A 144179-nucleotide genomic window follows, 5' to 3' on the forward strand; every position below is an offset into this window, starting at 1 on the left:
AAGCAGCCAGAAGACCACCCCTCTGCTGGGATCCAGTGGAGGGTCCGATGTCCCCGTCTAAGGAGCCCTGGTAGGAGACACTGCCTGTTGGAGAGGCCCTGGGGCCCTCCCAGAGCTCCAGTTGACACCCTCCTTTTTTGCCACCCATCCCTTCCCCATGTCCACAGATCAGCATGGTCCCTCGCTGCTTCCACCCACCATCCTCGGCCCCAGTCTGCACAGTCTGTCCGACTCAGTGTCACTCTGGAGGCTGATGCAGACTGATTACAGTGAAAGAACTTCACACAGTGACACCTCTTCCCAAATTGTGCTGGCAAAATGAATCCCCAGAAATCGGGGCAGTCACAATTATACAAAGAGCCGTTTCACAAGTACAGCATTGGTGGGCAGAGGGAACGACACCCTGTGATCAAAGATGAAAATGAAGGAGACGGAGAATAAACCCAGCGGTGATCATGAAATAAGTAGCATGTTCTTTCTCTCTGAAGCTTGAAATAAATAAATATGATAGATGTGTAAGAGGACAGACAGACACACATTGCTTAAATAATTCAATATGCAAACTCTGGTTTAATGTCACTGGACTTCTGGGATCCCAACATCAGCTACTGAGTTAATTATTGGATTGACTGACACTCTTAAATCTGATTCCACTGAGCCTCATCTTTTCTGCTGACCCCAGCTTCTGCATTCTGGAGGATTGCTCGTTGAAATATCACATCGACCTCAGTGACTGGCAGATCTTACCCTTATGGGTAACACTAACAGGCAAATGTGGCACACCTTCAAAAGGAGTTTCTGGTTTCCAAACCCAGAGAGAAGAGTGTACCACCCATGAGGGCCCAGCTGCCTCAAAGGAAGGGAGCCCACCTCTAGCACCACCCAGTGAGAGGGACGTGACTTTGGAAGCAGGTTCTTTGTAGGTGTCATCCAGTTAAGTTGAGGTCATCCTGGATGACAAAGGGCCCTAATCCCATGATCTGTGCCTTTATAAGAAGAAAATTCTCAGAGATTCACAGGGAAGAACATCACGTGGTGATGGGGGCAGAGGAAACAGGCATGAAGCATCTGCCCATCCAGAAGCACCAAGGATGCCTGAAAGAGGGGCCAGGAGAGACCAGGGTGCCAGCTCCTCTGGAGCATCCACACAGTTTAGCCAACCTCAGTCCAGGACTGCTTGATGGTACTTTTCCACTGTTAGGACACTGTGTGACACTGGTTACACCAGCCCCAGGGAACCTAGGTGTCCTGGACTCACTGTTCCAAGCAACAGCTATGGGAAAAGCAGATATAGACAGCTTCCACCTGACCACAGGTGTCAAAAATACTGAGAAAATTAGAAGGGTCCATGAGAAGTTGCAATAAGACAGAAGGCAGGACACAGGGAAATGGGCCCCTGGCAACTTCCTGGGCAGCAGAGCACAAACTGCAGCTGTGGCTTTCACTGAGAAACTCACAAAAAGGTTATTTTTCAATAGGGACACTTGGAGCCCATGGCCTCTCCAGAGATGGAAAATGACTGATCCATATTTTGGGTGATCCATATAAAGCCCTCCACAAGCCACCCACTGGCAACACTCTCGGGTCCCCCCCTCAGTTGCTGGAGTTTTGCTGTCACTTGTTGCCCTCCATGAAGATCATTCTTTGAATTTTCAAGACAAAGAACCCACCCAACTCCACACTGCATGTTGTGTCTTTTGGGGACTCATCTGGGATCTGCAGAAGGGTGAGTGAGACTGACCAGTGACTCCCTGCCCTTTCTGGGAGTCCTAAGTTCCATTCAGATACATTCAAAGAGTTAATATTCTGCATGACTCTCTTTCTCTCTCTTTCTCTCTCTCCTTCCCCTGAAACAAAAACTGGACATAGGGCTGGGGAGATAGCTCAGTCAGTAAAGTGCTTGCCTTCGATCCCCAGCACTGAAAAAAAAAAAAAAAAAAAAAAAAAAAAAAAAAAAAAACTAGGCATTTGTCCATCACTTAAGACCTAATAGCACAAAACTTTACACCAAAATTACAAAGAATCTAATCAATAAATTGACCAAGGAACTGGACAAACACTTTACAAGACATACAGGCAATTAATAAATATATGAAAAAGTGTTCAACATTTCTAGTAATTAGAGAAATGCAATTTCAAACAACTCTAAGATTTCATCTTAATCCTATTAGAATGGTTATTATCAAGAACACAATAATAGATGTTATCATGGATGTGGGGCAAAAGGCACACTTGCTGGTGGAGTTGCAAATTGGTGCAGTCACTCTGGAAAGCAGTGTGGAGATTCCTCAGAAAACTTGGAATGGACCCACCTTTTGACCCAGTTGTCCCACTCCTTGGTTTATACCCAAAGGACTTAAAATTAGCATATACAGTAACACAGCCACATCAACATTTATAGCAGCTCAATTCACAATACCTAGATTGTGGAACCAACCTAGATTCTCTTCAATAGATGAATACATAAAGAAACTGTGGTATATATACACAATGTAATATTATTCAGCCACAAAGAATAATAATAATATGGCATTTGCAGATAAATGGATGGAATTGGAGAATGTCTTGCTAAGTGAAATAAGCCAATCTCCAAAAACCAAAAGTCAAATGTTTTCCCTGATAAGTGGATGATGATATATAATGGGGGTGGGGGTGAAGGGTGAGAGAATGGAGGAACTTTAGATTATGTAGAGGGAAATGAGAGCAAGTGGGATATGAAAGATGGTGGAATGAGACAGACATCATCACCCTATGTACATGTGTGATTGCACAAATGGTATGAATCTACATCATGCACAGTCATAGAAATGAAATGATGTACCCTATTTGTGGACAATGAAACAAAATGCAGTCTGTAAAAATAAAAAACATAGTAATAAAAAAGAAGGAATGAAAAAAAAAAAATCCTAATAGCACGCCTGCCAGTCTACAGGACTCAGACAACAGACTTGCTGGGGAGACAGGATCCACCCCTTTACTTAGGCATGGGGGATATTGGTCCTAATGAACATCCTTTCAGTTTCACTTTTGTGGGACCCAGCTGGTGTGTGTGAATGGGAAAGGCCTGCAACATTTGAAAACTTGCCTGACCCTGACACCCCTCAGGATGCTGACCATCGGCACCTCTGAATTTGCCCATCTGGAAACCAAGCTGCATCAGCAAGGGACCCAGCTGGAGGAAGAGAAAATGTCCTTTCAAATCCAAGCCTCTGTGGAACATAGAAGACGGTTTCTTCTTGTCTCTGAAATTCTGCTTTCAGTGAATTCCACCCTAAATGCTAGAGGAAGTAGGAGACACCAAGGAAGAAACTCTGGAAAGGCAGTCAGGCTAGTTTTTCTAGCACTGATAACACTAATAGGCACGTGGGTGATGCTTCAGAGGACTACAATTGGCTCTGAGGACACCATACAGGCACTGCCCCAAATTACAGGGACTTATATTCTGGAATTGGACACAAGGGACCTGTCAGCAGATGCCCTAAATCCTGTGGGGTTTTCTGTTCTGTCTAGATGGGCACAAGGAAGAAAAATTAGACAAGACCCCATATGCATGGGTTGTCTTTGTTCTTAAAAATCTTTTTCTGGGGATGTTGGGGGTTCCCACATTCTTTAAATATCTGGACTGACTCGTCTGACCCAAAGTGCACTCTGCTCTGCTTTATATGTCCTTTGTGCTCCTTAACTAGAGTAATTATGGCTGTATCATTTGTTTGAAAACTTGTCTTTTTGAGCTCATGGCTTTTCTGGTGAATTTACCTTTGGTCCTGTTCTTTTAGTTCTGATTTACTTTGTTTTATCTAACTGAAGTTTTTGGCCATCTCTGTTTTTGTTGTTGTTATTGTTTGTCTGGTTTGGTTTGTTTTTTCCCCCCTGCTGTCTTTATTCGAAGGCCAATGAACTCTCAAATACAATGGAAATCTGAGCCAGGCTCTGTTTTAATTTCTAAAGAGTAAAATCAAAATTTTGTGTAATATTTCCTGTATGTTTTCACATACACTTAAGTGTACCTTCATATTATGGTTTGTGTCCACATAGATGCTTGTGTCTATCTATCATTTGCATGGTATCAAAATTGATGTATAGATAGATGAGAGCTCATAAGTATAAAAGAAATGGATCCAAAATGTCTTTCAGCTCATGAGATTTAAATACTCAGCAAAAAGAAAAATAAAAGATATTTTGAAATTACTAATGCACACGTTTTTCTAGCACTGATAGCTATAAAATGTTTATAGTGTCCATTGCTTACAAGGTTTTTCTTCCTCAGGAGAAGATGTCCTGGAATGTTAACCAACTTTGTCTGATATTTTGATTTTCACTGTTAACCTAAATTCCTAGTGCTCTTGGCTTCTTCAACTGTATAATAGCACATATTGGGCATATTGAATGTGATTTTTTTCTTTTCTTATTTATTCTTTTTAGTTATGCAGTATATAAGGATACATTTTGACATAATCACAAAAGCATGGAATGTAATTTGCTCTAATTCAGTCCCCAACACTCCCCTCCCATTTCCTCCCTCCACTCCACTGATCTTTCTGCAACACATTTATAGATCTTTTAAAATCAGTGTCTTCTGGATAGACTTAATGTGGAGATTCACTGTGCTATAGTCAAGTATGTACATTCATAATTTTCATCTTCCACTGTCCCTCCCCTATACAGTCAGACCCTCCTTCTCATCATCAATCTTCTTCATCTACTTCACTAATCTTTCCCTATTTTGACGGAATTTCCTCTTCTTATGTTTTTCCTTTCTCTCCCCTTTTCCTCACCCACATTCCACTTTAGATTACCTTCACATATCAGATAAAACATTCAACCTCTGACTTTTGGTGGATTTACCAGCAAATGTTATAAAGTCATTCTTCTTTGTGGCTGAGTAATATTTTATCATGTGTATATACTACATTTTCTTTATCCATTTATCTGTTGAAGGACACCTAGGTTGATTCCACAGCTTGGCTGTTATGAATTCTGCTGTTATAAACATTGTTGTGGCTCTGTCACTGTAGTATGCTGATTTTAAATTCTTTGACTATATACCAAGGAGTGGGATAGCTGGGTCATATGGTGATTCCAATCTCAGTTTTTTGAGGAATCTGCAGACTGATTTCCAGTGTGGTTGCACAATTTGCAGGTTCACCAACAATGTATGACAGTACCTTTTCCCCACATACTCTCCAACATTTATTATTATTTGTATTCTTGATAGTTGCCATTCTGTCTGGAATGAGATGAAATCTCTGTAGTTTTGATCTGTATTTCCCTAATTTCTAGAGATGTTGAATATTTTTTCATATTTGTTGACCATTTGTATTCTTTTGAAAAGTGTCATTTAGGTCCTTTGCCCATTAATTTTTTTTAATTGTTAATAAAAGGAAAACTGATTGAGATTAGCTTGTTTTGGGTCTCCACTAAAAGCAAAGTTACTAAGAGTTAAGATTCTAATTAGCAGATATAATTCTATAGTCAAAAAGTACAAAAGATTTCAGTTGTGTCCACATTTAAAATTATGTAAGGTTTTTTCCTAAGGTCAAATTTTGATGTGCTAATAAAAAAAACCAACATCTAATTCTCTGTTAAAACAACGAAGGTCTCTTGGAACATTAGTCTGTTCTTATATATCAAGATAATTTGTTTTAGCTATTAGATTTTATTACTTAGGGAAACTGAGTGTAACTGTAGTTAAACAAACAGCTATTATTTTAGGTTGTTACTATAAAATTGACACCTTAAATATATGTGACTAGAGATATGTATACATCTGCAAACTAAATATATTTATCTAAGCTTTGTCTAAGTATTATTTAAAAGTTTGTATCATGAAAGTTATGTATATTTAATGTAGGCAAGATAACCAATTTATACAGTGGTATCAGGCATAAATGGGGCATGCTGCCACTTAAAAAACCTGACTTAGACCTGTCTCTGTTTCTGATCATTAACACTGTCTTTTAAGTTTATAAAAAAAATTCGTATGTGATTAAATTAAAGATTTGTTTGCATCTTTATGGAGGTTAAATAGCTACCAAAGCATTTTAGTGATATTATAAGATTATGCTTCTTGGCTTCAAGCTGTTACATAAACTAAGGGAAGTTTTTGCTCTTACTACTTTCACTTCGTGAACCATGCCTGCTAGTGATTTGCAGAAGTCCTGCTTCTGACAGAACTGAGTTACCTTAGACAATAAGCTCTCACCTACAGAGCAGATAGGACACGATGCTGACATCCAGAACCAGTACTGACCCTAATTAGATGAAAGTGGGGTAGTCTATAAAAAATTATAGACTTCTAAGTTGAAATCCATTACTCCCCCTTCAAGGTTGGTGAAACTGGCCTGATGGATGTTTAAAACCAAAACTTGAAAACCAAAACCAAGAACATAAAAGGTTTAAGTAAAAAGCAGCCACTATTTTGTCCCTTGCCCCCAAAGGTCAGCCAGGACCCAGGGAATGATGGGACCCCTATAAGGGCTCTATGACTCTGGCAAGTCACCTGACCTCCTGGTCAGTGGGACCGTGAGGGCCCTAGAGAACAGGAAGCCAACCAGGGCACATTCTGCAAAGAGGAGGGTCAGTGCAAAAGAAATGTCCCTGATGCTTCCAACAGAAGCCACAATTGGTCAGCACAATTTCCTAACAGCAGTCAGGGCTACTTCTTCAGGGGAATGCAGACAGGAGGAAGAGATAAGGCCAGACACAGAGGAAAATGGGCCCCAGGACAACTTCCTGGGCATCAGAGCAGAAAAACAGCAGCTGCATGCTTTTGCAGAGACACTTGCAAAAAGGTTACTTTTAAATTGGGACATGTGTGGCCTGGAGTCCATGGCCTCTCCAAAGAAGGAAAATACTGGCTCAAAACTCAGATTAGGCCAAAGGCTGCGTGCATGCCTCAGGAACACGGAGACATGGAATGTTGGGCCAGGGCCTGACTTCCTCAAGCGTCTAAGTCCACATAAACCACAGATAGCAACCACCCAGGGTGATTCCCTGGGTCCCTCCCAGTGTGGAAGCTTTGCTTTTTAATAAATTCTTATACTCTACTTTCACCCACCACTACCTGTGAATCTCATTCTCTGTATTTGTGAGACAAGAACACCCCCCACACACACCTTGCTTCATGTTGCAAATGTAGAGCCAATCTCCAGGAAAGAAAAGAAAGTACTCAGGAGGGTTTAAACAGAGGATCTATGCCCCACCCCAAAAAGGTCTCTAATACAAGAACAGGATAACTTCTAACCAGCCCATAAAGGCAAAGCACTGACATAATAAGAAAAATCTTGAAACAGTTCCAGAGAAAATGGCATCACCTACAAGAGCCAAATTGCTAACCACAGAATGACAGCTGCCCAGCTGCCAACCAGTTGCCAACAGGAATGGAATGGACCTGGGAACACAATGGGGCATCTTCAACAAGCTGGCAGAGATAGTCGCCCCCTGGAACTCTGCCTGACTATGCTGTCAACCAGGAGCAATGGCAGAGAACTCATCCTTCAGAACCGTAAGCACCACAACTAGGTCTCACTGCAGGAAAGAAAGAACCAACCTTTGGATAAAATGGGGTTGAGGCCCAGAGGTGACATGTCAGAAGAGCAGTGACCTGAGGTGTTGCTGAGCATGGTGGGAAACATGAGGAGCATCCCTATGGGGTGAAGGGGCTGTGGTGACTGCAGGGCAGGCACCAGGAATGCCTCCAGCTCAAGTGCTCCTCAGCTGTGGTTACCTGATGGGAGGAGGCTGGGGTCAAATGTCACTGTGGACATTGGAGTCACTGACTTTATGCTGCAGTTATTTACTAAGCATCAAGGTATTTTTCACTTCATTTTTTGTAGTGCTGGGCACTGAGCATGAGGCCTCACTGGTGCCAGGCAGGTACCACACCACCGAGCCACTTCCTCAGCCCTGGACTTTATTTGGATGTGTGTATGAATGATAAAAGATGAGTAGCTCCTAAGAATCAAATAATGAAACAAATGCAAAATCAGTAGTGGGAGGAGGTTTGATGATCTAATGGTATGCAGGAAAGGAAAAATAAAATGTGAAGAATGGAAATTCACCAAGAAAAAAATAAAATAATGATAGAGTAAGAGAGCCACCTGAACTGAAATGTAGGGGGAGCAATGGAATATTAAAATCACAGGATATGTTCTAGGCAACTATGGACCAAAATAATTCTGCTTGCTCATATTAAACACAACCTGCATTAAGGCAATAAAGCCTGCTGGGATTGGGTGGACAGATGCCAGCCTACCCCAGTATGCCAGCAGCTGAAACATTCTCCTGCAGCCCCAAAGTCTCTCAGTCATGTTTTCTTCATGGCTGACCATGGGTCAACATCAGAAATAATCCTCGGCTTGTCAGCTCCTTGAGTTTCACTTCCTGCTGTTCAAGTGACATAAAATCTCATACTCTTTAGTGGAAATGACACAATCCGACTTTGCTCTTTTTCCTTAAATGCACCAGCCTGGATCTCAGGGAAGTCCCTTGCAGGCAGCTGCAGGGTGGCCTTGGAGGATGTTTTGAGCTGGCTGGATTTGGGTGCGGACCTTACTTCCTTCTTCATACAGTTCTATACTACCTGCTTTTACCCTTCTTTTTTCTGTATTTCTAATTTATAAATTATTTCTATAACAAATGTAGGACGAGGAGAAAGAGCAGATGTAGGTAAGAGGAAAAGAAATGGAATTGTGAGAAGTCTTAAATGCTGTCAAGAAACAAACGAGGTAAGATGATAACCTGAAGGCATTCACCAGATTCTGTCACAAGGTGGTCACGGTGACCGGCAGGAGGACAATGTCTCTGAAGGGGGCCCTGGGCCATTCTGGGAGAAGAGGGAACTGATGAGGGTGGGAGCAGAGGCAGCATGTGGATGCTCCACTTTTCATGCTGGAGGTGACAATGTTGAATTAGGTCCCAGGATCTTAAAGAAACAAATGATCCTGAAATTTTAATGATGGAGGCACTTCAGGACATTTATTTTCATAGTGCTGCTTACATGGCATTTTAGCCAGCTCACACAGAGCCTTTAGTACATGACAGGATTGTGGCCCTCAGCATCAAGAAGTCTCTAGGAATCACACCACATGCACCTGACACAAGACCTTTGTTCCTGAGGTACTCCTGTGACAGCCAATGTGACCTCGGGGTGTCCCCAGTCTCTACATAGCCCCTTGGTTTTACCCTCATTTACAATCTAGCAACTCTAGGAAAGAGTATGGTTCACCTGTGGTGATATGCTGTTAAAAAGTGGATCTTAACAGGAAAAATGTCATCCTCATCCATCTCCAAGGCCCTGAAGCACCTGCAATCTAACCCTGTGCTCTTCCACCATGCCCTTCTGAAAATCAAAGGGACTCTCTCTGCACATTGACCTCCATGAATCCTAAGAGCTTTGCCCAAGGGCGATGGGATTGTTTTTAGCAGAACTTGCCAAGACATGCTTCTAAGTCTCAATGCTGAAGAAAACCAGGATATGTTCAGAAAAGTTGCAAATTAGTTGAGAAATCTGCATGAAAATTACAAGACATTACCTATACACAAAGTCCTAAAAATTCCATTTTATTTCCTTTGGCTCTAATTTTCTTCCACATGTTTTCTCCCTCTGAGTTTGAGTTTCCTAATTTTCTAAAAAAGGTAAAAAACAAACAATGCCTTATTGAAGCAATAATCACTTTTCATGGAGCACTGGGAAAAGACTTCATATTTCAAAGATGTCTGGCATTAGGTTGGGTCTCTGTGTTACTGACACCATACAAATAGACTTGGAGACAAAATACAACAGTGAAAAAGCTGAGTAAGATAGTCCTACAGTCAGAAATTAAAACTTTAAATTGCAATTATAACTTTCTTTGAAGCTTTTTAAATTTATAGACAAATTTTCCAATTTAAGATGTAAGTTCTAAGACAATGTTGTAAAAAATTGGAATACATAGTTATACAATATTAGACATAATTTAATCATATAATCTTTAAAATGTTTATATATAGGTTTTTATTTTCAACTTTTTTTCTAGCTGATATTCTTATGTGTTATTCAGCTTTTTGTTTCTATGACAAAATACCTAAGAAAAACAAATTTTCAGAAGAAATTATTTTTGGCTCATGTTTCCACTTAGATCTGTTCATTTGGGATCTGTGCTGAGGCCAGCTGTGGCAAGAAGGCATGGCAAAGCATTGTGACTCACCTAAGGATGGCCAGGAAGCAGAGAGAAATGCCAGGTACAGACATGTCCTTCAAGGACAGGCCCCCAGTGGCCTGCTCCCTGCAGCTGGGCTCCACACCCAGAGGCTTCTGCAGCTCCACTAGCCCCACCAGCAGGGACCCAGCTTCTCAGGGACATTTCAGATCCAAACCGTAACACCCCAGCACTCAGTGCCAGAGGAAATATCTCTGGGCTAAAGCCAAATAGCTAAGCTTGATGTTGTGACACTGTTCTTAGAGCACCCAGAATACATCAGATGTAACATCCAGTCATTCAAGGTGGCACATTTTAAGGTGCTTCTGTAGGAGTTACGCAGTCCTTGAAAGCAGTCATGCCAGCGTGCTCAGCACGGCCTGTCAGGCCTGTCAGACTTTGTCCCCATCTGAACTGCAGGACCATGGCTTGGTGAGTGCTCGGGCGCCACAGTCGCTCCCTCAACCCACACTGACAGGCATGTGCAGAGCACCTGTGGGTACTGCAGCCATCACTGGGGACATGACAGGGAATAAGGACAGGTGCCCAGTTCATGGGCTCCCAGCTGTGGGCTCGGGTGTGTCCGGTTACACCATGGGTCTGTTGTCATTTGAGTTGAATACCTTTCAGGGACTTTGCATTTGCTTTGGCCACCGTGCCTGTCGCTCCCTTGACATCTTGCAAAGCCTTCTTATCACGGTGCTCCCAACATGCACCCATAGGCATTAGGCAGTGCTGCCTCCAATCCAGCAAATTGGACCAGGCTGTGTTTAAATCCCAGCTTGACTTTGTGCATGGGGAAGTTCATCTACCAGTCTAAGCCCCTTTCCTCCTCTGTTAAAATGAGAATAATAGCATCGCCTCCTCTAAAGAGTTGCTGAGGGAAGAAAGAAGACAGAAGTCAGAACACTCTGCACAGTGATCACACAGAACTGCCATTACCATAGGGTGCTGAGCTGCTCCAAGCTGTGAGCAGCAGATGTTTCCACCCTAAACAAAAACCAGCCTTTAAAACATTACCTACATGTCAGGTAATATCTAAGTGCAGGGTCTCAACCTCTCTCCTCTCTCCAGCACTGGGAATCCACCCAGGGCCTTGCACTGCGACTCAGGTGCTCCACCACTGAGCCACACCCCAGAGCAAGAGCTCACCTTTTGTTCGGTTTTCCTAATCATGCCATCAGGGCAATTGGACCTAAACCCTGTCCAGTGATCTTGATCTGGAGAAGATTGGGCAGGATATAAGGGCACGTGGCAAGAGGTGATGCTTGAGCCCATTACTAAGTGTATGCCACTCAGGGCTTCCGAGCACCCAGAAGACAGTCCCCCAGGCCTGAAGCATTTCTCCAGCTGACTGAGCCTGAAGCAGATGGGCAGGACCAGGCAGTGCCCACTGCACTGTGAGTTCTGCCTCGGAGGGTTGAAGAACTACTTTATCCCACTCTTCCATCCTTTGAAATGGGGATGTGAAGACTTCAACCTTACTCCATATGAGACAAATTCCAAGCCATGGGGAGGCTGACTGAGTTTGAGGGTGATGGAAGAGTAATGGGCAGGGCTTGATCTCTGGCACCACTGCACATGCATTGAACCGTCTTCACTGGGACCAGAGAAATGATGGATTCTGGACTACAGAGGTGCAGTCAAGACCTAACACTCATTTCCTCACTTCCTAAGGATTTGGTGAAGTTTTATTCTATAAGGGCCAAAAGTATGAAAAAAGAAAAGATCCCTCCTCTGGAGGAACATGATCTGTTAGTTCATGTGTGCTCTGGTTAAGGACAGATACTGAAAAGAGTTTGAAAGAAAATAAAACATGGTACCATAAAGGAGTGACTGGCTCGAGAAAATAAGTGTTTCATGCCACCAGGAAAGTCTTGTTGGAGCTGGGGAGATCTGCAGTGAGAGCAATCAGCACGGGGAGGTCTGAGTCAGAGTGCTCAAGCAGAGGCCCAAAGTTAAAACGGATTCTGACATGTTCTAAGACTCAAAAACAGGGAAGGGCCAGTGTGTCTCTGCCCACTGAACTTTAATATTTTTCTTTAGTTTACCACAAGCAATGAGACACCTGCAGCAGATGAAGTCAGAGATAAACAGGAGTCACACGGTACAGGCCTCCTGGCTGTGACATGGACTGCAGATCATGTCTGGAGAGCATGGAAAGCCATTGCAAGGGTTTTCACAGGAGAAGCCACAGGACCTGACATGTACAAGGATTATGCTGGCTGCTTCATGAGGGAGCACATGTGTGCACATGTATGCATGTGTGTGCATGTGTGTGCATGTGTGCACATGTGCACAAGCAGCATGGAAGGTGGGAGGCTAGAGGAAGGGTGGTGCAGGATGAGAAGTGGAGAGATTTGGAGCAGACCAAGCAATGCTGGAAAGGATGGGGTGAGCAGAGAATGGCACACATGCTGTGGCTTGATGTGCTCCTGGCCCTTCATGGTGCCACATTGTCTGTTACCCAACCCTTAAATCTGGACCCACTCATGGCTCCCTGTAGTCAATAGAATGGGGAGGAGGTGATTCTGTGTGACTTCAATACTTGGTTTTAGACCTTGTAGCTTCCAGGTTTTCTCTTGAAAACCTGGAAACCCTGTGTCAGAAAGTCTGTGACTTATTACCACAGGATGCAAGTGGTGTGGAGCAGACCCCAGGCCCTGCAGATGTACAGACATGTGAGAGCCACTTGTGAGAGCAGGCGCCTGGTCCTGCAGCCCAGGCCCTGTTGGCCAAAGCAGTCACAGAATCTTCTAACCAGACCACCAGATCATGGGAAAGATTCAAGAACTGCCTTTAAGTCAGTTTGCCCTGCCATGGTTTGCTCTTCAGCTGTAGAGGACAGAGACAAGCTATATGTAGAGGGTCAGGGGCTTCAAGGAATCAAGGGCAGATCTAAAATCTTCAGCTTCAATGACAGAAGAAGATACTGCCATCAATTTGGGCAGGGAATCCTGAAAAATGAAAGACTCAGAGACAGAAAACCACATGTGTTTTAGCTACACTGCATCTGGAAACACCTGCTAACATCTGCTAAGTAAGGGATGTCAACAAAAGAGTGCACCTTTGCCATCCATTAATACACAAACAGTGTGTAAGACCAGAGGAAGGATGAGACCCTCCTAGGAACAGTGTCCTTGGCAAAGAGGAGAATGAGAGTTGACCCTGGACTGAGAATGGACAGAGAGGAAGAGCCAACAAGACAGCAGATCAGAGGAGGCTTACCAGGAGGAGAAAGTTGGGAAGAAGTGCACAACCTGTGCAAGTCACAGAAGGGGGAAGGGAGGAAATGGGCTGAGCAAGAGTGACTGAAGCACTTCTGGCTTCTCTCAGATGGAGAGGTTCTGGAGGAGCTGGGAACCCCGAAAGGCAATTTACTACCTTCTTTCACTTTCCCTTAACCTGTCTGCAAAGCAAGACAGGTACAATTACTTCCAGAAAAGGATGGACCCATTGCCAGATGCCAGTGCTGATTCCCTGCCTCATCTGTCACCTTGGCAACAGCCGAGCTCTTTGCTGTGGGACTTTATCCTAAATGTCCATAGAGCTGGCATGGAAAACCCACACAGCACCTGACCTTAACAGTACTTCCAGAAAAGGCTCCACCTGGACACATGGGGCTCAATGCTGGAGCGTTTCCCCTGCCCAGTGTCCTGCCTTCCCATCACGCCAGCCAGTTGGTTAGATGGAGCTGACTGACCATGGTGGCCAGGCACAGCCAGCATGAAGACCAAACAGGGAAAATTCCACCTGAGCCTTCTGTTATGAATTAGGCTTGTGTCCACCCAAGAGCCACAGACTAGAGCTCAAATCACCAGTGTGGAGTATTTGGAGGAAGTGAGTAATTAGCGCTGGTGAGGTCAGAGAGTGCCACCCTGATCCCAGCGTGTCAGCATCTGCCCAGGCTTGCTGTCCACCAGGTGTGTCTTCAGCAGGAGGCAGCTGTGCAGGAGCCAGAAGAGAGTCCCCCAGAAAACAGACTGGCAGGCACCTTGAGTTTGGATCTCCTTTCTTCCAGAACTGGGAAGATAAGCTTCCATCATTCAGTTCACCCAGAGACTGTGGAATGTGGTGTGAGGAGACCAAGTCACCTTCCATGGAGTGGACACAGGTTCCATAAAGGAGCCCTCTGTAGCCCTGCCATGGCTCACTCACTTATCAAACACCCACTGACAATCCACTGCAGGAAGCTGAAGCTCTCCAGTCCATGGGGTCCACCTCTCCTCTCCCATGGGGATTGCCTGCAGGATTCTTCTTCTCACCTGCTGTCCTGACAAGGACATTGACAGAATGCATGCACCTATCCTCAGTCACCTTCTCACCAAGCACTGCCCTTAAATACTCTTTCATCTTGGATATGCTACCTTGTAGATTTTGTTTCATATCATCTACCAGGGAGCAAATAAAATCTTACTTATTTAAAAGATCAATTATTTTTCAGGAGTAAACATGGTGTGAAAAGACCAGTGTGGACTTTGGAGACAAACTGGAATGTGTGATGTTAGCTCTTTCTGACCCTCCTGAGGCAAGTCATTCAACATTTCTGAGCCTCAACATCCTCTTCTGATTCATAGAGTAACAAAGTCCATCTTGTGGGATTTTTGGGTGATTAAAGTAAGAAAAGTGCATCAGAAATATTGTGCATCAGTAGTTTTCAGTAAGTCTAGCTTCGTTCCAACCTCTGATGAGTTAGATGTGGTGTTCTCTCAGTTTTGTCAGGTAAACACCGACAGTAATTATCCTGCAGTGTAAAGTATTCCTTTCTTCTAAATGACTTCCAAGGTTGGGTGCAGCTCAGTGGGTAGAGGCCCTGCACAGCATTCAGAGGCCCTGGGATCCATTCCCAGAAATAAAAACAAAAAAGAAAGAAAGGGAAAATGAGTGACTCCCATTGCTTCCCATGTATGCTAGGCAAAGCCAGCTTTCAGATATTGCCAGTGGGCCTCTGTGGACCCAAGAGCTTCCCAGCCTGCTGTGCTGGCCCTGTGCTCTGCTTTTCCTAGAGAAACCCAGAGAAAGATCAAGGAAGTGTCAAAAGACACAGTTAGCTTTGTTTTTTAACAATAAGTGCATTTAGTTGTTAAATAAAAAGTCAAACTCACAAGTTTAGTTACATATCTAACTGGCTTCATTTGCTGCCATCAGGAAGCCTCCATTCTAGAAAACAAGAGTAGCACAAAACAAAGGGCTTTATCCTGTGGGAAGAAACAAGAGGACAGCAGCTGAGCTGACCAGGCGACTTCGGCTGCTTCAGGGCTAAATAGAGTGGACACCCGGGTCTTGCTGGGCGTCCCCTTGAGGTCTCAGTCTGGTCACAGCATACACCATGAGTGACCCCATCATGGTTTGGTTGGTCCATTCTGCAGGAGCCTAGTGCTGGAACCTCAGTCCAAACCCTGGTCACCCATAACTGCTGCCTAACAATGGTGATCTGATGTATCTGACCATCTTGTCACAGGGGTCCACTTTATGCTTGAACATAGCTCTTGCTGCTCTGCCACAGCAGCTTACTTTTAAAGCACTTTTCTTTCTATTCTTCTTTCCCTGCTCCTCCCTAAGCTCTCCCTCCCTGATCTTGGAGGAAACTGAATTACCTTTCTTCCTCACCCTAGGCTGAGCTATCTGACCTTGAGCACACACCACCACAGGAACTAAGTAACTCAGACATGGTGGCGGCACCAGGAGATCTCAGAAATGACCATCTCACAAATTGACAAGTGAATTACAACTCCAGACAGAGAACACATGGAATGTAGCCTTTGATTTACCCCTTAAAACCCTCAAGTTCTCCCTGATGGGCAGAATCAGCCTCTGGGACAAGAGTCCCTTGTGTTTCTCCTTTGCTAACAAAGCAATGAAACTGCTTTTTCCTTTTTCTCAAAACCATGCCCTCACTATTGAATTGGCATAAGAACACGCACCAAGCTTTCACTAACAATCTCATGAGCCTGCGACTAAAACCCAAGTTCTGAGATGAGACTAGATTCCCCTCTTCACCAATTTCCTTCTAGGTTCTTGTCTCACAACTTTGAAGATTAAGATGCATGGACAGTTATGGAAGGGAAGAGGAAGCAGAGTCAGGTTTATTTAGGAAGAGAGAAACCTCACAGGATGAGGGAGGGGCTGAGAGCAGGAAGCCCCATTTTGGTGTGCTTAGGGACGTATGTCATCTTGGGATACAGCATTGACCAAACTTGGTGTTAGTCAGGCATTGAAAGGCATCAAGACCATTGACTAAGTCCTTAGCCTGCTTCCTGTATCTCCATGGGGCTCACTCCCACCTCCTGTCTTCCCACCTCTTGGGGACCAGGGAGTTGGTTGGAGTGTTCTTGAGGTCTATTTTTTAAATTTGAAAAGGCCCTGACTATAATACAAAGCTGCTTCCCCGCCTTTCCGTTGCATCACAACCTAGTTTGTCAGTCTGAAAGCTGCTCTCCCCACTCTTTCTGCTGCACCCATATCCCCACCTCCCAACTACTTGTTAGTCTGTGGACACCCTAGCTAGCTATTGGTTCATCAGTCAGCTTACAAATATCCTTCTCCATTATTGGTCCCCTGTTAGCCCGGCAGAATTAAACTGCTTAAGGATAGCTTCCCTGCCATCTTTTCTCTTGCTTTTCTCTCTCCTACTCACTTGCTTTCTCTCTCCTCCTCACTTTTCCACTCTCTCTAGCACGTGCCCTTTCTCTTTTCCTCTCTTTTCCTCTCATATTCTCTCTTACCCTGCAGGGAGACACTCTATTTGCTTAATAAACTCCCTTATGTGATTTCCCGTGTCTGGCATGGTTTTCTTACACTGACAGTGCCCATCATTTCCACTAGCTAGCCTCCTGTGCATCCTCTGCCCTTGTGAGCCTTCATGGGCCACTGCTACCCTCAGACATCCTTACTGACCACTGCTGTGTTCCACCAGGGTGTTGCCCCTGAGCAACCCGGGGAGAGAGGGTGAAGCTGAGAACACAGGGAGAGACTGTGTCCTGAGGTAATGCCTCTGATTCCTGTGGAAAGACTGCTGCAGGAAGTGGCCAATCACAGCTGGCACTGAGGACAGTTTTACCCACAGCATGCTAGAGAGAAGGCAGTGGTGCAGGAGAAGGGCTCCAGGGAGCGGACTCAGGAAAGCCAGTGCTCAGGTGTCATCACAGCTGGGCAGCAGGATGGACCCTTGGGCCCAGGAGCTGGGGCTGGGCCTTTCTTGCTCTGAGAAGTCAGGAGCTGGGCAAGGACCACAGTGCTCCCTCTCCAGCCCGCCTTGTCTCCAGTGATGGTGTATCCAGATTATGTGCTGGGGTTAGGTGAGGAAGCTCAGGTGTGGCAGAGGCTCCTGCCTTCCCTCCTGGTAGAACAGGCTGTGGTCATCCAGCACTGTGCCCCCAGGCCCTCTTAAGAGGAGGATCTGGGACACCACAATGAGGATGGGTAATGTGGCCTCTGAACTAGGGTCCTGAATTGGTCCCCTCCTTCCTACTTCCTGGCAACTGGTATTTGTACAAACTAGGGCTGCCTCTGGGAAGAACCCAGGAAAACACCAAGGTCTCCACCAAGGCTGTGTGGGCTCTCCAACCTGTAGGGCAGACAGGGGCAGGTGAGCTGCCTTCCTGGTAGTGGTCAAACTGATGAGATTCATTTTTCTTTTTTATGTTGTTTCTTCTCAGTCTGATGCAAAGAAATGGCCTAATCCCATCTGTGGTGAACCCAGCAGAATTTGGCCTTTGGAGGCTATTTCTAAGTTTTTGCTGTCAGCATGAAGAGGCTGGGATGGAAGAATACAGGAACTGGGGCACACTGGGGGCCCTTGATTCCAAAGGGGCCCTGTAAAGTAGGAGAGCCTCCTCAAGTGGGCACAGACAGGAGGGGAATGAGCACTGGGTGCCAAGGTGAGAAAGGCCTGGGTGTGGTCCCAGTGTCAGCTCCAGCTCAGAGGATGAGAACCCCATTGCTTCCTGCAGCCCAGTGGACCACTTGAGGAGAATGGGCTTTGCCAAGCTCCTGGCTGCCTCTGCAGGTTTTCTTGCCACTTGGTGTGATACGCCTCTACCTGACAGGACACAGACAAATCTTCCACGGTGATTGCCTTCTCTCCATCCTGAAAAATTTCCCCCTGAAAGACTGTTTCTAAATCAAATAAAACTTCCACATTCCTAGGAAAAGACTGATTGGTTTGTGGCCATGGTGACAAAGAGCCAGCAGAGATGGTTTCACATCTAATCAACCAGTGGCTTTCCTCTAAAGCCCACCACCAAGTGACAGCCTTGTACATTGCAAGGCAAACTGCCAACAGCCTGTCTGCATGGAACCCCCTCCCGAGGCTGATGTTGGCTGAGCCACACACTTAACCACATTTGGAGCTCAGCAACACCTCTTGGACTGATGTCTACCCAATCCTGCCCTGCAAACAACCACCGGAGTCTTCCCCCATGTCCTCCATGTGATCAGCAACGTGCTGATGACTCTTCGCGTGTCCCGTCCAGTTCTCCCTTGCTTAAGTTAGCAATAAATTAAGCTCCAATCTTTCTTTTGGATTTCAAGTGGCAACTTTGCTATCCACATTCCCAGTTTAAAATGACTCTGGGTGTGGAGGTTCTCAGGAAGTCGAGGGTCGAGTATTTCTCTCATCTGTAGAAACTAGAGAAAAATAAGGAGAAAAATAGAAGGAAGAAACATGGGGCAGAAGAGGGGGTCAGGGAATGGAGAAGGGGTGGAAAGGGGAGGAACTGCAGAACAAAGCTGAGCAAGTTATGCTGTATGCATGCATGAATACGTAACGAGAAATGTTGCTTCTACATATGACTCATATGCCAATAAAAATAAATAGGATGAAGACCAATGGAGCCCAGGAAGGGGGTCACCAGAGGAGGAGGAGGAGGGGGAGTACTAGAGATTGAAAGGAAGCAAAACAGGTTATGCACATTTTTGAATGGGTTCAGAATGAACCCTATTGTACATAACCCATAATGCACTAATAAGAGTATTTTTTTTAAATAATAAATGTCTCAATGTTAATTTGGCTTCAGGTAGTTCAAGGTGCTGTACGATGCTGGATGAGTCATCCCTCCCCCTCCTCCCTTCCTCCTCCCCCTCCTCCATGAGCATTTATTCCTTTGTCTATAACACAGGAGGTCAGCTGGGTGACTCAGTTGCCTTTTAGCTCATACTGCATGGTTCTGTGTCTTGGAATTCCCTGTGTGGTCTGATTTCTTCTCGACTCCTACATATTTGTTTCATAAGGCTGATTTTGTTTGTTTGTTGTTTGTTTGGTACCAGGGATTAAACCCAGGGGCACTTAACCACTGAATCACAGCCTCAGTCCTTTTTATATATATTTTATTGTGAGTCAGTGTCTCACTAAGTTGCTTAGGGCCTCACTAAGATGCTGAGGCTGGCTTTGAACCTGTGCTTCTCCTGCTTCAGATCCTGAACTGCTGGGATTTAGGCTGACTTCTTCACATCATCATGCATCAACAACTGTGATCTCAGAGCAAGAGCAGTAACTGACAGGTTGAGTGCTAACTGTGCTCAGCGTTGTTTAGTTGGATTGTTTATATGTACCAATTCCCTTAATATTAAGAGCTTAACAAACACTATTATCATTTCTACTTTAGAGAGAGGAAAATGGAGGCCTGACACCAGAAGCTACCCAATTCTCAGAGCAGAATCAGACTCCAGCCAGACTGTCTGAACTCAGAGCTAGGTTCTGGCTAAAACAACCCAAGTGCAGAGAGAACCATGGACACTGTTTTAGGATTTCTTCCTGCCAAGCCTTTTCACTCGTTCCCAGCTGTCTTCCTGAAAGATGGATTTAATGGGCATCCACTTTTATCATGAAATCTTGAGGTTTGTTATTATACATCATCTGCTTCCCACCCTTAAGTATTTGATTAGTTTAATGATGTATTCTTAAATAAGTTGATGCACACATATCAGAGTTTCTGAATCTAGTTACTGAAAGGAGTGAACCTAGGGAACATTAGTAGTTTTCTAAATTGCTTTCTCCAAGTCTTCAAACAACAGCATGACCTATGATGTAATTTATTTTGAAATGGCTGGTCTTTACTCCTCAGTCCTTCTGTGCTCTGGAAATTGTAGTTATTCTTCTCCTAAAAAGTGGTGCTGCTAAAGCAGGAAAGAAGTAATCTCTGTCTGACATCTCAAGACCTGTTCAGAGCACAGTGCTCTCCTAGACAGCACCATCTTTCAAATGGAAGGAATCTTTAAAGTAGCACTGGAGTGCAGAATATCCAGTTTGCTTGGCTCCACTCATACCTTAGCCAAATTCACACCTTGTTTGCTGCCTTCACTGTTTCAGAGACACCTCTGAGCAGATTCACTACCGAGTATCCACAGATAAATATGTAATAAGAAGTGTCACTCGGGAAGCACTGCTGTTTATGCAGGCACAGAGGAGGTCAAGCCCCTGGACAGTGGGAGCTATCCCGGCCTCCAGCTCTTGGTGACATGCTACTGCACTACTTGCATGTATGCTTTAAAATCCAGAGAGGGCGGTTGCCCAGGATGGTCCCACACACTTTCTTTCCCTGAAGCTTAGAAACACTGACTAAATTTATATCACCCTAAGCACACAAGGAAACAGGAAAACACTCACATTCATTCAAACACCAAATAGAAATCACCTTCTGGGGATGTCGTGGTCTTAATACCACAAACTGCTGAGGAATGCTGCTTCTTGATGGAACATCGCACAGCACAGGGACCATCAGTGGGAAAAGCCATGTGTATGTGCACTGGGATTCTCCCGTGGTGAAGAACCAGGCTTATCAGAATAAAGTACCTGATGGGGTTCAGTGAACTGTGATCCAAGTGAAACAGCATATTTCCTTGAAACTAAAATTCCATAAGATGATGTGAATCACCCAGAAGATGGGATAAAGTTCAACTAACAATTATTTTGCCAGGTGGAGCACTATAGAGATATCTTTTTGATCTATTAGAGAATTAGTCTATAGGTCTCTGTCCTCAAAAGACTGCCCTTTTCTAGGACAATATTAATCATTATCACTATTATTTTGTAAATCATGGATGATATAGCTTGCACTGATTCACAAGATAACACCACACAAAAAAAAAAAAAGGTAAGAGAACAGCACATGGCTGCCTTCCTCAGTCACTCAGCAAGTGCTAGGAACATGATTCAACCATGCTTTCCTCTTCCTGTTGGCCCAGAACACATTTCCTCCCACCTTGTTTTCTTATACTATTTTATGTCTATAACCATGTTAAATCTCACTTTGGCACAACATGAGACATAAGGAAATTGAGACTGAATGCTTCAAGAGTGACATCAGTGAGGTTGCACAGAAGAACTCATCTGTGCTCAACCCTCACAGAAGCACCAATTAGAACAACTACTTATGCAAGAAAAATACCTTCATAAGCCAAGGAATTCAGATGGGAGATGGCAACACCGAAGTAAAGCCCAGAGTTGAGAGCAGACACAGTGCAGATGATAGGACTGCACTGTGCAGATGGTGGGACTGTCCCACAGTCCCAAGTCCCTTCCCCCTCACTTGGGCAGCATAGCAATTCCCTCTACACAGACAGGGAAGGCGGAACTGGAATACAACTGTACAGTGAACCCTAGCACAGGGTTCACTGTGCCCTAATGCTAGACCAGCCGTCAAGGGCCCAGGCTCTAGACCTGCCCAGTGACAAATGGTACATAGTGCCCCAAGCTCCAGGCCAGAGCCCATAGTCTCAGGCTCCTGGCTAGAACCCATAGATCCAGGTCCCAGACCAGCACTCACAGGCTCAGACTTCAGGACAGATCCACAACCAAGGCACTAAGCCAGCCCCACCCAGTACATAGCAGTGATAAACCATACTCTTTGGACCCAGGTTCCAGACTTTCCCCCAAAGACCTAGAACCCAGACACATTCCTCTGGACTCAGAAGCAAGTCCATCCATGAACTGACATTAGCCCCCAACTTCCTGAAGACTCAGGACAAAGTCCATACCTATAGTCTAAGTGCAAGGACCTCTCTAGAGTCAGCATGACACTTATGGACCTGGGATCCAGGACCATTCCTGTGGGCCCAAGATCCAGGTCCACCCACTCATAATTGGGCAGCAGGTGGAATAGGAATTCCACCTGCTGCCCACCAACTGCCAGACTGCCTGCATAGAATCACTGGAGGAGCCAAATAATGTAGGACTTTCCCTGCTAAGGCCAGTGCTTAAAGACTAAAGAGGTGCCTACTTTCCAAATGCTGTACACTGATGCAAGGTCACGTGGACCATGAATAATTAGGGAAACAGGACACCATCAAAGGAATGAAATAGAGTTTAGAAACTTACCATAAAGAGATCTCTGCCTGACAAAGTCAAAATAACTGCCTTAAAAAGCCTCAGTGAGAAAACCCAGATAGATAATTAAAGGAAGTGAGAGAGCAATGTATGAGAAAAAGAAGTTCAAGAAGAGATAAAAACAATGAAGAAGAACCAAACAGAGACTCTGGAGCTAAGATGCACAATAGCTGGACTGAGAAATTCAGTAGAGAGCATCAATAGCAGATTAGATAAAGCAAGAGAGTCAGTGAGCCCTAAGACAGGTAATTTGAAATTACCAGAGAAACAAAAGAAGAAAGAATAAAAAGAGTGGAGAAGATTACAGGACTTACAGGACACTTCCAAACAAGCTGAGAGATGCATTGCAGAAGTCTACAAGGAGCAGAGAAAGAGAAAGGGAGAAAAGTTTATATAGGTAATGTTATACAACTTCCCAAATCTGGAAAGAAAGTGAACATCCAGGTTCTAAAGAACACCTAATAGAATGAATATAAAGAAACGTTCACTGTAACACATTATACTTTCTCAAAAGTCAAAGACAAAAACAGAATTATGAAAACGGCAAGAGAAAAGCACTCATCACATACAAGGAAACCTCAGATAACCTTCACAATCCTGTAGGACCAGAGAAAGGGGGCAGCATGGCCAATATTCAGCAAGTCTGTACTTCAGAAAGCAAGAAGAGACAAAGACTTCCCAAGGAGGCATAAACAGTGAGTGTTCACTGCTAGACTTGCCTTGCCAAAAAAGAAAAAGATAAAAAGAAAAAAAAATGAAGTTCTTCAAGCTGAATTAAAAAAAAAAAACTGTAAGTAGTAACAAAAAAATACAAAAGCATTAAAAGCATTGTAAAGGTAAAAATAGAGTCAAATTCTGAATACTATCATATTGCAAAGGGTGTTGTATAAATCACTTTTAAGTAAAGATGCCAATATACTAAAAATAGCTAGTTAAAATCATTTGTTATGAATACCCTATAATAGATGAAAATTGTGATGTTAATGCATAAAATGCGGGAAGGGGGAGTTTAAATATAGAATTTAGTATAGAATTTTTATGTGCAAAGTTGTCAACTTAAAGCAGACCATTATAACACGTTTTGTATAAACCTCATGGTAATCCTAAAAAGGGAAAAAAAAATATATAGTAGAAAAACACCAGAAACAAAAAGAGAGGAATCAAAGCAAACCAGTACAAAAAAGTGATAAAATAACAAAAAAATGACATAAAGAGAAGAAGAAAAAATTAGCAGAAATACAAAACTGTCAGAATAAGTTTAAATGGTAATAGTTAAGTCTTTACCTATTGAAAATTACTTTAATCCAATATAAATCAATTTAAACATCCAATCAAAATACACAGAGTAGCTGAATGGATTTGGGAGAGGGGAAAGCAAGATCCACTTATATTCTCTGTGTGTGGCAACTGTTTTGGATTGAGGGACACACTGAAGGCAAAGGAAAGGAAAAGCTATTTCACAGGAATGGCAATCAAAAGAAGAGATGGCTATACTTATATCACATAAAGTTAAATTTATGTCAAAAACTCTCACAAGTGGTAAAGAAGGCCATTATGTAATGATAAAGTAGCAATTTCTTCAAGATGACATAGCTTTTGTAAATGTATGTGTAGCATTACCAAAGCACCTAAATATGTAAAGTAAATCAAATATCAACAAAACCAAAGGGGATAGTAGATGGTGATACGATGAGAGCAGGGGCCCTCAAGGCTCCATTTTTAATAGTGGATGGCTCATCTTGACAGAAAATCATCAAGGAAACAGCAAACTGGAAAACTGTAGACCACACGGACCTAGCAGACCTATGCAGAGCATTGCCCGAATAGCAGAAGAACGCACTTTATTTTCCAAGCACAAATAGATATTCTCCAAAATAAATTGTATGTTAGGCCACAAAACAAGTCTTAACAAATTTTAAAATAAAAGCAACATATCAATATATTTTCTGACCACATTACTATTAAATTGGAAACAAATAACAGGAAAAAAATGAAAAATTTACCAACATGTGAAAATTAAATAATGCACTTCTGAACAGTCCATGAGTTCAAGAAGAAATCAAAAGGGAAATAAAATACTGAGTAACAAATGGACATAGAAACACATACTAAGATCTCTGGAATGAGGCCAAAGCCATTCTACAAGGGAAGTGCAGAGTAAAAAATGCCAACCTTAAGAAAAAAGGAAGATCTCAAGTGGACAGTCTCACTTTGCATCTCAAGGAATTAGTAAAGAACAAACTGCTGCCAAAGGTAGCAGAATCAGGTATTCACAAAAATCAGAGCAGAGATAAATGAAATAAAAAGAGGAAAATAATACAAAAGATCAATAAAACTGTCAGTTTTCTGAAAAATTGACAAACCTCAACTAGACTAAGAAAACATAAAACTCAAATAAATAAAACCATAAGTGAAAAAGGAGACATTATAATGGATACCACAAAAGTACAAAGGATGTAAAAGACTCCTGTGATTGACTATAAGCCCCCCAAAATGAATAATCTAGAAGCAAGGGTAAATTCCTAGAAACATAGATGTCAACATTGAATCATGAATAAATAGAAAATCTAAGCGGACAATTAATAAGTAGATTGAATATATAACCAAAAATTCTCCAAAAAAGAAAATCTGAGGATCTGTTGACTTCACTGATAAATTTTATCAAATTTTTAAAGAATTGAAATTAACTCTTCTAAAATTCTTCCCAAAAGTTGAAGAACAGGGAGCACTTCAATACTCATTTACATAGGGTAATGTCGTTTGATTCATTCTGTTATTTTTTCCCTTCCCCCACCCCTCCCACCCCTCTTTTCCTATGTAAATTTATGATTACACAAATGGTATGCCTTTACACCATGTACAAACAGAGAAACAACATGTATCCCATTTGTTTACAATAAAAAAATTAAAAAGAAAAAAGAAAAAAAAAACTCATTTACAAGGCACATGTTACCCCGATATCAAAGTCAGACTTGTCACTACAAGAAAATAAAATTATAAATTAGTATCTCTTATGAACATAGCTGCAAAACTCAACAAAATACCAGAAAACTGTCATAGTCAGCTTTCCATCACTATAAAATATACCTGAGATAACCAGCTTACAAAGAGAGAAGGTTGTCCTGGCTCACATGTTCTGAGGCTCCTGCCCATATAGTGGGCCTGTGGTGATGCAGCAGATCACGGCAGCATGTGTAGTGGAGAGAAACAGGCACCTGCTGGCCAGGAAGATGAGAGATGAAGAAGAGGGCCCCTCAGGATGGTACCCTCATGGGCATGTGCCATGGCCTGAAGGTCTCCCCCTGGGTCCTCCTCTTAGAGTTTCTCTCTATTGCCCAGCTGTAGAGCAATCCTCCACACAGGGCCTTCAGGAGACATTCCAGATTCAAACTCCAGTGCAATCTGAACACAGCAGATCCAAGGCTCACAGGACATGAACGAGTGTGACCATCCCTGGGACATGAGGCTGGTCTAACACCTGGTATCAACATGTGTGATACAGCACATGTGGAGTGAAAACGATGGACATGGGATCACCTGAACAGATGGAGAAAGAGCACCTGCAAAATCAGGTTCCTTCATTGTCACCATCCCATCTTTTCCACTGAGGTGGCATAGAAGGTGGTACAACTTAAGTGTGTTCCCTGAAGTCCACACGTTGGAAGGCTGGTGTCCATAGTGCAGGACTGAGAGTTGGTGGGGGGTTTAAAAGTCCAGGCTAGTGAGAGGTTCCAGGCTGCCCCCACTCAGCCTGGTTCCCTGTTTTTTTTTTTTTGTTTTTTTTTTTTTTTTTTTTTTTTTTTAACGGAATCTCCTCCTCTCACATGCACTCCTGATATTCTGATGCCATCTGCCATAAAGTGATGCACCCAGGGGGTCCCAAGCTATGCTGTTTGAATTTTCAGCCTCCAAAGCTGAGCTAAATAAACCTCTTTTCTTCGTAAGTTAGTGAGTCTCAGGAATTTCATTGTAATAATGGAAGGCTGACTAACACAGAAGGAAGTACCTTAACATAGTAAAGACATATGACAAGCCCAAAGCTAATACCATACATTTCCCCTAAAATCAGGTATAATGTGAGTATGACATCTCTTACAATTTTATGCAAGAAAAAAATAATATATGTCATCAAAATTGGAAAGGAAGAAATAAAATTGTCTTTGAAAATGACATGATCCCATATATCAAAAACCCATAAAACTCCACCAAAAAATTTTTTGGGGAGTACTGAGGATTGAACTCAAGGGCACTTGACCACTGAGCCACATCCCCAGCCCTATTTTGTATTTTATTTAGAGACAGGGTCTCACTGAGCTGCTTAGTGCCTCACTTTTGCTGAGGCTGGCTTTGAACTCAAGATCCTCCTGTCTCAGCTTCCCAAGCCACTGGGATTATAGACATGCACCACCATGCCCAGCTTCCACCCAAAATTTTCAAAATTAATTAAACAAATTTGCAAGGTCCAAAATCAACATACACAAATCAATAGCATTTCTCTACACAATGAAGTATCAGGAAAGAATTTTTTAATCTCACTTATAATAGCATCAAAGTACTTAAAATTAAATTTAGCTTGGTTCATGGATTAGGAGAATTAATATTTAAAAAATGTGCACACTATCCACAACATCTACAGTTTCAATGCAATTCCCATCAAAATTCCACTGACAATTTTCATAGAAATAGAAAAAAAAATCCTAAAACTCACATGGAACCACAGAAGCTGCCTAATAGCAAAGACATCTTGAGTGGAAAGTGCAAAGTGGAAGGCATCACAGCTGCTGATTTCATATTGTATTACAAAGGTATCAAAAGCAAACTAGCCTGGTGGTAGCATAAGAGCAGACAGGTAGATCAATGGAAAGAACAGAAATCCACAGGAAGCCCAGAATGGATCCACACATCTGAAGCAGGATTACTGGACCCTGCAGACACAGTTACAACCCACCATCTACAGTGGTTAATCATCAAAGCACAAAGGAGCGGAAACATCTCAACATCATACAAACAAGTGACCTGACTGGAAAATGGGTGAAAGACATGAGCAGACATTCCTCAAAAGAAGGCATACAAACAGCCAGACATTCTGGGAAAAACACAGCATTCTGTTAGTCATTATGGAAACACAAATTCACAACAGGAGAAGGTGTCACCTCACACCTGGTTCAATGACTGTTGACAAAAAGGTCAAAGCTATCGCTATTATGAAGGATGTGGAGAAAAGTTCACTTTGGCTGCTGTTGTTGGGAATGTGGATTGGTGTAGCCATTATGGAAAACAGCATGGAAGTTCTTCAAAAACTTCAAAATGGAACCACTGCAGGGTCCATTAATCCTGCTTCAGGCTATAGAACCAGAGGAATCCAAGTCAGTGTGTTGAAGAGATGCCTGCAGTGCCATATTCAAGGTCGAATCCACCAAGCAGCCCACGGATGGAAAAGCCTAGGCATCCACCCTTCCATGAGCAGATTAGGAAGCCAGGGTAAATAGGTCCAATGGAATGTTATTCAGCTTTAAAAAGAAGGAAACCCTGTCATTGTGACCCTATGATTGAGTCTGGAAAACATTCTGTTAAATGGCAGCAGGCAAACCACATGATCCTACTTGTATGTGGACTCTAGAAAAGCCGGCTCACAGGAGCAGACAGGAGGATGGCCGTGGCCAGAGTGATGTGCATGGGACATGCTGGTTCCAGGGTGTGATGTGCACAAGAAAGAATGAATCTGCCCTGGGGTCCGAGGTGCATCACAGGGACCACTGCTGACGATGACACAGTGATGGCATGTTGGGTGCTCGAGAGGGCAGCTCCCATGTGCTCAGCACACATGCATACAATGTCCATACACAGTCCTCATGAGGCAGAGGACACGTGGACTGGCATGATCATGGTGACTGGTGCACAATATACACACGTGGCAACTTTGAATACAGTCAACTTTCATTTGTTGATTATGCCCCACTAATTACTGTGCAGAAAATAAAGGGACGCACATTCAGAATATATTTTACACGTAGTGAACTGTAAATTACATTTGGTGAAATTTTAATCCTGTAACTCAGAAGGTCAGAAACCAGTGGGATTAGAGCAAGCTGTTATGGAAATAAAAACAGATATTCTCTTTCATTTTCTCTTCTGCATCTTTCTACCTGTCTGTAGTCTACCCGACCACATGCACATGGTTAGATATCAGTAGAAGTCTACAGAAAAGCATTCCTCCAGATGCTCCTTAAGAACTAAATGACTTTCTCTCAGTCATAACATAATTAAATCAATTTAAAGTGCTTAAAATTTCCCACAGGAAGAAAATCCTTTAAGGTTAAGACATTAACACCACTTTCTGAACAGCAACCATTTTATTTTTCTTGGTATGTGTGGAAAAGTAAAGTATGCTACACCCCAAACATGCTGGTCTGCAATGTTTTGGTTCGGAGGGCTGCAGACACAGCAACAGTCCCGAAGTGTCCACTTCTAGGGGAAATGGATGCTGCAGAGGAAATAGACCCTGGTGAGGCCAACTGTGGGCCCTGGTGAGGACACTTGTCTGCCTCTCTGGTGTAGGAAAGACTACATCAACCCCATTGCCACAGAGAGAAACTTAGAGAAGACACAGTGTCCCTAAAGGAAAAACAAACACCCTGTTAAACCATAGAACAAACAGCACATAAGGTCTATAACAATACGTGAGCTAGCAAGGGCAAATAAGGGTCAGGAAGGGACCAGAACCAAAGGATGCTCTAAATGGCCCATGAATTACTTGGTCACTTTCTAATTCACTATGTTTCCTGGGAGTAGACAAGCCAGGAGACCTCAATAGAGAGAGACCCTACCCATGTGAGGCTGGGCTAACTGCTGACTGGACCCTGACTGCCAGGACCCTCTGTCCCATCAGGTCCCACCATCAAACCTAACTGCCAGAGGCATGGAAAAGAGTGGAGGCTATATACCAAACAGACCCCTCCTGGGGACCCACCCATGCTCAGCACTTCCCAGCCAGGAGAGGAGCCCAGTCCTGTGGATACCACACACCCACTGGATTCCACACCCTAATGAAAGCTGTACCGCAAACCCTAGTGGCCCCCAGCTCTGAGGGCTGCCCAAGTTCTGCTGAGGGTGCATGCTGACACTTTTTCTTCACATTCCTTCTCAGCTGCTAAGACCTGACTCCTCCTTAAGTCACTTCCTGCAACAGAGTCAAGAACAGGGAAGGTGCAAGGTCTCCCTGGTTCTAAAGACCTCCAAGAGATGCTGCCCAATAACCTGATCTGCAAAGTAGGAGCAGAGCTTCAGTTTTCAGGGTCTTTCTCCCACACCCTGGTGGCTTGTGGACATCCCTGCTGGAAGATTGATCCGTTCCTTTCCATGGGGCGTAACACTTTCAGTTCTCTACTCCTCCCTTTGAATTTCATATTTGTGTGGCTCCTGTGCACATGTGCATGCTATTGAACTTGTGTGCCTTTTCTCCTGTGAATCCCTCTATTGTCTTTCTGAGCAGATTCAATTATTGAATCTTCAGAGAGAAAATTTGAACTTCCCTACAGATGCAGCCTATGGAGCTGCAGGAATTATTTCTGCACAAGGTCACAAGTTAATTTCTATAATAATTTTGGGATTTCATTTGATTTGAAAAAAGGAATTAAATAGTATAACTAACAAATATTTGATGCCTATAGTATTCTGGGTACTTTATACACATAATTTAATTTAAGCCTCTCATTATACCTATAATATCATTATTATTGCCTTCATTTCACAGAGAGAACTAGAAGTTTGAGAGATTGAGCACATTTCCCAGGGTCAGTTATGTTTGGTTTAACAAAGCTTCTAACCCAGCTATGGACATACAGAGTTCACATAGGTTATGGCTGCCAGGAGTAACTCCAGTTTGCATGACTTTTCTTGAGAAGCATACATTATGACATGCACTGCAAGCTGGCAGACTGATCCACAGGAAGTTCTATTGATGACCACCAACAAAGCTCAAGGCCAAGTCCAAACCCCTTGCAACCATGGGTCTGAGCCTCATCTACTGGGTTCCTTCCAGCAGGATGCATGTTGAGAGGTGGGGAGAGGGCAGTGTAAAAGTCAGGATGGGAACATCAAGTATGAGAAGAGCTTATGCAACCCGGAGTGAGGTTGCCACCTGGGGAAGCATACTTCTGCTTGCCTGCAATGTGACCCATCACCTCTACCCAGCAGCCCTCTCTTAAGTGGGACATCTAGACAGACACAGCATGGTGCCGTGTTCTTCAAGCTCTTATCCATCTCAGCCCCTTACCAGCATCCTGTGCCCAGAACAGAGCTGAGTGGGAACTACCCACTAAAGCCCTGGCACAGGAGAATGCCAGCAGGACCCAAAGAAAATCTCTGTGCTCTGCTGTGTTCTTTCCAGGTTAAACCTCGGGCCTCTGTGGGTTCCAGGAAGGCAAAAGCTGTCTCCCAGTTTGGACTGAACTGCAAATAAATCCATATTTCTATCATTTTTCTCTTACTCTAGATGCAGCTAAGGGTTTGAGTCCCACCTTTGAACCCCCAGAACCATTGTAGGAAAAGGACATCAGGAAATGAGGGGTTAACATGGAGATTCTCATTTGACAGAAAGGATTGATAGGCTTGTCCTTTCTCAATATTCAGGTCTGGAGGATTGTGTACTGAGTGGTGGCAGAGGTCTGGCTTTGCTCACAGAAATCATGGCTATCTTGAGTGGCCAAGGAAGCCCTTGGGTGAGCCATGAACTCCCAGGCAAGGGTTGAGTCTCTGAAGTTGAAGCTGAGTGGGCAGGGGGTGTGTGGAGGGCAAAGACCAGGCATAGCTTGCTGCCCTTGGCAGGGATGGGTACTGTCCCATGGCTGCCCACTCTTTCTTGGTGTGCTGCAGGGCCTGGGTCTTCTCTCAGTACATCTCAATGTAGTTGTGCTCTGCTATCACAAGAAAGAAAAGGCAGTCAGTGAACACAGTGGTACAGCACTGCCCATCCACAAGTCCCTGGTGTGCCTTTGCAGCAGACTTTGATGCTGCTTGTATTGGTCAGAACATGGAGATTCTGGTTCAGAGAGGTGCAATGACCTGTCCATGCTGACACAGCTATGCAACCATGGTCCCAGGCCTGCTTCTCACCTGCTATTTTAAAGACAGGAAGACAGCAGGTTTATTCTGGGTGAGCTCAGTAGGGTTTCTGTGGCATTTCTAAATCAGCTCATTGGACACTCCCACCTGTGGCATAGCATAGAGTGGGTGGTCATACTGGAGCAGCCTGGACTCCTCCAAGGACCCCTGGACATATATCTAGTATTCTCTAGCAGTCCCATGCAATAACACAGGTGGAGCCTGTATTCTGTGACCAGGTGCTGGGTAGCTGAGCCCTGTAAGCCAGGATTTCAGGAAGGACCCCCATGCTCTGCTGTGCTCACCACATACTGTGGACTGCACCCTGTGCCTCCCTGCTTCCAGCGCCACCCTGTGAAGGCAGTGATCCTGTTATCTGCACTACAGTCAGAATTCTGAGACTTCCCTGGGAAGCATGCCTTTCCTACAGTTAATGGAGCCCTGTGCTCAGGAAGGACTTTCAGCCAGACTACCCCAAGGGCCTTAGGGAGCCTGGACAAAGGCAGGTAAGCAGTCACAAGGAGCAGGGAATGGGGGGAATGGGCCCTGGGGAGCTCATGGCAAGGACAAGCATTCCCTCACTGGGTCCCAGGTTCAGGCTGGTGGAACTTTGTGTGCGGGTGCACAAGTTCTGAGGAACTGGAGACCTGCAGTTGCTGTGGAAGGATGAGGAGGAGTCTCAGGTGCATGGTTTGAGCTCCAGCTGGCCTGAGCTTCATACCATCCCCAAAGTAAGATCTGACTGGAATACAACTGTCCCCCTTCATAAACCAAGGTACCCAGCCTCAGGAGACCTATGAGTCAACAGCAACAGTGGTTCATGTCCAGCCCTCCTGACCCTCAGGTCAAAAACAGTTCATTCATCTCTCTTTCTCCCCAACCTTCAAAACAGATGCTTACATGGGCCTGGGTGACTGGGAAGATGACGGGCCAAGGACACTGCCACATGAATCTGGGGCTGCTGGCGTTGCTGGAACAGAAGCAAGAACTCAGTGATCAGACACAACAACAAACCACAAGTGCTGACATATAGCATGTTCATGGAGGAAATTCATGGCCACTCCAGCTTCACATGGGGAAACTGAGGCACAACCTCACATTGTTCTTCATGTTCCCAAATCTATGTTTTTCCAACTTTATGTATGGTAATCACGTCTGGGATCAAAAATGGTACAAATGGCCTAGCCATAGGTTTTCCTACCTAGGCTTATGATTTTATAATGTACATCAAGAGGCATCTGAAGTGGAGTTGGTCACTGATACCACTCCCCACTGATCCTGTGCAGGCTGGGTGGACACTGTGGAGGGGTGTGGCTACACAAGCCCTGCAACTTGAGTTCCAAACACTAGGACTGAGTCCCTGTTAGCCAGCCACTGTTAGCTTCTGGTGCTCTTGCTTCTGTTTCTTCCCTGCTGCCCTCTCACTGGGCCTAGGCCTACAGAGCTAGACACTGCAGACCTGGGCCTCGGATCCCTTCCTCTTAGTCCATGTAGGGGTCAGAACTGACTGCAGTGAACACCTGCAGTGCCCAGTTCCTATTCTGGGGGCTTTCCTTCCACAAACTGGGGGAGGCAGTTCCCCCATTTCACAGATAAGAAATAAGATTGAGCTTCAGTGATTTACCCAATGACTTAACCCCAAGTTCAGGATCCATCTGATACCTGAGAGTGCAAACAGAACCTAGATGCTGTCCAGATGTGGGACAGGGAAAGAGTGTACCTACTTTATGTCCTGGCTTGAGCTGTGGTCAACAGCAGGAGCCTGGTTCTCACTTCCTCTGACAAGGTCTTTGTGTGAATGAAGGGCTGCAGGTGAGCAGCTAGGAGGGGCAAAGTGAGGGCTCCCTGGGCTCCTGGGGTTATGGCTATTCTGGGAATTCCTATCTGCTCTCTCCATGGCTAGCAGGATGGAGAAAAGTATGCACATGGGCACAAATTCATCTCCAGAACCAGCTTCATCCACATGGCTAGTATCTCTTTCTTCTGCCTAAAGAGAGGAAAATGAAGGAAACAGGCATCACTGACCAGAAGAAACAAGAAGGGCATGAAAATCTATATTCAAGTCAAGTTAGGTACCTCTGTGTTGGGCACACTGTGACTGTGGAGCCTGCAGAGACCAAGCAGGAAGGCCAAGTCTGAATGGAAAGAGAGGATGTATGTGGGCCTCATCCAGCTTTCTTGGGATCCACCATCATCTGGGGAAAGTCTTGTTTAAAACACTTCTGGTCTCTGGGTGGACTCACCCCAGATGCTTGATGGGCAGGGGCAGCCCTGACTGCACACTGCCTGGGGTGGTTGTGCCTCCAGACTCACCATGCCAGTTCACCCTATCAGAGGTGATCAGGGGAAGTATCATATGGGCAGTCCTGGGCCTGGAACATGGGCCTAGGGCCATGGTGCATGCTCAGAAGTATTCAACTTGGGTCACAAGCTGCAGTGGAGGTGAACAGCTCAGCTGCCTGCTCAGTCCTGGGCCCACTGCTAGACACACAGCTGAGATATTTCTCAGCTGCATTTCACAGTCCTCAGACACCAATCTGATTACTAACACCTTGGCAGTTCCCAGAGCCTTTCACAGCCTGGGGGCTCTTGCATTTGAGTGCCCATCCTTTTGTACATGATTCAGCACCTGCTGTATCATTCCTATTCTAGTAGTGATTTGTGGGTGAGGCTGCTGGAAAGAAGGCCACCACCCAGCCCTTCCCACTCTCTCCACCAGCTGATTCAAGGAGCCTGTGCCCAAGTCCAACTCACTACAGTGCTTTCTTCCAGACTAGGGACACTGCAGTGACACAAGTTCCTGAACTGAGGTAAGAGCCCAGGCTGAATCCTTTCAGGGAGATGCCATCACTGGGGACATGCTGATAACTCATGGGGTGGTGCTGTGGACCTGTCCAAAGTGTCTGCAGAGCCAGTCAAAACCCACTCACCTGGTGAAAGTTGTCTCTATGGGCCCTGGAGTCAGCAGAAGGTTCTGCACTCTTTGTGCCCCATGGGTAATGCTGGCAGGCCTCAGGGAAGGAAGTTGTGACAAAGGATGTCAACCCACATGGCCTAAGCTGGTCCTGCATGGACATTCCTCATGTCCTCCACAGTCACTCTGGGTCTTACTAGTGTGCCAGAGGACACAAACCCTGATCCTCCAGCACAGGGTTCCTTTGGACACATCCACCCCAGCACTGAAAGCTTAGATATTCCCCCTAGGCACAGGCATTGCCCTAAGTAGCATCATGTCTCCTACCATCTCTCTTTCACCTCCCCCTTCACCCTACACTCCTGCTCACCTGGCCTGACCAGTACAATGGGCAATGCTACCTTCAGACCTGTGCAGCCCCCACAAGCCACAATAGAAATATGGGCAATGGTTTTTATATGTGTGTTTTATCTTCCCAACTGGAGGTGAGCTCTGGAGGGCAGGATCATGTTTTCAAATAACTCTGCTCAGTTCCAGTCCAGGTGGATGAGCCCAGAGCTCCAATGCAGATGCCAGGACCCTGGGGCTGAGTCATCTCTGCTACTGAGGATGCTGAGTATGTCTCCTAACCTCAGGCATCGCATGACACGGAGATGAGATCTAAATTGTTTTACAATCCTCCTTAAAACATGTTTAGTATTTTCTTTTCAGTAATATCTATACTTTAGAGAATAATCAAACTATCCCATACACATGTATGACTATACCAAAGTAAATTTCAAATTTGCATATATCCATATTACACTAATTAAAAAATAATAATAGGGGAAGGTAAGTAAAGGTCAAGGAAAGGAAAGGGGATGGGTGGGAAAGGGGAAGTAACCTGGAGCAAATTATATTCTATACTTGTATGATTGTGTAGAAATGAACCCCAATATTGCATCTGTAATACTATGATATAAAAGAAAAATAAGACCTACATTTCAAACTTGTTTTCAAATTTAGGTTGTTGTGCAGTATTTTAAGTTTTATTTTTTCATATCCTACTTTATTTTTTGCTTTTATTGGTGCATTATAGATGCACATAATAGTTGGGATCATTTTGAGATGATCATACATGCAGGAATTTCATTTACTCCACTTTAAGTCCTAGTGACCCCCTTTCCCTTCCTCCTTTCTATTCCCCTTTTTCTACTCTACAGACCTCCAAAACCCATTTTGTTAACACACGCAGTTTTTAATAACCCCTTTGTCTTAGAATTTTAGATATTGTATGTATTTCTGAATTTATATGCAAATACCAAAGTAACTCCTAGCAAAACTGAGATGCAGGATATTTCCAGCATTCTTGCTTCCTATCCTAGTTAATGTCTACCTTAAAGACATCTCTATTTTGACGTCTACTCCATGAATAAGATTGACCTATTTTTACCCTATATAGATGGAGTATTCATATAGTACAAAATTTTGATTGGCTTTTAAAAATTATAAGATTCACCCATTTTTATATGTAGACAGTTTGCTGTTTAAGCTCTATTCAGTATTCCATTGTGTATATGTTGTTATTTATCCATTCTACTACTGAAGAATATTTTGGTGATTAGAAATTTTGGGCTACTGATAAGCTTACTATGAACACTTGATGTTTTTTTGTGGGTGTGTGCATCTCATTTTTCTAGGGCATATATTTAAGAGTAGTACTGCTGGGTCATCAGGAAAATGTGTAAAACTTAGTAGATACCATGTTTTCCAAGGTGGCTTTCACCAATTTACAGTTTAACTATCAATATGTGAGTTGTATTCTATATCCATACTACCTTATCTCTTTGGGTTTTAACTTATTTTTCTCTGTTGTTAATGCCGCCAACCACCTGTTGGGCTGAATTAGACCCATAAGTTTGAAGTTGTTGGCCTCTGTCTAACAACATCATTTGGCCACTCTTCAGTCTTCTCCAGTTCTTCCTGTCTCCCTGTCCTATGAATGTCAGTGCCTTTGAGCTCAGTTCTTGGTCTACATCACTCCCTTGTTATCTAATTCAGACATATTTTCAAAGTTATAAATTTCTAATTTTTATATTCTGCTCTCTCTCCTGAATTTCTAATATATTCTATTTATTCAGATCGCTTCCTTCACCCTTCTAATTGCTCTTTGTTTCAGAGACTTCCTTATCTCAGTATGTGGCAATTTTATCCTTCTGGGTATTTAAACCAAAAAATTATCTTAGGTTATTGGTTTTTGCTTGTAAGTAAATCCTATCGGTTCTTTAAAAGCCTATGTTGGGCACAGCTGGTTCCACTGTTTGCATTGCTAACTCACTGTAGCAGCCTCCTAGAGAGTCCCACAGCTTCCATACTGTATCCCTAGTCTGTTTTAAAAGTAGAAGAGGTGATTTTAAAATATACATCAGATATCTTCTCTATTCAAAATGTGCCAAAGGTTTTTAAGTTCAGTTAATTTAAAACTAAGAGGTTCAAATAATACGGGCTCCTCTTGTTTCTGAGTTAGTATTTGCTTTAGTCACACTGATTGTAGACCTTCAGAGTTTCTTGCAGTTTCTGGAGCATTTCAGCACTGTAGTGATATTTTTGCCTGCTTTTTTTTCTTGAATGGATTTATCCAGATGTCTGCATGGTTTGCTCTGTAATATTTTTATTTGTCAATAGACCTTTATTTCATTTTATTTACTTGCTTACACGTGGGGCTGAGAATCAAACACAGTGCCACAGTCAGGCAAGCACTCCACCACTAAGCTACAACCCCAGCCCTTGTTTTGATCTTTTGTTTTTCACAGAAGACCTGAAGTTTGTGAGGTCTTTCATCACTGCTCTCTAAAATACTCTTCATTTTACACTTTCCTGTTTCACCTCGTATAATTTTTATAAAAAGTATTTATGGTATCTTATGCTTTGTAGTTTATTTCTATTAAAATATAAGTTTTGCATTAAGGATGGGGATCATTGGTTTCCTAAAATGGGGGCACATGGGAAGTGCTTAGTACTTTAATGAATGAATGAATGCTGGAAAGAGCATGGGATCTGAATTTAAACAGTAGAAATTGAACAAACTCCCAGTTGGTATTTTTAGTGATGTGAATTTCAACAATTTACTTCAACAGTGTCTGTAAGATTCAATTTCTGTAAAATAGAATATATTTTTCATGGTATTATCCTATGACGTAAATAAAAGTTTATGAAGGGCTTATCACAGACATTCAGATATTGATCTATCTAGCCCCTTTTCAAGAAAAATCCAATAGTTTTTTGCAGTATGATCAGTTTACTTTTGAAGAGTACAATTTCCACATTTTTCAACTAAGTTACAGAAATACGAGTTTAAAATCATCACAGATTTTTTCAAGAATTCTTTCCCTTTGCATATTTACTTCTCAAGCAATTTTAAATAACTGCATCAGCTTTAAGTATGGAAGATTTAAATACCACTTTGCCTGCTAAATTGGGACTGTTCCTTTTATTCACCTCATTTTAAAAATCTGAATATCAATATTTTGATTATGATAAAATAAATCTTGTTTTACATGTGTGAAAATTTTTGTCAAATTCCACTTTCATAATATCCCTCAGAATGTTATACCTATGTTCGGTTATATTTCAGAAATACTTTACATGGAAAATTTTAATGTACTCTATGCTTTTCACACTATTCTGATTTTCTGCTTTTGTATTTTACATCTGGAATATTTTTCCTATGTACTTAATCCACAATTATAAACTTTTACATTCTACCTTCATCCTTTGCATTTTATGAAATGTTTTCCAAATCAATAATTTCCTAAAAATATAACTCAAAAAATGCGGCAAAAGTCCTTATTTTGTAGTAATAGAAGGGGTAAATAAGAACTAAAGTTATTGACTTATGAATTGTTTACAAAGTCTCTAAGATTATCTATGATGAACAGACTTTAAAATAAAAGAATATTAGATGAAACTTTTATTTTGAATGTGACTGATTTAGTTTAATGTTCAAACTAAATGATTAGGTATAATTTACTGCTTGATCAAAATTAATAAAATATAATAAACTATATTTACAACTCAAATTGAAAAATCACTTTCTAAAGAAAAATTCTCTGCTTTATATTATCATAATTTTCCTATGGATTATAGGCAAATAATGAAATGATATTGTACCACAGATGGTTATTAAAAGCAATATGAGGATGTTTTGAATAAGATGTACATACATAATTTAAAAACAAATATTAGGGTTTTTTCTCTAAAATTTTAGCTTGCAAATGAAAAGAATCAGCCCAAATCCACATATTGTAATAGCTGTCCTCTTCAAAATTCTACTCTTCCATGTAGATACTTCTTCCATTAATGGTATACGAGTTGGATCATTTTCCCATTCATTTTGCAGCTAATATTTAGAATGGAAAAAAGGATAGAGTTAATATTCAAAAAATAAATAAATAAATAAATAAAATAAAATGACATCTTTTTAACATCTGAGAAATGGGTCCATATTAATTCACTTGATATAAAGGGAGGCAACTCAAGATTCTAATGAAGATTTAAAGTGAACTCATCTTGAAAGAGAGTTCTTCACCATCATTCCATAACTGTACATTAGTTTTACATTAAAAATAAATGCTTTCATAGATTATCACATTTGAAAAAGGTGCTTTTAAGTCTTGAGATAAAGTTTCTTTAATTATAACTTTAAGTTCATATTTTACCTGTAAGGAATAACAATTGATACTTTCTTTCATATTAAATATCAACTAATGTCTTAAAAAAGAGTGAACCATTCTTGTAACAAATCTACAATAGATGAAAGTGAACAAAAACTGGAAGAAAAGATGTTTGTGCTCGAAATGAAATACTTTATTTAAGTATAATTGCAGAAACACATGTCAACAAAAACTGAAGTGGTCCTTTTACAAATAATGTGCAAAAGAAGCCTCAATCAGTGTGGGGATGGGGAGATAGGGAGACAGGGAGGGAGGCAGAGAGGAAGGAGGGCAGAAATAGGAGAGAGAAAGGAAAGGAGAAATGCTGCTGGGTGGGTCAGCAAGAAGAGAATAAGTAGAAACCAAAAGATCCTGGAGACAAAAAGAATCAGGTGGATTTATAGAGCACTATTTATTAGAAATATCCTGTGTGGGAGTAGTGATATAAATATTTTCAAATAGGCAGAAGTAATAACTTCTAATGTCTACAGTGTAAATTTTTAACTTAAAAGGCCTGCAAAATTAATTTTAAACTTATAGCAAAAAGACAGACTGCAATGCCAATCTCATTAAGACTGTCATCTTGGTGTAACTTCCAAATGGCTTCACTCAGCAAGATTCCTTTTGACACTTTTGCTCCATTTACTGAATTCTGAGACAGTCATTCCTTTTTTTAACCAATTACATAGGACAACCCTTTCTGACGGGAGCTGTCACTGTGCTGGTTTAAAGAGGGTGAGTGGTGTTAAAGTCTAACTTTGACCTCCCCCACCACTCTCTTTGTTACCTCCACAGACTTATCTGTGATAACTCATGTTTCTTTTTTAAAACTCTCTTTCAGTTATTATGGTAAACTTTGAAACATTAAAAATTTGACAAGCATAATAATATGTTCCAAACCCGGAAGTCATATTGATTCCTAAGTTAATTCCCATTATGATAATTATTACTTGAAAACTAATCAAAAGAAAAAAATTCAATAGCTTGCTCAAAAATTTTTTTCCTGCCCAAAGAACTGTATCTGATATTATTATAAACTGATAAATGTGTTCTCAAGGCTAGTCCTTATACAGAAATCTGTAAATTTTAGATACAAAAAGACACTGAAAAAGAAGGCCTTCTATGCACCTAAAGAATGATGAAAATTCTCTTGCTAGGCACAGTAGTGCATGACTGTAGTTCCAGCAGCTAGGAGACTGAGGCAGGAGGATTGAGTGTTCAAAGCCAGCCTCAGCAATGGTGAGGCTCTAAGCAATTCAGTGAGGCTCTGTCTCTAATTAAATACAAAATAGGGCCGGGGATGTGGCTCAGTGCTCCAGTACCCCTGAGTTCAATCTCCAGTACCAAAAAAAGAAAAAAAAAATTCTCTTTACAAGTACAGTACACATTATCAAAATAAAAGTTATGGTACCTGATTGCATTATCTATGTTTTAAAGTCAACAAGTCTCTAAAGCAATGCTTCTTAATTTCGTTCATTTCAGAAACCTCTGGTTCTCTCTCCGCGATTTTATATCAAGGACTCCATATGCACTCCCCACTTACCCACTCCATCTTTGTTAAATTTGAACTGGAGAAACCAAGTTAATAACCAACCTTGAGGAAAGTATGTCTTAGGGAATTCCCTACATTAAAAGCTGATGCTTTTGACAGGGGTTGTGGTTCAGTGGCAGAGGGCTCACTTGGCACATAGGAGGCCCTGGGTTTGATCCTCAGCACCACATAAAAATAGATCAATAAAATAATGGTATTCTGTCCATCTACAACTGAGAAAATATTTTTAAAAGCTGATGCTTTGTAGAAAATTTCTGTATAAAATCCTTCCAGATTTTCCTTAGATCCCCCTGAAAAGTATTACATTAAGTTAAAATAAATTCTTCTAGATAAGCTAGAGGTAATGAAAATGAATGGAGCTATAATTTTTTGTCCTCAGCCAGTTCAGGCTCTATCTAGCTTAGGCAGAAGAGAGGCCTGACATACAGCAGGCAGTCCTATGTTAGGTGAATGAATAAAGTCAGAAAACAACTTCTAAGATACCTCTTTCACTGATAAGGAGTTACTTTCTCAGAGAATTACAAAATTTATTGCTCATTTCCCCATTTACGATATATTTTCCCCACTATTACTTTGTAGACTTTGCTTCACAACTTCTTTTATTCTCACTTTAAGGACTCCTTCTGATTAAATATTGTTATAGTCAGAATGACAAATTACCTGGGACATATATAAAGTTCATTTTGAGGAAAATACCTTTTTTGATAAAATATTAGTGAACACATTGAATTACAGGATGAAGCTGTAAAATTTAATATATAACCTAATTTTCACATAATATATATCACAAAATCTTTATAGAAATAATTGTTTTAATTAAATACACATGAAGAACTCAGAAGTGAGTTCCTTAGATGCCTCTAAATGTTTTCCTCTACTCTCTTCTCCTTCAACAAAGTCCTGTTTCAGCAGTTTAGATCTTGGTATAGCCAATTTTCTTTAAATCACCTGTTCATAAAAGCAAATATACACACCTATATGAATACAAAAGCAGAACCAAAAAGCACCACACTCTTTAAAAAACACAAGTCAAATTACAAATTAATATAGAGTCTGGCCAATAGAAGGAATATTTCATCCACAATTGTATTAACAGACCTATATTTCATTTTGGCCTTCTACAACTACATAGTTACATATAAATAATGTATAGAAATTTCTATAATTTGACATTCATTAATTTTTCAACTGTCTGAACATCATTTTCTCTGTTTTTGGTGCAGAGGATTGAACCAAGAGCTTTATGCATGCGCACGGGCTCTACAGCCCTAAGCTACCTACTTGGTCCCTGGGTGTGCACATTATAACAAACAAGTATACCATGATTTATCAAATTATTGTCCTAGTACACAACACTTATGGTATAGACAATTTTGGAATAAACTACTACTGAAGACAGAAATGTTTTTATAGTCCTTGGCACATCTTGCTGCAATGTTTTTGAAAGTTTTGCCACCAGTTTCACTGAGAATATTAGCCTGGTGAACTCTAACTAGAAAGAATATCACTGGGGAAACACCTTTTCCCTTGCTGACCAAAAACATGAAAGGGGCGTGCTTCTGTAGTATGCATTTCTTTAATGACCAGCAAAGCTTGTTTGCTGTGTGAATTCCTTCCATTGGAAACTGTCCTTTCCCGCTTGTCTCCATGTTCCACTCGCTGCTCTCATCAGAGCTGTTCCACTGTCTAGCATCTTTTGTTGTAAAAATTTTGCATAATTACCCTCCTCCCCTTTTAATGTTAAACATATACCTGCTGAATTAAGTCTTTTAGTTTGCAAACTTCTTCACTCAGATCGTCAACATTACTAACAAGTTCTTCACAAACTGAAGTAAAATTCTGGGAAGAAGCCCATTCCAGGACTATCTGTTAATATTTTCAAAAGTCAAATTTTAATTAATGGAAAGAAATTTTTCAACTTTATATACATAATGCTTACACAAAATTTCTAAACACTAAATTATATAATTGAGGTTTTGTTTTTTTTTTTCAGGAAAAATCCTGACACCAAAATAAGTCAGTAATTTTATATACATAGTCATTTTATATACATAATTCAGTAATTTTGTATAAATAGTTGAATCAGCTTGCTAAATGTATTTCCTAAATATATGTACATATAATATGGAAATTAATATAATATTTGAATAAATGATTCCCATATTAATATTACATAAGATCACAGGAAAACAAATTAATTAAAAAATTTTTATTACAACCAACAGCTAAAACAACTGTGAATAGCTAAAACATAAGTTTGTTTTCGCAGGTCACTTTTTTTTCTCACTAAAACTTCCTTACTAAAACAACTTTATATTGATAATAGTTTTTAAATAACACTCAACACACTGTTTTGTTTCAACTTTCATTTGGGTCTCCTGCACTTTATATTTTCAACAATTACATTTCCTTTAAGAACAAATGGGAAGTTCATTACAGAGATTGGTTTAATTTTTGGTCTTATTCATTTTACTTTGCTTGTGGGTAAGAACACAGTATTTTTCAACTTGTTAGTATGCAAAGGAATAATATTAAATTAATTTACTTAATTTGATATTACATTGAAAAACTGATATTTTACCAGATCAGTACTCTTAACTGAATTATCATGAACTTACTTGGAGTGTTCTTCAGTGATCAGATTTTATCCCTTAATAATTTTGGTAGAATACCTTATGAGGATTAACAGGTAATTCAGTAATGATATTCTTTACAGCTGTTATTAAATGGACACACTATGTGTTTAATTTCAGAAGGAAGTTGAGGAACTCATCACGACTAAAGAAAGGAAACAAATACACAGAAATCACTTAAGAGCAATTTATTCCCTTCTACTGGGCTAGATACAAAATCTAGTTATAAAATTAATAGATCCTTGAAAAATGTTTATAGATTAGGTAATATGTATTAGGAACTAAATTAGGCCTTGAACTATACCAATTAAAAAATGGTGAAAAATAAGTTTTAATCTTAAGGATCTCATATTTCAAGATGAATGTGGACACACAACTATAACATTGTTACCTGAAGGGACACACAAAGAAGGAAGATAAAACAACCAATATTTGAGTATCTCCTATATGAAGACACCACTAGTTATTTTTACATATATTATTTCTTCCAATCCTCACCAACAATTGCTAATGTTAATACTAGTTTATGTGAGTTATTAAAGGATTTTAAACAAAAAAGTATAAAATCAGGCTTTTGTAGAAGAAAGTTTATTGGGAGAGTGATGTGACTTAGAGGAACACAAAAACAAAAGTAGATAGAATCATTGGGAGACTATTAGAAAGATGCATCAAAGAGATGATGAAGGAAAGCTTAAACTAAGGATCTGACAGTCTCACTGAAGGAGGAGATTGAGTGGTAGTGTAAGAAACTTCTAGGATAATAAACTGAAAAATTTCATGATAGATTGCATGCAAAATAATAGGAAGAATCTGGAATGATTCTCAGTTGTTTGCTTTCCATCAAAGTTGGTGACAAGCAGAGAACTCAATTTGAGCATGGGTGGTGAGAATAAGGGATGGAGAGAAAACACCATGGCATAATAATTAAGAGCACAGACACTTGCATCAAGACTCAAGCTGAGTTTGGAATCAACTTCCACACTTACTAGCTTTATGATCCCGCACAAGCCTAATCTCGAGCCAAATGTTTCCATATCTCTAGAATGGTGACAACAGGACTTTCAGAAGGACTGCAGGAGGCAATATAAAGCGTTTGTCTTCCAAACAGCTGGCATTCAAGCAGACTTAATTATGGTAATGACTGCAATTAGGATGAGAGGCAGGTGGTAACCACTAGTAAGCAGTAGATAATGCAGGTATTACAAGGGTATTTATTCTGAGGTCTACAGACTCGAGAGTTTACACACAATTCAGAGGTTCAGTGAGTTCCATGGGAAAAAAAAATACATTTTTATTTTTACTAACCATTAACTGGAATTCAGCCTTTCTTGTAAACATAATAACATATCACAAGAGTAATTAGAAATGTCTGTGATTTGGTCAACTTTAGAAATCAAAATTATGATCACAAAGAAGATCATTAGAGAAAAAGGTCATTGCTGTGAAGAGAGGGGAATTGATCAAGGCTGAAAAGAAAAGACATTAAAGAAAATGTAACTTCAGAAGTAGAAGAAAATAAGGAGTTAAAAGTTGCTATGAATTACAATACAGGGGATGATTTCAAGAGGAAAAGGTCAAGCACATTAAATAAGGTAACTACTGATTTTGACTAAGAGAAGATGCTATTGACTAGATTAGTTTCAGTAACACAATCTAATTTACAGTGAAAAGTACCAAGAAACACAACTCAATGAGTTAGCAAAGGATGTGAACAACTAATTCAGAGAAAAAGAAACAAAAGTTGAAATGATAATAAATATGGGAATACAAAATGTTATATTCTAGCAAAATGACAAGAATTAAGTAGATCATTAACATTGAGAGTTGACAAGTTCATGAGCTAACCTTTGTGGAAAAGGCTTTAATAGTATCTACTAAAATAAAAATTTACACAAAATCTATTACTACAGAACCAAATGATACTTTTAAATCCAAATTCTTAGATGTAGAATTATTTCATTATAGTACATATAATGTTTCTTTTACACCATTTCTAGAATAGGTTATCAAGCAAAGTAAGCCTTAAGTAAAATTAATAGGAAACTTTTCTTTAAGACCCCTTACAAGAAAGTATATAACATTTTCATTTAAGAAAAGTCTTATCTGTTAGCATAAAAAATTTAGGTTGGAAATATTGTTTATAAAATATAAACTTTATGAACATAATGTATATATATGTCACTGACAATGAAAAACACCTTACAGTTGCTTTTGATAAGCAAATTGAAAATAAAAAAAATTATACTACTTGGGAAAATAAAGTATTTATAAAAGCATTTTCAAAATACAAGTAATTTTTTATTCTATTTTCTTTCTGATCTTTACTATAGAAAGGACAGAACTTAAAGAATATAAGACATCATTGCTACCCAAGCAAGTAGCACTAATTGCTTGTATTTTTGTTTCCATGTGATATTTATATATACTTACAATTTAGATATTAGTGATCCTTAAATATGGAAATTTTGGTTATTACCAATTAAAAATAATAACTACTCAACAAATAATTCATTAATGTGAAACATTTTTCATGAACTCAAGGAAATTATGATCCATTCAGAACTGCCATTGGAAATATCAAAATGATATCAGTTATGTAATTCTAGATGATTCACAGATATACATGTGGAATATTAATTTATAAGCTCTTATTCTAAAAACAGGAAGGGACTCAGTAAGGAACTCAGGTCAAATAAGCAAATATTATTAGCAAAATCACAGTTTTATCAATATAAAGAAAATATATACCTTTCTTTTGACATTATTTTCAGAGCCACTGAGTACAGACAGTCAAATCATACAAAACAAATTCTTTAGAGTACCATTTTTATCATATAATGTGAATGGTGCCTCCCCATCAGAACCATACATTATATAACCTACAAAACTTTGTATGACAGCCCTAATAATTTTGCACCTATTTATTCAAAATAAGCAAATATGACACAGGTATGGTTTATTTAATCAAATTAGCTGTGTTTGTGTGTTTGTGTTTTAACTAAGCTAACTATAACCAGACCCATTCTTGTCAGATTATACCTTAGGCCCGGTAATGTGAGGCCTGGCCACGTGACTTGCTTCCTCAAATAAAATATGATTGGAAGTCACTGTGTGACTGTTGAACACACATTTAAAAAGCACCAACTGGCCTACTAGTTCTGCTGTTTGACTAGTGTACTTCTTTTTTTCCTTTGCCATAGAAAGAGCTTATCACATCCTGGGACTGTTCCTTTAGCCTGTTCTCATCTAACAATGTGGAGAGCTACACAGCTAACCAAGAAATAAACTTTACTGTTGAACTGAGAGAGATTTAAAAATTATTTGTTATAACATGATGTAAGCAGACTAATACTCCATATTTAAAATTTGAAGTCAAGTATTAAGATAAAACTTAAAATCTATAATAAAAACATTATATTTAGGTACTATGTACTCATTGTAGAATATCTGTAAATAATTCCAGCATCAACATTTTTACCACCCAAAGATAATAACTGGTATTATTAACTGAAAATAACTGGAAAATATTCTACTGTAATATTTTCTTATAGTACACATTTTATTCCAGTATTTTTGTTAGGAATGTACACAAATGACATTATACTTCACATGTTATTTTACATTGTACTTTTTATGCTTATTCTGTTTCCATGACACCAAGGTTCAAAAGAATTTTGATGAAAAAAAAATTATACTGATGTAATCTAATTCAACAATTTTTGGGGATGTTACATATTTAGTTTGAATATTTTATTTGTTCTAATTAGTATACATGACAGTAGAATGCATTTTCACATATCATACATAAATGGAGTATAACTTTTCATTCTTCTGGTTGTATATGATGTAGAATTACACTGGATGTGTAATCATTTATACAAATAGGGTCATAATGTCTGATTCATTTTATTATCCTTCCTACCCCTGTACTACCTCCCCACCCTTCACTCCTTAGGATATTTATAAACAATAGAGGTGAATAATACATTACAAGTAACATTATGTATCTACGTAGATTTTTCTTTTTTGAGAAGGACCAGTTTCTCCATAACCATAATTGTGAGAAACTTGACACATTCAAGTAGATTTCATGTAGCTCAGAGCTAAGAAAAAATATCTGGGCAGAAATTGATAAAAATTTCAGACATGAATGAAAATTCATTGTTTCTGTTCAAAATATCTCAAAGTTGCTGTGGAACGGCAACTTTTAAAAACTGACCTTTTTATTCTACAAATCTACCAAAGTAGGAAAACAGTAAATGAAGTAAGCATATACATTCTTGGAACAGAAATTATTGTAAAAATTTTTACACATACAAGAAAAGCATCTTAAAATAAATGAATAGATAAATTGTTGATGTTAACATTACCAAGAGATTATATTCAATCAATTCAATTTTTCCTGCTGCTTGACTTAATGACAATTTTTTTCTTTTAAAAATGACTTTGAACAAATGAGTACGTTTTCATAACAGCATGGAAAACAAGTCTTTGATTTAATAATAAGGTCAAATTCCTGGAATATATGTCTGCTAGTTTTATTTATTTTTTTAAATTCAGCAGTTTTAATAAGTAATCCATTCAGAATTCCACACATTCTTAAGTCTATTAAATCCCACAAAGAAACTTCATACTGGCAACCCTTACAGTATACAAATAATATCAAAAAATTTAATTTGCAAGTGAGTTTATAGAGCCTGGCATACTCCTTCACAGAAACAATAATGAAAAAATGTAAACAAAATGAACAAATATATTCAAAGGTTACTGCTTTTAAAGTCTTCGCAAATGATATTCTCATACATAAATAGGGTAATTTCTTTTCTTTCTGATTATACATATTGTAAGATCACATCAGCCATGTAGTCATATATGTGCATGAATAATGTCTGTTTCACTCTACTATCCTTCCTACCTCCATACCCCTTCCCCTCCACCTTCCTTCAATACCTTCTACATAATATACAGAAACTCAATTCTTCCCTATCACCCCCTATATTGTGAATTAGCATCCACATATCAGAGAAAACTTTTGACCTTCAGTTTTTTGGGTTTGGCTTACTTTGTTAGCATGATATTCTCTAACTCCACCCATTTATCAGCAAATGCCAAAATTTCATTTTTCTTTAAAGTCAAGTAATATTCCATTGTATGTATGTGTGTATGTATATGTATGTATGTATGCATATATATATGTATGCATATAAATATATACACACACACACACCACATTTTCTTTATTCATGCATCTGTTGAAGGGCATCTAGGTTGGTTCCATACTTTAGCTATGGTGAATTGAGCTGCTATAATTATTGATATGACTGTGTCACTGTAGTATGTTGATTTTTCAGCCCTTTGGGTATAAACTAAGAAGTGGGATAACTGAGTCAAATGATGGTCCCATTTCAAGTTTCTGAGTAATCTCCATACTGCTTTCCATAGTAGTTGCACAATTTTGCATTCTCACCTGCAATGTATGAGTGTAACTTTTTCCTCACATCCTCGGCCCTTATTCTTGATAAGTGGCATTCGGACTTAAGTGAAATGAAATCTCGGAGCACTTTTGATTTTCATTTATCTAACTGCTAGAGATTTTCAACATTTTTTTCGTATGTCTGTTGATCGACTGTTATATCTTTTTCTGTGAAGTGTCTGTTCAGTTCCTTAGCCCATTTATTGATTGGGTTATTTGGTTTTTTGGTGTTTTTTAAAATTCTTTGTACATGCTACAGATTAATGCTTTATCTGAGGTGCAGATAATCTATCTGTAGTAGATTTTCTCCCAATCTGTAGGCTCTCTCTTCACATTTATTGTTTCTTTTGCTGAGAACAATCTTTTTAGTTTGAGTCCATCCCATGTATTGATTCTTGATTTAGCTTCTTGTACTTTGGAGTCTTGTTAAAGAAGTCAGATCCAGGCTGTCATGGTGAAGGTCTGGGTCTAACTTTTTCTTCTAGTAGGTACAGGTTCTCTGCTTTAGAGCCTAAGTCTGTGATACACTTTGAGTTGAGTTTCATGCATGGTGTGAGATAATTTCATTTTGTTGCACGTGACTTTCCAGTTTTCCAGGACCATTTTTAAATAGGCTATCTTTTCTCCAGTGAATGTTTTTTGCACCTTTTTCTAGTATGAGATATCTGTATTTATCTGGCATTTTGTCTGTTCTATTGGATACCATTTACATTTCTTTTTTGTGCCAGTACCATGCTTATTTTATCACTACAGCTCTGTAGTGTAGTTTGAGGTCTGGTATTGTGATGCCTCCTGCTGCGCTTTCTTGCTAAGGATTGTTTGGGCTATTCTGGGTCTCATTTTTTGAAGTGAATATCATGATTGCTTTTTCTAATTCTATGAAGATTGTCATGTGAATTTTAATAGAAATTGCATTATATTTGTATAACATTTTTGGTACTATGGCCATTTTGACAACATTAATTCTGACTATCCAGGAGCATGGGAGATCTTTCCATCTTCTAAGGTCTTCTTCAATTTCTTTCTTTAGTGTTCTGTAGTTTTTATTTTAGAGGATTTTCACCTCTTGATAGATTGATTCCCAAGTTTTTTTTTTTTTTTTTTGAGGTGACTGTGAATATTAGAAACAATAATACCCTGGTATTGAAGGTAAGATTAGAGGACTCTGAGGAGGTAGAAAAATGAGATTCTTTATAGGGAACTCATAGGACTTTATGTAGGTTTGTGGTAGGGGCAGGGGGTTCTGGGGATTGAACTGGGGGCTTTCTACAAGCTAGGCAAGCACTCTACAGTGGAGTTATATAATATATCCCCAGTTTTGTTTTTTAATTTTAGTGAAGGTCATGGTCTCACAAAGTTACTTACACTGGCACCAAACCTGTGATCCCCCTGTGTCAGTATCGCAGTAGCTGGGATTCACAGACATGTAAAATTATGCCTAGCTACTGCCAGGCACTTTTAAGGGCTCTAGAGGGAAAAATCTGTATTTGTCCTCTGCACAGACATTATTACTAAATTTGGTGGATGTAATAATAGTTATTTGCTTTTTTGGTACTGAAGATTGAATCCAGGGCAACTCTAATACTGAGCTACATCCCAAGTCCTTTCTATTTTGAGACAGGGTCTCCCTAACTTGCTTAGGTCCTCACCAAGTTTAGGAGGTTAGCCTCAAATTTGTGTTCCTCCTGCATTAGCCCCTGGGTCACCAGGATAATAATGGTTGCTTTTTGACACAAATGAAACCAAAAGGGAGAATTTTCCAATTATTAAAAGAACAAACAGGAAAAAATGAGTTAGGAGAAGCATACATAAGAGAAAACACTGTTACCATGTACAATGAGAAGCCAAAGATGAGGAAAAACATAGTTGGTAAGAAAACTCCAAATAGTGAAGAAAAATATGATAAAAAAGAAAATTTCATAGTTTAACTATCAGATAGTATGGTTAAGTAGAAGAAGCTCACGATTACTTGGTAGAAGAAAAACAATTTTTATGGGTTATTCAGAATTCCAAAATCAAGGTTTTTACTATAGGAAATGTCTACATACAAAAATGTTTTTATAAAAATTACTAAATATACAATCATAATCTAAAGCAAAAGAAGTCTTATGGGTTTTCTTTTTAAAAAATTTTTTCTACTTAGTTATACATAACAGTAGAATGCATTTATGTATTTTGATAAATCATACATAAATTAAGTATAATTTCTCATTTTTCTGATTGTATGTATTGTAGGATCACATGATATATATATACATACATACGTGATAAATTTTCTATTCTGTGTTAAATCCTTCTATAAGCAAATACCCTCCAAATGTTAAGTATTATGTACAATGAAACTATTACCTTATTTATTCCTGACATCATATTTCTATTAATTTGGTCTAACAGTGTTAGCTTTTCATGGCTAGGCTGTGACACTATGAAGATAAAATTAGCAATCTACTAAAACTTTGGTGATTCTTCAGGTGCATTTAATTATATCTAACCAATCCTGTAGTAATACAATTAATTTTGAAATTTTCATTTATCCTTACTAAATATGATCCTATGAAGTTTGGGGGGATTTGCTTCAAGCTGCCAACAGACCACAGAAGATTCTGTGTAACTATGTCAACTGACAGAGAAAAAGCATTGATAAAATTCAACAGTCATGATGAAAAATTTTAGAACAATATGAACAGAGCTGAATATTCTGTCTCATAATAGAATCTACAAAAATCCCTATATAGTTAAAATCATGGTTAGTTGTAAAAAAAAATGGAGTGATTTTCCCTTAAGAATGAGAAAAAGACAAGAATGCCCATTATTCACCTCTCTTATTCAACAAAATACTAAAAGTTCTGTCCACTGTAATAAAGAAGAAAAAGAAAAGGCACAAAGATTGGAAAGGAAGAAATTATCAGATTTCTCTGCAGACCACATTTCTATAGAAAATCTCAAAGAACCTAGAAAATAAACCTCCTAGATTTAGTAAGTTTGGCAAAGCTGAAATAGTCACAGTCAGAGGATAGAAATAAACTGCATGTAGAAATAAATAAAAAAACCAATACCACTAAGAATGCTCTAATGATAATGAAAGCTTAAATTCTGTACATATTGTTAGATTTATGCAATAAAAAATTACAAAATGATGATTAAAAGAAAACCTTGAAATTGTAGCGATATCTATGTTCATGGATTTACTAGACTTAACATAGTTAAGATGTCAACTTTGCATAGGATTAGTGTCATTACTATAAAAATCTCAGAAAAGTTTTTTTTGTAGACATAGAATAGCTTAATTTAAAATATATTTGAAAAGAAAAAGGTTGTATGTTAGCCAAGACAATTGTGGGAAAGAATAAAATGTTAGGAATATTTTTTACTAATGTTAAGACTGACCATATACAGTTAGAATAATCATGACAGTATGATAAAAATTGAACATTGCTAACTGGAAAATCTGAAATCTGAATCAAATTTCTGAACACTTTGGATTTTTGGATTAGGGATGCTCAACAGGTAGCAACTATGCAAATATTCCCAAATCCAAAAACACTTAAAAAAAACTGTAATATTTCTGATCCCAAGCATTTCAGATGAGGGTAGATAGTCAACATATTCTTACAGAGGGACAGACACCTGAAGAACCTGGAATAGAGAACCCAGAAGATTCTACACAAATATGTTCAATTAAATTTTAACAAATAATTAAAACCAATTCTGAAGAAGGAATAACCTTTTTAACAACCAGTGCTTGAACAATTGGACATCCAAAGCCCCAAAATGAACTTCAACCTCTACCATACAGTCACAAAAATGAACTGAAAATGTACCATGGACTTAGAAAAACATTTAAGAATCTAATTTTCTTAAACTTGACACTAGAAGTATGATCTATTAGAGTGAAATGCTAGCCCTGAAGATTAAAAGTTTTACTTTGTGCAAGACCCCATTAAGATGAAAATAAAAATTACAGACTAAAAAGAAAATTAGCACAAATCCAACAAAATACTTGAATATAGACAACTTTCCAATATCAATGTTAAAAAACAATACATAGAAAATGAAATGGGGAAGAGACAGAGACATTTCACCAGAAAGGATACACAGATGGCAAATAAGACATGAAAAGCTATGCAACACCTTTATCCTTTAAGTAAATGCAAATAAAATCATAATGATCCATCACTACAATAATTAGTGTTTACATCAAATGCTGATGAGTATGCAGAGAAACTGGATCACTAATATATAGTTGGGTGAACATAAGACAATACTGACATTTTGGAAAAAAGGAGACTAGTTAGTAAAAACAAAACAACTAAAGTGTATCTCCCAAGCAACCTTTTTTTTTTTTGGGGGGGGGGTTGCTGGGGATTGAACGTAGGGCCTTGTTCTTACAAGGCCCATGCAACCTTTAAAATGCTCTCCTGATCATTTTGCCAAGAGAAATGGAAACTTACTTTAGAAAAGAATCTTATTCACAACAGCTAAATTGGAATAATCAGATTCTAAAATCTACTTAAATGTCCCTCAATGGGTAAATGGTTAAAATATGGTAAAAACATACCATGGAATACTACTTATCCACAAAAAGGAATAAAGTATTGTACTGATACATGCAAAAACATTGACTGAACTTAACAATAATCACAAAAAGTCAATTTCTAGAAGACATTTACTGCATGATTCTATTTATATAACATTCATGAAATAATATATAAAGATGAAGAATAAATTATTGTTTGCTAGGTGTTAAAATGGGGAAAGGGATGAGTACGGCCTATAATGGGGTTGGATGAGAAAGCCAGTAGTACAGGAATATTAAAAGTGTTGAGAGTGGTTACATGAAACTACACATGATATAATTACATACTTAAATATACACACACAAATGAATGCATGCATAACCAGTAAAATACAAATAAGCTCTGCAGATTGTTAGATTTGGATATTATACTACAGCTATGTAAGATATGAACACTGGGTCAAACTGCATGAAGGATGCATGGGACCTCCCTTTTTATCTCTGAAATATCATGAGAATCTACAATTATTTTAAAATAAAAAGGTAAAACACATTCACTTCTCTATAATTTATTAATAAAATGAAATAGACTTTGGATTATTAGTATTCAGTGCTTAACAACTTTACATTACTGGAAATGAAATTTATATCTTCAAAATAAAATATCTCACATAATAAAGGTTGAAAATACAGCTAAGTGCATGTGAGAAATGCTTTCTCATTAACAAGAGAAAATATTACTATTCTAATTTTTTTCTGTTTCACATCTAAAAGAATTTAAAGAGTGTAAGAACTATACTAGGAAAAGCATGGTATCTCTTATATAGTCTGATTTAACAAGATGCAATAAAAAATAAAGCATTGATGTTTCAACATGAGTTAAGATGGTGTGCTGCTTTGCTTCTTAGTATAACTATAAAAATTGACTTTATAAAGGTCCCATTTCTGAACAGAGAATATTTCAAAATCTCTTTCCTTGAGAAAATAATGTTATAAAATCAAATGACATAGACATTATCAAAATTAAACTAAAAAAGAACAATTGATTCTACATAATATTAATATAAATTGATAAGTTAACTTTACCTGATTTCCAACTTTGACACTTCAGGTAACTCTCCAAAATTTATCTCTTCTACTTCCGGTTCTTTAACAGCAGTCAGAATTTTCTGCTGATCTTTATTGGTAATCCCAAACTAAGTAGAAATAATTTTAAGCTGTAGTTAAGATAATTATACTGGAATGATTTAATCTTCAAAATCATTAAAGAGGTTTTCTGCTAAAATCTGCATCTTGAAAAACAGACATATTAGAAAATATATATACTAAAATATATATAATATATTATACTAAAATATATATACTAAAATATATGGTTTGCTTATAAGTGTGACTGATGAAGCTTTTACACTATTAAAATATTTTTGCAATATATAATAGTTGTGATAGAATCTCAAACCCAATTACTAGATTTTAATACATAATAGTCAAAACAACAGAGTACAAGTTGATAGAGTATGCTTACTTTGATTTTTGTAATAATCAAAAATAGTGATTCTAATAATAATTTCAGGTTTCAATCAAAATTAGTGATTACAATAATTTCAAGTTTCTAATGTGTTTAGGTAACAAACTTCATTGCTTTTTTACACAGCCTATTTATTAAAATATCTCTAATATTTCTCACACTATTTTTAATTATTAATAATATTAGATGTCAAAATCATGACTTTATTTGTTCTTTTTAGATATACATGATAGTAGACTATTTTGACATATTGTACATACATGGAGCATAACTTATCCTAATTAGGATCCCATTCTTGTGGTTCTATATAATTTGGATTCCATTGGTTGTGTATTCATATGTGAACAAAATAATATCTTGATAGTTTTGAGAAAATGATAATAGTGGTAGTATTTGTAAGACACACCTATATCCACATACATTTAAAAAAATACCCCTTATTTCTAAGAAGTCTGTTTTACAAATCTATTTCACATTTGAAAATGAAGAACTGGTTTTAACTGTGATATCATGACCACCTAAAGGAACAAAACCACAACTTTATGTCTTTAAATGCTTTTAAAGTAACTTAATACTAAATCAGATTTTTGAGTTTTTCATTAATCATATTCAATCAAGAACCTAGTAAAATATCAATCAGTTTGTAACCCTAGGATTACTGAAATAGAAAATAAAGGGAGGTCCAATTTAAAAAAAAATAGTATAGCTAGTTTTTGAAAATGATACTAACCTTTGCAAATTCATCTTTTTTCATGGTCAAAAGGTATCTTAAAGCTATAGCCTTTTCCTGTAGAAAATGTAAAAAAAAAAAAAAAAACCCTATTACCTTTCAATATAAATAGTATGAAGGGAAGTAGTTAAAGGTACATAAGATAGCTAACTGCTGCTCTCTTAAACAACTTACAACTTTCCAGAGAAGATAGAGATGTAGACAGAAAACTACACTACTGGGTAGATAATACATATTCACCTCGAAAAGTATAAATATAGCTAGTTTTCCAGATTCAAATAACATGATTATTTTCAAATTACAATTTTGCTTACATGACATGAAAACATTTCTATAAAGTTGAATAGAAATTATATTTATGCTGAAGATTACTCCAAATAGAAAAATAGTTTCAAAATTTTTAAACAGTTTCAAAATTGTACAATAAAACCCAACTCCAGTTGGGCATGGTGGCATATGCCTCTAATTCCAGTGGCTCAGGAGACTGAGACAGGAAGAGTTCAAAAACAACCTCAGCAAAAGTGAGGTGCTAAGCAACTCAGTGAGACCCTGTCTCTAAATAAAATACAAAATAGGGTTGGGGATGTGGCTCAGTGGTTGAGTGTCCCTGAGTTCAATTCCTGGTTTCCCCCCCAAAAAAAAACCCAACTCTAAAACACCTGAATAAAATTTCCATTCTCTTAAGGGGGATCTGTTTTAAGTACTAATTTATTGCTTCAGTATCCTCATAATTCTCGTCTACTCAAATCCACAATATATGCTTAAAGTACCTAGGTAATGCTTGGTGTATGGGTCTAATTTAATATTCAAGACAACTTTACATTAGCTATTATTGTCTTTAAGGGGAAAAAACATTTAAGTAACATATTGTGGTCAAAAATCAGAGGAAGAATCTTATGTCATGTTTGGTTTAAAATCATGCTTCTAGTATTCTATGCAAGATGATCAGCAACTGCAAAAACAAATGGCTTTGTTTACAGAGGCACTGGACTATTGGCAAAAGTTGTTAAATTTAACTAGTTTATACTTTATGTAACTATAATAATAAAATTTGGGGATATTTATTACAAGTTTCAGATGGGATGTATTACAAATTATGCAGAAAAGGTACAGCATTCATTCATATGCATCTTTATGAATTAAAATTGAATGCTATGTTAACCAACAAACATATGTAAATCTCACCTTTAGTAAGTCTGTCATATGTTCCAGTCCAAGACCGTGTAAAAATATTTCCAGATCCCCAAATGCTGTGTATGAACTATACATATTTATAGCAATGTCAATTTCAGAACAGACTATCAATGTACAAATAATAAATATACACATATTTCAAAGAAAAAAAGAAAAGTAGGAATGAATTCATATAGAATATATTTGTAAATGTACACTCCAGATTTGATGCTGTATCAAGGATTGAGCAAGTGTTAATTCTTTTCTCATCCACATGGGTTGGAACAGAATCCAGGGCTTTGTAAATGCTAAGCAAAGCAAACCACTGAACAATCCTCTCAACTCAAAGCAGGCTTTCCTAAGCAATGATACCAGAGGAAATGGGTGATGGCAAAGTGTAGCTCATCTTTCCTAAGAATGAAAATATTCAATATCTGCATGTAAAAATCTCTTTAATTTTGATAAGTAAGAATTATCAAACAACTTTATATGGGGTAGAAAATGGTTTCTAATTGTATAATGAACAATAGTGCTCAGGAAAAATATTTTTAGTTTTAGCTTAAACAATTAGTAATGTGCTTAAAATACTCAGAAAGCAAGGGATAATACAGTTTCAATACTAACCACATATGCTGAATCCCTTAAAATACATTTTACTTATATTTTACTAAGTTTACATTTAAAATCAAAGTTGTTATGATTAATATTGGTACACATAAATAAAACTCTCTAAAATTATGGAGACCAATACACCTAAAACCCAGACATTTCTAAGTGATATTTAAAAATGCTTGTCAAATATAAAATATCATATATCTTAAATACATCATTATATTTAGAATAAGTAGTAAAAGCATGCATTTTTAACTTATTTACAGGAATTCTTTTGAACTAAAATATGTTACCCAAATATGGGATCTTTTCCTTTATCAGAATCTGCTGTCAATTGTTTACAAATAGCCTCTTATTTAGTTAGCTCTTGAACCTTTCATTCCAATGGATTTAAAGTCAAAGAAAGAAAGTCGAAGATCTGAAAAGGTTCAGAAATTAGCCAAATATAGTTAATATTTTTATATACTTTTAAGTGCACTTAAAAAGAAATAACATGATTATTTTTCAACTGGAAAATAAAATTTTATCTAGGTATAAGGGACAGAATTTTCATGACCTGTTACCCTGAGAATGACTTTTATAAACTCAAGTAAATTCTTCCTTGACATAAAACAAGCAGAAGAGTATAACTAATTCAAAAGAGTAAAATTAGATTAGCATTTTTAGTAATATAAAATACAAAACTAAAATGTCACTTTGATAAATGACTCAGAAATATCAAGTTTAAGGTAGTAATTGAAATACATTGCTAAGAGAGAAGGAAGCAATAAACTTGTTTAAAAGTATACAAATCTCAGCTATATACTTCAAAGCAATATGGTAAAATTTGTTAGCTTTACAATCTAACTTCTTACAAAGTCAAGACTATGTCATGTAATCATTCAAAATATAAGATCAAATTTCATTATAAGAAATGATTTATGATTCAATAAAACCTTTGATGCTCATAAATTTATTATATCAAATTCAGTGTCATCTACCCAAAATTTAATAATGTAGTAAACTAATTTTTAATTTCCAAATTTTCAAAAGTTAGAAGAAATAATGCAAAAAATGTTTTTGTTGTCCTAGGGATTGAACCCATGGGTGCTTAACTACTGAGCCACATGCCCAGTATTTTTTTATATTTTATTTAGAGACAAGGTCTCTCTGAATTGCTAAGTACCTTGCTAATCTTCTGGGACTGGCTTTCAACTGGAGATTCTCCTGCTTCAGCCTCTGGAGCTCCTGGGATTACAGGCATGCACCACCATGCCCAGATTTCTTTCTGAAATTTTACAAGACTTTAGTGATTAGTCTCTGTTCTAGAATAATTATGGAAATGTACATATTATGTGGAAAATGATATCATGTTTATTAGATTCCTCAAAATTTAGGGAAGTTATTTTATGTGCAATATAAGCGGCATGGTCTGAGAGTTGTATAATAGAGCTTGTGGAATTTCACAAACTTTAAAATTCAGAACCTTAGTGTTATGAACTCTTGTACTTAATAATTTTACAATGGTACTGTACTTGACTCATGCTTAGAAAGTACATGCCACTGACTAAAAGTTTAGCATTCACACCAAAAGTTTGTATTCATAAAATAATTTGATATATGGCAAGTATTTATCATTCAGCTTTAAAATCTGAATGACAACAGATCAAATACCAAAGTATGTTATCACTTTACCACACTGCTTGTTATAGATATAGGAATAAATGTTGCTTAAAGGATTTCAATTTTAAATTGTCTAACATCTAAAACTTAAAATTATACAACAATGTTTTAAGTACATCTTCAAATGTTGACACTTTATTGTCTCAATACATAAGTTAATTTTTAAAAATCTAAACTTGGGCTGGGGATGTATCTCAGTTGGTAGAGTGCTTTCCTCACAAGCACAAGGCCTTGGGTTCAATCCTCAGCACTGCAAAAAAAAAAAAAAAAGATCTAAAACAGTTTATAATATTAGTGTATTCTACTTTCATTATCAGGAACAGAATAAGACTATTATACTTTTATATAACTTATCACACAATAAATGTTTTTGATTTAATAAGATGAAAAATTACTAGAAAAATATTAGGTGGAGAAAAAATATTTATATATTTAATAGCTGAAAGAAACTATTATTACACTTGTGAATTCCAACAAAATAACATAAAAGTTCTTTATAAGATAATATGACATACCACAGAAAAATTAGTTTAACATATAGATGATACCTCAAGATGTTTGTTTCTTTTTGCAATCTCACTTGGTGTCTTTCCATCTTTGGTTTGTAGCATTTTATTAGCTCCAAGTTCAAGCAACTTCAAAACTACATTTTCATGACCTTGATGTGCTGCCCATGTTAAAACCTATAAGGGGAAGAAAAGAGGATTGATTAAAGAGAAGGAGTGCACATGAGAGAGGTAGGAATTGTTTTCAAGAGTATTAATGGCACATTAGAAAAGAAAAAAAATGATTAATTTATAGAATGATGCAACCTCTTCATTTAACGATATAAACATATTTCCCATATTGTAATGTAACATACATCCCATGCTATAATTGCAAAGCGGACTGCAATGTTCACTGTTTTATAAAATCAAATATTTTACAGTTAAGCAATGTTATGGAACAAAATGATTTATATGACAACCACCAAAATGTTTTCTCCAAAAAAAGGAATCTTTATGTAAATTCAGAGTCCAGATTTCTTTGCACATTATAACCTTTCTCATAAATAACGACTACAAGAGTCAAATGATTACTTTTTCCTCATTCATTTGTTGCTGTTTTTCACCAAATAGTGATTATATACTAGATTTTCTGTAATTATTCCTTCTTAGAAATCTTTTTGTAATAAAAAACAACCAAGCATCTATTTTTGTATAATATGGGTAATAATAAAGTTAAAAGTAAAAATTAAAAGAAATGTTGTAGAAGTGTTTCTAACAACATAACCATTCTCATCCTGGCCATTCACTTCTGCTCCATGTGCAACCAGGAGAGCAACCACCTGCGGGTGGCCATTCCATGCAGCATGCTTAATGATCTCCTGTGAGAAGGAGGAAAGGAGAATTAGGGTTAGGGCTGCCATTAATGACTGCACAATTTCATGAATTTACATATGCATAATACTATCAGTATTGTTTTGAAAGCAAAAAAAAAGATATAAAAGCATTTAATAAGTCAGATGATTTAAAAGTCTAACTTTTCCAGCAAAAATATAAAAGAGATGACACTTGAAGCACTGAATGCGAACACAGTACCCTCCAGTTAAGAAATATATAAAAATTAGTAAACCATGGTTTTTAATGTTTTAACAATTTATACATTCATCTAGGAAATCATCAGGTTAACTGCACTGTGCTTATGCAGGGGATATGATGATGATGATACAAATAAGGCTCCTCCACTGGATTTGCTAATTCCAAAAGCTTATTACATTTTATTGGGCAGGCTGCTGAAAAATGTAAAGTTTAAAATCTTCTTTTATTTCTTAATGTGTCATATTATGATTCTATTTAGACTAAAATAATTTTATTCTGACTTGAAGGCTTACTCTAAGAAAGAGATCAAATGATTTATTCTGACTAACATAGTTTGGAAAGTACTTTCTGGGAGAGAATATTAGTTTTTCTTTAGTATATCATTTCACAAAACTAGAGATTCAGACCCTTTACTCCTGGGAGTTAGCTTATTTCTATTCCAAAGGACACTAGATTATTATTTCAGTTCTACTTGGGCTGAATTTAACACAGTTTATTTTTAAAGGGGGTCTGACATTCTGGGACCAATATTCATTAATCATCACCAATATCTGATTTAGAAACAAATAACTTAGAGAACAAAAAATTAAATAAGTTTAGAACTCTGCATGTTGATATAAGAAAGTTTTTCTTGGTGATTCATAGTACTTACAAAACCTATAAACGAAAATGTGTCTCGATAAGGCTTATTGGTGTTAGGTATATTCTGAATCTGATAACTTCATGCCAATGTCTAAAGCACAAAACAATTCACATATTTATCAGTTTTTACCTATTTCCTAGTATATTTTGATAGACTTATTTGAAATCATATGCTACATTAAAACATTCTCTCCTTTATCTTGAATATCCCCTACCTACAGGTTTTATTACAATAGACAAGTTTTATAAAGTGAACATAGAATTTTCTGTATAACTTAAGCAAATACAAAAAATACATGCAACAGAAAAAATATGAATAAACTACTTATTCTAATTCTTTACTACATGTAAATGAGACCTCTTGGTATCTCTCCTCCACTCCATGTCCCCCTCACAAAGCCCAAACATGCACCTCTCAAATCTTTCCTGTTTCATTAAGCCATCATCACTCAGGCATAGGCTAGTTCATGATCTTCCCTATCACTTCATAAATAAGTCATTAGGAGGTCCCAAGAGCCCTACCTTCACATTATATCTGCAGCTGAGCACCTCTTCTCACCTTGTCGGTCAGGACAGTAGTCCAAACCATACTCACTCTCCCTTACCTGTATTATTGCAAGAGCCTCATAGCTGTTTTCCATGCTTTTTTCTTTGCCACTTCAGTTAATTCTCTTTGAAAATGCCAAGTTGTTCCCTTGTGCAACACTTGTTTCCCTTGGGAAACACTGTTGCACTGGTTTCTGACTACTGAGAAAAGACGAATTTACAAAAGGAATAGAAAAATCCTATGTCAGTTTAGCTTATCTAAAATTAATCGACTTTTTAATATTATTTAAGTGAAACCATCAATAGTATTGCATGACATTTTTGAAAGGAAAAAGAGCGATTCTTCTACTTCTTCCTACTTGTTAGTTTAATGAAGTAGCAATTTCAATAACTCCTCAGGAAAGCTTAAAAAATTATCTGATCTACTCAAGTATCATGGTAACTATTTGTGCTGATACTTTCAACACTAATTTTCATCTTTTTCTTAAGATTCAATGTAAAGAATTCTCATTCTCTTTTAAGACTACTGCAATTTGGTTCTGCTTGCTCCTAACATAAACAATTTTTAGCTTATTGTATACTCATCAATTTTTATTTTTATCCTATCACAAATTTTCCTTTATTTGTTTTACTTCACTCAACACTAGTAATGTTTGATATTGACATCCCTTTCTCTTGGCTTACATTTACTTACAAAATTATGAAGGTCACACTCTTCTTATTAAACCTTTTCTAATGAACAGGAATCAGCTATTTTTTTGTTTGTTTTTAAGACCAAATCTCAGTCTGTGTTTTAGGTGATAAATCCACTGCATTCCCATCAAGCATAATGACTGGTATAATTGACAAAATTCTTTTCTGTTTTTGTTGGTTTACTACTCATTACATTTTGAAAATCTGGTGACCCTATGCTTCTATTAAACATTATTAACCTTCTGTGCTCTTAGCATCCTGCAACACATAGGACAATTTCATTCAAAATGTCAGTTGTGCCTCTGCTCAAGATGATGGTTTCACATTCCCAAGTATATGCAAATGTCTTTAAATTGCCCCTACTCTTGAATGACAATGAAAAAATACATGATTACATTTTGAATTGAGTTTTGTGCAGGGTGAGAGATAGGGGTTTAATTTCATTCTGTTGCATATGGTTTTCCAGTTTTCCCAGCACCATTTGTTGAAGAGGCTATCTTCTCTCCATTGCATATTTTTGGCAACTTTGTCTAGTATGAGAAAATTGTATTTATTTGGGTTTGTGTCCGTGTCCTCTATTCTGTCCTATTGCTCTACCTGTCTATTTTGGTACAAATACCATGCCACTTTTGTTACTATTGCTTTGTAATAGAGTTGAAGATCTGTTATTGCGATACCCCCTGCTTCACTCTTTCTACTAAGGATTGCTTTAGCTATTCTGGGTTTCTTATTCTTCCAGATGAATTTCATAATTGCTTGCTCTATTTCTGTAAGGTACATCATTGGGATTTTAATTGGAATTGCATTGAATCTGTATAGCACTTTTGGTAGTATGGCCATATTGACCTTGGAATCACACCAGAGACCCTGCATCTTATAGAAGAAAAAGTAGGTCCAAACCTTCAACTTGTTGGCTTAGGATCAGACTTCCTTAATAGGACTCCCATAGGACAAGAAATAAAAGCTAGAATCAACAACCGGGATATATTCAAACTAAATAGGTTTCTCTCAGCAAAGGAAACTATCAGTAATGTGAAGAGAGAGCCTACAGAGTGGGAGAATAACTTTGCCACTCATACTTCAGATAGAGCACTAATCTCCAGAATCTATAAAGAAATCAAAAAACTCTACACCAAGAATACAAATAATCCAATCAACAAATGGGCTAAGGAAAGGAAGAGACAATTCACAGAAGAAGATGTACAGGCAATCAACAGATATATGAAAAAATGTTCAACATCTCTAGTAATAAGAGAAATGCAAATCAAAACTACCCTAAGATTTCATCTCGCTCCAATTAGAATGGTGATTATTAAGAACACAAGCAACAATAGGTGTTGGAGAGGATGTGGGGAAAAGGTACACTCATACATTGCTGGTGGGGTTGCAAATTAGTGCAGCCACTCTGGAAAGCAGTATGGAGATTCCTCAGAAAGCTTGTAGTGGAACCACCATTTGATCCAGCTATCCCACTCCTTGGCCTATACCCAAAGGACTTAAAATCAGCATACTACAGAGATACAGCCACATCAATGTTCATAGCTGCTCAATTCACCATAGCCAGATTGTGGAACCAACCTAGATGCCCTTCAGTTGATGAATGGATAAAGAAACTGTGGCATATATATACAATGGAATATTACTCCGCCGTGAGGAATGACAAAATTATGGCATTTGCAGGCAAATGGATGAAATTGGAGGATATCATGCTAAGTGAGATAAGCCAATTTCAAAAAACTAAAGGACAAATGATCTTGCTGATAAGCGGTTGAGGACACATAAGGTGGGGTAGGAGGGGTTAGGGTTAGGTTTAGGGTTAGGGATAAGGAGGGTAGTAAGAATGGAGGAAGGAAGGACTGTATAGAGGGAAAAGAGGGGTGGGAGGGGTGGGGGGAAGGGAAAAAATAACAGAATGAATCAAACATTGCCATTTGTAAATTTATGTTTAATAAAAAATGGAAAAAAAATACATAATTACAGATCCCAAGTTTATTTCTCAGACTATTTCCCTTCTTTCACATATAGCTTATATATTGTGAAATGTGTTAGATGGAAATTTCTGTATAGAAATTCTTTATAGGTAAACTGTCTCTTTAGCAAGCAACTCTTAGAAATTTTGCTTTATTTTTGATATTTTGAGTTGTGTGTGATGTGTGCTTATATTAATTTTTAATCAAAATACATACTCTACCTATTTGTGTATAGATTTTGTCATGAAATCTTTTAACAAGAAATCTTTTAACCCTAAGGTTTTATGTCTTCAGTTTGGGAATACTCTTGGCCATTATTGATTCAAATATAGCACAACTTCCATTTTCTTTTTCTGGAACTCTTATTAGATAGATGATGGAGTTTCTGGAAAGATTCTTCATGTCTTTTACCTTTTCCTTTATTTTTTCCATGTATTAACCTTTGTGTTGTTTTCTAGGCAATTTTTTTCACATCTAGCTTCTACTTCATTAATCCACTCTTCAGCTGAGTCCCATCTGCAATTTTGCACATTATACTTAGTTTTAGTAGTCAACACTAGTTTTCTTAATTCAGTGTACTTGTTTTGTATTTCTTTGTTATTTCATAAAGGCAAATCCCTCTTTTATTATTCAGAGCAATAAAGTTCTTTTAGATTTGCTTTTCACTAGTCTAAGTGAATCTTTTTGTAGAGTTTATTGTCCCTGTTTCATTCCATAATGCTTAACTTATGTAGATTTTAGTGATTTATTGCTTTATACATGCTTTTCAGACTATTACCATGTAGGTCCTCCAAGCACAGAAGGTGCAAGTCACTAGCCTTCAGTTTGCCTATTAGTAGTTTTATGTAATGCCACAGTTCCCATCTGTTTCTTTCATCAGTTACTCCTTTCCATTACAGAGGTAATTGTGTTTTTTGTTTTTATATCTAAAATTTACTTGGAGGGTAAGGCTTCAGCATATTGTTCTCTGCTTAACATCTTAAAGTCAAATTTATTTTCCAAAATTTATCTGGTCTTTTTCATCAATTTTTCTTCTAGAATTTTTTAAACCATTCATCGAGTTAAAACAATTCCTTTAACACTCTGAATAAGATGTTTAATTTTATATATTAACTTAGATTTTTAAGAATGTCTCTTTAATGCTGAGTCAAGAAATGACCTGTCTGCTTATTCAATCTTCTTTTGTTTCACTCAGTGGAGTTTCAAATTTTTCCTTTATTTAAACCATTCATGTTTGTTGTATAATTGTATCTACGTATGTTTTTGTTCTTTAGAATGTCATCCATAATCTCATTGTATTCCCAAATTGATCAGTATTTGTAAATTGAAAACCAAATAAAATTTGAAGATTAGTATAAAAAATCTCCCTCATTTTATACTGATTTCCAACAGTTTCTGAGTTGATTTTCTTGGATTTATCAGGTATATAATCAATATGATCTTAAAAATAATAATTTTGTCTTATTTTTTCTAATTGAAAAATGGCCTAATGGCTTAATCTGAGGCAAGAGAGTTTAATGTCATAAAATGGAGGGCAGAAAAATATTCCTGTAAAAGGCAAGGGAGTCTGTCTTCCAGGGCTGGTGGAACACACTGGGACATGCATGTCACAACCACTCAATATTGCTGTTTTAGCATGAATGTTGGCATAGACAAGACACAAATGAATGAGCACAACTGTGTCCCAATAGAACCCTAGATGTCTGCCAACCTCTGCTTTAGACTATGAACTGTGACATCAGTCAGCCTGGTCTAGCTTTCAGCCTTTCCTGGGTGAACAGTACTGGGTGCATTTCTTAAGTTTCATTGTCTCAGGTTCTTCACATGTGCAAACAACAGTTTCTACATGTGACAATTATTGTTGATACTACCATAATCTGTGAAATGATATTTTTAGTAAGAAAACTACCAGGCACAAATTAAAGAGTCTGTCATTATTTTTATTAACTACATCTCATTTTCTTTTCTAGAATGCTTTGTCTTTCCTAAAACAATGGTAAAGCAAAGACTGCTTATAAGAACCCTTGCCTTGTTCTGACATTAAGGCAAATGCTGCTAGTGTGTTTCCACTAAGCCTACGACCAGTTCTGACTTCATATGTATGTTTATAAAATTAAAGAACTATTTATCTAATCAAATTTTACTAAAATAGAAATCTGAAATAGATTTTAACTCTTGTAAAATGCCTTTTGGAATCTATAATAATGGTAACCTTTCTTTTATTAAAAAAAATCCCTTGACCTATTCAAGAAAATGTCTTCCCTAATATTTAACCAATTTGCCATAGCTGACATGAATTTTATTTGATCATGGTATATTATTAATTTAATTTACTGATAACATTAAATATAATGATACTTCATTAAGTATTTAGAATTTTTGTGTCTATGTTCATACCTGAGACTGATGTATATAGTTTTGGGGGCAGGTAAGTTTTAAAATTGAATTTCAGAATCAGTGTTCTTTGCTTTATAAAAAAAGAAATTCAAAGGCTTCTAGTTTTTTATGTTCTAGGACTATTTAAACAGTGTTAGAGTAATCTGTTCCTTGGAAATTTAAAAGAAGTAACTTGATAAATTCTCATCTCTGAGTCTAATATGTTTATTGGAAATAGCTCTCTACAAGTTTTTTTTTCAAAAAATGGACAAAAATCACAACATAAAAATTATTTTAAAGCATAAATAATAAAACCATAAACAGATCTTCCACACACATAACAATAAAAATTCTATAAGATGTCTGCAAATGCCATAATTTCATTCTTTTTTCAAGGCAGAGTAATATTTCATTGCATATATATTAGCATTTCCTTTATCCATTCATCTGTTGAAGGACACCTAGTTTGGTTCCATAGTGTAGCTATTGTAAATTGAGTTGTTATAAACACTGATGTGGCTACATCACTATTGTATGCTGATTTTAAGTCCTCTGGATATAAACAGAGGAGTTGCATAAGTAGGTCAATTGGTAGTTCTATTCCAAGTTTTCTGAGTTGTCTCCATACTGCTTTCCATAATGGTTGTACCCCAGTCTGCAGTCCTACCAGCATAGTAGGAGTGTATCTTTTTTCCCACATCCTTGCCAAAACTTATTATTGCTTGTATTCTTGATAATTGCCATTTGGACTGGAGTGAGATGAAATATTAGAATAGTTTTGATTAGCATTACTTTAATTGTTGAAGACGATAAGCATTTTTTCATACTTTTGTTGACTGTATTTCTTCTGTGAAGTGTCTGTTCAGTTTCTTAGCCCATTTATGATTGGGTTATTTGTGGGTTTTTGTTTTTGTTTTTTTTATTTGCTGTTAAGTTTTTTGAGTTCTTTGTATATCCTGGAGATAAGTGCTCTGAGGTGCACGTGGTAAAGATTTTCTCCTATTCTGTAGTCTCTGTCTTCAGATTATTCAGTTTCCTTTGCTAAGAAGAAGCTTTTAAGTTTGAATCCATCCCATTTATTGAATCTTAATTTTAATTCTTATGCTTTAGGAGTCTTGCTAAGGAAGTCAGGTCTTAAACTGACATGATGCAGATGTGTTTTGAAGAAGTAGTTGTCAAGACTTTTTTGTCTATAGTTTTTCTTAACTTTGTCCTGTTCATTTTTTGCTTTCAAAAGAATCAGGTTGATTTCCAGGTATGTGAATAGCCATGTTAATGCTATGCTTGAAATATGCAAAGTAACCCTAAGGTATTTGTCACTACAAATATATAAAATTGCTTAACAAAGATAAAGTCAGTTCCAACATATAAGGAAAATAGAGGTAAATTAAAAGATGAGCACAGACAATTTATAAATATATATATTTAAAAGTTGGTAATATAAGGAAAGATATTTTAATAAACTGAAAATCAGAAAATAAAAACTATGAAAATGCTCAAGATGCAGATGTATGTCAATGGTGTAGCACTTGCCTAGTACACTTGAGGCCCTGGGTTTGATCCCCAGCAAATTCCTCACAGAAAAAGAACAACCCAATACCATCACATGCTCATTTTTATCTACCAGATTGATAAAACCACAGTTTAATATGTTGAAGGGATGCAAAAAATAGATGCTCTCTCACATGTTTTACACTGTAAAGTAAAAAAAAAAAATTTAGGGGACTATTTGGATGTAACTAATAAGATTTTAAATGTAAAAAATTTTTCAGCATTTCAATTTCTACAAGACTTACATAATATGCTCCAAAATGTCATCATCCTCATTGTTAAGGCAAATATTTTAAGGCTTACTCTGTTGCTGGGTACTGTTTTAAGTACAAAACACCTTTATGAAGTGAGTGATATTTTTATCTCTCTATTATAAGAATTAAACTGAACAAATGAATAACTTGTTCAAATTACAGAGCTAGTAAAAAATAAAGCTGGGATTGAAATCTTGACAGTCTGACTCATGAGACACCACTTCAACTACCATATGACACAAGAATGCAAATACTACTAACTACTACTGACAAAGAAAGATGCAAACACATTTCTGAGTGAAAAGAACTGTGCATGTGTGTGTTTGTATGTAATTTAAAAAAAAAGAATGAAATCATTGGCCAACATGATTAAAGCAGATATCTCTGAGATTAAAAAAAATTCAGGAAATTTGTTTCACCAAGGAAGGCTCATGCCTTACTAATGAAATTACATATTATTTTAATATTCTGTGACAAAATGTATTGACTATATACATTTAAAAAGGACAGGAAGAAAATCACAAAATAAATGACAATTTCCAGTAATTTTAAAAAACTTTCTGAATGAATATTTCTGCCCATATTTTCAGAAAAAAGATGTCACATATTTACCTACAATTAGTAGACAAGTAGGTATCATCATCTGCTTGTTTTTTGGGGATTGGCTTATCTCAATTGGCATGATATTCTCCAACTGCATCCATTTACCTACAAATGCCATAATTTTATTCTTCTTTATGGCTGAGTAATATTCCATTGTGTATCTACACCACACTTTCTTTATTCATTCATCAACTGAAGTGCATCTAGGTTGGTTCCATAATCTATCTATTGTGAATTGAGCAGCTATGAATATTGATGTGGTTGCATCACTGTAGTATCCTGATTTTAAGTGCTTTGGGTATAGGTCAAGGAGTGGGACAGCTGGTCCAAATGGTGGTTCCATTCCAAGTTTCCTAAGGAACTTCCACACTGCTTTCCAGAGTGGCTGCATTAATTTGCAACCTCACCAGCAATGTATAAGTGTACCTTTTTCCCCACATCCTCACCAACACCTATTGTTGCTTGTATTCTTTATAACAATCACTCTAATAGCCATCTCATTGGGGTGAGATGGACTTTTAGGGTAGTTTTGATTTGCATTTCTCTTATTACCAGAGATGTTGAACATTTTTTCATATATCTGTTTATTGCTTTGAGAAATTCTGTGAAGTGTCTACTCATTTACTTAGCCCTTTTATTGATTGGGCGATTTGTATTCTTGGTGTAAAGTTTTTTGAGTTCTTTGAATGAAGGAAGGATGCATTGTATAGAGGAAAAAAGAGGGGTAGGGGGTAGGAAAAATAACAGACTGAGACAAACAGCAACATCCTATGTACATGTATGATTACACAAATGGTGTGACTCTACTTCATGTACAACCAGAGAAACAGTTGTACTCCATTTGTGTGCAATGAATCAAAACAAATAAATTTTTAAAAAGTTAGTATTGAAATCAATACTGTAAATCTACCAAGCTGCTATAGTGATATTTGCAACCAAATTTATATTCTAAGAAAGAAAGCAACATTTTTCACAAGGCATCTTCTGTTTCTTAAAATAGGCAATAACATTCAACAATGTTACAACTTACACAGTTATTAGGTCAAAATCTTGGGCATCAGTTAATATGTGCTATTTAATCAATGGTAATAAAACAGCTATTGAAATTAAAACATCATAAAGTTTTATAAACCCCTTATCTCATGACTGAACAACTAAAAATAACAAACTACTATGCTAGAAAAATTGCCTACTAAATATAAAGAAATCTTTTCTTTTTTTAAGACACAAAAAGTTTTCAGTGAGCTAGAAGGAAAAAAACCTCACAAAAAGCAAATGTTAATTACATACAATATTTCCAGCTTTATTATTAATCTTAACAAGAAGAATGCCAACTCCATTCATGATGTGTTTCACACTATGTTGTGTATCCAGTAATCTAATACAGGCCTTCTTGATTTTAACTTATAATACCAATTTTACTGCATTATCAATATAAAAAGAAAATAAATAGTAAGTCACACCACATCATAAATGCCAATTCCCAAATAACTTAATCAAGGCCACTTTGTTTTCAGGCCTAAATATAATTAAGCTAAATTAAATGAAAACATTTTTCTGTTTTCTGTTTATCCAGTTTGCAGACTTTAAATACTCAAATACCTACTACAGTTCACAAATATTTAAATTTGAATAATTATAAATATTCAAGTTTACAAAATATTCCTCCATCTACTACGATTTACAGAAAAAGATAGTAAAAACAATCAAAATACTCAGATATAGGCAATTTGACACAAATATGTGTTTTACAACAACTAGAAAAGTCATGCTGTTTAACTGGTTTGCATTGTAAACTCCTAAATATAGGTAAAAATGATGGGAAATATAAGTACATACTACTGGCAGATGATGTTTGGATTAAATTATTGTAAATATCCTTATCACATTTCTGCTACATTCAAAGGCACTTACATATTTGAGCACACTGTTTCTGTTCTGTACAAATAATTTCTACCCCTGAGTTATAAGAATTATTTAGATAATATTTAAAAACAATTAACATGGGGCTTGGTATTCAACTAAAATTTAATTTAAAAACAAAAAACATAACCCCCTCAAAGAAAAAGCCTAAAGCCAAAATAAATAAACCAGTAAATTGCCATACTGGCTTGACACAGTATACTGTGCTAAGTATCTTGTGTAGAAAGATCTAAGAGAAACAAAAGATATGATTTGTGTCCTAGAGAGTTATACTTAAAAATAGATTTTGAGTTGCCAGCTCTTTACTATTAGTCCCAAAGCAGGGAAAATGAAAATAATAAATGAAAATACAATTAAAAGAACAAGCTATATTCCTATGTACTAATTATGGAAAGTCTATCATGAAATACTAAATTAATGTTATTTCCAAAGAGATTTTAAATAAAATTTGAAAAAAAGAAAACTCCAGGGAAAACATAATAGAGCTGACATAGACAAAATAATTATAAATAAATATTCAAAAATGTCCAAAAAACTGAATTTTATTTCTAGTAATAAATAGAAAGAACAAAATTCGGTTCAAAATTTTAAGGCATACAAAAGAGCTGAATGAAACCAAATTTCAATTTCTTAGAAACCACAGAATTAAGATACCAAGGAAGCAAAATCTAGATAGCAAAAAGCCAGAGACATAAAGTGTGCATTCACATTTGTTTTTTTCCCTGACACCATGTAAAAGTTAAAATGGGAAAATGAACCACAGTTGATTTTTGTGACTTATATACCATGGAGAATAAAACTGAAAGCTCTGGGCCTATACAAGGTAGAGAGCTTGATAATCCATACTTAAGACAAATTCAGCTGAGACTTAAAGGGCTATATCTTCAGGGTAAGGATAAATCAGAAATAACCCAGCTCTTCATGTTGTATACTCCAAAATGGCCGAGAACCACAATCCCAAATGTAAGATTACATGAGTCATGGACCCACAGTACTCAAAGCGTGTTTTTAAAATATATAAAATTCTGTTTAATGGAACCTCGTAGGACTCATAGTTAGTCCTCTATTCAGACTTTAAATCTAATGACTAGCACCTAGGCATGAATGAGAAGCATCATACCCATTACTGACAGAAATAACCTTACAGAAATTGGAAATGCTCCATCTAGATATGTTTAACATATTAAAGAAAAATTGGGGGGTTACTGGGGAATTGAATGAAGGGGTACTCCACCACTGAGTCATATCCCAGTCCTAGTTTCTATTTTATTTAGAGACAGGGTCTCACTGAGTTGCTTAGTGCCTTGCCATTGCTAAGGCTGGCTTTGAATTGATACTCCTGGCTCAGCCTACTGAGCTGCTGGGATTACAGATGTGTTCCACCCAGTCTACCTAAAGAAATTTTAAATGAAACCTTAAAAATATTTTCAGGGAATAATGAATTATAAAGTGATACCAAAATTTTAACAAGTTCTAGAAATTAAAAAAATAATTCAAATTATTAATTCAATTGGTGAACTTAATAACAAATTAGATGTGAGTTACAAAACTAAATGCTTTATTCAAAACTGATCTAACTGTATAAAATGTAAGTATTTCATGTATTTAAGTTATATACAATTTTGAAAACTATTACAGAATTTTCTCAGTACCATTTCAGAAAGATTTCTAATTAATTAAGTATAGGAAATTCAACAGGTTCCTCTTAATTAATTTTAATTTTTCTAATTGTTCTATTTACTGGCTTTTAGTACAAATGGAACCAAGTAATATGAATCAAGTAATTCATTTTCTACAAACCCCTAGAACTGGCCTTTTGTTCCAAACACAAGTAAATCCTCATTTATTTCCCCTATATTATCTACAAACTAAGACCCTATCTTTTGAACTTTTTCCACAGAATGAATAGTTTCCATGCTACTTTTACATATCAGAACTGGAACTTCAGCCTCTAGTCTACTGACCACTAAGATTGCTATTAGTTTCACTTTATGAGAAAAGACTGTGTTTAATGCCTTTTGCAACAAGTAAGTATATGGCCATGCAGCTTTCATGAAAACTACAAGCTGCATCACCAACTCTTCACTTGTGCTATTTTTCTTGAAAGGTTATTTTACTCAGCAAAAGAGTTGCTCAGCAGAAGGGAATGTCAACAAAATGAAAGGAAATTCATCTAAAGAAGTGTTTTTCTCCCTGATATCGGAATAGTGGTTCCCTAATGTATCTTTTGGCACATTTTACATGAAACATAGTAATAATATAATTTGTCCATACAATTCCCCCAATTTCACTGTATTCTTGAGCCTTGAGATATTTTTCTCTTTCACATTTATGTATGTGATCCCTACTCCACTCTATATTCACTTATTGCTATCCTCATAAAATCTGAAGGTTAAAAATTCCTATTTGCCATGAGGTATTTTCTTTTCAGGACTATGAAGAAAACACAATTCAGTAACTGTATTGGTTCAAGTTTTGAACATTAAAAAAGACAAAGTAGCTGGAAGTTTATTTCTGAAGTTATTTCTCATATCTGTTAATAGATTGCTTTCTTTAAGATGCTGTGAAATTATGTATTTTATTTGATTACATACCAGTCTAAATCTTGTACTGCTTCAAATTCACTAGCTTTTCAGTTTTAAAATTGCCTTACATTATGATTGCTTTATAGATTTTATCATGAGATACTAATCATGTTATTTTAATTCAAATGAAATCTTTTTCCAGATACATCCTATGTATCTGAAAGATATCATATACTTCTTGAGAGGAAAAATAGTCTAATACCTATGATAATGGCTTGCTTAATTTCACATTCAGAATTTAGAAGATGGTAAGTGAGTGAAATGGTAAAGACTTGACTACCTATAATATCTTGGAGAAGAGTAAAAGAAATTTTGAAAACTGAGGTACATCAATAAAAACTAATTTTCCATTGAACCCAGAGAGGCATGTCTTATCTTATGCTACTTCAAAACATATAAATCAAAATCACAACACATCTGGAAGTGTATTTCAGCTAGTGTCCTGAAGTACATGCCCTGATTTTAAGGTGCAACTGGATTCAAAAGTTATACCTCATTAGGGGTATCATAAATGCCAGAATTAAAATTCCTGTGAATTGATGTGCTAACAATATGTAGATAGAATTTTTTCCAGTTATTTTTAATCTTTATTTGTTTAAATACTGATTGCTGTATAAGTCTTGGCCTTTTTCATACTAAATCAGGATTTCTCAAACTTTGTCATTTTGGGTTTTGTATTCTTTGGAGGGCTGTCCCACACACTATAGAAGATTTAACAGCCCCTTTGGCCTAATCCACTAAATGCTAATAATGTCTTAAAGGTGTGACAATCAAAAATCCTTTTAGACATTGCCAAATGGCCCCTGGGCAGCAGAACAGACCACCCTTGAAATCACTCCAGTTAGAGCAAAATTTTTTTCAACTGGGAATAACCTAAAGACATATAAAATATTCATTTTTATTACTATAGCTATTTCAACAGATGCAAGATACATTTGTTGTTTGTTTTCTATGTATAATTAATTGCTAAAGTCTTCTGGCAAATAGAAACATTTGAATATGCTTTCATAATATTTGTGTAAAACTTGTTACAGAGAAAGTACTTAATATGTTTTACTTCGATAGCTCAATCATCATATTCTTTTGAGTGTATTCACAGAAAATCATTGTTTGATGAATTCTCTTCCTTTTCTGTCTAAATGTCTACAATATTCCTCTTAAAAGTAAAAGTGAAAGGTTGACTTCTCTTGGTACTCCTATAATTGGAACTAGGAAATTATGACCTAATTTCATCCATCAAGTATTTGGCCAAGTAAACAAACATTGTTTATGATTTTTAAAAATTCATATTATGAAGTGTTTAACAGGATGATAAAAGTATCTTCAACATGTTGAACCAACAGTAAGGTTCTTACCTACAAGTTACGTTTGGATCAGCATTTCTTGAAAGTAGCAGCTCTACACACTTCAAGATCTGTTCTTCAGAGCCACAAGCAGAACATGTGGTCATCAAAACAGTCTGCTTAGCTACAATAACCAAGCAAGAAAAAGTCCTCGTACTTTAGAAAGTATATCTAATTGACTTATTTACCTTTAAAATATTCTATGTTTTTTTGCACTCTCCAATTCTACAAAATCTCCTGAAATCTCACTCATAAGATTAATTCACCAAAACATGAGATCAAGGATGGATCCCTTTCCTCCTCTTATTTTACGTACAGTACACTTCTTAACTTCCCTTATTCTCTTTCCTCAAGAGAATGAAGTGGTGAAGCATATGACTCTGCAACACTGCCTGAATACAAACAGTTTTTGGTAGATTAAAATTTTCCTGGCTCAACTTCTGATTAGAAAATGAGCTGTACACTCTGGTTTCACTTCTTTACTTCTCACCCATGGACAGATCTTGAAATCTATCTTATAACCTCCCTAATGAAACAGATACAATGACGACATCCATTGTTTCCTTTTCAGTCCTGGTCTACTTAATCTCTCTAAACTCACTCTTTTCCCTGAAACTATTCTTCCCTTAGTTCCTATGGTATCAATGGGAAAGAGGGTAGACAGAATAAAAGCAAAACCAATTTCTTAATTAAGAGCCCAGAAATTCAAAAGAGGTCACTATAGCCATAAAATTCTACTACCAGTTCTGTGACTAAAAAACTGTGAGTTCAGCAATGTCTTAATATCTCATTAGATCTAAATTATAAGTATGAAATTAATGCCTACCCTCTTTACCTGACTTGTGCTATCAAAGACACATAAAAGCATTTATGTGTACATTATAAAAAAAATGAAGTGTTTTATAACTGTAAGTATTCCTTCAATTACAAGAAGCAGAAAAAGAAGTTTTTGAGCAAAATATTTTCTATCCTTTCAAAAGTGCCATTCTTAAATATAGATTTCATTGAATGATATTCTTAAACAAAAAAATGAAAAACCTTCTTAAATGTGAAACTAAGAGAAAATATATATATTTTGAAAATATATAAAAAACAACAGGGAGGATTTTACAAGTACCTAACGTACATACAAAAAAGAATGTGAAATTTAACTTTAAAATAACAACTATACCTTAATCATGAAGTGAATTCAACTACCTATTAAAAACAAGTTAAACCAGGTACACATGTGTATAATCCCAGTGACTTGCAGGTTGAGGCAAGAGGATCTAAAGTTTCAGGCCAGCCTTGGCACCTAGGTGACACCTTCTCACAAAATAAAACAATATAAAGGACCGAGGATGTTGCTCAATGGTAGAGCACTCTGGCTTTAATTGCCAGGACTGCAAAAAAAAAAAAAAAAAAAAAAAAAAAAAAAAAAAGTGATTTGCTAAATCAATATAACAAATTAGATTTGAAAATATATACTTTTGTTCTTTAAGAACATTCAAAGCACTACTGAGTGGAAATCATTTACTAACAAAAACAGAAATAAATATTAAATAAACTACTTTTGAAACAACTTTACGTGATATAATTCAAAGTTGAGTTTACAATTTCATAAACTGATTTTCAAGTACTTTTCCAAAAATTATCAGTCTTTTGATTTTTTCAACATACTTTTTCTTTAAAAACAGTCAAATTTTCTACTATAGAAGGTACAAGTACATACCTATATGCTATAAAGAAAACATATCTAGAATCTACCTTTGTGCAAGGAGTTTTTCAAATTAGCCTTCTAATTTGATTGTGCAGATTATTTATACAATTCAACTAATAGGTTATTTTCCAAACTGCTTTAACTTTTTCCTCCTTACCTAATGGCTGTTTGGGATTAAGAGAATCACATCAGACATAACCAGTTCAGTTTTCTCAAGCACTTTACCCTTATCAAAGCTTGCATTAGCACTTCTGTCCAAAAGGAGCTGAACCATCTCTACATTGGCAATGCTAGCAGCATACATCAGAGGGGTCCATCCACATCGAAAGCTGGAATGTACACTAATGCCTATCAACACAAAAACAAGCTTTTAAAAATCCCACCATCAAAAACAAGACAAAAACAAGACAGTCAAAAACTGCAGTGTGCGTAACATATATACGCATAGAGACATACAAAATATAGTTTATTATATAAGAGGTTTTCTTGGTAATAATGGCCTTAGAAAAATAATAATATTGTGACTGATAAATTTGCTAACTTAAGTTTCATTATAGGCACTATGTTCTGAGACTTGACCTGACTATCAATATGAAATAGTTTATAGTATAATAGGTTTTTTGATGCCACTTTTTTCTCTCTGGGGGAGTTGGGAAAGGTTTCAGATAGGGAATATGTTTTTTAAATTAGAATATTAAACTTGGGCCATATCTAAGATTGCAAATACCACATATTATCCTAAGATATCCTAACTTTCTCTTAAACACAAAACTTACCCATGGGTGAACAGATCAAACATGAAGCTAAAAAGATAGTTTAGGGTTAGAGTATGAAACCTCTGTTATGAAATAAAAACTATATTTAGTGATCCAGGGATTAACATCATTCTATCTGTATTAAAAGAAAACACAGATATTATCGCTGTAGAGAATAGGACAGGATGCAGTGAGACCAATTTATGAACATCAAACTAAGGGCAGGGGAAAGAGGGAGAGGGAGAGGAAGAGGAACAGAAAGGGAGAGGGAAAGGGGTGAGGGGGGAAGGGAGAGAGAGAGAGGGGAAGGAAGGGAAGGGGACAGAGAGAGACAGGGAGAGAGAGGGCACACAGGCATGAGCAGGGTGGGGAAGGGGTGTGTATAACAAAAGGACATCAAAGGTAGGATCATCAGAATTTAACATTACTTTGACAAGGGGTGACAAAAAGAACAAATAAAAAATGACTATAAGGTTCTACCTTGAAATTATGTTTTTGTAATAATGTTGATCAGTTTGGTTATATACAAAAAGACTGAATTGTTTTAGGACTGTGGAAGAGCATAAAAGATATAATATAAGACTAAGGATACAGTAAGGCAATGAACACAATCCATTACACTTAGGTAAAACCTTTTCTATAAGGAGATAGAGATTTAAATGGCAATCTCTCTCTTCAACCTAAGTAGAATTTGCAAATCTCAATAAGGAAAACATTTTTGTTTCAAAGAAGGAAAACTTGCATATGAAGCACCACTGAATATCAACTTGGCTTTAACACTGTATAATTTACAGATTTTGTCTTTGGCTCTGATATATTCCACTTGCAAAGATGGAAGAAAATATCACCAAGAAAATATAAACATAGGGCAGGGATCACTTTTGTCTGCTGAAATACTAAGTTACTGAAAAACTATATATCTCTAATCCCTGATTGTCTTACTTTAACTGGTATAAGGCAGATGAAAAACACTGAAAGGAAAAAATATTTAACCATCTCAGTACATACATAAAATGCTATCCCAACTTGTCGACTCTTAAATTTTCCTCTATAAATTGCTACAACTGAAAGCATATGAATGAGTTCAGAAAAAAATAACTTTCCAATTATTTTCTTATTGACAATACTGTTTGAATTTTGATAGTAAATGTAGAAAAAGGAAAAGATATGAAACAAAAATAAATAAGGAATTTGATATAAAAATTCTTACTAATCATCACTTCTAATATTAAAATTAAGTTCTAGGTATAGTGTTTAAAGCAAGTATCTCATAAGAATTAATACAATATACTATATAGTTCAAAATATTCAAAATAACTACATTGTTTAGGATATATACTTATATCATAAAACTATAAAGATATTCATAGGAATGATATGCATCAAATGTAGGAAAGTGATCATCTCTGTGTGGGGTGTTTGTATACCTTTCTTGAATATGTAAAATACTTCATGAAGAACTAAAAATATTAGTATACGGCAAAAGGACAAACACTTGAGACAACTTCAAACTTAAAAATGACTGTTCCTTTGTTTTTTAAATATCAGGCACTTAACCATTTAACCACTGAGCCACATCCCTGGCCCTTTTTTATATTTTATTTAGATACAGGGTCTCACTGAATTGTTTAAGGCCTTGCTACATTTCTGAGGATGGCTTTGAACTTGATCCTCCTGCTTCATTCCTGGAGTCCCTGGGATTGTATAATTGTGCCACCTCACCTGGCACAATTTCATTTTTAAATTAAAGGTTTTGACTGGTATCGAAATATGTTTCAAAAACAAAAATGACTTTGAAAGACAAAATAATAGAAATAGTTTTAAAAGAGTTAAATGGCATTTGCAGGCAAATGGATGAAATTGGAGAATATCATGCTAAGTGAAATAAGCCAATCTCAAAAAACTAAAGAACGAATGATCTCACTGATAAGTGGATGAGGACATATAATGGGGGTGGGAGGGGTTAGTGTTAGGGTTAGGGTTAGGTTTAGGGTTAGGGTTAAGGAGGGTGGCAAGAATGGAGGAAGGAAGGACTGTATAGAGGGCAAAGAGGGGTGGGAGAGGTGGGGGGGAAGGAAAAAAATAACAGAATGAATCAAACAACATTACCCTATGTAAATTTATGATTACACAAATGGTATGCCTTGACTCCATGTACAGAGAAAGAGCATGTATCCCATTTGCTTATTAAAAAAAAAAAAAAGAGTTAAATGAGGACATGTAGAATAAAATACCCCAAAACAGCATTAAGGGTGTGTGAGTGGGGACAAAAAGGTAACATATCTTTCCACTTTATACCTATGTATTTGTTTTTGTTTTTTTATGACCTTTCAATATTTTGTAAGTAAAGCCAAATCTCAAATTGTTGACTAAATACTTAGCAGTAGGCTCTTTCAAAGGACTCAAAAACCCATATTTGCTATCAATCATATCGAGTTCTAATTCTTCAAGAGCCTCTATCACCTTCATTGTATCTCATCCCACTATTCCAAGAACAAATTTTCTTTTCTAAAAAAATTTCTGCCTATTCTTTCCCAACCAACACTAAAAACACTATACATGCATTCATATTAGTTATTCTGGCCTCTTTCTCCTTATTCAAATTTCATTCAGTTTCATTCTTCAAGTAGAAACCTAAGTTCCACCACCTGACCACCAAGTCCAACGTCCTTTTCATTCGCTTATAATAACAAACATTTGTTTATTGTTTATATGTTCTACATCTTTAATTTACACATTTTCTCATTTCAATTCCCTGTCTCCCCAACAACCCTTTATATAAACGCATCCTCGTTTTACAAGGGAAGAAATTGAAGGTTAGGAATGTGTGTACCTGAGTCAAGATTATAGAGCTATTGAGGGGCAGAGTTAGTTAGAAAAAGACTGATCTGATTTGTTTCCAAAAGATTTTACTTTCTACCAAACCATGTATCATCTCTAACACAGAAGAAAATCATTTTGCTATATACAATTTCATCTATTTTGTGTGAATGTTTTGTAGCTATAACTAGATGGTAAATATCTGTTATATTTTTGCGTAATTTCAACCATCAGTCAACAATTTACATTTGCATATGAAGGTAAATTAAAAAAATATTTAATTCACAGAAAAGCAAAATGGAACCCAGAACAGAATCATGATGTTTTACATAAACAAATCTCCACAAGTTTAAGTAATTTTCCTAAGGAACTACACTGAATAGGCAATAAAGCTGGACCAAATATTCAAGGCATTTTTTTTTTTATAATGTCTAAGCTCATGCCTCATCCCAACAAAAGGAAAAATACAGGAGAGAAAACAACAACAACAAAAAAACTACAATGTATACAACTAGAAACAATTCTTGAGAAATATAAAATACAGTAAAGTAAATGCTGAAAAAGAAAACTCAGGGTGGGGTAGGATTAGTCCTAAAAGCCCTCTTCCGCAAGCAATGTGAAGGCAAAAAAAATTAAGGCGGGCAGAACTCAAAGTCAACTAAGATATTTAGAACGACGAATACATAAACAACGATTGCGTTTTCATTAGAAAAGCAGCAGGAGCCTCTTGAAACAAGGTGTGCTTGTGAACTTAGAAGACTGTGTTCAGTTGACTTTACCCCTTAACACTCACCAGAATCCAGGAGCTCCTCCACTAAGGAAGTATCTCAAGTGGTCAATGCCTTCTTAAACGTTTCTTTCTTTTCTTCTGTAGGCAACAGCCTTTTTAATTTCTAAAGAAAGGCAGAAAGTTTAACTCCATGTTAATCGTGTTTCCATTCCCAGGTCAGGAAACAGTGGCATCTGATGAGGACACAGCTGTCAGGTCTGGTCCACAGGCACAGCTTGTGCAGTGAGGGGCAAGGGCAGGTCTGAACCTGAGCAAGGAGCTGCCTGAGAGCCAAAGCAGTGCAGCCGTGAAAACCACATCTGGGGAACGGAAGGAAAAATGAGGGGTTTGCTTCAGTCCAAACGCCCGAACTTAGAAACCCAGATGAAAAGGGGAACACCCAAAGGAGGAAAGAAGCTTCTGGGCGGGGCCTCGCCTTCGAAAACCGTACACACAAGGCCCTGGTCCTACCAGGGAGGTTGAGTCAAGGTACCCCATCTGCCAGCCATCATCCTCGCTATGGTTACTCTCCTCTCTGTCAGCCACCACCACACCGCGGAACGAGCACACTACAGTGTCCGCCGCCATGCCCGCACAGCCGCTCTCCCCACGCCTGCGTTCGCGTTGTGTGTGCGCAGTGCGCATGCGTAGGGCTGCGCACTAGGCGTGCAGCGGGGAGTTGCGACGTGAGGAAGGCTGGGACCTAGGCCTCCGCGCAGGCGCATGGCTGCATGCATGCCCACTTTTGCGCTACTAACGCAAGGGAGAGCTTGAAGGGTGGCAACCTGGTGTGTCCTCCAGGCTGACAGGCTCCTGACCGGCACTTTTTGTTCCTTTCAGGTACTCTCCCGCCGTCCTTATAGAGTATTTAGTGAACTATTTGTTGGGGGCAGTAATGCCCAGTTGTGGCGGGAGCCAACAAGACCAGGCTCTCCTGGCCGTCCACCGTCCTCTCCATCGCTCCTGTAGAGTCCTACTGCTAACCGTTGGCCCCAGGGAAAGGACTCACGCTGGTGGAGCACCGCACATTCTCGAGATGCCCTCGGACAGTGCAAGCCAAGAGGAGCCAGGAGGAGGACCCTCAAGGAATTCTTTACACTTAAGGTGATGTCAGAGTTAGAACTTTAGACCATCAGAACACTTGCCTGCTGTGAAATATAGACGTCACAGAGGAAAACTCAGCCAAGAACTGGGGGTGCACGGAGCAGTAGGTCCAAGGAGCTACAAAGACTGCAAAGATTTAAACAACCAGACAGGAAGTAAATGACTCAAACCCCAGGAGAAAGCAGCCCAAGGTCGAAAACACTTTTCAACGTGTGTTTGAATGGAATGTTGATAGCACATATTTGCCACTACAGAAAAGTCGATTTATCAAAGAACTAAGCACATTTATATACCGAGATTATTTAAAAGGGAAGTAGCCATGCACTATTCTTCTAAAAGTGCTAAGCAGCACATTTTTCCTTGAAGATTCTTTGTTACTTATATACTTCCGAGACTTTCAAATATAAGTACTTTTAAGTAAGTTATATGGGGGTCACATTTGTCTTTCTAAATGCATTCATTCAGTGCCTGTTATGGATCACTAGGTATAGCTAGGTCCAGCTAGGTTTGATAAGACAACATTAAAGACAAACAAAGTTGCTTCATGGAGCTCATATTTTAATGAGAAAAAGTATGCAAATAAATGAGACTTTCAGATAGTAAGGGCCCTAAAGGAAATAAACTAGTGTTGCTCCTGTTTTTGAAATCAAATCACTTAGGTTGTTTTCTGGTGGAATCTTTAGTTGTAGCTGTGAGTCCCTGAGCAATTTACTTAGCTTCTTTCTCTGTACCAGTTAACTTTTCTGTGAAATGGAGATGCCGATTGTGTTCAACAAAAAGAGTTGTTGTGAGGATTAAATTTAAGTAATGGGCTTCAAATAGGCCCATTTCAATGTGAGGTAAATAAATCTTAACTATTATTGTTGTAAATGTAGATAAGGTACTTAAAGCCTGAACAGGGTCCCAAATGACAAAAAGTTGTTAGTCATAAAACATGGGACAGTAAAGCTTGTCTGACAGTGGTGATGTCTAGGCAAGGCTGTAAGGCAGGAAAAAGTTGAAACCCAGGTATAGAACCATGGTGGATAAATGAGACTCCAAAAAGGCAACGTTTAAGGATGTACTCACTAACAAATGCAATGAGGGCCCCCTTAAATCTCAGTCACCTTGCTTTCCTTGCTTGTAGTATCATGAAGAGTTAGAGTGGTTAATAAAAGGGTTTTGTGGGCTTTAAGTAAGGACTTTGGGTATTACTGTTAAGAGGTTTTTAAAAATGAAATGTTTCTAAGCTAATGAAAGATGTATTCTGAAAAGCATGTGTGTAAATTGAAAGACATTCACTTTTGTAGAATAGTCTTTTGGCTTGAACAGCTGGATAAGTAGTGATATCATTTATTATGATGAGGGAAGACTACAGAATAAACTTGAAGACGTAATGAGCGTCTCAAAATTAATTCAAAGCCAAACAGCCAAGTGTAATCCTCAGGTGGGTGGTTAGAGATAAGGAGTTGTCTTGGAGATTTGCATTTGGTAGTTATTCACATAAAAGTAGTTTTTTAAAACCTTGTGGTTTATCCAGCAAGAGTTTTTTGTAAATATGGATTAGATTATTCTAGAACTTATATGGAAAAGTAAAGGAACTAGAATATTTAAAACAGATCCAAAAAGAAGAATGAAGTAAGAGGAATCACTGCACTTGATTTCAAGATTTTTAGGACTTCATGATACAGATCAATGGAACAGAATGGAGAACCTAGAAAGGGCACCATGCAAGTACAGTGTAGCTAATTGGACAAAGATGTGAAATCAGTATAATGCAGGAAGGATATAGTCGTTTCAAAAAGTGGTGCTGGAGCAATTGAATATTCATATGTTAAAAATAAAGAGAACCTCAACCTAACCTTCATGCCTTTTAAAACATTAACTTAAATGGATCATAGATCTACATGTATGTTAATAGCTACATTAATCATATTTGCCAAAAGTAGAAAACAACTGAAATTTTCATCAATTGATAAATGGATAAACAAAATTGCTATATTCATACTCTCTGTATTAGTTTCCTGTGGCCACTGATACATATTATCACAAAACAATGTGGCTTATAACATCAGAATTTTTTTCTCTCACTGTTCTGGAAAGTAGAAGGGAGGGGTTGCTTACAAAATTTATTGTGAATCATAATCAATAGGATTTGGTAATTTAATGTGAAGGCTGATGAGGTGAGAAGTTAAAGTAGATAATAAAATAACAAATAATAAAGAATAAAGAGGAGGAAACAGCATGAATGTTTAAGGAACATTGATGTCCAGCTAAGTCTGGAGTTCCTCGGAGAGTCCTGGGCTATTGGTTAAACTTAAGAAGTTATCTTCCTAAAAGAAATTGACATATTAAGGTGATGATTACCAAGAGAGAACAAAGATCAGGTTGGGGTCAGGGAATATATCCTTGGGTACCACCAAAAGAAAAGGAGCGATACAAAGGGCTTAAGAAATAGTAATCAAATTAGTGGAAGATAAGGGAGAGATCAATTCTTCAAAAAATTGCACCAACTTATAGCCCAAATAATAATGATGATGTTGATTTCATAGTGCTTTCTATATTTCAGTTAGTGTTGTAAGGGCTTTACTTATATTAAATTAGTGAGCTTCATAAAATTCTATGCAAGTAAATGCTATATCAATTTAATAGAAGTGGAAATAAAGACACACAGGGTTTAGTACTTCCATGTGTTCTGACACTTCTCTAAGCACTTTGTATCCATTTAATTCATATATTTTCACTATAGTTTTTTTTTATTGTAAACAAATGGGATACATGTTGTTTGTCGTTTGTACATGGGTTAAAGGCATACCATTTGTATAATCATAAATTTACATATGGTAATGTTGTTTGATTCATTCTATTATTTTTCCCTTCCCCCCCACCCTTTCCACCCTTCTTTTCCCTCTAAACAGTCCTTTCTTCCTCCATTCTTGCCCCCCTCCCTAACCCTAATGTTAACCCTAGCCCTAACCCTAACTTCACTATAGTTATTAATATTCCATTGTCTCACCAGTTTACCAGTAAGGAAACTGAAGTACAGAAAAGTTATATAAACTGTCCAAGAATGCATAAGTAGGATAAACTGAATTTGTACCAGGCTGTTTGGATCCCATGTTGTGCTCAGGTTTAACTTGAAAAACGTAATGCCCACAAAGCACCCTTTCCTTTGGGGATACTTGTGCCATTTGATTGATTCCTGCACTGTAGAGGGAAGCTCTCCTTTCCAAAGAAGTTTTCCTCTTCTTACTAGAAAACCAGACTCAGAAAAAACTATGATTCATTTACAGGTTAATCACAAATTTTATTTCTGGACAGATAAGACATGGGTGATTTGGTTTTGTCTGGGAATTTGGGAATTTCCCCAGGATGACTTCCTGGAATGGTCAGAAAACCACCTACCCACTACAGGAAAGACTGCAGTATGCTACATGGTTCACTGATGACAGGAATCTGGTTAATCAAAGAGGACAAGAAACCAGCTACATACCAAGAGTAACTGTTACTCAAATTTAAGCTATTCCAGTTCTTGGATTTTTTTTAATAGCTTTTAAGCTTTGACTCAGACATTAGTGATGATTAGCCAATACAGTTCATTTTGCCATAACAAATGATGATGCTGTATTTCATCGGAACTTGTCTTACTGTTAATATTATCACATTTTCATAATTCTTTCTTATTTTCTATAGGAGTATGCATTGTATTATTTATAAAAATTTGAAAATATTCTCTTGGGATCCTAAAATCATAATCCGGTCTGAGTTCCAGTTGGGTTAACTTTCTCATTTGGAGATAATTTTGCAGGCATAAAATGGCAAAATTTTTTTTCGATTATTAGAATTTATGTTGACAAGACAATTAAGGTGAAAGATAAGCTTTATCTTTATTATATAGCATTTGTTGAGTTCATGAATGTGGGGCTACTGTATTTTCTAGGTATCACGGGGGAAGTTGTAAGGAAGGTGGGCAAGATCCCTGACCTCAGAATATTTATAGTCTAGTCAGAATCAAATGAATAAGTATATTAAATATCAAGGGAATTTTCTATTAAGAAAAATTAGCCAGATAAAGGGGACAAAAGATAATGGAGGCAAATGGAAATTTAAAATAGGAATTTTAGGGAAGTCCTCTCTGAGGTGTTATTCTTTGTGTGATGGGAAGTGACAGGAATTTGATTTACCATTATAAAAAAATCACTGTCTGCAAAGATAAAAGGGTATATATATATAGAAGCCTACCAGTCACATGAATTAGTGAATATAAAGATTTCAGGAGTTGGGTCTAGGGCAGTTCCAAGTTTTAAATTTTATTAAGTTTTATTAAAAATATTTAAAAAATACTTAGAATGTTGAAGTTAAGGTACTAATACAGGAGTGAAATCTTACCTGAATTCTTTTTTTTTCTTTTTTTTTTTTTTGGGGGGGGGTGCTGGGGATAGAACCCAGGGCCTTGTGCTTACAAGGCAAGCACCCTACCGACTGAGCTACCTCCCCAGCCCCCTGAATTCTTACATGTTTCTTTAAGGAATAATCTTAGATGAGAGTATAACCCAAATCCTTAAAGTAGAAAAAAAGTTCGCCTGGAAATTATGAAAATTGATGTTGGTTAAGAAGCATCAAGTAATACGGTATGAAGAATCAAATTAATAAAAATGTTTGTGATATGTTTGTTTCTTCAACAGCACATAAAAATATCTAATAAGTTAGAAGTAAGATGATAGGGAAAGAGAGTTCAGAATGACATTCAAATTATAGGCCTAAATAATTTGGAGAATGATAATGGTGTTTACCTCAGTGGTGAAAAGTGAATGGATAGGCAGAGTTGAATGTGTGTGCATAGGATAAGTTGGCATTGAAATCAAGAGTACCAATTGAGATCTGGGTGCGGTGGCATATGCCTGTAGTCCCAGTGGCTCAGGAGGCTGAGGCAGGAGAATCTCATGTTCAAAGCCAACTTCAGCAGAAGTTAAAAAAAAAGGGGGGGGGGGGCTAAGCAATTCAGTGACACCCAGTCTCCAAATAGCACAAAATAGGGCTAGGAATATGGGCTCAGTGTTTCAGTGCCCCTGAGTTCAATCCCTGGTCACCCCCGCCACACACACGCACACACACACACACACACACAAAAGCATTAATTAAACTAAAATGAATTTAAATAGAAAGGTAGATAGAGATTCACAATTTGAATGAGTTGTTTCCTGGGATGTTTGTTTGATTTTATGTTTCTTTTTTTTAATTAGCTAGGAAATTTACTTATTTACTTCACTTGTAAAGGCAACCTTCTTATACTTTTTACAGTCTGTAGAATTTTATTTCATGTTATCTATTATTTTCTTTCTAGATTTAAATGTATCCCCTGCTGCATCGAGGATAGATATTGTAGAAGACAGTTCTTCAGAGTATTTTAACCTTTATTCAAACACAAAATTATTAATTGTAGACATTGAGAAATATAAATGGCTTATAAACACAGAGGCATTCTTGTATTTAAAAACATTGCAAAACATTGCAAGTTTAAAAACTGGATTAAAAAGTAAGTAATGATAAAATCTTATAACATTATTTCCAGAACTTTCTTGAATATAGGACACTTGAAAATTAGTAATATATTGATGAACGCCAAGGAGAGCTCAACAGATATAATTGGCTCTTGAATTAAGGTAGGTACCAAATATGGACATTTAGACAAATTATTTGCTACAGTAAATCAAATCAATCATGTAGTGATTGATTTATAGTGCATTCTAAATGATATTATAGTTGTTGAAATTATAAGACAAGATATTAAACAAATATACATCACAGATTAATGAATGAAGTTAATAACTTGCAATATTAACTGAAAAATGCAATTGTTCCTCTCTATCTCTGGAATCTGTATCTGTAGATTCAACCAATTGAAGATAGAAATTTTAAATTTCAAAAACTGCTTCTGTGCTTAATATTCATAGTCTTTTCTCCTTGTCATTCCCCCAAAATATGATATTGCACTTATTTATATGGTATTTTTATTGTGCTAGATATTATAAGTAATTTAGAGAAGATATAAAGTATATAGGAGGGTGCTCATTGGTTTTATGCAAACAATCTACCATTGTTTTTTCATAAAGGAATTGAGCATCCACAAATGTTGGATCCAGGAAGTCCTGGAATGTATTCTCCTCATATACCAAGGGACAGCTACAATACTTAGAGCTAAAACTCCCTTAGCATTTACAATGGCTAGAGACTATTCCAAGCATTTTATATATACTTATCTTGTAACAGTTAGAAATACTTTTAGCTGCAAGTGACAATATGCAATAACATTCACTTATATGGTTTATTTTTTTGTGTGTCAAATTAGTTTGATAGCTTGTATTAGTTCAGTTCACAATAATTTCTCACTGCATCTCCTCCATTGTCTTGGCCTTGTCCTTATAGTTGCAAGATGTCTCAATCTCAAGTCACATTTTGTGTTAAAGAAAAGGAAGAAAAGATGGTCCCAGCTACATCTTTCCCCTTTTAGCAGGTAAACAAAACATTTGTTATAAACTTCAGTAGTTGTCTGTGTTGGTCTCCTTTGCTGGCATTGTTACCTGGCACCCAAGTAGTGAGAGGGGTTGGGAAATCAGTCATCAAACTTTTTGAGCTTTTGTAGAGGAATAGGTTGGGATTGGGTCTTGGATTTGACAGCCAACAGTAACTGCCATGAGTCCATGCAATCCTTTTGAAAATCCTATCAGATGGATACTTTTATCACCATTTTACAAATGATAAATTATAAAAGATAAATCTAAGATTTTGGTCAAATTCACAAAACTAAATAGTATAGAGTTGGAAATCAACTCATGTGGTCTGCCTTCAGAATCTACCTTGTTCTTAGCCAATCTACTACACTGTGGAAAAAAAAATCCATAGACATAACATTGTACCTTCTTCTGTGAGTGATAATACATATTGTTTCTTAATATTCTCATTAATGTTTATTACAATAGATAATATATTACCTGAGGGTAAAATCAAATAAAAGTATTCTATTATTCTTATGCTTTTTAAAGCAATAAATCATTTAACTAACTCAAATTTGTAAAATCACTCTTTCCATGAATTGTAAGAATTTTCATACCTCATTTCTGATATTTTCTCATAAATCCTGTGAGAACTAGAGAGGTAGACATGATTGCATTTGATAATTGGGAATACTAGGTCACGGTTGTGTCAAAGAGATCTGGGACTTCAACTCAGATTTACACAGAGGCAGGCCATTCTTACTTGATTAGATATCTGCCAGGATAGAGATAGATAGATAGATTCTCATTTTCATGAGAATGATTTTTATAAATTCATTCTTAGCTGGTACATAAAAACATAAAAATTTAACCTGTGAATGTGAAACCATGCAATTTTTGATACACATGCATATTGTACAATGTTTAAATCAGATTAAACATAGTTATCTCCTCATATGTCTATGATTTCTTTATGGTGAAATCTTTAAAAATGCTTTTTTCTAGGCTTTTGAAATGTGCAGTACATTATTGTAATCTATAATCACCCTACTATTCAGTGTAGCATACCGGAACTTCTTACTGCTATCTAACTGTAATACCCATTGATCAAGCTCTTCTCATTGACACCACCTCCCCAGCCTCTGATAAACACCATTTTACTTTCAACTTCTATGAGATCAATTTTTTTAGGTTCCATGTATGAATGAGATTATGCAGTGCTTGCCTTTCTGTACCCAACTTATTTCATTAAATATAATAAACAACAAATAATATGTTGTGTTGTAAATGACAGGTTTTTATTATTTTTATGGTCAAATAGTATTCCATTGAATATATGTCCTGCATTTTCCTTATGTGTTCACCAGCTGATGATGAACAATTAGATTGTTTCCATTTCTTGGATAGTGTGAATAATACTAGCAATGAAAGGTGAGACTATAGAGGTCTCTTTGGCATAACGATATCATTTCCTTTGGATATATACCCAGTAGTGGGATTGCTGGATCTTATGTTAGTTCTTTTTAAATTTTTCAAGGAACCTCTACACTATTCTCCATAATTTCTAGATTAATTTACATCTCCACCAATAGTGTACAAGTGTTCTCTCTATATCCTTTATGATAATTTTAAGAAAAATTGAAACCATTGTTACATTTTAAAATTTCCATAATATCTATAACAGAAGTTTAAAAATTTAAAACTAAGCTTTTAAATGTTTCTCTTCAATTTCTTAATGATAGTCTCCAAGATACCACACTTTATGAGAATGGGTATCATTGATTCTTAAAATTTTGTGAGACAATGGGGAGAGATGGTGATGCGAGACATGGTATTTCCATTGCTTTATTTTGTAAGTGAGAACTCTGAGTAATTATAAATTCTGTGTTGGAAATAAGCTATAGACTCTGTTGTTGTTGCCTCAAAGAAATCAAAATGTTACTGATATAATTCATGTCAAGTATTTTGAATATTCAAAAGAATCTTTTGTTTCTTGTAATAAAATTAATTTTATATTACCACATTATAATAGGCGACATTGATTTTTTTTGTTTCTACAATGTTTTGTAAATACACAAAGTTGAGATGATTTTTTTCTGTCTCAATGAATTCTCATGTATAGCATAATATCAAAAGAACTCTGGAACTCTTATTTTTCAATGTTCCAAGGATATGGAAGATAGCAATTTAACTCTAGCAAATGGATTTAAACTGTTATTACTGCGAGGGAATGTTCATAAGACAGATTTTTTTGAGTTGTGAGCTACTGGCAATTGAATCTAGGGGCACTTAACCACTGAACTACACCTGCAGCCCTTTTTTGTATCTTATTTAGAGACAGGGAATCTCTGAGTTGCTTAGGGCTTGCTAAGTTGCTGAGACTGACTTTGAACTTGTGACCCATTTGTGTTTCATTCCCTGATAGATCTTAATACCCTTGAGTAGTGCTTTAGGAATTTAAGTAAAGTTGATTTCATTCATAAATGTCTCTTATGAGCCTGTACCTATTCTTTTAAGCTAGTCAAACATGTAGGATTAATATGAATGAGGAAGCAGTAGTTCCTAAGGAACTAGTGCTGTTCTCTCTTAGCTCACTCTCACCATCACTCCTCCTTACTATTACTGGACTTCGGTCTTGTGCATCAGCTGCCTTGCCCACACCCCGGCTCAATTACCACATATCTCATACCCTCTCAAATAAATTCTGTCAGGTACCTCATGGACTGCACCATTTTTTTTCCTTCCCATTCTATTACATAAGTGATGGGACTTCTGCCAATAATTCTCCACTTTTGAGACCAGGCTACTGCTCCCATGGGAATTATGGTACTTATCCAACCACTTGAGCTTGGTCACTGAAGTTCATCCCTGTGTTTCTAGAGATGTAGCAATTGCATAGGTATCTAAAGTGGGCAAGAATGTCTTTATTGTGTACTAGTTTGCTGGTCAGGGTCCCCAATATATTTCTTTACTTGTGAAACTTTGCCAAGCATTATGTCTTATTGAAAGAAAACATGCCATTCTTTTTATCATTCCTGCCTTCTAGTCCACTTAGGATAATTTAAAGCAGCTACTAATTGAACTCTTTATCATCATCAGCTCAAGTGCTGTATATGCATTATTACCTTTTATACACTTGAAAGAACTTTAAGGAATGAGGGTAATTCTCAGTTTTATAAGTCACCCAAGAGCGAACAGCTTAAATATTTGTGAAGTGTCTCATGATTAATAGCTACAGGGTGCGATTCAAAGCCAGAACAATGGGACCCTGTAGTAGATTTTGATGTGTAACTAGTTCCATTTTATTCTGCTGGCAATTCCATCCTCCAGCTGACATGACTATGGGGTGATAACTCAGAGAATTGTGCTATTTGAGACTGATTTCTTCTGTTCCTCCCAATGATCTTACCAATGACTGAATGATAGGGGTTTACAAAGGGATGACCACGTAACTTAGGTGGGGATGATTCTGTGGTGCAATTTGTGCTCAAGGGCATTCCTTTGGGATCAAAATAAAACCAATATCTAACTGAGCAACTTACTGGCTTCTGCTGACCTGTCCTACTTCCTTCACTTACCTTCTTTTGTGAGAGCAGAAAATAAAACTCTTGGACAAGAAAATCATCTCAGGTTTTCCTATGGAATGTGACCTATGTAGACTCCCAATACCATTTTTTAACCACTTCAATACATTGCCTTCCTTTTTTATTGAACCAAGTTTTACTCTAGTCACTCTTTAATTATGCTACATTTCCTCAAGTGTTCATGTCAATGAACAGTATGATAAAGTGAATCCTAATGATGACTGCATCTGATGATCAGCTTCATTTGATCTTATGCTGCACTCTTTTCGCTGAGAGATTTTTAAAGTTGAGCATGGATAAATTTTTGTAATCAATGATAGAATCTCCTGGTCCAAGTATATTCAGTGAAAATTTAATAATATATTCCTCTGAAAATAATTAGGTTTAATATTTAGCATTTTTGATAATAAAATTATATCACTAGAAAAAAAATTCAAATACTTTTTGGTTCCATGCAATACTGTATATTTTCTCTATTACAGAGTACTAAGGGTCTTGCCTCTAGCATATAGTATTTGTTAAGCAAATTGCGTGTACATTCAGAATTTTAAAAATATATAGAAATAAGAATATAATATAGAATGCCTGGCCAGGAATTGGAAACACCATGATTAAGAAACAAAGTGATCTGCCGAGGTGGTGTTCACAAAGGATTTAATTTTTTCAAGCACATATCAATATATTACCTTGACTGAAAATGGTACACCTTATCATGACAAATAACTTGTGTGTAATTGATCCACAAAGAATTCTGATGGAGGTCTTTATTCACTGCAGATTGTACATTTTTATTTCAAAATCAGGGAAGCAGATAGAAATTGTAATGAATGGGGTAATTGTTGAATATTTAAGCATACATAATCTACTTGGGAATAAGTAGTATGATTTTCATAATAGGAAATCATGGCAACTAATCAACAGGAGCTCAAGAAATGTTAAATAGCTATCTGAAAAAAGAGGAAGAAGAAGATGTAACTTAATGACTATACCTTTGATAAAGTTTCCCTTTCCTCTACTGTGCCCCACCAACCCCACATGCAACCCCAAACACATGTGCATGTGTGTGCATACAACACACACACACACACACACACACACACACACACACACACACATGCACACAAGAAGCTATACCTTAGAAAGATAAACTAACTACAGGATAGGGAAAAAAGTTTTGTTTTATTGAGGAATTGACTTATGAACAAATAAAGCAGAGTTGGGACAGTTACTTATTAAAAAGAAGGTTGTACTTGACTCCCACAGCAAAAAGTACTGATATGAACCAGAATTTTTATTGACTAGGTACTTACATTAGATATCTGAGTTTTCAGTCATATTATACAAATGATTTTTGTCTATGAAAAAAATTAACCAAAAGGTTTTTAATGTCTGAAATGCTGGTAGTGAGAACTGAGAGTGGAACTTTGGTATGGCTAAGCATAAGATAGATTATATGACTACAAAGAATCCAAAAACAATGGCTTACATTTAAATTAGTTTAAATTTTTTGTGGTAAAAATACATAATACAAAATTTTCCATTTTAACTCTTTTAGGGACATTAAGTACATTTCAGTGACATTGAGCACCTTCACAATGTTGTGCCATCATCCACATCATGAATTTCCAAAAATTTTTCAGTTTTCCAAACTGAAACTTTGTATCCATTTAACAACATCACTCCACTCCTCTGCCTTCCACATCCTGGTAACCTTTATTCTTGCCTATTCTAATTACCTTCTAAAAGTAAAATTATAAAACTGTTGTCCTTTTGTATCTGACTTATTTCATTCAGCAAAGTTTTATAGGTTAATTCATGTTATAGCGTGTATTGGAACTTCATTCCTTGTCCTGGTTGTATAATATTTTTTTACATGTAATTGTAAAGAAAAGAAAGGGTATACCATCAGACATGCACTATGCTGAGTATTTGGTGGGCAATATCATGTAATCCTCATAGAAACAAATATGGGAGATGATATTATATCTAGTATATAGATTAAAACACTGAGGCCTAGAAAGTTTAAGTACCATGCTTGAGTAAGTAGTATAATTGGAATTTGAACTAGGTCTGTCTTTAGTGTTCACTTGTTTAGGCAGCACAGTATAATTTCACATTAGTGGTCATGTCCTCTCTTGAAACACTAATATAGTTTTGATACCTGAACTTGAGGAAATACACAAAACTAGAATAGCAGGTGTAGAGAATGGCATCTTAGAGTAAACAAGAATTGAAGAATTTTTCTGCTGTTGTGTCATCAATAAATATTTTTTTCTTTTGGAAAAATGAAGGTAGAAAGGGACAGAGATTGGATATAAATCTTGAATGCTATGTTTAGTATAAACAAAACCATATTTGACAAATCTTGGCATATGAAATGTACAGATCTTCCCATAAAATTTTTCAATCAGAAAACTTATAGCAAAAAGAATTGTTATATTATTCTAAAAGTAGAGATCATATGGAGTTAAAATAGAGTTGTAAATAAGAGTTTATTCATGTATTTTATTAAGAGACAAATAATCATATTATGGGAGTTCAACCCTGAAGGTTTAGTTGCCAAGGTAACAGGCAACTAGATGGTCCCATTTAATGAGCTATAGCCACACCTTTAAATTCAGATAAACTGGCATAAAGGTTACCTATTATAGTTTGCATGACAAAAGGCCATCAATCTGCACTTTCACATTTCCAGTGAGAGGAAAAACACATAATCTCTGTTGTTATTGGGTAATACAGACATCCAGTCTTGTGTTGAGACTAGTTCTTCCTCCATTCACTTTTCAGCCTAGGGTCTTATGTCTTTCACAAGACTATGCAGACGAGCCAAATGTTTTCAACTGAATGATAACCTTTCAAATACTTGAAGACACCATGTTATTACCAACCTTCTTTCTCTCTGCTCAAGAATATTAGCAACCTGGACTTGAGAGGCCAAGATGCCTGAGAAGTTAAACCCAAATTATACACGTGAAGATACTTGCAGATTTCCAACAGGCTACAAACACTTTATAGAGGAAAGATTAATCATGTGGACTTCATTAAAATGAAGAACACTTTTACATCATCAATACCACTAATAAAGTGAAAATTCAACCCACAGAGGGTCAGAAGATATTTGTAGTATATTTTATCTGGTAAAGGACTTATATCTATAATATGGGAAAAATTCCTAAAAATCAATGAATAAAAAGACACACATCATAAAATGAGAAATTAACTGAACAAGTGCCTTGTAAATTAACCTACTTGATGCCCAATAAACATAAAAATGTACTTAAAATAATTAATCATCAGAAAATACAACTTAAATCTATGATCTACTATTACCTACCACAATGACTAAAACTGAAACAAAGGAGAACATAAGCTTTGATAATTCTAAGTATTATCTTGGATGTGGAACAACTAGAACTCCCATACATTCTTGGTAAAATGTAAATTATGAACTGATGCTAAACTAACATTTTTGAAAACTGTAACAATATTCAATAAAACTCAGCATGTGTAAATTTCATGCCCAAATTTTTTTACTTCTAGATAATACCTAAAAAATGCAAAAACTGAACAACCCAAATACTGAGGAGAATGTATGAATGTATCCATTATATACATACAATGGATTACTATGTAGAACTGAAATGACTACTTTTACATACACCAACATGTGTGAATTTCACAAAAATAAAATAAGCAAAAGAAACCAGACACTAAAGATTTCATACTGTGATTCCACTTACATGAAATCTAAAAACAAGCAAAACCAATCTATGGTCTTAGAAGTAAGAATAGTTCTTTTGGGGTAAGTTAATGACCGAAAAGTGACAGAAGGAAGGTTTCGATTTGCTGGTTTACTCCATTTGTTAATCTGGTGATTGTTACTTTGGTGTATTCAACTGCAAAAATTCATCTATAGGAACTAGGCAATTTTCTATATATACAGTATGTTTCAAAAGTAAACTTTAGCTGGACTTGAAAGCTCACTTTTTGAAAGATAATATACATACAAAAAAGTAATAAATAGTATGTAAAATATTACACTCTTATAATCCCATCCCAGTGGTTTGGGAGGCTGAGACAGGAGATTGTAAGTTCAAATTTAACCTCAGGAATTTAGCAAGGCCCTAAGCAATTTGGGGAGAACCTGTCTTAAAATAAAATATAAAAAGGGCTGGGAAGGTGGCTCAGTGGGTAAGATACACTTGGGTTAAATCCCTGGTATCAAAAAAAAAGTGAACTTTAAAATGAAAAATAATTCCCACAGTTAGGTTTAAAAATTTCAGTTACTTCAATATGTTGCATTATCATGCTGTGCAATTAATAAGTCTGTATGGGGGTCCCCAAGCCAGCAGAGACCCCCGATACACAAGCAGCTTCTGGGACCAGGGCTCGGCAGCCAGAGACCTCTCCAGGCAGCATTGTCCCCCTCCAGCTGCAGGCTTTTTCCACGGGGTGATAAAAGATGGTGGACTAGAGGGTGACTGCATCTCCAGTCACCTCAGAACCCAGGATTCAAGAAGGGGAGGCATTGAGAGACTCAGACTAAAATAGAACCACAGGGTGAGTCTCCCCACCCAGCGAAGCTCAGCTGGGCGGCAGGCTCAGATTTGAGTGGCTTATTAGAGTGGGACAGGGCAGATAACGTCTCCCCCAGGCAGCTCTGTGCAGTCTGGCAGTGGGCTCCTCCCACAGGGACAGATCCTCCAGCCTCTCGGAACAGGCCCCCCAGTGAGAGCCCTTCTGCACAGAAGCAGCGTGGCCAGCTCCGGCCCACCTCGGTCAGCTCCGGACCGCCCCGCTGGCAGTTCCGGCCTGCATGCAGGCTGCTTCAGTGTCCAGCACAGGGCGCCAGGGACTTCCCCAAGCAGCCCAGCCCCCTCCGGCGGGAAACACCTCTCTAGGCTAGCTTCTGGGGGCAAACCACCCAGTGAGAGCCTGTCTACACAGAGCCAGTCACAAGTCCCCAAGACAGTGGAGACCTCCGACCTACAACCAGCCTCTGGGAGCAGGGCTGGGCAGCAAGAGACCTCTCCAGGTCTCTCTCCCTGGAACCAGTAGCTGGCTAGGGGCAGCGTTCTTCGGAAGCACTGCATTATCAAATTAATCCAAGACTTCTGGCTACTGAAGGCCGGTAGGTGATACACTGGAAATCTACAGGGTTACTATAAGCCAATAGAGGAAATCTACAATATCATAGAGTCCCACTGATATCTGACCAATATGAGAAAACAAGGGAAGAAAATGGCCGAAAGAAACCTAGATACTATATCAATAAAACCCAATGAGAGCACAGCAGGAGAAATGTCAGAAGGGGAGTTCAGAATGTACATAATTAAAACAATCAGGGAAGCAAACGAGGAGATGAAAGAACAAATGCAGGCATTAAATGAACGCACTAATCAACAGTTAAAAGAGCATATAAGGGAAGCAAAAGAGCATTTCAATAAAGAGTTAGAGATACTGAAAAAAAAAAAAACAAACGGAAATCCTTGAAATGAAGGAAACAATAAACCAAGTTAAAAACACCATAGAAAGCATAAACAATAGGATAGATCACCTGGAAGACAGAACCTCAGGTATTGAAGACAAAATATTTAATCTTGAAAACAATGTTGATCAAACACAGAAGATGGTAAGAAATCATGAACAGACTCTACAAGAATTATGGGATATCATGAAGAGGCCAAATTTAAGAATGACTGGGATTGAGGAAGGCTTAGAGAAACAAACCAAAGGAATAAACAATCTATTCAATGAAATAATATCAGAAAATTTTCCAAATCTGAAGAATGAAATGGAAAACCAGGTACAAGAGGCTTATAGGACTCCAAATATGCAAAATTACAACAGACCTACACCAAGGCACATTATTATGAGAATACCTGACATTCAAAATAAAGACAGAATTTTAAAGGCCACGAGAATAAAGAATCAGATTACATTCAGGGGGAAACCAATAAGAATATCAGGAGATTTTCAATCCAGACTCTAAAAGATAGAAGGGTCTGGAACAACATTTACCAAGCCCTGAAAGAAAATGGATGCCAACCAAGAATTTCATACCCAGTAAAACTTACTTTCAGATTTGACGATGAGATAAGATCCTTCCATGACAAACAAAAGCAAAAGGAATTTACAAAAAGATAGCTGGCATTACAGAACATTCTCAGCAAAATATTCCATGAGGAAGAGATGAAAAACAACGATGTAAATCAGCAATGGGAGGAACTAGCCTAAAGGAATAGCCAAATAAAGGAGAAACCAAATCATGTCAAAAAACAAAAATGAGTCCAATGATGAGGAATACAAGTCATATCACAATAATAACTGTGAATGTTAATGGCCTGAAATCATCAATCAAAAGACATAGACTGGCAGATTGGATTAAAAAGAAAAATCCAACAATATGCTGCCTGCAAGAGACCCATCTCATGGAAAGAGATACCCATAGACTAAAGGTGAAAGGATGGGAAAAAATATACCATGCACATGGAAACAACAAAAAAACTGGAGTATCCATTCTCATTCCAGATAATGTGGACTTCAAGCCAAAACTAGTCAGAAGGGATAAAGAAGGACATTACATACTGCTTAAGGGAAGCATAAATCAGCAAGACATAACAATCATAAATATCTATGCCCCAAACATTGGCTCATCAATGTACATCAAAAAAATCCTTCTCAATACCAGAAATCAAATAGACCACAACACAGTAATACTAGGTGATTTGAACACACCTCTCTCACCACTGGACAGATCTTCCAAACAATAATTGAACAAAGAAACCATAGACCTCAATAACACAATCAATAATTTAGACTTAATGGACATTTATAGAATATACCATCCAACAAAGATCGAATACACTTTCTTCTCAGCAGCACAAGGATCCTTCTCTAAAATAGACCATGTTTTAAGCCACAAAGCTATTGTTAGCAAATACAAGAACATAGAGATACTACCTTGTACTCTATCAGATCATAATGGATTGAAATTAGAAATAAATGACAGAATAAACAACAGAAACTTCTCCAATACTTGGAGATTAAATAATACACTATTATACAATGAATGGATAACAGAAGACATCAGGAGGGAAATTAAAACATTCTTAGAAGTAAATGAAAACAAAGACACATCATATCAAAATCTCTGGGACACTATGAAAGAAGTACTGAGAGGAAGATTTATTTCATGGGGCGCATTCGACAAAAGAAGTAGAAATCAACAAATAAACGATTTAACATTACAGCTCAAAGCACTAGAAAAAGAAGAGCAGACCAACAAAAAATTAGTAGAAGACAGGAAATAATTAAAATCAGAGCCCAACTCAACACAATTGAAACAAAAGAAACAATTGGAAAAATTAACAAAATAAATAGTTGGTTCTTTGAAAAAATAAACAAAATTGATAAACCCTTAGCCACACTAACAAAGAGAGAGGGAGAAAACTCTAATTACTAAAATTCGGAATGAACAAGGAAGTATCACAAGAGACACGAGTGAAATACAAAACATAATTAGAAGCTATTTTGAAAATCTATACTCCAACAAAACAGAAAACCTCGAAGACATCAACAAATTTCTAGAGACATACGAATTACCTAAACGAGGAAGACATACACTACTAAAATGAATCAATTTCAAGCAATGAAATAGAAGAGGTCATCAAAAGCCTACCAACAAAGAAAAGTCCGGGGCCAGATGGGTTCTCAGCCAAGTTCTACAAAACCTTTAAAGAGCTCATTCCAATACTTCTCAAAGTATTCCATAAAATAGAAGAGGAGGGAACCCTCCCAAACTCATTCTATGAAGCCAATATCAACCTGATACCTAAACCAGACAGAGATACATTGAGGAAAGAAAATTTCAGACCAATATCCTTAATGAACATCGACGCAAAAATTCTCAACAAAATTTTAGCAAATCGCATGAAAAATATATTAAAAAGATAGTGCATCACCATCAAGTGGGTTTTATCCCAGGGTTGCAAGGTTGGTTCAACATTCGGGAATCAATAAATGTCATTCACCATATCAACAGACTAAACGTTAAGAATCACATGATTATTTCAATAGATGCAGAAAAAGCATTCGATAAAATACAGCATCCCTTCATGCTCAAAACACTAGAAAAAATTGGGGTAGTGGGATCATACCTTAACATTGTGAAGGCCATCTATGCTAAGCCCATGGCTAATATCATTCTAAATGGTGAAAAACTGAAAGCATTCCCCCTAAAAACTGGAACAAGGCAGGCATGCCCTCTTTCACCACTTCTATTCAACATCATTCTTGAGACTCTAGCCAGAGCAATTAAACAAACCAAAGAAATTAAAGGGATTCAAATTGGAAAAGAGGAACTCAAACTATCCCTGTTTTGCTGATGACATGATTATATATTTAGAGGAACCTGGAAATTCCACCAGAAAACTCTTAGAACTCATAAGTGAATTCAGTAAAGTAGCAGGTTACAAGATCAATGCTCATAAATCCAATGCATTTCTATATGTAAGTGATGAATCTTCAGAAAGAGAAATTAGGAAAACTACCCCTTTCACAATAGCATCAAAAAAATAAAATACTTGGGAATCAATCTCACAAAAGAGGTGAAAGACTACAATGAGAACTACAGAACACTAAAGAAAGAAATTAAAGAAAACCTTGGAAGATGGAAAGATCTCCCATGTTCATGGATAGGAAGAATTAATAGTGTCAAAATGGCCATACTACCAAAAGTGCTACATAGATTCAATGCAATTCCAATTAAAATCCCAATTATGTACCTTACAGAAATAGAGCAAGCAATTATGAAATTCATCTGGAAGAATAAGAAACCCAGAATAGCTAAAGCAATCCTCAGTAGAAAGAGCGAAGCAGGGGGTATCGCAATAACAGATCTTCAACTCTATTACAAAGCAATAGTAACAAAAACGGCATGGTATTGGTACCAAAATAGACAGGAAGATCAATGGTACAGAATAGAGGACACGGACACAAACCCAAATAAATACAATTTTTTCCTACTAGACAAAGGGGCTAAAAATATGCAATGGAGAAAAGATAACCTATTCAATATATGGTGCTGGGAAAACTAGAAAACCTTATGCAACAGAATGATATTAAACCCCTATCTCTCACCCTGCAGAAAACTCAACTCACAATGGATCAAGGACCTCAGAATCAGACCAGAGACCCTGCATTTTATAGAAGAAAAAGTAGGTCCAAACCTTCAACTTGTTGGCTTAGGAGCAGACTTCCTTAACAGGACTCCCATAGCCCAAGAAATAAAAGCAAGAATCAACAACTGGGATAGATTCAAACTAAAAAGTTTTCTCTCTGCAAAGGAAACTATCAGTAATGTGAAGAGAGAGTCTACAGAGTGGGAGAATATCTTTGCCACTCATACTTCAGATAGAGCTCTAATATCCCGAATCTATAAGGAACTCAAAAAACTCTACAGCAAGAATACAAATGATCCAATCAACAAATGGGCTAAGGAAATGGACACTTCACAGAAGATGTACAAGCAATCAACAGATATATGAAAAAATGTTCAACATCTCTGGTAATAAGAGAAATGCAAATCAAAACTACCCTAAGATTTCATCTCGCCCCAATTAGAATGGCGATTATCAAGAACATAAGCAACAATAGGTGTTGGCGAGGATGTGGGGAAAAAGCTACACTCATACATTGCTGGTGTGCCTGCAAATTAGTGCAGCCACTCTGGAAAGCAGTGTGGAGATTCCTTAGAAAAGTTGGAATGGAACCACCATTTGATCCAGCTATCCCACTTCTTGGTCTATACCCAAAGGACTTAAAATCAGCATACTACAGAGATACAGCCACATCAATGTTCATAGCTGCTCAATTCACTATAGCCAGATTGTGGAACCAACCCAGATACCCTTCAGTTGAATGGATAAAGAAACTGTGGCATATATATACAATGGAATATTACTCCGCCGTGAGGAATGACAAAATTATGGCATTTGCAGGCAAATGGATGAAATTGGAGGATATCATGCTAAGTGAGATAAGCCAATCTCAAAAAACTAAAGGATGAATGATCTCGCTGATAAGCAGATGAGAACATATGGGGGGTAGGAGGGGTTAGTGTTAGTGTTACGGTTAGGTTTAGGGTTAGGGATAAGGAGGGTGGTAAGAATGGAGGAAGAAAGGAATGTATAGAGGAAAAAGAGGGGTGAGAGGGGAGGGGGGAAGGGAAAAAAATAACAGAATGAATGAAACAACATTGCCCTATGTAAATTTATGATTTTTAATTAAAATTAAAAAAAAGTCTGTATGTGCATAATAAACACAATATAAAGACATTGAAACTTATGCTGCACTCAACAATTTGAATTTTGTAGTGAGAGACTGAAAATATCAAGAGACTGTCATTTTCTCATCCTCTTCCCCTAAAAAAGAATTCTAGCTCAGCCTTTTTGAGATTGGGAGTTGGACAATAAATGAGCCAATTACAGATCCTAATTTACATTATTCTTGGGTTTTATGATATATGCAAAGTGCTCAGTGTAGATTTGACACATATGGAGCACTCAATCAAGACAGTTACTTGTTAAATTATTTTTGAACTTGCATTGCAGTATAGATTTATTTTGAGTTAATGACTTAAACATCAAAATCTTTCAAAACTGAATCTCAAGCTTGCACAAATTTTGAAACTGTGTAGTAATCCATGCTTTATTTTATTGTAGAATTTGATTCATATCTAACAGGATCTTTATGGATTGCGATTGATTTTCATTTTAAGCATTTGTGAAAATATTCAGGGAGGACAAGAACTAGAACCTTTTAGACCATCTTTACTAACTTCTATTTTGACTCAGTTATCTAGTAGTCAGATCCTTCTAGATGGTCATTCAATTATGAATACTACTAATGGGACTCACATTTAGGCCATGTTTACTTTGTCACTAAGGATGTGAAAATAAAAATGACTTAAAAAATCTCTCATTATGACATTTAGATGCTGTATTATTTTAACTTGATCATTTGTGTGAATAGCAAATTATTTCCAAATCCCATTTTTAAAAATCCAATACTAACTCACAACCAGTATGATTCATGTATGAATGTTTCATCTAATATGAATGTGTTATGATGTGATGGCAAGTTAATGTAGTCTAAGGAAAAAATTTTACGACACTAAATACATTTTTTTTCAGAAATGTGTTTTCACAATATGCTACACCCGAAGCTTCTTTACTTTTCACTTTTTTGCCAGCAGAGGGCAGAAAATGAAGAGACACCAAATTAAAGGCTTCTTTTCTGGTTTTGATTTAAAAATTTCTCCAAAACATTTACAAAATAGTTATTTTGTTTTATCTTTAACGATTTTGAAAAAAAAATTGACCTAAGTATAAATTTTAATTTCTTACGTATACATTTTGCTTAATTACCGAATCTCCCAAAAAATTAGCACTTAAACTTTTTTTTTTTTTCATTTTCCTTTTGCCATTCTGAGGATGAATCCCAGGGATTTGTGCATACTATGTTATCATTTTACAACTTAATTATATTGCCAGACCTTGTATTTTTTAAGTTTATAAAGAGCTGATTATATTGTTAGAAATCAGACTACTTTTATATTTTGAATTGATGTCTAAAATATCACATTTCACTCGAGGTAATGTCCATTTACTATACACTTTACTTTTATATTTTCTAGGTCAATTATGGTTAAGTTTATGTGAATGTTTTCTATATACTTTTTTTTTTTTGAGGCTCTTGTCCACTGATTCACATTCTTGTTATTTATATATATATTTTTTTTGAAACAGGGTCTCACTAAGTTGTTGAGGGCCTCATTAAATTGCTGAGGCTCACCTTGAGCTTGTGATCTTTGTGCTTCAGCCTCCTGAGCTGCTGGGATTACAGGCATGCACCACCATGTCCAGCCCATATATATATTTTAATATAGCCATTTGCTCATCTATTTTATCATGGAAAGTTATTAAGCATGGTTTGTGGTTTTATTAATCAAGTAATGTGTCTTTTAAACAACTGAACGAGACTCAAAGTATACGCAATAGATTTTTTTTCTATTTTGCAGTAGTTTATTCAACAGGGATGTTTAAATACAGATTAGTGTGTACATTAGCATGTTTTCTCTTAAAAGTTTAAATTTGTTTAATCAATAATAAAATGTCCTTTCAAAACACTAGACAGTATAGTTTGATAAACTCTGAAATTGAACAGTTCACATCAGTTTGCATATAATCCATGTAATACCAAAAGTAGAGCGGCAACTTGGACCTTGACTTTTCTTCTTGAATAATGCCATTGTTGTAGAAATAGAGGAGAGGGCAGAAACAGAATAGTTTCCATACTGTTAAAGATCGATCACCCTACCATTTTCTCCAAGTACTAGAAATTCCTTCTTTCCTCTTGTTAATGAGAACCTCATCTTTAGGAATCCTTTGTTTTATTTTTAAGGCCAAGAAAGGGTACTTATGGTAATAAGAACACTGTAAGCACATAGTGTCTCACAAGTATTAGGGGTTACTATTATAAACACATACTTTTTTTAGTCTAGTCCACTTAGTGGGGTTACTGGGGATTGAACCCTGGTTGTTTTCATGGAGCTGCACCCCCAGTCATTTTAAATCTGATTTTGAGGCAAGGTCTCTGTAAGTTCCCTAGGCTGGCTTCAGACTTTCTCTCTTGCTGCCTCAGGCTCCCACATCACTGAGATAAGAGGCATGAGCCACCACACCTGGCAAGTTTCATCCATTTATTTTATTAACCTGGAGGATCATATAAAGTTGAAAAAATGGATTCTTCAACAAAAGGAAAATAGAAAAACCATCTCCATCTGGCAAGTGCTTATTTTTTTATTGTTCCTTTTTAGTCATACATAACATTAGGATTCATTTTGATATAATTTAAAAAGCATGGAATACAATTTGCTCACATTCAGTCCCTAGTATTTCCCATTCCCTTTCTTATACTTTACTGATCTTTCTGCTCTTTACTTTTAGATTTTTTTTTGTTAGCATCTTGTGAACATAGATGATGTTGAGATTCATTGTGGTATGCTCATATACGTACACAGTAAATTGAGGTTTGATTCTTTCCTCTGTTCTTCTCTTGTCCCATCCCTTCTCCCTCCCCCTCATCCTTTTCATCTAGTGGACAAATCTTCCTTCTCTTTTGATGGTATTCCTCCGCTCCCTTTTCCCTTTCTATTTTTTCCTCTTTATTTTGAACTATCTTCCACATATCAGAGAAAACATCTAACCTTCAGCTTTCTGGGTCTGACTTCACTTAGCATGACACTCTCCATTTCCATCCATTTACCAGCACATGTCATCATTTCATTCTTTCTATGGCTAAATAATACTCCATTGTGTATACAGACCACATTTTCTTTATCCATTTTTCTGTTTAAATGCATGTAGTTGGATCCATAGCTTGTCTATTGTGAATCGTGCTGCTATAAAAATCAATGTGGCTGTATCACTATAGTATGCTGATTTTAGATATTTTGTATACATTGCAAGGAGTGGAATTTCTGGATCGTATGGCATGAGAAGTCTCCATACTAGAGTGGTTGCACTAATTTGCAGTCTCACCAACAAGGTACAACTGTACCTTTTCCCAACCTCCTGGCCAACAATTAATATTATTTGTATTCTTGAAATTAACATTCTGACTCGAGTGAGATGAAATCTCAGAGTAGTTCTGACTTGAATTTCTGTGATTACTAGAGATGTTGAATGGTTTTTCATATATTGGTTGGCCAATTGTATCTCTTCTTTTGAATAACATCTGTTTAGTTCTTTTGCCCTTTAATTAATTGAGTTATTTGGTTTTGGTGTCATTTTTTTTTCTTTTTTGTATTCTTTATATAATCCATTGCCCCCATGGTGCCCAGACCAGCAGGGAGTGGCGGCACTGGACATGAGCATCCTGTCCACTCCAGGCACCCACAGGTGGTGGTTGCAGATCCCAGTCCCTGTGACTGGGCAGGTCAAGGACGAGGGGACCTTCTGTCTGCCAGGATCGTCTTTTGGAAAGAACCCTCCTTTGCTTCCAGGCTGAGCTATTGTGTGGTGCTTTTGGATTTTTGTTTCCTTGAAATCCTCACTTAAATCTGTGGAGAATCTGATTACTCCATGCCACTTGGTGCCCTTTCTCTCTGAGCTGGAGCCATCCAGTGGGGAGGAGAGGCCCACTCAGACCCCTAAAGAAGGTTGGTGGCCAGGGTGTGGGTCTCTGGCATCAGTGATAGTCTGGGTTTGTGTTGCTGCTCCTCAGACCAGTGATTCATGGCCAGTGATTGGTGGTTGGTGATGGGTGATCCGTGCTCAGGGGCCAGCAGGAGCCTCCCTGCCTGCTCCTTGCTTCTGCCTTGGGCAGTGAGAGCTGTGTCCCTGCACCAGATCTCCCACCCATGCCACCCCCACCCTCTGAGGGGAGAGAAGGGTGTGCCTGGGGGTGGCATGCTTGTCCCAGAAATTCAGTGAAACTTCAGACCCAGGGGGCAGAGGCAGGAGCCTAACAGCTGGATCAGGTTCCCTGAATCCTTCCCATTGCCTACCACTGCTCTGACCTGGAGGATAATGGGGGTTGGCAGCTTCCAGGTGCAGGAGATGAGAGTCAGAGTTGATTTGGAGGATACTGGAGGGGCCTGGAATGATGCCCCTGGGCCCCAGAAGGAGCCTCCTCTCTTCTGTGTCGCTGCCCCTGCCTGGGGCTGTTCTCACTGAACTGCACCAGGGCTACTTTGTGTGGTGCCCTGGAGGGCAAGGGAGGCCCAGGCCAGAGAAGCATTTTGCAGGTGTGAGAGAGTAGCAGACTGGTTTCATACCCAAGTTTAGGCTGTGAAAAGCTCAGGGTCCTTCCTTTCTTTTTTGCTCTAGAACTTAAGGATGTCCCTGCCAAAGCCCCAGGCTGTGCCTGTGGGGGCAGAGAATGGGCTAAAATCACTGCCAGCAGAGCACTCTCAGGTCCCTGTGGTTGTGGGACTGTCTTTTGTCCTCCATCAGACTCCTCTTCTTCCAGTGACTGTGAGGACAGATGAGATTTGGGGGATAAAATGCCTTTGACTAAGCTGTACTGCAAAGGTGTTCCATTTTAAGGAAATGGGAAGAAAGACACAGGACAACTGCTTTAGGGGCTCTGCATTGGAGCCATGCAGAAGAGCAGAGGCAAGTCCATCTGGAGCCACAGGTGCAGAGTGAGAGTCAGCACAGGGCACTCGGTGGCCAAGGGGATGTGGCAGGAGTGGCTTCAAGGTAGTGTGGAGCTGATTGGATGCCCTGAGTCCAGTCTGAGAGACCAGGAGCCTGTCTTCTGGAAAGCACCCTCTACAGCCCTGTTGGGCCCAAATACTTTTGGGGTCCTTGAAGTTATTTCTTAGGACAGGTTAATGTCTCCTGATTTGAGTTTGTCCTAACTCCATCTTGCCTTTTTGGTGCCCTCTGTGCCTTCATGTCAGCTCCCACATATTGGGGGTCACTGAGCTGTGGGTTCCTTCCTGGTTACAGGGCCAGTGACCAACACCATGGAGGAGCAGAGGGCATGGGGCTACCCCAGATGCCCAGACCTTCCATCAGCATGGAGAACACAGGCTGAGTTAGGCCACCAGGAGAGGAGTGTGTGATCACCTATGTCCCACAAAGGAGCCACCCAGGGCTGTGACGGTGTCCTATAGTTGGAATTCAGGAGGGGGCAGCCTTCTGAGCATTTTGAGACTGTGGAGGGACTTCTGGAAGGCAGCAGGGGTCATAGGTCCTCAGGGACTCTGTTCACACTTTCCTAAAGATGCCCTGTCCAGCTGCATGTCCTCTGTGGGCTCCTGGACCCTCTGTGGGGGTTTTATTATGCAACCAGTAAGAGCCAGTTTGTAAAGTGGAAGAACCAGGTGAGGTTTTGCTTTTCTTCTAAAGGGGAAAAAGAAGCTGATTGCTTCCCCCTGGTCAGTCTTGGGTGATGGCTCATTGAACATCTGCTACTGACAGACTCTGGGCTAGGCCTTGTCACTAAGGTAATGATGAGGTGGGTGTTGCTGTCTTAAGGCAGCAGATGCAGGCAGGGTAACCAGTGAGTCTTAAGTTGGACACTATTGGGTGGAGGAGTCAGAATTCCAACCTGGGAATGTCCCTACCTTGGTTTCTCAGTCAGTCGGCAAGTCCACCTGACACACACTGCCTCTTGTCCTGGCTCTTATGGGAGTTCCTGTGTGTAACCTGGACTCACTCTGAGTAGCCTGGCAGGTTAGCCTGACTCTTGGTCAGCTAACACCTGAGGCAGGTGACAGAAATGTCACCTACCTGGAGGAGAGGAATGAGGGTTGGTGTCCCTGTCTTTCACTTTTCTCAACATGCAGTGATGTTTTGGTGGGGTGATACCAACCCAGAACCACAGCTTGGTGGGACTTCAGGGCTGTCAAGAGACAGAAGGACACTAGAGGACATCTCCTGGAAGCTCTCACTATATCTGTAAAGAGTCACTCCAAAAGTGGGGCTACTATGGCCAAGCCCTTGCTGGCTGTGAAGGACTGACCATGGAGCTGGGTTAGCAGGGAGAAGATGGCAGATGTCTGCTCTCCAGAAACACTGAAGGAGGTGATCTCTGTGCTTCAGGTCTTGGCACACACTCATGCAGCAGTTGAACAATAAAGGAATGGAAAACTAGGTGCAGGTCAGGGCCTGAGGTGACTGGATGTTGCCCACAGCTGACATTTCTCAGTCACCTAAGTCTGTGGTTTTGGGGTGTGTTTGGCCTGCAGGACATTGCACACATGATGACTGAGCTCCAAGTGGCCTCATGGCTGACACTAAGGGGCCAAAGATGTAGGTTTGCACATGAGTTTTGGAGAAAGGTAATAAGCGCTGTCTTTTTTTAAATGCAAATTGGGTTGAGGATTTGAAATGCTTTCATCCAGACACCAGAGAAGGATACTTGTAATTCAACATGTCAGGGGCAGACCAACCCTGCCATTCTTGGGGACCTAGGTAAATAGCTCCTGTTCCCTGCTGAGAAGGAGCCAGGCCATCAGCACTGCTGTGGCCAGGCTCAGCAGCCTAATGTTTCTTTGGCCCTGTACCATGTTGATTTTATACACTGGGCATAGCAAGGCTGAAGGTGTCTTGAGAACACAGTCATGAAAAGATAGAAAACAAATGCAATTTCTGTCTTTGGGCACTGTGTGGACAAGTCTCTGCGTGTTTATGTTGTGTGACACTGTTCTCGTGGGGTTGCTTTCTTTTCTACTTAGCAAAACAGCTGGGCCTTATCAGGTCCCTGGAAAAGTGTTCTGACTGGAAGTCGAGTTTCCCTACTGAGTGTTTCTGACATCTGTCTGGCTCACTGTAAGTCATTCTCACTCCTGCCCACCATGGATGCTGAATCTCTTCAACTATATTGAGCCAGGGAACTTCTCTTACTTCAGCTGGCCATGCAACAGCAGTGACTGCATCCTGGTGGACATGGTGTAGTGCTCCATCATGCCCCACAAGAGCATCCTTCTCTACATGCTTTCCTTCATCTACATCTTCATCTTCATGATCAGCACAATCACCAACACTGTGGTGGTCTGGGTGAACTTTCAGGCCAAGACCATGTGCTTGGTCTTCTTCCTCACCTGCATGAGCATGGACCATTACCTCTCCATCACCTACTTCACCAGCACCTCCAGCCACAGGAAGAAGATGGTGTGCTGCATCCTGTGTTGCTTGGTGTGGCTGCTTGCCTTATGTGTGTCTGTGCCTGACACCTACTACCTGAAGACTGTCACACCTGCTTCCAACAGTGAGAACTACTGCTGGTCCTCCTACCCAGAGCACAGTATCAAGGAGTGGCTGATCGGCATGGACCTGGTCTCTGTTGTCTTGGATTTTGCCATCCCCTTCTCCATCATAGCTGTCTTCTACCTAATGCTCACCAGAGCCATCTTGGTGTCAGGCAACCAGGAGAAGCACTATAGCTGGAGATCATCTTTTTCTACATGGTGGTCTTCCTGGTGTGCTGGCTCCCCTATGATGTGGTGGTATTGCTGGACATCTTCTCCATCCTTCACTACCTCCCCTTCACCAGCCAGCTGGAGAATGCACTCTTCACAGCACGGTATGCCACACAATGCCTGTCGCTGGTGCACTGTTGCTTCAATCCCATGCTCTACAGCTTCATCAACTGCAGCTACCAGTACAAGCTGATGAAGGCCTTTGTCTTCAACTACTCTGCCAAAACGGGCTTCAGCAAGGTCATTGACACTCCACAGTGTCAGAGAGAGAGTGCTTGGCACTGGAACAGAACACCAAATGACTCGCTCTGCAGTGACCAGAGACAGGGAGTTTGTGAACATGGCCTGGGGCCACATGGTTTCCACAGGAGAGCAAGGGAGCTTTGGGTCTGAGTGCCCAACTGACACAAAGAAGAGAAGATGTGATATTGTGTATCCTCCTCTCCTTCCATGCCACTGCAGCTGTTGCCCAGCTGTGCTTTCTGACACTTCTGCAAAGGCAGAGCTGTGCTGTGCAGCCAGCACTGTGTGTCAAAGCCAGCTTCAGGAGAGACTTGCCTGTACAATAGAAGATTCTGCGCTTCCTGAAATTTTCATATGGTGATTGTATTCAAGTTTTAAGACTTTATTTTCTTACTACTGGCATACCTTATAAATGTATTTGAAAGTTAATTATATTTTAAATATCCTAAGGGAGGTATAATGCTAACATACTCAGATGGTAGTACTTTTAAGGTTAGTTTGAATTCAGTTTTGACTAAGGATAACATTAATTAATTGTTAGCTGATTAAAATTATATATATAAATAAAAATTACAGATATATGCCGGTCATGGCTGAAATATTTTATTTACAATAGTTTTATATCTTTGTGGTGTGTTGTACCAGCTCAGGATATAGAACGAAATCTGCTGTGTAATGCAGTCTGGGACACTAATAGTATCACAGAGTTACATTTTAAACAAAAGACTGTACCAGTCTGAAAACCTGTTCACAAAATGAACAGATTTCTCTGAATTTTTAAGTTATTTTTTAATAAGGAACTTTGTTTCCTAAAAGTGCATTCATACCTCATTTGTGAAAGCGTGCTTGGCATTGAGATAGCATTCATGATGACAATACATGGATACGTGGATGTACATGGCCTACACAGGCCAGCTGAATAAACATATTTGAAGAGAGAACCACCATAAAGCAAAATCCAGGTGGTTAGTTAGTGTAGCTGAGTGACATAAAGGCATAACATTCAAGCACACTGAGTGTTTCTTAGAAGATTTTTAGGTGGTGGTGTGTTGGGGAGGGAGGTGGTGGGCAGTGTGCAGCAAGGTTTCTGTGGAGGCAGAAGCAGTGCAGGAAATGTGTAGCCTGGTTCTGCCAGGACTGCTGGGCTCCCAGGGCCACCCATCACAGCCCCTCACACTGTTTCTGCTGAGGGTTGGGGGCACAAGTGCTGTTTTCCTTTTCTTAGGAGACCTCTGACCAACACTTCCTGTGCAGATTTTCTGTCTACTATAGACCAGTTAATTATAGTGGTTCCCTGTCTTCTACCCCAGGTGCATCCCAAGACCCTGAGACCCAGAGGCACCCAACACTGTGTGTACATTATGTATGTTTATTATGTTTTCTCCTAGACATCTACAACTATGGTAAGGTTTAATTTGTAAATTAGACCCAGAGATCAACAACAATTACTGAGAATAAAGTAGAATAATTATAACAATATTCTGTAATGAAAGTCATTTAAAACAGTAATTATGTATTTCTAGAATTTTCCATTTAGCACTTTTGGGCTGCAGTTAACTGAAACTGCAGAAAGTGAAACTGGCTAAGGGAAGACCATTGACTGTCCCTGAGGTCATGGAATGAGCATATTTCTGGCTTTTGCATGACCACAGAAGCCTACATTGTGGCTGTTGCTCAGAAGAGTATTCTCAGAACGGCTGACAATCACACAGAGCCACAGGAACTGCAGACTTCTGCAGACCTGGCTTCCGGTGGGAACTCAGAGAAGGGCCCTTCCCACCCCAACATGGTTGAGGCTGTTTGTGCGCCAGCACCAATGAGGGTCCTCTTGAGAGCCAGGGCTAGTGGTTGTTCACGTGGGCTCACCCACTCTCAGCTCGGGGTCCCTGGGGCTGCAGATGGCACCACCTGCAGGAGGGAACCTATTTCTTGCCCAGACTGCACAGCCCTAGTTCTGAGGCCAGGTCAGTGGCTCGCTAGCTCCAATGTGCCTGACACACCCAAGCCTGCAGGTGTGTGCAGTCCTACCTTGGTCCAAACAGCATAATAGTGGGACAACACCCCAGGATGCTGGGATGATAGAATACTATGCTAAAACACAAGACAACGGAAAAATAAGGGAAGGGAAGTGTGAAGTTGGGGAAATCATGACCCAGTATACGTTCTGACCTTGAAAATGCATCCTTGTTTGCTCTGAGGCTTCTAGAGTTCAAGTGCAAACAGAAAACTCCCCAAGCAGTGAATGGAGGAGAGGGGGGAGAAGGCAGGTATAAATCACAGTCCACATGCTTTGTGCTAGAGATGGAACAAGCATGCTGAACTTAGTAAGTTCAGTATTGAGGCCTCTCTCACTCAGGGCCAATCCCTCCTTGCCTAGGAGTTCAGGTATGCAGTAGGCAGATGCACAGTGCCAGGGGTAGGTGGGGGTCCTTGTACACTCACAGAGGTCACCCTACTTTGGTGGCTCCTGCTGTCCCCCACAAGGGATCATAGACTCCTATTTTACAACTCTGTAGCCCAGGGTAACCACTCAGTTGTTTACTCCCAGGCTGAGGTGCAGAGGGTGACAGGAGGGTGTGGAGAGCAGACTGTGCCAGCTAAGCCCCTCCAGGCTGTGCACAACAGAATGCCCAGCCCTGAGCTACCCCTTTTTGTAAAGTGGGGGCAGTGTGCCTTGAGCTACCCCCTTCTGAGTGCAAGTGCTGAGCAGAACACTCGGTGCCTTGTCTGGACACATGGATGATCACCAGACGATTGGCATACAGAACTGACCAGGAGGAGTGACCCCAACAGAGGCAGCAGCCCAGGAGTCTGGTAGAGTTCCACCTTCTGTAAGGGTTGGGACTCTGCCACAGTCAGGGCTGTCAGAGGTACAACCCCAAGTCACCACTGCCTACTGTCCTGGGGGAAGGGGAAGGTTTCACTTTGCTAAACCTTAACTTCCTTACTGTGAAGTCAGATGAAGATGGCCTTGCTTCATAGGGTTGTGGCTCAATCCCTGCAAAGTGTTTTTCAGTGTTCCTGGGGCACACACCATCCATACTCAGGTAGCATGCTCTATCTGCATTCTCTGGGCATTGTCTGCATTTTTCTTCACAGCAGTGAATTCCAGAGCCACAGGGAGAAGTGTCCACCTGTGAGCCGTGACTAAAAAGGTGAGGCCCATCTACCTCAAACTGCTACTTTGTCCCACAGGAGACAGGTGACAATGTCTACAGACATTTTGGTTATCATAACCTGGGCAAAATATGGACTGACTATCGTGTTGAGGCCAAGAGTGCTGTTTCACATCCCAGGGTGCTCAGACGCACCCCATGACACAAAGTCCCAGAACAAGACATCAATAGAGCTGGCCCAGGAAAAAACTACCATTAGTCAATAAGGTCATTGTTTGGGAAAGGACTTCAACAACTCCTGGGTGCCCTAGGAATGTATTCAGGAGGGTCTTTAGAGCCTTAGCTTCTTCCTTCCTATCCCTCATGCTGTGGGACTCCAGCTAACAGGTAAGACATACACAGGTGTGTGGGTCTCAGGCCAGTGTTTTCATTGAACCCAAGTGGACTTTCACTAGTTGAGGAAGGAATCCAGAAGGTTTATGAAGATATGGTCTTCAGGGGACAAAGTGTGGCTTCACAGCCCTTATCTCTTGAGATGCCGTCTCCTTTAGAAGCATATACTTTAGGTATCAGAGTGTGTCCAGATGTCACGAACAGTGATGCTGTTCATCATTGCACACAGAAGCAAATCACTGGGTGGGACTCACAGGTTGTAGCGATCCCCCTTCTCTGAGGACAGAAAGTGAGGCTCAGAACAAGGATGTTGGGGAGTGGACTGAGTGGCCTCAGGCTTTCTGAGTTGATGGTGGTAGCCTCCTTTGTCTTCTCTGTTCCTTTGCAGCCTGGGGCCCTGTCTCCCTCTCTACAATGAATGCAGCCACCTGCAGTCCAGGATTTCCTCGGTATCCTGTTCATGCACAGAAGACATGTGTCAGGTTGGTCTTCCTTTCTCCCTAAGGTTAGAGAAAGAGCTAGTTTTTCAAGAGAACCAATTGACACTGCCAGACCATGGGACCATGGTTCTCCTGCAGGCTATTGTCATGAAGGACTTGTGCAGCCAAGTCCTGGAGCCCAAGCCCAGCTGGACCAGAGGGGCAGGCACTTTCCACTCCAGCACCATGGACAAGGACATGTTGGTGATATTCACAGTTTAGTGTGAGTGGATTTTATAGGAATGCAAAATTTTATGTACACAATAGCTCTCAGTTCTCACCAGCTGCAGAATGTCCCCATCCCACTGAACACAGGTTTCTGAAAGGCACAGGTGGTCTCTGTGAGCCTGAGCTCTCCTGATTCTACTTGCTGGCACATGCTGCAGACTCACCTAGCCTGCCAGTCTCTGCAGTAAGAGAGACAGAGGTCAAATTCTAAGGGCTGGATTCTCATGGTCACACCTGGCCAGATGAGACTCAATGTCTCCTTACATTCTCCCTCTTAACCCATTTTTTATGGGAGTTTTGAATTATCTACCACATACCAAACACAGTTCTTCTGAACCTGTCACCCACCCCCAGCCTGGCCCTTGCCCACCTGGTCTGTACACTTAGTTATTAAAGACTTGATTCACTCTCCTCACACTGTCCTTGAACACTGGAAGAATCTAGAAATGCCCTTAGCCCCTATGGTCAGATCTAGAGGTGCAGTGGTGTAAGGGCCCAGCTCCTGTGCATCACTGCAGGGCCAACTTCAGGGCATAAGTCCTACTCCAAGTCTGCAGTTGGATCTCAGCCTCCCTCACTTCCCCTCTTCCATCCTGCCTCCCATGCTTTCTGACTTAGGGTAATATAACTGATGTGTGCCAGTCTAGCAACATCTTTTGGCTGCTATACCTAAATGCCACAGACTGGGTGGCATGAGTAACAGAAATGCTTTTCCACAGTCCTAGAGGCTGAGAATTCCAGGGCCTTCTGACAAAATAGGTTTGACCCCAGGCCTCCTATCTTGGCCTGCAGGTGGCCACCGGCTCTGGGTGTGCTCACGTGGCTTCTGAGTCTCTTCTTCAACAGACACTAACCCTGCTGCATCAGAGCCCTGCCCCCATGATTGCATTGAACCTTAATTACTCCCTCAGATGTTTAGATCTCTACTGTCAGGTCTGCAATGGTAGTGAGATATTGGGAGGTGAGCCAGTTATTCCTCATATTGTTCACAATCCTTTACACTGAGTATCCTGCTTTGTGTCTGTCACCTGTGGTGACCCTCCTGACACTGCAGTGGGGCAGGGACAAGCCAGTGAGTCTACCTGTGTCCAACAGGTGGCTTCTCTGCTTGGTCTACCATGGACCCCACCACCTACCCCCTGGTTCTCCCTCACCTCCTCCTTTTCTGAGCCTCCTCTGCTTTCCCTGCCATGTCTCTGTCCCTGACCTACCCTTCACACAGTAGCCTGGTGCATTTCCAGGGTTCAGCCCCTCCTTCCGGGCCAGTGCTCCTCCTGTGCTTGGTTTGCAGGGTCACAGCCCAATGGCCTGCAGGGCTCACAACCACGACTCTAGCATGGAGCTCATCTGGCGCATGAAGGAAGACACAGGAAAAGGAACAGAGGAAGCTGCTCCTGCAATTTAGTAGACATGGTGATGATGAAAGCACACCATCTTGAGAGAGCTGCCTGTTGCTTCACATGTATATGTGTGTGTGTGTGTGTGTGTGTGCTGAGTATGTGCAGTGAGCATGTCTGTGGTGTGTGCTGTGTGATGTGTATGAATGTGTTATGTGAAAAATGTGTATGCTGTGTGCATTTTGTGGTATGTGTTGTGTGCTTATGTGTGCATGGGTGTGATGTGTAGATAGTGTATGCTATGTGTTGTGTGTGATGTGTGGTATGTATGTGATGACATGTGTTTAGTGTGTGTATGGCATGACCGTTTTTGTCATATATGGTATATATTATTCAAATGTGTTATGTGTGTTATGTGTGTAGTATGTATGTGGTGTAATATATATGTGTAGTGTGCTTGGTGTGTATTGTATGCATGCAATATGTGTGTAGTGCATAATATGCATCTAGGGTGCTGCATATGTGTAGTGTGTTTGGTGTATCATGTGTTTTTGTGTCATATTTGGCACATGTGTGGCATGTCATTTGTATAGCATGTGTTCTAAATATTTGGTGAACAGTATGTTGTGTATGCTAGGACTTGGAGTGACTGCACGGGGTTCCAGATGGCTGCTCAGGGGAGGGGCCACATAGCCAGGTGATTAGGTGCACAGCACGGTCCCAGGACCTAGGCAGCTTCTTGGTGGAATCGCCACACAGAGAAAAGCTGAGGTGCAGAGCGAAGGTTCCAGGACTGCAGGCAGCTTCTCTGAGGAGGGGCAGCCTAAGGATACTCGTCTGCGAAGGGTGAGGCTCCCAGGCCCACAAGGTAGCTCCCTGGGAATGTTGCAGAGGAAGGCTGCCCAGCCCAGGCAGTAGTTGTGGATTGAGGGGTTTCTAGGAGGGAAACTGACCAGCGAGACCTCACCACTGGGTGAATCTTCCCTGGCGGGTGAGGTTTTCCCACAAGGACAGTAAACCAGAGACACAGGCCCAAACTGGCCTTGCCTCAGCCCACAGCCTAGTTTCCCTTTGGATGACCATTGGCCAACAAGTGGAGACACCTCTGCACACTAGCAGGGAATATACCTCACCTGAAGGCCACCACCCCTAGAGAGGCAACTTCCTTGTGGAGCACCGCATTATCAACTTCTTCTAAGACATCAGCCTACTGAAGGCTAAGAGGGGATATACTAGAAATCTTCAGGCACACCATAAGTCAATAGAGGAAATCATCAATATCTCAGCAGTCCACTGATACCTGAATAATATGAGAAAACAAGGGAAGAAAATGCCCCAAACAAATCTAGATGTTACATCAATAAAATCTAATGACAGCATGGCAGAAGAAATGACAGAAAGGGAGTTCAGAATGTATATAATTAAAAAGATCAGAGAAGCAAATGAGGAGATGAAAGAGCAAATCCAGGCATTGAATGATCACATCAATCAACAGTTAAAAGAGCAAATACAGGAAGCAAAAGGTCATTTCAATAAAGAGTTAGAGATATTGAAAAAAAAAAAAAAAACAAATCCTTGAAATGAAGGAAACAATAAACCAAATTAAGAACTCCATAGAAAGCATAACCAATAGGATAGAACACCTGGAAGACAGAACATCAGACATTGAAGACAAAATATTTAACCTTGAAAACAAGGTTGACCAAACAGAGATGATGGTAAGAAATCATGAACAGGAATCTCCAGGAGCTATGGGATATCATGAAAAGGCCAAATTTAAGAATGACTGGGATTGAGGAAGGCTTAGAGAAACAAACCAAAGGAATGAACAATCTATTCAATGAAATAATATCAGAAAATTTCCCAAATCTGAAGAATGAAATGGAAAACAAAGTATAAGAGGCTTGTAGGACTCCAAATACACAAAATTACAACAGACCCACACCAAGGCACATTATAATGAAAATAACTGACATACAAATTAACACAGAATTTTAAAGGCTGTGAGAGAAAAGAACCAAATTACATTCAGTGGGAAACCAATACAGATATCAGCAGATTTTTCAATCCACACCCTAAAAGCTAGAAGGGCCTGGAACAACATTTGTCAAGCCCTGAAAGAAAATGGATGCCAACCAAAAATCTTATACCCAGCAAAACTTACTTTCAAATTTGATGATGAAAAAAAATCCTTCCATGATAAACAAAAGCTAAAAGAATTTACAGAAAGAAAGCCAGCATTACAGAACATTCTCGGCAAAATATTCCATGAGGAAGAGATGAAAAACAAAGAAGCAAATCATCAAAGGGAGGAACTATCCTAAAGGAATTGTCAAATAAAGGAGGAACCAAGTTGTGTCAAATATAAATAAATAAATTTTAAAAATTCGCTAAATGACTGGGAATACAAATCATATCTCAATAATAACCCTGAATATTAATGGCCTGAATTCATCAATCAAAAGACATAGACTGGCAGATTGGATTAAAAAGAAAGATACAACAATATGTTGCCTGCAAGATACTCACCTCATAGAAAGAGATACCCATAGACAAAAGGTAAAAGGATGGGGAAAAACATACCATGCAAATGGACTCAGCAAAAAGGCTGGGGTATCCATCCTCATTTCAGATAATGTGGACTACAAGCCAAAGTTAGTCAGAAGGGATAAAGAATGTCATTTCATACTTCTTAAGGGAAGCAAAAATCAGCAAGACATAACAATCATAAACATCTATGCCCCAAACAGTGGCTCATCAATGTATGTCACACAAATCCTTCTCAATTTCATAAACCAAATAGACCATAACACAATAATACTAGGTGATTTTAACATGCCTCTCTCACCATTGGACAGATCTTCCAAACAAAAATTGAACAAAGAAACCATAGATCTCAATAACACAATAAATAAATAATTTAGACTTAATGGACATTTATAGAATATGTCATCCAACCAAGAGCAAATCAACTTTCTTCTCAGGAGCACATGGATCCTTCTCTAAAATAGACCATATATTATGCCACAAAGGTAATGTTAGCAAATACAAGAAGATAGAGACACTACCTTGTATTCTATCAGATCATAATGGATTGAAATTAGATATAAATGAAAGAGTAAAAAACTCCAACACCTGGAGATTAAACAATATGCTATTATGTGATGAATGGATAAAAGAAGATATTAGGAAGGAAATTAAAAAATTCTTAGAGGTAAATGAGAACAAAGAAATATATCAAAATCTCTGGGACGCTATGAGAGCAGTACTTAGAGGAAAATTTATTTCATGGAGTGCATTCAATAAAAGAAGTAAAAATCAACAAATAAAGGACCTAACACTACTGCTCAAATCCCTAGAAAAAGAAGAGCAGACCAACACCAAAAGTAGTAGAAGACAGGAAATAGTTAAACTCAGAAATGAAATCAATGAAATTGCAACAAAAGAAACAATACAAAAAATTGACTAAATAGTTGGTTCTTCAAAAAAATAAACAAAATTGATAAATTCTTAGCCACACTAACAAAGAGACGACGAGAGAAAACCCAAATCATTGAAATTCAGGGTGAACAAGGAAATATCACAACAGACAAGATTGAAATACAATACATAATTAGAAGCTATTTTGAAAATCTATATTCCAACAAAATAGAAAATTTTGAAGACATCAACAGATTTCTAGAGACCTATGAATTGTCTAAACTGAACAAGGAGGACATACACAATTTAAATAGACCAATTTTAAGTAATGAAATAGAAGAAGTCATCAAAAGCCTACCAACAAAGAAAAGTCCAGGACCAGATGGGTTCTCAGCCGAGTTCTACAAAACCTTTAAAGAAGAGCTCATTCCAATACTTCTTAAAGTATTCCATGAAATAGAAGAGGAGGGAACCCTCCCAAACTCATTCTATGAAACCAATATTACACTGATACCTAAACCAGACAGAGACACATCAAAGAAAGAAAATTTCAGATGAATATCTTTAATGAATATCGATGCAAAAATTCTCAAGAAAATTTCAGCACATCACATACAAAAACATATTAAAAAGATAGTGCACCACGACCAAGTGGGTTTCATCCCAGGGATGCGAGGTTGGTTCAACAACAGGAAATCAATAAATGTAATTCACCATATCAATAGACTTAAAGTCAAGAATCACATGATTATTTCAATAGATGGAGAAAAAGCATTTGATAAAACACAGCACCCCTTCATGGTCAAAACGCTAGAAAAAATAGGGAAAGTGGGATTCCTTGGCATTGTAAAGGCCATCTACGCTAAGCCCATGGCTAATATCATTCTAAAACGTGACAAACTGAAAGCATTTCCCCTAAAAAGTGGAAAAAGAAAGGCATGCCTGCTTTCACCACTTCTATTCAATATCATCCTTGAATCTCTAGTCAGAGCAATTAGACAAACCAAAGAAATTAAAGGGATACGAATAGGAAAAGAAGAACTCAAACTATCCCTAATTGCTGATGATATGATTATATACCTAGAGAAACCAGGAAATTTCACCAGAAAACTTTTAGAACTCATAAGTGAATTCAGTAAAGTAGCGGAATATAAGACCAATGTTCATATATCTAATGCATTTTTATACATAAATGTTGAATCTTCAGAAAGAGAAGTTAGGAAAACTACCCCATTCACAATAGCTACAAAAAAAATAAAATACTTGTGAATGAACCTCACAAAAGAGGTGAAAGACCTCTACAATGAGAACTACAGAACACTAAAGAAAGGAATTAAAGGAAACCTTAGAAGATGGAAAGATCTCCCATGTTCTTGGATAGGCAGAATTAATGTTGTCAAAATGGCCGTACTACCAAAAGCGCTATACATATTCAATGCAATTCTAATTAAAATCCCAATGATGTACCTTACAGAAATAGAGCAAGCAATCATGAAATTTATCTGGAAGAATAAGAAAACCAGAATAGCTAAAGTAATCCTTCGCAGGCAAAATGAAGCTGGGGGTATCACAATACCAGAACTTCAACTATACTACAGAGCAATAGTAACAAAAACAGCATGGTATTGGTACCAAAAAAGACAGGTAGCAATGGTACAGAATAGAGGACATGGACACAAACCCAAATAAGTACAATTTTCTCATAAGTACAAATTTCTCAAAGGGGCTAAAAATATGCAATGGAGAAAAGATAACCTATTCAATATATGGTGCTGGGAAAACTAGAAAACCTTATGCAACAGAATGATATTAAACCCCTATCTCTCACCCTGCAGAAAACTCAACTCACAATGGATCAAGGACCTCAGAATCAGACCAGAGACCCTGCATCTTATAGAAGAAAAAGTAGGTCCAAACCTTCAACTTGTTGGCTTAGGAGCAGACTTCCTTAACAGGACTCCCATAGCCCAAGAAATAAAAGCAAGAATCAACAACTGGGATAGATTCAAACTAAAAAGTTTTCTCTCAGCAAAGAAAACTATCAGCAATGCGAAGAAAGAGCCTACAGAGTGAGAGAAAATCTTTGCCAATCATACTTCAGATACAGCACTAATCTCCAGAATCTATATAAAACTCAAAAAACTCTACACCAAGAATACAAATAGCCCAATTGACAAATGGGCTAAGGAAATGAACAGACACTTCACCGAAGATCTACAAGCAATCAACAAACATATGGAAAAATGTTCAACATCTCTAGTAATAAGAGAAATGCAAATCAAAACTACCCTAAGATTCCATCTCACCCCAATTAGAATGGCGATTATCAAGAATACAAGCAACAACAGGTGTTGGCGAGGATGTGAGGAGAAAGGTACACTCTTACATTGCTGGTGGGGCTGCAAATTAGTGCAGCCACTCTGGAAAGCAGTGTGGAGATTCCATAGAAAACTTGGAATGGACCCACCATTTGACCCAGCTTTCCCACTCCTTGTTCTATACCCAAAGGACTTAAAATCAGCATACTACAGAGATGCAACCACATCAATGTTCATAGCTGCTCAATCCACAATAGCCAGATTGTGGAACCAACCTAGATGCCCTTCAGTTGATGAATGGATTAAGAAATTGTGGTATATATATACAATGGAATATACTTCTCCATAAAGAATGATAAAATTATGGCATTTGCAGGCAAATGGATGAAATTGGAGAACATCATGCTAAGTGAGATAAGCCAATCTCAAAAAAAATAAATCCTTAATCCCTGACATCCCTGAGCTGTCCTCTGTGTCTATAACCTGGTCATCTCACCTGTTCTGCTTCATTTGACTCAGGTTGCATGTTACCTTTTGTATATTTTCAGTTTGAATCTCTATAAACTTGTCCACGTTCTTGTGTGTCAACAGTTTATTTTTGGGCTGGGGATATGTCTCAGTTGGTAGAGTGCTTGCCTTGCAAGCACAAGGTCCTGGGTTCCAATCCCCAGCATTGCACAAACACACAAAAAGCTTATTTTCTCTTTGTTAGGTGGTATCCTGGTCCATGGTTGTACCAGTCTCTTGGTTTGACCATCTGGCCTCATTGTATTTCAAGAATGCTTATGGGTAAGAGCATTGTACACCTTCATGTGATTGCATAGTGCCCTCAAATATTTTGCTGTTTTCTTTAAGGACTGTTTGATTTTATGTTGAGTTTTAAGAATCCTTACACTCAAGATAATAATTCTTTGCTCAAACTGTGGTTAACATTTTTATTTTGGTAGTGGATACTGGAGATTAAACACTGGGACATTTTCAAATGATATACATCCCCAGTTCTTTTTATTTTATTTTTATTTTTAAGATGAGGTCTCACTAAGATGCTGAGACTTCCCACAAATTGAGGCTGAAGTAATCTTCCTGTCTCAGCCTACTATGTTTTTGGGTTGACAGGCATGGACACCACACACAGCTTGCATTTTCATTCAGTCTGTTACTTGTATTTTTATCCACTGAACCAGGGCTTTCACTGAGCAGGAGCTTATCAATTTTTCAATCTTTCCTTTTCTACATTGCACTTTATTGTCAACTCTGGGAATGCTTTGCTTAACCTAGATTCTGAGAGTTTCCTCATTTTGTTTAGTTTTTTTAATAAATGGTATGGTTTGGACCTACAATATTCCCCAACCGCAGGTTTCTGTGCTGCAGTATTCAGAGGTGAAAAGCCTGGATTACAAGGGCTCTAACCTTATCAGTGGGTTAATCCATCTAATTGGTTAATAATTTGTTTGGGGCAGTCTGGGTTACAGCTCACTGGTAGAACATCTGCACAGCATGAATGAGGCCTTGGATTCATCCCCACTGTAGGCAAAAAATATACATTAAATTAGTGACTTGAGTGGACTTACTTGGAGGTGTTGAAAATGAGAAGAAAGTTGGGTTTGACTATGGGAAGTGGGTTCCAGGGTGTGGCCTGGAGAACTGTATAGTCCCTTACTGCCTATCTGTCTCTCTGTCCCTGTTTTCTGGTTGCTAGAGCTGAGCACTTTTCACTTTCCTGCCCATTGTCTATGAGTTTCTGCAGCAAAGTTGGTCGACCACACTCTTGACACCATAAGTCAAATAAACCCTGACTGCTCAGAGGTGACCTTGTCAGGTGTATTGGTCATAGTGGAGAGGAGCTGATCAACACATTGTGCATGATATAGGGCTGTATTTTCCTTCAGGTCCATGACCCACTCTAATTTTTGTATAAGATTTGAGACAGTTCATTTCCTTTTTCCAGTGGGTGTTACCTGCTATCTCTGCACCATTGTGAACCAAACTGCCCTTCTTTCACTGAATTGCTCCCTTGTCTTTGTGCAGAGTCAGCTGGCCCATTTCTCTGACCCCCTTCTTGGTCTCTGTTCCAAACTGTTGACCCTGTGTCTCTCCTTCTGTCCACCTCACTGTTGGTCTTTCTGACTGTAGTCATGCAATGAGTCTGGAAGTCTGGTGGACCATTTTCCACCAGCTCATTCTCATTTTCAAACTATTTTAGCTATTCCTGTTCCTCTGCCTTTCAATACAAGTTGACATGACTTAGTTTGTTTCCAAGAAAGTCTTGATATGATATTGACAAGCATTTCCTTGCTCCATATTTCCTGGTCCTAAGTTTTTTTCTGAAATGAAATGGTGCTGTGACTTTTGCCTCAATCATCAAATAAGAGTATGAGCTTTGAGAGGAGAACCTGTTATATCAACATATGCTTCTGTATAATGGGTGTTTTCTTTATGCTGATGTTACCTAGACCCTCTTCTCATCATTCCTTTCTGGACAGAGACATCCTCTGGCCCCTCCTCAGGGCAGGTTTGCTGGTGGCAAGTCCTCTATTTGCCTTCTCTTACATCTTCATTCTGAAGTGTGTTGCCCCTGGATGGAGAATTTTGAGACATCTTATAGTTTTACACCTGAAAAATTTGTACCACCTTCCTCTGGCCTTCATCATTGTGATGAAAATCTCATTGGCATTCAAAGGACTGATAGTAGGGAAATCTCTTGAGATTTTGCTGTGAAGAGGAATAGAAAAACTGGTCCATAGCTGGATAAGGCCATTATATGAAGTCAAGCCTCTGGTGTTATTTTCTAAGAGAATAAGAGAGGTTTGATTCCATGAGCAGCTTGCAGGTTCTACACTCCCTCAGCTGTACCTTAGTGACCTGTGATAAATTTTGAAATACCTGGCATGGTGGACAGAACTATCAACCCAGCCATTCAGAAGTCTGATCCAGGAAGCTCAAAATCTCCAGGCCAGCCTGTGCAACTTAGGGAAACCTCATCTGAAAATCAATTTTAGGACAAATACTTTTGAAATAACAAGTGAATTTCTTAACTTTTCTACTCCTTATTGGTGGAATTCAGGCCTGGAGGATATGGTGCTTCATCCTCCAGAGTAGCCAGTGGGGTGGTGACCCAGGTGTTCTGGAATACTACAAGCATGACCAGTCCAAGAAGCTCTTAGGGAACATCATACAATGCCTCTGTGAACATGTGGACACAAACATGACCCTTCAGAAGAAGCGGCTGTCATGTGGCTTTGTGTTCCTCATCAAGACCAGTATGTGCACCTTTTACCTGGTGGCAGAGACAAAGGAGGACATGCAGTGGGTGCAGAGCATCTGCCAGGTCTGCAGCCTCCAGCAGGAGGTAGAGAGCACAAGTACATAGACACCAGCATTCTCTGGGGGCTGAGATGGCCCTTGGGTGTCCTTTGTAGGTAGAGCAGGTGCTAGCCATGGCCAGATGTCAGGAGGATCCCTGGCCCTCCCTGTGCTCAAATGGGAATCCAAGAAATGTGGGTCATGATGAAGTAAAAGGAGCTCTGTGACCTAATCTCATGCACCAAGACCCCTTCTTCATCTACCATTGTGCCATCTTGTCTCTCCCTCAGCTCACACATGCTAACTGTCTACCATCCTCAGGGGAGACCTCTTGAGTCCTCCTCTATCCAGCCTCTTCAGGTAGACTGGCCCTCAGTCCTCTGTGATTATTTTTCATGAAAAATCCAGAGATCCTCCACATCCACCTCAGAATATACAGGTCAAGAGGGAGTGCTATTTACTTTTTTGTTTGTTTGTTTACTAATTTTATTTATTCTAACTAGTTGTACATGACAGTAGAATGCATTTATATATTTCATTAAATCATACACAAATGGAGCTTAATTTCTCATTTTTATGGTTGTACATATTGTAGCATGTCATCAGTCATGCAGTTATATATGTACATTAGATAATAATGTCAGTTTCACTCTACCATCCTTCCTACCCACATATCCCTTCCTCTCCCTTCACTCCCCTCTACTTAATATGAAGTAACTCTTTTCTTCCCTAGCACCGAGCCCTCTTATTGTGAATTAGCATCCACATATCAGAGAAAATATTCAGGTTTTGCTCTTTTGGGCTTGGCTTATTTTGTTTTGCATGATATTCTCTAAATCCATCCATTTATTGGCAAATGCCATAATTTCATTTTTCTTTAAAACTGAATAATACTCCATTGTTTGTGCGTGTGTGTGTGTGTGTGTGTGTGTGTGTATGTATTTCACATTTTATTTTTCCATTCATCTGTTGAAGGTCACCTAGTTTGCTTCCATAGTTTAACTATTGTGAATTGACCTGTTGTAAACACTGATGTGGCTGCATCTCTGTAGTATGCTGATTTTAAATCATTTGGGTATGAAACAAGGAGTGGGATAGCTGGATCAAATAGTGGTTCCATCCAAGCTTTCTGAGGAATCTCCATGCTGCTTTCCATAATGGTTGCACCGATTTGCATTCCCACCAACAAAGTATGAGAGTATTTTTTCACACATCCTCAAAAACATTTATTGTACTTGTATTCTGGATAATTGCCATTCTGATTGGAATGAGGTGAAATCTTAGAGTAGTTTTGATTTGCATTCCTCTTATTGCTAGAGATATTGAACATTTTTTCATATATTTATTCATTGATTTATCCTAGAGATTAAAGCTTTATCTTAAGTACATGTGGTAAAGATTTTCTCCTAGGTTGTAGACTCTCTTTATATTATGATTGTTACTTTTGCTGAAAAAAAAGCTTTTTAGTTTGAGTTCATCCCATTAATTGAGTATTGATTTCTTGCACTTTAGGGGTCTTATTAAGGAAGTCAGATCCTAGGCCAACATGGTGAAGATTTGGGCCTACTTTTTCTTCTAGTAGGTGCAAGGTCTCTGTTCTAATGTGTAGGTTTATAATCTACTTTTAGCTGTTTTCTGTGTGTGTGCAAAGTGAGAGATAAAGGTTTATATTCAATTTTGGAAAAAATAAGAACCCTGAATAGCCAAAGAAATCCTTAGCAAGAAAAGTGAAGCAGGAGGCATCACAATACCAGAACTGAAACTCTTCCACAGAGCTATATTAATAAAAACAGCCTGGTATTTGCACCAAAACAGACACTTAGACCAGTGGTATAGATAGAACACACAGAGACACACCCACATAAATACAGTTATCATGTACTAGACAAAGGCACCAAAACTTTAACTAGAGAAAAGAACCTATTCAACAGTAGTGTTGGGGAAAATGGAAAGGCACATGTAATAAAATGAAATTAAACTTTTAGCTCTCACCCTGCTTTTGGGTTTTGATTACAAAATTTTCTTTGGTGTAGTCAGACAGTATGGACTTTGTGATGACATTAATGCAGCTTTGTGAATGTACTAAAACCAATAGGAATTTGCATTTTGAAATGGTGGCATTTACAGCATGTGAATTATTTCTCAATAATATTTTAAAAAGCAATTCCTTGGGTTATGGGGGACCAACTAAGTTCAAGTCCCCTGAACTTGGGAACAGCTGTGTATGCTGTGCCCTGGGCTGTCACACAGACCTAGAAGGGCTGTGCTCATGCCAGTGCTTGTTGCTGTGCTCCTGAGGTCCTGTAACTTTTGAACAGAGGGCACTGTGTTTTGATGTTACACCAGGTCCTAGAAAGTGTATGAACAGTTCGAGTTGGAGTGAATACTCTCACAGCCAGGTCTGATTTTGTGTTGTGATGCCTGGCCTCTATTTCCATGCCTTTGACCCTTTGGACATGAAGCTCTTCTGCCTTCTTCCACCAGGTCCTGCCTTGACCCTGGATCACTTGTAACTGATCCATATTGCCCCAGGTTCTGTGGTGAACTTGCCAAAATCCACATCACTTCCCAAAGATGTGTGTGGCCTGAGTATTTGGGCTCCAGGCCTCCTCCCACCTAAGAGCTGATAAAAGAAGATGTGCCCCCACAACCAGCTCTCTTTTTAACCCTTCTTGCAATACCTGGATATTTATATCATTTGCAAACATCCAGTTGCCTACATAATCCACAGCAACATACCCAGTATAAAGCCTATGCTTACAGGATCAATAGAAGACTGGGAGGGACACTGTTTGAATATTGAATCCAGGTGGCATGAAATAACTTCCTGACCACTCTTTCTTAAGGGATCTGGGGAAGATGCTTACAAAGGGGAAATGGTTCCCAGAAGAAATATGAAGATTTGCTATCACATATGGAGTTTGTTTCTGGGATTGTTTTTGAGGGTGATTTCCTGTCCCTGGGGTATTTCTGGGGCAGGCAGGATGAATCTGGGTCACATATACAGCAGGGCACTTAGTACATAGTCTGGCCTGGCTGTTGGGGTTTATTTAGCAAAGCTGGCATCAGAATGGGGGTCCTCCCTGCTCAAGATCTGACCACACACCACATGAGTCACACTCCCTCAGAGTAGTAAGAGCTAGATTACCAGAGACCCACCCTGTTTTCATGGAGAGCAAAGAGATAGCAGTGATGTGCAAGGTGTGAAGGTGCTGCTGGGTCTCACAATGATGTTAAATATCTGTCCTTCCTTTGATGACCACTTTCCCACATTTCCTTACTTTTTATCCTCAGACTCCCTGAGAAATATTTCCTTAGCCAGTCAGTATTCCTGGTTGTACAGAACTGAGCTGAGCTGCTCACATCAGCAGAACCTTGAAGAACAAAGACGCTCTACCCTGTCACACAAGAGTCAGCCTGCACAGCTCACATAGAATGCCTCTTTGGGGGAAGAATCACAGGTACCTGGTCCTCCAGAGCACTGCTACAATGCATCCACCAGTACCTCCACTTGGACCAGTGCATGAGCCATGGAGCAGAGTGCAAGGTAGGGATGAATGCAGCCCATTGACCACAGAGGGCCAGTGGCTCCTGTGCTGTTGCTTAGAGATGAAAGTTAGGTCAAGCCTGGTCGAGTAACCACATCATGCCAGGGACCCCTGTGCCCCTGCTTTAGAGATATAAGATGGGACTAGCATGGTTCCATGACCACACTGGTACAGGGGCTCCTGTGCCCATTACTCAGAGGTCTAAAATGGGACAAGCATGGTCTTGTGACCACACCAGTCCAGGGGCAACAAAGATGGGACTAGCATGACTCTGTGATCACACCAGACCAGGGGCTCCTGTTTCCCTGCTTTACAGTTGTAAGGATGGAAATGAGGACCTCTTTTCAGGTAAGCACACTACAGAAGGTGATCTAATATAACCCTCACTGTTCCTTGGCAGTAGCAAGTGGATATTGGGTTTCAGAGATACTTCCAATTGTCAAGAATCAGAAACAGGTATCAGGGTCTCAAGTTTAAGATCTGGCAACAAAACCTGACTCGGAGCCAGTCATACTTTGCTTCTGCTTCAGAATTGTACCATTTCTTGTGCTGACTGCTATCCACATATGCTGTTTAGATTGGAATAGATTAAAAAGAAATGAAATTAAAATCCTGGGTCTCGGCAGGTACCATGGCACATGTCTGTCTTCCCATAGGGTTTGTAGGCTATGGTAGAAGGATGGAAGTTTGAAGCCAACCTCAGCAAATTAGGAAGACCTTAAGCAACTTAGTGAAACAAGTGTATCAAAATAAATCATAGAAAAAGGGCTTGGAATGTAACTCTATAATTGAGTACCTCTGAGCACAATCCTTGTTATCAGAAAATAAAATTACATAACATAAAATGACATAATATACCATAAAAGGAAATAAAATCCAAAACCTCAATTGACCACACATGAAGCACCCAGTGCCACATGAGGCTTGTCCCATCTTCATAGATATGCTGGGGCAGGGACTCAGCCTGGAGCAGGCACCTGTTTTCCAGTCCCACCTGCCCCTCACAGGATTGCACCTGTAGCCTGCACACACTTATATTGCTTTTATTCCCATCATTTGGCCATCAACAGCATGGAGCTGCTTGGCTCTGCCCAAGCTGCTTCCTCTTTGCTCCCAGGGCCAGCAAATCACAAATCATGCTCCTTACTAGAAGTGCTCCTTAATTTAGAAATATCTAATTTCTGTTTCAAAGATTAAGATAAATTGAGGTTACTCACTTCATGATGTGTGTGAAATGTTTTCAAACACATTCTTGATTGAGTCAGCCAAACCATGGGCCTTGGTCTTACTTTAGAGACAGTGGTGGCCAGGTTGGGACAGTCTCTGCTGTAGTTTGGCCTCAGTTTAGGGTCACTAGCTTTCACATCTGGGACTGCAGCTCCTAATTGGTCTCATTTTACTAATTTATTTTGACACATGGGCTTACTGTTGCCAAGGTTGGCCAGGGATTTGCTCCCTTCTGTCTCAGTCTCTTGAGTAACTGGATTGAAAGGACACACCACTGAGTCTGTCTCAGACCTTTTCTCTCAAGGTGACCTGATTCCCTGGAACAGCCTGGCACCTTCCTTCCCAGGGTCCATAGCTCAACCTCCACAGGGAAAGGAGCTGAGTCCAGAAGGAGAAGGCCAGCAAGTCAGGGACCCTGGGCTAGGCAACTGCAGGACTGAAAGAAGGCAGATCCCCAGTTCTCTGCATTGACTCTATGGGGCTTCTGGTCATTCACAGTGTGGTCCAGATTCAGGTTCTGCCACTGTCTGCCATCTTGTTCACTTTGTTAACTCCTTGACCTTCTGTGGACTCTTCTTGAGAATGGGAACAGCTAATACAAGGCTTTCAAGGAACATCCAGCGGTCTGTGACAGATCAGTCCTGTTTCCTGCTGTCCTCCTCAGCCTGTAGCCCCTCCCACTAATTGCAGAGAAATGGAGAGTACCAGGTCTTACCAGGTCTTAAAATCACATTTCTATACAAGGTTCTTAAAATTTGTGCCTCAAAACTAATGTGCATGTGATGCATCTCAGGCTCTTGTGGGATGTTCCTTCTGACACAGGCAGCTGGGGCTCCTGAGACCTCACCTGCCTGGAGACCTGTAGACACCCCTGTTCAGCTTGTGACCCTGATGGAGTGGGCAGTCACTCTGTGTCATCTTCCTTTGAAAACCTCTGTTAGTCTTTCCAGCTGGAATTTGCCTTCTTGCTGGATTACCCTAGTTAGATTTCCTAAGACATTAGTGATCACACCCAATGTCTTGTTGATGCTGTGCAAGCTCTTTACTTTACCCCCAAGTCCTTTTTTGTTTTAATGAGAGAGGGTCTCATTAAGTTGCTGAGGTTGGCCTTGAACTTGAGATCTTCCACCCCCAGACCCTTCAGTAACTGGAAATACTGGCATGGCCTCCACTCTAGCCACTTCTATTATCTCTCAGAGAAATTGAAAATTCTGCCTAGTATTATGGGTTTTAAGTTACTGCTCTGGGAAGACAGACCTCAGAACACATGGTAGGTAAATGATAGACTTTTGAATAGGCTATGCCTGAGGGAGAGTGTGACAGAGGACTTAGAGCTACCTACACATGGGCAGCATTGCTGGGTCTAAGCTCTCAGTCTTACAGGGTTTACAGATATACCAGTAAGCTAGGAGCTAGAAGGAGAGTCTTCAAGGCTCTAAACTTAGAATAACACACCAGGATACAGGTGGTTGGGAAGCTAGCTCGTCCTTGAAAACTATTTGTTCAGTTGAGTTACCAGAAAGCCAAAGCCAGAAAAAGAAAGATCATAAAACCAAACTTTCTGAGGCAGGTCAGCAATACATCCTCCTCCAGAACCCAGGGAGGATACTTCCCTGATGGCAGGGGCAGATTTCAGGCACATGTGCAGGAGAGTCACTAAATATAGTCATCTCTAATTTATGAGTAAAATGTCACATTCTGGGGTAGAGACTTCAGGTGATGAGCCATGTGTCACAGAGGGAGACCCATGAAGAGTGCAGGGTGACCACAACCCACCTATGTGTATAGGAACAACAGGAAGCAGGTCCCTGCCTGCCCCACAGATGCTCCTTTTTGTGCTGCCCTGGAGCCTGTGTCCTGGTACTGCCTTCCTTACACTCAAACATGAGTGTGCAGAGTCTTGGTATTGAAGTGGTTGTGCTTTCCTCTGATTCAACACTTTGAGAGCTGAAGAACCACTGGAGTTAGTAACAAAGTCACAAAGGAAAGTCTGTGACACAGATTAACTGCCACACACGGTAGACAGGGACAGGATGATTTCCTGAAGAAAACAAAAAGTGTTTATTCTCCAAAGGATTATAACAATCCAGAGTCCACACAACATGCCAGTCACAGCATTCAGAGAGAATCCACTTTCTCGACATACAGAGAACCAGCAAAATGAAACCAGTTCTTAAAGGAAGGAGTAGTGGTCAACCTGGAAACAACACAGAGCACTGGAGTTTTCAGATACTGACTCTAAAGCCCCATTTAACAACACTTCCCATGAGAAAGGAAAACATTCTCAAAAGTAATGGAAAGATGGAGAAACCCTTAGTATTCTGTCCTATGAAAGGACCCTTCAATGAATTTGAAAACAAAGACATTCTCAGGAGAAAGTAGAGGAGGACTGTTTCCACGATATCTGCCTTGGTGGTCTGGGCAGGGTGTTCTTCAGACATAAGCAGGGTACCAGAAAGAAAGGTTTATCCTAGAAGTGTGCATGTTACAAGACAGAGAGAGACTGGCTCCCCCAGGACAAGTAAAGCATATGACCCATTTTCTGCATACAGGACCCCTATACAAAATGATCAACATATACACAATTTAAGGTCACTTTCAGATAAATCCTGCATTATTAGAGTTTTCTTCTTTTGATGAAAGTAAGAGGTGAAAGGTTGGAGAATTCAAAAATATACATATATTTTCATATATATCTGTAAAATACATATATGTGGTATATATCTCCAGAGTCTGCCTGTAATGCACCTGTGTCAATTTCATGGAGATACTAGATTTAAAATCAGTAACTGAATGGATTAAAACATGTGTGAATAGGAAAAGTTAAAAATTGTTTAGTAAGACTTCCCCTGGTTTCCTTTCTCCTTGTCTTCTTTACCTTTTTCTGCCAGGTGAGACCCCTGTGACATATTGCCCATTTAACTCAGGTATCTTCATGTCACCTTCAAAGCTTTAGTACTGGAGATTGATCACAAGTATGCTTAACACTAACTTGTACCCCAAATTCTTTTTTTTTTTTTTAGTGAATTTTAATTTTCTTATGAAAGTAGAATGTATTTTAACATATTATACATATATGGAGAAACATTTCTCATTCTACTGATGATATAGAATTGTATCAGTTATGTAATCATATAAGCACATAGGACAGCCATTCTTTTTCAAATTTTGAGACTGTCTCACTATGTTGCTGAGGCTTGCATTGAGCTTGCAGTCCTCTAGTCTCAGCCTCCTGAATCACTGGGATTACAGGTATGGCCACCATGACCAGCTTTGGGATCTTCATTTTGAGAGACTTTTGTGGTTTTAAATTTCATAACTACTTTTATCTTTCTGCATGTAAAGTGTGCCATTCTATAGCCTCCTGGACCCATTTGTTTCTGATGGGAAATTGGCTTCATTTTGATTCTTCTTCTTTCTCCTTCTGAATGCCTTTTACTTCTTTATAAAAAGTAATCTGTGAAGAACAAAACAAAAAATTTACCATCATAACCACTCACATCTGTTAATCTGGTGCCTGGGACAGTTGCAATGCACAGATCTAGGGAGGCCTATGAAGCCTGGGGATGGAAATGGAATTCCCAAACATCAGGGCTCATATTGACAGATAGGACTGAGATGCTATGGCCCTCTAGAAACAACTTTCCCCTTGGTATTCATCATTTAATCTCTTCAAACACATCAAGAACCCTGAGGCCTCAAAAGCTGAGAGTTCTACTCTGAATATTGACTCTTTCTCCCAAATAAAATTCTATAAAGAATCCTAATGGAAAGGATGAAAAATCAGAACCTAACCCTCCAATTCCCCAAAACACCAACACAGAACAAAAACTCTTGTGAAGCAGGACACTGAAGATTCTGGAGTCTGACAGAGCCCTGCCTCTTTGGTCCTTTTTACTACTTGATTCACTTTAAAAAATAATGATCAATCCCTTTTCTGGGCTGAATAGAATTCCCATATAGAAAACTTTGCTACAGATTTTCCTATTTTACAAAGAGGTATTTCTGGCTCTGAGTGCCTCTCAATAGGTATGTTGTAACACATGGTATAAAATAGATCTGTGGCTTGGTGCAGTTATCTCCAACTAGCTTACAGAACCCTAGCCCATGAGCTGGTTCATGTGAACCCTTAGAGGTGGCAGAGCTTGCTGGCTGATCTCTGACACCATACCAGTCTGATTTCATCCTCAATATTCGCTTTTCAATGTGCGTCCTATATGGGGCCTGACACAGAGAGCAAGCAAGCAGTGTGAAGGGCCTGTCTAAACCTGCTAGGTGCAGGAATGACTGACTCAGAGGCAGTGTGAGGAGCATAGGGCAACCTGCTGAGTACAGAGAAGTGTGATCCAGAGAGAACAAGCAGCAGTGTGTGGTGCAGTCTTCCCTGAACCTACTGGGGTGCAGGAAAGACTGACCCACAGTGAGAAGCAGGCAGTAAGAGGGGCTTAGGCAAACTTGCTAGGGTGTAGGGAAGGTGGACACAGCTAAGCAAGCAGGCAGTATGAGGGGCTTGGTGAAAATTACTGGGATGTAGAGAAGATGGATACAGCTAAGCAAGCATGCAGTGTTAGGGTTGTGCAGACCCTGCTGGGGTGCAGGAAAGACTGATCCAGCTGAGCAAAGGCACATAGGTTAGTGACAACTGAGGCAAACATTGGTTGAGTGTCCAGATAGCAGTTCATCAGAAACATCCAGTGTTAATTTTTTTTTATTTTTAATATACTTTTAGTCATACACACACACAATACCTTTATTTGATTATTTATTTTTCTGTGATGCTGAGTATTGATCCCATTGTATCATACATACTAGGCAAGTGCTCCACAACTGAGCCACATTCCCAGTCTATGTCCAGCATTTTTATATTCATGGGTTTGTAGTTGTGTCCCATGTTGAGAGTAAATCACAGCTGGAAATGTAGATCCCAGATAGTCTTCAAAGCTTCCAGGCCTCAGCTATCTTTCTCCACCCCAGTAGTTCATGCGACTTCCACAACCACAGCTTTCTTCCTTGATGCAGCCCTGCCCTTCCCTTCTTTCTCTTTCAGGAGTCATAACTTGTCTCAAGATGCAAGGAACTTGTTCCTTGTAAGAAGTGACATTGCCACTCAGAAGTTTGCCCAGGGTTATGGTCCCTATGTCTGCAGGATCCATGGTCAAGCCCAAGGCCTCTGTATCCCATCTAAGCTATACTGGCACAGAGTATGGTTTGGACATCACAGCTGCAAATTCTCCCAGGATATGACCTCCAAGAGCCACAGCAGAGGCAGACCCACAGGGTCCAAGACAGATAGTGATGATCCATACATCTTCATGGCACATACAAATACACCACTCTCAGCCTTCTAGATTCCCAAGACATCTATTATGGATAATAGCTCCAGGGAACAAAGCCATGGCTACCCCATACCATCCTGACATAGCAAGTCATGTAGAAACACCTCCACACAGCTACACTTCACAAGATCCTGTGGTCAGGAAGAAGGGTACATCAGTATCTTTTTCTGTCACTATGCCCTGGTACAGAGACTTCTCTGCGGTGGACAGCAGCCACCGTCACCAAGGTCAGGGTTAACCCCATTTAAGGCCAGGGGAGAGGGAGGTAGCATAGAGCACTCAGTTTGCTGACCCTCATCATCCTTGCTCAAGGGAGACTTTGAATGCCTTGTGGGCACAGACATATGGAATGCCGGTATCTGCCATCCCAGCTGGTTCCTGGAGAAGTCCCTGCTCACTGAGGGATTTGAACCTTCCTGGTTAACCTCCGTACACTGTGTCAGAGGATTCAATGTGCCTCAAGTCCTAGCATTTTATTTGGTATAAATCAAACCAAAGAAGTCAAAGGAAATTTACCTCAGCCCAAATTGAAGGCAAACCTAGAGGTACCAACAGACTGTTAAATAATAAGAATGTAAGAGTATTTTCTAAGGCACGCTTGCATGTTTGTGGTTGAAGTCTGAAATTCCATTTGATGTCCTTCCTTCCACTGTCACTAGTTTTCCCTGAGTGCACTCCAGTTCTGTGGGCACCTCTTCTGCTTGATACAGGATCATTCTCCATTTCTTTCATTGGGACTCCACCCCAGAACCTGCACAGCCTTTTTTATCCATCCTGCTGCTCAGGGAATTTGGACATGATGGAGCTTCATCTCTCTTTCATGTGATGCCCAAAGTTAGAAGGCTAACTCAGCATCCTCGGAGGCAGAGATGACTCAGATCAGGGTCCTGGCATCTGGTTTAGAGCTCTGTGTTCATTCCCCTGGCCTGGACATAAGACATAGACTTTGTAAACATGTTTCTGCCCTCCAGATCTCCCCTCCATATTGGTGGGAAGATAAACCCCACATATATAATCCAGTGACCACATTTTCAGTGTGGCTTGTGGAGGCTGCAAAGTCATCAAACTGATTATTGTCCTCTGTGCTGGTCATGCTGGGTGAACAGGACAGTAGGGTGAAAGGGGAGATGAAAGAGAGATGGTACAAGTCATGATGCCACCTAGGGCATCATGCCTTGTACCATGCTACCTCCCTCTCCCCTGGCCTTAAATGGGGTTAACCCTGACCTTGGTGACGGTGACTGCTGTCCACCGCAGAGAAGTCTCTGTACCTGTGCCTTGGGGGGATTTCCAAGCTCCCTGTGCTGGGGAGGATGTGTCAGAAGGAACCCTGTGCTGGAGGATCAAGGCTTGTGTCCTCTGGAGGACTAGTAAGGACCCAGAGTGACTGTGGAGGAATGTCCAAGCAGGACTAGCTTGGGCCATGTGGGTCCGACTTCCTCTGTTACAGCTTTCTTCCCTGAGACCTGCAAGCATTCCCTGATGGGCACAGAGAGTTCAGCTTTCTCTACTGACTCCCTGAGCCTTAGAGACAGCTTTCACCAGGTGAGTGGGTTTTGACTTTCTCTGCAGACACTTTGGACAGGTTTAAAGTCACACTCCAAGAGCTATCAGCACATCCCCAGTGATGGTAAATCCCTTGATGGATACTGTCTGGGCTGTTATATTAGATTAGAGACCTGGGTAAATGCAGAGCTCCTAGTCTGGAATATGTGAATATGTTGAAGTAGACTGGGAACAATCTCCCTGACTCAGCTGGTGGACAGAGCGGTTAAGATTGGCTGGTGGTCTTCCCTCCAGCAGGCTCACCCACAGAGTCTCAACTAGAAGAAGAATAGTGAAGCCGGGGCTGAATCATGTAGGAGAGAATGGGAACTCAAATGCAAAAGCCCAGGTCTGTGTGGAAGGCTCTGAGGGCTACCAAGGTATCAGCAATCATACTGGTGGACTGAGGACTGTGAAATGCAGCTGAGAAACATGGGAGATATGTGTCTGACTAGGGGCCCAGGGCTGAGCAGAGAGCTGAGCTGTTCACCTCCACTTCAGATTGTGACCTGCACTGAAAGCTTCTGAGCATGCACCATGACCCTAGACCATTTTTCAGGCCCAGGACTGCCCATATGATACTTCCCCTAATGAGGTTTGAGAGACTGACCTGGCATGGTGATGCTAGAGGCTCATCCAGCCCATGCAATCTGCAGTCAGGGCTATCTCTGCCCATTCGACCTCTCAGGTGGTTGGACCCAGTCGCCAGGAGCATTTTATACCAGACTTGCCCCATATGATGTTCAAACCCAAGAAATCTGGATGAGGCCATCCTACTGCCTCTCTTCCCATTCCTCCTTTGCCTTCTTGTCTTGTCTCTCCAAACTCCATAGTCACAGTATGGCCAACACAGTTTTTGCTAACTTGACTTGAATACATGTTTTCATCCCCATCTTTTTTCTTGTGGTCAATGATGGTTGTTTCCTTCATTGTCCTCTCTTTAGGCAGCAGAAAGTGATTTGGGCCTTCTGGATGAAGGTGGTTCTGAAGATGAATACATGCCCATGAGTACACTTCCCTCCATCTTGCTGGCCATTGAGAGAGCAGGTGGAAATGCACAGATTATCCATAACCCCAGGAGCCCAGGGAGCCCTCACTTTGTCCCTCCTAGCTGCTCACCTGCAGCTCTTCTTTCACACAAAGGCCTTACCAGAGGAGGAAAGATCCAGCCACCCGCTGTCGACCGTATCCTGAAGCCAGACAGGAAAGGTAAGTACACTCTTTCCCTGTTCCATCTCTTGACAATATTCAGGCTGTGTTTGATTTATCTGGTATTGGATGGATTCTGTCTTGGGGTTAAGTCATTGGACAAATCATTGAAGCTCGGTCTTGTTTCTTATCTGTGAAATGGGGAAAGTACCTGCCCCTCGGTTTGTGGAAGGAGAGCCCCCAGGGCCAGAACTGGGACACTGCAGGTGTTCACTGCAGTCAGATCTGGCCCTTATATAGGTTCCTGCTTCTATTCCAGCAAACTGAGTTCCTGCTCCTATTCCAGCAAAGCCAGAAGCCCTGGATTTGTGTGGCAGCATCCTTGGCAAGCCTTCCTCCCTGTCACCTATGCCCATGTGAGCATTCATGTTTGGAGGGTTGTGGAGAGAGAGAGATGACTATGCTGTTTCTGAACTGAGGGTCAGGAAGGTTACACATGAACAACTGTTGTTGCTCTTGGCTCATAGACCTCCTGAGGATGGGTACACTGGAGTGTGAAGGGGGACAGTTGCATCCCGGATGACATCTTTCTCTGGGGATGGATTGAAGCTTAGGTCATCTGAAGGTTAGAGCATGCAGGTGAAATGACTCATCATTCTTCCACAGAAGCTGCACTGAGGTCTCCAGTTCCTCTCAGGACCTGTGCTTCACCCGACACAGAGCACCCCTCTGCCCACATTCTCCCACTGTCACTCATCCTCTTGGGGGACCATGCTGGAGGGTGAGGAAATGCAACCACTGACTGTTTCCACACTTTTACCAGATTGTCACACTCTGCTCCTCCAGATGGTTTCCATGTGTTTCTGGGCACTAAGTTCCCCTCAGCTACTGGCCTATGACCTTACCCTTGTGCCTGGGCAACTGATCATGTGATCAGCTGCCCTGTGTGTTTCAGGACTCTTCCAAGGCTTGGATAGACCCGCACTACCCACCCTTCTAAACAGCTCCTTGTCCCACAACAAAGACCCGACCTGTCTTTGTTGAAGGTGTTCTTTCACACCTTCTTGACATCCTTCTCACATCCATTCTTGAAGGTGTTCTTGCACACTTTCTCTCTCCCCAGAGGTTTTATCTGGGCCTTGGGCCACCTAGATGTTGAGGAGTGGCTTCCGTGACCTCGTACCTGCACCACAGACACTGCCTGAGGTCACAGAGGGGCAGTGTGACAGCATGGTGGCTCACGGTTCCCATGGCAACCAGAGATGGTTCTGGTCCTGGCCACTTCAGACAGAGATTCAAAACAAGCACTGGATCTTTGGGGATGGTAAGAGGAAAGACAAAGGGAGCGAGGGCTAGGGGCCTGATCTTTCAAGAAATGGGATCCTAAACTCTTGGCCCATTTGAAGAGGAGCTATGATGTGTGTGGGGTGCAGTTGAGCGGGCCATGGATAGCTCCAGGTCCAGGCAGGACAAGGGACCCAGCTGAAGCCTGACAGCTCACACTACCCTGCAGGTCTGCTAGATGGCACTGTGCTGGTTTGGCCACACCGGGCATCATGACAGCGAGGTCGCCTAGCTCCTGCTGTGGGCATTGAGCACCCATGAGTTCTGGGGGACAAGGCAGGGATGGAGGGCTGCATGAGGGTGACATGGGTCACCAGGCTTAGCACTGGTCCCATCACTATTGCCCTCTGAAATCCCTCCTCCAGTTTTTGGCACACCCAGGTTTTTTCCAAGTCAGGCAACTCACCTAGGGTCCTGCCTGCCACATGGAATGATGACTGCTCTCAGCTCAGGGAAAGGGAGTATGCAGCGCAGCTCCCTGGCTTAGGTACTCCTTGAATCAGGAAACATCACACCCAGTCTGGTCAGTTGTCCACCATTTTATGCAACACTGAATCCTGACCCTCACAATAGAGAGTGTACCACAATATCATATATTCAATCCAAACCATCTCTGCTCAAATGGAAAAGCAAGGACCCAACATGGGCAAAAACCTGAATATGAAAACAGAAGAGGTGAAAACTCATCCAAATAAATGACAGGACTTGCTAAGAAACAAGAGTCAGAGCCAAGAGCCAAGAGCCACAGCACAGAACACATAGCAAAGACACAGAGCCCAGAGCACAGATCCAGAGCACAGAGAACAGAGGACAGAGAAAATACCCAGACCCAGAGTTCAGAAGAACTCAGAGCACAGAGCACAGACCTACAGCCTAGATAGAGAGGCAGAGAACAGAGCATAGAGCACAGAGCCTGAGCCCAGAGCCAGAGAACAGAACAAAAAGCACAGAGCACTTAGCACAGAGCACAGAGCCCAGAGTCAGAGCAGAGAGCATAGACAGAGCCCAGAGCATAGAGAAAAGACCCAGACCCAGAGCCCAGAGACAGAGCCTAGAGTCCAGAGCCAGAACGCAGAGCACAGAGCACAGACCCACAGCCCAGATTACAGAGTCAGAGAACAGAGCATAGAGCACAGATCCTGATCCCAGAGCCAGAGTACAGAGCACAGAGCACACTGCCTAGAAACAGAGAACAGAGCATTGAGAACAGACCCAGAGCACAGAGCACAGAGCCAGAGCACAGAGCACAGAGGACACTGCCTAGAACCAGAGAACAGAGCATTGAGAACAGACCCAGAGCACAGAGCACAGAGCCACAGCACAGAGCACAGAGACCAGAGCACAGAGCCCAGAACCCAGAGCACAGAATCCAGAGTCTGACCCAAAGTACAGAGACACAACACAGGTAACAGTCCAGAGCTCAGAGCAGAGAGTACAGAGCACAGAGAACAGAGCACAGAGCCAGAGCCTAGAGCACAGAGTGCAGAGTACAGTGCTGTGGTCTCTGACTGTGTGCTCTGGCTATGTGCTCTGTACTCTGGTCTCTGTACTCTGTCTCTGTGCTCTGAGCTCTGTGCTCTCTGCACTGGTCTCTGGTCTCTGTGCTCTGGCTCTGTGCTCTCTGCACTGGTCTCTGGTCTCTTTGCTCTGGCTCTGTGCTTTGGGCTCTGGGCTCATTGATTTTTGCACTAGGCTCTGTGCTCTGCGCTGTGTGCTCTGAGCTTGGGGCTCTTTGCTCCAAGCTCTGTGCTTTATGCTCTGCAGTCTGTGCTCTGGGCTCTGTCTCCGTACTCTAGGTTTTGTCTCTGTGCTTTGTCCTGTCTCTTCTGGTTCAGTCTCTGTGCTCCATGCTCTGTGCTGTAGGCTGTGACTCTGTGCTCTGTGTTCTGGGCTCTAGGCACTGTGCTATGTGCTCTGGTCTCTGGTCACTGTGCTTTGTGTTCAGTGCTCTGCACTCTGTGCTCTGGGCTCTGGCTGTGTGGTCTGGGCTCTGTACTCTGGGCTCTGGTCACTGTGCTCTGTGATCTAATCTCTGGTTTCTGTGCTCTGGCTCTGTGCTCTAAGCTCTGCATCTGTGGTCTGTGCTCTGGTTTCTGCTCTGGGCTCTGGGTGCTTTGCTCTGTGATATGGGCTCTGGGATCATTGATTTTTGTACTGGTCTCTGTGCTGTGTACTCTGGGCTCTCTGTATCTGTGCACTGTGCTCTGCACTCTGTGCTCTAGGCTCTAGCTCTGTGTTCTGGTCTCTGGGAATTGTGCTTTGTGCTCAGTGATCTCTGCTCTGTGCTCTACACTCTGCTCTGGGCTCTGGCTCTGTTCTCTGGGTTCTGTGCTCTGGGCTCTGTGCATTGTGCTCTGTGCTTTGTGCTCTGGGCAGTGTGCTCTGTGCTCTGGTTCTGGTCATTGTGCTCTGTGGTCTGTGGTCTCTTGTCTGTGCTCTGTGCTCTGTGCTGTGTTCTGGGCTCTGTGCTGTGTTCTCTGTGCTCTATCCTCTGAGCTCTGGTCTCTGGTCTCTGTGTTCTGTATCTCTGCACTTGGTCTGTGCTCTGTGCTCTATGCTCTGTGCTCTTGTCTCTTGTCTCTGTGCTCTCTGCTCTGTACTCTGTACTCTAGGCCCTGTGCTCTGTGTTCTGTCTTTGTAGCTCTGTGCTCTGTGCTCTGTGCTCTGGACTCAGGGAATTGTGTTCTGTGCTCTAGTCTCTGGTATCTGTGCTCAGGCTCTGTGCTCTGGGGTTTGTGCTCTGTGCTCTCTGCTCTGGGCTCTGGGCTCATTGATTTTTGCAATGGGCTCTGTGCTCTGTGCTTTGTGCTCTGGGCTTTGTGCTCTGGTATCTGAGCTCCATGCTATGTGCTCTGCATTCTGTGCTCTAGGCTTGGGCTTTGTGCTTGTGCTCTATGTTCTGGGAACTGTGCTTTGTGCTCTGGTCTCAGTCACTGTGCTCAGTGCTTGATGCTCTGTGCTTTGGTCTGCACTCTGGTCTCTGTGCTCTGGCTTTGTGCTCTGGGCTCTGGACTCTGTGCTTTGTGCTCTGGTCTTTGCTCACTGTGCTCTGGTCTCTGTGCTCTGCAGTCTATATACTGTGCACTGTGTTCTGCACTCTGCGCTCTGGGATCTGGCTCGGGGTTTCTGTACTATTCTCTGTTCTCTGTGCACTGTGCTCTGTGCTCTGGCATCTGTGCTCTGTGCTCTGGTTAGGTGATCTGGCTCTGTGCTCTGCACGGTGCACACTGGGCTCTGGATCAGTTCTCTGCTCTGTGCTTTGTGCTCTGCACTCTGCACTCTGCACTCTGGGCTCTTGCTCTGTGCTCTGTGCTCTCTACTCTGGACTCTGTGCTCTGTGCTGTGCTCTAGGATTTGGGCTTTGTGCTCTGTGCTCTGTGCTCTGGACTCTGTGCTCCACAATCTGTGCTTTGTGCTCTGGCTCTAGACTATGGCTGAGTGCTCTGCGTTCTGTGCTCTGGATTCTGGTCACTGTGCTCTGGGCTCTGTGCTCTGTCTCTGAATTCTGAATTCTGGTTCTGGATATGAGCTCTGGGTCTGGGCTCTGTGCTCTGGGTTCTGTACTGTTTGCTCTGGCTATGTGCCCTGGGCTCTGTCTCTGGGCTGTCTGTGCTTGGTTTTCTGTGCTATGTGTTCTGTGCTCTCTCCTCTGGTCTCTGTGCTCTGTGCTCTGTGATCTATATCTGGCTCTATGCTCTGTGCTCTGCGCTCTGTGCTCTGAGCTTTGTGATCTGGGCTCTGGCTCTGGGCTCAGTTTCTATACTCTGGGTCTTGTCTCTGTGCTTTGTGCTGTCTCTTCTGTTTCAATCTCTGAGCTCTGTTCTATGTACTCTGTGTCCTGCTCTCTGTGTCTGATCTCTGTGTTCTGTGCTCTGGCTTTGTGCTCTCTCTCTGTACTCTGGCACTGACTCTGAGCTCTGGGCACTGAGCTCTGTGTTTTGGCTCTGTACTCTGGGACTTGGTTTTGGGCACTGGCCATGTGTTCTGTGCTCTGTTCTCTGGGCTGTGCTCTCTGTGCTCTGTGATCTGTACTCTGAACAGCGCACACAGCCAGAACCCAAAGCACACAGCATAGAGCACAGACCACAGAGACCAGAGCACAGACAGAGCACATAGCTCAGAGCATAGATCAAGAGTACAGAGAGAAATCACAGATCTCACATCACAGAGCTCACATCACAGAGCACAGAGAACAGAGATAGCCCAGGGGCAGAGCTGAGAGTGCAGAGCACAGAGCATAGATTTAAGACCCAGAGTAGAGAGACAGAGTGGAGAGCCAGAGCCCAGAACACAGAGCCCAGAGCCCAAAGCACAGAGCACAGAGTGCAGAGCACAGAGCACAGAGCACATAACCCAGGGAGCAGAACCCAGAGCACTTAGGACAGTGACCAGAGACCAAAGCCCAGAGCACAGAGTCCAGGGCAAAGAGCCCAGAGCCCAGAGCACAGAGCCAGGAACCAAGAGCACAGAGCATAGAACACTGAACACAGAGCCCAGAGATCAGAGCCAGAGCCAAAGTACATAGACAGAACACAGAGCACAGAGGCCAAAGACAAGATCACAGAGCACACAGCCCAGAACCCAGAGCCTAGAACACAGAGCCCAGAGCTCAGAGCATGGAGCCCAGAGCCCAGAGCAAAGAACACAGAGCACAGAGCATATAGCACAGAGCCCAGAGCCAACAGCAAAGAGCAGAAAATACAGAGCACCGACTCGGCACAGCGCTGGGACTCGGAGCAACCACTGGGGCTCAGGCGGCTGCCCAGGGGAGGAGTTGCGAGGAGAGCTGTGTGGACTCAGGACACCGGGGCCTGCCCTGAGGAGGAGGAGGAGGAG

The 144179-nt window shown here is 39.2% G+C and overlaps 2 pseudogenes across 2 annotated transcripts; one reads left to right on the forward strand and one right to left on the reverse strand.

The window, feature by feature from the left end:
* Positions 1-38753: 38753 nt before the first annotated feature.
* On the reverse strand, positions 38754-81786 carry LOC306650228 (ankyrin repeat, SAM and basic leucine zipper domain-containing protein 1-like; annotated as a pseudogene). Its single transcript has 14 exons — positions 81670-81786; positions 81223-81322; positions 77080-77202; positions 75168-75279; positions 62790-62808; positions 60354-60455; positions 59638-59772; positions 57721-57845; positions 56828-56903; positions 55643-55699; positions 54471-54580; positions 43435-43540; positions 42515-42628; positions 38754-38897 (listed from the first exon to the last, which is right to left on the reverse strand). The product of its transcript is annotated as an ankyrin repeat, SAM and basic leucine zipper domain-containing protein 1-like (transcript).
* On the forward strand, positions 81785-110659 carry LOC306650229 (atypical chemokine receptor 3-like; annotated as a pseudogene). The gene is made up of 3 exons: positions 81785-81835; positions 82039-82163; positions 109713-110659. The product of its transcript is annotated as an atypical chemokine receptor 3-like (transcript).
* Positions 110660-144179: the final 33520 nt, after the last annotated feature.

This window comes from Sciurus vulgaris, assembly GCF_902686455.1.
Source record: "Sciurus vulgaris genome assembly, chromosome: 19".
NCBI lineage: Eukaryota > Metazoa > Chordata > Mammalia > Rodentia > Sciuridae > Sciurus > Sciurus vulgaris.